This window comes from Ambystoma mexicanum, chromosome 9 (assembly GCF_040938575.1).
Source record: "Ambystoma mexicanum isolate Mex_15411 chromosome 9, UKY_AmexF1_1, whole genome shotgun sequence".
Classification (NCBI taxonomy): domain Eukaryota; kingdom Metazoa; phylum Chordata; class Amphibia; order Caudata; family Ambystomatidae; genus Ambystoma; species Ambystoma mexicanum.
Genome location: NC_090931.1, coordinates 585274034 through 585418212, shown reverse-complemented (window position 1 = coordinate 585418212; position 144179 = coordinate 585274034). Strand labels below are relative to the sequence as shown.

The 144179-nt window shown below is 50.2% G+C and overlaps 1 protein-coding gene across 1 annotated transcript; it reads left to right on the top strand.

Annotated features, from left to right (window-relative positions):
* Positions 1-54690: 54690 nt before the first annotated feature.
* TRPV3 (transient receptor potential cation channel subfamily V member 3) lies at positions 54691-131382 on the top strand. Its single transcript, XM_069613934.1, has 17 exons — positions 54691-54791; positions 72602-72706; positions 85623-85706; positions 90942-91096; positions 91748-91924; positions 92929-93069; positions 97276-97556; positions 99144-99320; positions 101677-101835; positions 111508-111606; positions 111906-111979; positions 117694-117859; positions 120744-120810; positions 122573-122844; positions 124095-124207; positions 126953-127032; positions 129228-131382. The coding sequence occupies exons 1-17, from the start codon at positions 54691-54693 to the stop codon at positions 129344-129346; spliced, it is 2370 nt and encodes a 789-aa protein (XP_069470035.1). The 3' UTR covers positions 129347-131382.
* Positions 131383-144179: the final 12797 nt, after the last annotated feature.

Below are 144179 nucleotides of genomic sequence, written 5' to 3'. Positions count from 1 at the left end.
CACCATGGCCATGCCCCCCAGCCAACCCACATGTCACCTTGCACTACTGCCCACCAACGCATGTCTCCCAGCACCCCCACCCCCCAGCATCCAGAGGCACCCTCCACCAGGCCCCCACTCATGTCCCCCTGCACCCCCACCCCCCAGCATCCAGGAGCACCCTCCACCAGGCCCCCACTCATGTCCCCCTGCACCCCCACCCCCCAGCATCCAGGGGCACCCTCCACCAGGCCCCACTCATGTCCAACTCATGTCCCCCTGCACCTCACCCCCCTGCATCCAGGGGCACCCTCCACCAGGCCCTCACTCCTGTCTCCCTGCACCCCCACCCACCAGCACTGTAGGGCACCCTCCACCAGGCCCCCACTCCTGTCTCCCTGCATCCCCACCACCAGCACTGTGGGATACCCTCCACCAAGCCCCCACTCATGTCCCCCTGCACCCCCACCCCCCAGCACTGTGGTGCACCCTCCACCAGGCCCAAACTCATGTTCAACTCATGTCCCCCTGCACCCCCACCCCCCTGCATCCAGGGGCACCCTCCACCAGGCCCCCACTCCTGTCTCCCTGCACCCCCACCCCCCAGCACTGTGGGGCACCCTCCACCAGGCCCCCACTCATGTCCCCCTGCACCCCCACCCCCCAGCACTGTGGGATACCCTCCACCAAGCCCCCACTCATGTCCCCCTGCACCCCCACCCCCCAGCACTGTGGTGCACCCTCCACCAGGCCCAAACTCATGTTCAACTCATGTCCCCCTGCACCCCCACCCCCCTGCATCCAGGGGCACCCTCCACCAGGCCCCCACTCCTGTCTCCCTGCACCCCCACCCCCCAGCACTGTGGGGCACCCTCCACCAGGCCCCCACTCATGTCTAACACATGTCCCCTGCACCCCCACCCCCCTGCATCCAGGGGCACCCTCCGCCAGGCCCCCACTCCTGTCTCCCTGCACCCCCACCCCCCAGCACTGTAGGGCACCCTCCACTAGGCCCCCACTCCTGTCTCCCTGCACGCCCACCCCCAGCACTGTGGGGCACCCTCCACCAGGCCCCCACTCATGTCCCCCTGCACCCCCACCCCCCAGCACTGTGGGGCACCCTCCACCAGGCCCCCACTCATGTCCAACTCATGTCCCTCTGCACCCCCACCCCCCAGCATCCAGGGGCACCCTCCACCAGACCCCCACTCATGTCTCCCACCCCCCAGCAGTGCGATTTGCCTGGGTACGTGTATTTCCGGGGTGCGCGGGTAGTCTTACACGTAATTTCATCAGGGTACGTGTATTATGGGTCCGCGTGAACTTCCACACACAATATCAGCAGGGTACGTGTATTACGGGGTTCGCGGGAAGTTCCACACGCAATTGCCCTGGGTACGTGTATTTCGGGGTGCGCGGGAAGTTTCACACGTGAATTTTCAGGGTACGTGTATTTCGGTGTGCGCGTGAAGTTCCACACGCGATTTCAGCATGGTACGTGTACTCTGGGTGCGTGGGGAATTCCACACGCGAATCCAGCAGCCTACGTGTATTTCGGGTGTGCCGGGGAGTCCTACACGTGAATTGGCCGTGTGGGTCCTCCCAGCTGTTCCCTCTACACCCTCCACGGCCCCTGCAGGCGGCCCACACCACAGGGGACTACCCTGCACCCCTGCACATGTCCCGCAGGCAGCCCATCCACCATGGCCATGCCCCCCACCCAACCCACAAGTCACCTTGCACTACTGCCCACCAACGCATGTCTCCCAGCACCCCCACCCCCAGCATCCAGGGGCACCCTCCACCAGGCCCCCACTCATGTCCCCCTGCACCCGCACCCCCCAGCATCCAGGGGCACCCTCCACCAGGCCCCCACTCATGTCCCCCTGCACCCCCACCCCCCAGCATCCAGGGGCACCCTCCACCAGGCCCCGCTCATGTCCAACTCATGTCCCCCTGCACCTCACCCCCCTGCATCCAGGGGCACCCTCCACCAGGCCCACACTCCTGTCTCCCTGCACCCCCACCCCCCAGCACTGGAGGGCACCCTCTACCAGGCCCCCACTCCTGTCTCCCTGCACCCCCAGCACTGTGGGGCACCCTCCACCAGGCCCCCACTCATGTCCCCCTGCACCCCCACCCCCCAGCACTGTGGGGCACCCTCCACCAGGCCCCCACTCATGTCCCCCTGCACCCCCACCCCCCAGCACTGTGGGGCACCCTCCACCAGGCCCCCACTCATGTCCAACTCATGTCCCCCTGCACCCCCACCCCCCTGCATCCAGGGGCACCCTCCACCTGGCCCCCACTCCTGTCTCCCTGCACCCCCACCCCCAGCACTGTGGGGCACCCTCCACCAGGCTCCCACTCATGTCCAACACATGTCCCCCTGGACCCCCACCCCCCTGCATCCAGGGGTACCCTCCACCAGGCCCCCAATCCTGTCTCCCTGCACCCCCACCCCCCAGCACTGTGGGGCACCCTCCACCAGGCCCCACTCATGTCTAACACATGTCCCCTGCACCCCCACCCCCCTGCATCCAGGGGCACCCTCCGCCAGGCCCCCACTCCTGTCTCCCTGCACCCCCACCCCCCAGCACTGTAGGGCACCCTCCACTAGGCCCCCACTCCTGTCTCCCTGCACGCCCACCCCCAGCACTGTGGGGCACCCTCCACCAGGCCCCCACTCATGTCCCCCTGCACCCCCACACCCCAGCACTGTGGGGCACTCTCCACCAGGCCCCCACTCATGTCCAACTCATGTCTCCCACCCCCCCACCCCCCAGCAGAGCGATTTGCCTGGGTACGTGTATTTCCGGGGTGCGCGGGTAGTCTTACACGTAATTTGATCAGGGTACGTGTATTATGGGTCCGCGTGAACTTCCACACACAATATCAGCAGGGTACGTGTATTACGGGGTTCGCGGGAAGTTCCACACGCAATTGCCCTGGGTACGTGTATTTCGGGGTGCGCGGGAAGTTTCACACGTGAATTTTCAGGGTACGTGTATTTCGGTGTGCGCGTGAAGTTCCACACGCGATTTCAGCATGGTACGTGTACTCTGGGTGCGTGGGGAATTCCACACGCGAATCCAGCAGCCTACGTGTATTTCGGGTGTGCCGGGGAGTCCTACACGTGAATTGGCCGTGTGGGTCCTCCCAGCTGTTCCCTCTACACCCTCCACGGCCCCTGCAGGCGGCCCACACCACAGGGGACTACCCTGCACCCCTGCACATGTCCCGCAGGCAGCCCATCCACCATGGCCATGCCCCCCGCCCAACCCACAAGTCACCTTGCACTACTGCCCACCAACGCATGTCTCCCAGCACCCCCACCCCCAGCATCCAGGGGCACCCTCCACCAGGCCCCCACTCATGTCCCCCTGCACCCCCACCCCCACCCCCCAGCATCCAGGGGCACCCTCCACCAGGCCCCCACTCATGTCCCCCTGCACCCCCACCCCCCAGCATCCAGGGGCACCCTCCACCAGGCCCCGCTCATGTCCAACTCATGTCCCCCTGCACCTCACCCCCCTGCATCCAGGGGCACCCTCCACCAGGCCCACACTCCTGTCTCCCTGCACCCCCACCCCCCAGCACTGGAGGGCACCCTCTACCAGGCCCCCACTCCTGTCTCCCTGCACCCCCACCCCCAGCACTGTGGGGCACCCTCCACCAGGCCCCCACTCATGTCCCCCTGCACCCCCACCCCCCAGCACTGTGGGGCACCCTCCACCAGGCCCCCACTCATGTCCCCCTGCACCCCCACCCCCCAGCACTGTGGGGCACCCTCCACCAGGCCCCCACTCATGTCCAACTCATGTCCCCCTGCACCCCCACCCCCCTGCATCCAGGGGCACCCTCCACCTGGCCCCCACTCCTGTCTCCCTGCACCCCCACCCCCAGCACTGTGGGGCACCCTCCACCAGGCTCCCACTCATGTCCAACACATGTCCCCCTGGACCCCCACCCCCCTGCATCCAGGGGTACCCTCCACCAGGCCCCCAATCCTGTCTCCCTGCACCCCCACCCCCCAGCACTGTAGGGCACCCTCCACCAGGCCCCCACTCCTGTCTCCCTGCACGCCCACCCCCAGCACTGTGGGGCACCCTCCACCAGGCCCCCACTCATGTCCCCCTGCACCCGCACCCCCCAGCACTGTGGGGCACCCTCCACCAGGCCCCCACTCATGTCCAACTCATGTCACTCTGCACCCCCACCCCCCCAGCATCCAGGGGCACCCTCCACCAGGCCCCCACTCATGTCTCCCACCCCCCCACCCCCCAGCAGTGCGATTTGCCTGGGTACGTGTATTTCCGGGGTGCGCGGGTAGTCTTACACGCAATTTCATCAGGGTACGTGTATTATGGGTCCGCGTGAACTTCCACACACAATATCAGCAGGGTACGTGTATTACGGGGTTCGCGGGAAGTTCCACACGCAATTGCCCTGGGTACGTGTATTTCGGGGTGCGCAGGAAGTTTCACACGTGAATTTTCAGGGTACGTGTATTTCGGTGTGCGCGTGAAGTTCCACACGCGATTTCAGCAGGGTACGTGTACTCCGGGTGCGCGGGGAATTCCACAGGCGAATCCAGCAGCCTACGTGTATTTCGGGTGTGCCGGGGAGTCCTACACGTGAATTGGCCGTGTGGGTCCTCCCAGCTGTTCCCTCTACACCCTCCACGGCCCCTGCAGGCGGCCCACACCACAGGGGACTACCCTGCACCCCTGCACATGTCCCGCAGGCAGCCCATCCACCATGGCCATGCCCCCCAGCCAACCCACATGTCACCTTGCACTACTGCCCACCAACGCATGTCTCCCAGCACCCCCACCCCCCAGCATCCAGGGGCACCCTCCACCAGGCCCCCACTCATGTCCCCCTGCACCCCCACCCCCCAGCATCCAGGGGCACCCTCCACCAGGCCCTCACTCATGTCCCCCTGCACCCCCACCCCCCAGCATCCAGGGGCACCCTCCACTAGGCCCCACTCATGTCCAACTCATGTCCCCCTGCACCTCACCCCCCTGCATCCAGGGGCACCCTCCACCAGGCCGACAATCCTGTCTCCCGGCACCCCCACCCCCCAGCACTGGAGGGCACCCTCTACCAGGCCCCCACTCCTGTCTCCCTGCACCCCAACCCCCAGCACTGTGGGGCACCCTCCACCAGGCCCCCACTCATGTCCCCCTGCACCCCCACCCCCAGCACTGTGGGGCACCCTCCACCAGGCCCCCACTCATTTCCCCCTGCACCCCCACCCCCCAGCACTGTGGGGCACCCTCCACCAGGCCCCCACTCATGTCCAACTCATGTCCCCCTGCACCCCCACCCCCCTGCATCCAGGGGCACCCTCCACCAGGCCCCCATTCCTGTCTCCCTGCACCCCCACCCCCAGCACTGTGGGGCACCCTCCACCAGGCTCCCACTCATGTCCAACACATGTCCCCCTGGACCCCCACCCCCCTGCATCCAGGGGTACCCTCCACCAGGCCCCCACTCCTGTCTCCCTGCACCCCCACCCCCCAGCACTGTAGGGCACCCTCCACCAGGGCCCCACTCCTGTCTCCCTGCACCCCCACCCCCAGCACTGTGGGGCACCCTCCACCATGCCCCCACTCATGTCCCCCTGCACCCCCACCCCCTGCATCCAGGGGCACCCTCCACCAGGCCCCCACTCATGTCCCCCTGCACCCCCACCCCCCAGCATCCAGGGGCACCCTCCACCAGGCCCCACTCATGTCCAACTCATGTCCCCCTGCACCTCACCCCCCTGCATCCAGGGGCACCCTCCACCAGGCCCACACTCCTGTCTCCCTGCACCCCCACCCCCCAGCACTGGAGGGCACCCGCTACCAGGCCCCCACTCCTGTCTCCCTGCACCCCCACCCCCAGCACTGTGGGGCACCCTCCACCAGGCCCCCACTCATGTCCCCCTGCACCCCCACCCCCCAGCACTGTGGGGCACCCTCCACCAGGCCCCCACTCATGTCCCCCTGCACCCCCACCGCTCAGCACTGTGGGGCACCCTCCACCAGGCCTCCACTCATGTCCAACTCATGTCCCCCTGCACCCCCACCCCCCTGCATCCAGGGGCACCCTCCACCAGGCCCCCACTCCTGTCTCCCTGCACCCCCACCCCCCAGCACTGTGGGGCACCCTCCACCAGGCCCCCACTCATGTCCCCCTGCACCCCCACCCCCCAGCACTGTGGGGCACCCTCCCCCAGGCCCCCACTCATGTCCAACTCATGTCATGCACCCCCACCCCCCTGCATCCAGGGGTACCCTCCACCAGGCCCCCAATCCTGTCTCCCTGCACCCCCACCCCCCAGCACTGTAGGGCACCCTCCACCAGGCCCCCACTCCTGTCTCCCTGCACGCCCACCCCCAGCACTGTGGGGCACCCTCCACCAGGCACCCACTCATGTCCCCCTGCACCCCCACCCCCCAGCACTGTGGGGCACCCTCCACCAGGCCCCCACTCATGTCCCCCTGCACCCCCACCGCTCAGCACTGTGGGGCACCCTCCACCAGGCCTCCACTCATGTCCAACTCATGTCCCCCTGCACCCCCACCCCCCTGCATCCAGGGGCACCCTCCACCAGGCCCCCACTCCTGTCTCCCTGCACCCCCACCCCCCAGCACTGTGGGGCACCCTCCACCTGGCCCCCACTCCTGTCTCCCTGCACCCCCACCCCCAGCACTGTGGGGCACCCTCCACCAGGCTCCCACTCATGTCCAACACATGTCCCCCTGGACCCCCACCCCCCTGCATCCAGGGGTACCCTCCACCAGGCCCCCAATCCTGTCTCCCTGCACCCCCACCCCCCAGCACTGTAGGGCACCCTCCACCAGGCCCCCACTCCTGTCTCCCTGCACGCCCACCCCCAGCACTGTGGGGCACCCTCCACCAGGCCCCCACTCATGTCCCCCTGCACCCGCACCCCCCAGCACTGTGGGGCACCCTCCACCAGGCCCCCACTCATGTCCAACTCATGTCACTCTGCACCCCCACCCCCCCAGCATCCAGGGGCACCCTCCACCAGGCCCCCACTCATGTCTCCCAGTGCGATTTGCCTGGGTACGTGTATTTCCGGGGTGCGCGGGTAGTCTTACACGCAATTTCATCAGGGTACGTGTATTATGGGTCCGCGTGAACTTCCACACACAATATCAGCAGGGTACGTGTATTACGGGGTTCGCGGGAAGTTCCACACGCAATTGCCCTGGGTACGTGTATTTCGGGGTGCGCAGGAAGTTTCACACGTGAATTTTCAGGGTACGTGTATTTCGGTGTGCGCGTGAAGTTCCACACGCGATTTCAGCAGGGTACGTGTACTCCGGGTGCGCGGGGAATTCCACAGGCGAATCCAGCAGCCTACGTGTATTTCGGGTGTGCCGGGGAGTCCTACACGTGAATTGGCCGTGTGGGTCCTCCCAGCTGTTCCCTCTACACCCTCCACGGCCCCTGCAGGCGGCCCACACCACAGGGGACTACCCTGCACCCCTGCACATGTCCCGCAGGCAGCCCATCCACCATGGCCATGCCCCCCAGCCAACCCACATGTCACCTTGCACTACTGCCCACCAACGCATGTCTCCCAGCACCCCCACCCCCCAGCATCCAGGGGCACCCTCCACCAGGCCCCCACTCATGTCCCCCTGCACCCCCACCCCCCAGCATCCAGGGGCACCCTCCACCAGGCCCTCACTCATGTCCCCCTGCACCCCCACCCCCCAGCATCCAGGGGCACCCTCCACCAGGCCCCACTCATGTCCAACTCATGTCCCCCTGCACCTCACCCCCCTGCATCCAGGGGCACCCTCCACCAGGCCGACAATCCTGTCTCCCGGCACCCCCACCCCCCAGCACTGGAGGGCACCCTCTACCAGGCCCCCACTCCTGTCTCCCTGCACCCCAACCCCCAGCACTGTGGGGCACCCTCCACCAGGCCCCCACTCATGTCCCCCTGCACCCCCACCCCCAGCACTGTGGGGCACCCTCCACCAGGCCCCCACTCATTTCCCCCTGCACCCCCACCCCCCAGCACTGTGGGGCACCCTCCACCAGGCCCCCACTCATGTCCAACTCATGTCCCCCTGCACCCCCACCCCCCTGCATCCAGGGGCACCCTCCACCAGGCCCCCATTCCTGTCTCCCTGCACCCCCACCCCCAGCACTGTGGGGCACCCTCCACCAGGCTCCCACTCATGTCCAACACATGTCCCCCTGCACCCCCACCCCCCTGCATCCAGGGGCACCCTCCACCAGGCCCCCACTCCTGTCTCCCTGCACCCCCACCCCCCAGCACTGTAGGGCACCCTCCACCAGGGCCCCACTCCTGTCTCCCTGCACCCCCACCCCCAGCACTGTGGGGCACCCTCCACCATGCCCCCACTCATGTCCCCCTGCACCCCCACCCCCTGCATCCAGGGGCACCCTCCACCAGGCCCCCACTCATGTCCCCCTGCACCCCCACCCCCCAGCATCCAGGGGCACCCTCCACCAGGCCCCACTCATGTCCAACTCATGTCCCCCTGCACCTCACCCCCCTGCATCCAGGGGCACCCTCCACCAGGCCCACACTCCTGTCTCCCTGCACCCCCACCCCCCAGCACTGGAGGGCACCCGCTACCAGGCCCCCACTCCTGTCTCCCTGCACCCCCACCCCCAGCACTGTGGGGCACCCTCCACCAGGCCCCCACTCATGTCCCCCTGCACCCCCACCCCCCAGCACTGTGGGGCACCCTCCACCAGGCCCCCACTCATGTCCCCCTGCACCCCCACCGCTCAGCACTGTGGGGCACCCTCCACCAGGCCTCCACTCATGTCCAACTCATGTCCCCCTGCACCCCCACCCCCCTGCATCCAGGGGCACCCTCCACCAGGCCCCCACTCCTGTCTCCCTGCACCCCCACCCCCCAGCACTGTGGGGCACCCTCCACCAGGCCCCCACTCATGTCCCCCTGCACCCCCACCCCCCAGCACTGTGGGGCACCCTCCACCAGGCCCCCACTCATGTCCAACTCATGTCATGCACCCCCACCCCCCTGCATCCAGGGGTACCCTCCACCAGGCCCCCAATCCTGTCTCCCTGCACCCCCACCCCCCAGCACTGTAGGGCACCCTCCACCAGGCCCCCACTCCTGTCTCCCTGCACGCCCACCCCCAGCACTGTGGGGCACCCTCCACCAGGCACCCACTCATGTCCCCCTGCACCCCCACCCCCCAGCACTGTGGGGCACCCTCCACCAGGCCCCCACTCATGTCCCCCTGCACCCCCACCGCTCAGCACTGTGGGGCACCCTCCACCAGGCCTCCACTCATGTCCAACTCATGTCCCCCTGCACCCCCACCCCCCTGCATCCAGGGGCACCCTCCACCAGGCCCCCACTCCTGTCTCCCTGCACCCCCACCCCCCAGCACTGTGGGGCACCCTCCACCTGGCCCCCACTACTGTCTCCCTGCACCCCCACCCCCAGCACTGTGGGGCACCCTCCACCAGGCCCCCACTCATGTCCAACTCATGTCCCCCTGGACCCCCACCCCCCTGCATCCAGGGGTACCCTCCACCAGGCCCCCAATCCTGTCTCCCTGCACCCCCACCCCCCAGCACTGTAGGGCACCCTCCACCAGGCCCCCACTCCTGTCTCCCTGCACGCCCACTCCCAGCACTGTGGGGCACCCTCCACCAGGCCCCCACTCATGTCCCCCTGCACCCGCACCCCCCAGCACTGTGGGGCACCCTCCACCAGGCCCCCACTCATGTCCAACTCATGTCCCTCTGCACCCCCACCCCCCCAGCATCCAGGGGCACCCTCCACCAGGCCCCCACTCATGTCTCCCACCCCCCCACCCCCCAGCAGTGCGATTTGCCTGGGTACGTGTATTTCCGGGGTGCGCGGGTAGTCTTACACGCAATTTCATCAGGGTACGTGTATTATGGGTCCGCGTGAACTTCCACACACAATATCAGCAGGGTACGTGTATTACGGGGTTCGCGGGAAGTTCCACACGCAATTGCCCTGGGTACGTGTATTTCTGGGTGCGCAGGAAGTTTCACACGTGAATTTTCAGGGTACGTGTATTTCGGTGTGCGCGTGAAGTTCCACACGCGATTTCAGCAGGGTACGTGTACTCCGGGTGCGCGGGGAATTCCACAGGCGAATCCAGCAGCCTACGTGTATTTCGGGTGTGCCGGGGAGTCCTACACGTGAATTGGCCGTGTGGGTCCTCCCAGCTGTTCCCTCTACACCCTCCACGGCCCCTGCAGGCGGCCCACACCACAGGGGACTACCCTGCACCCCTGCACATGTCCCGCAGGCAGCCCATCCACCATGGCCATGCCCCCCAGCCAACCCACATGTCACCTTGCACTACTGCCCACCAACGCATGTCTCCCAGCACCCCCACCCCCCAGCATCCAGGGGCACCCTCCACCAGGCCCCCACTCATGTCCCCCTGCACCCCCACCCCCCAGCATCCAGGGGCACCCTCCACCAGGCCCCCACTCATGTCCCCCTGCACCCCCACCCCCCAGCATCCAGGGGCACCCTCCACCAGGCCCCACTCATGTCCAACTCATGTCCCCCTGCACCTCACCCCCCTGCATCCAGGGGCACCCTCCACCAGGCCCACAATCCTGTCACCCGGCACCCCCACCCCCCAGCACTGGAGGGCACCCTCTACCAGGCCCCCACTCCTGTCTCCCTGCACCCCCACCCCCAGCACTGTGGGGCACCCTCCACCAGGCCCCCACTCATGTCCCCCTGCACCCCCACCCCCAGCACTGTGGGGCACCCTCCACCAGGCCCCCACTCATGTCCCCCTGCACCCCCACCCCCCAGCACTGTGGGGCACCCTCCACCAGGCCCCCACTCATGTCCAACTCATGTCCCCCTGCACCCCCACCCCCCTGCATCCAGGGGCACCCTCCACCAGGCCCCCATTCCTGTCTCCCTGCACCCCCACCCCCAGCACTGTGGGGCACCCTCCACCAGGCTCCCACTCATGTCCAACACATGTCCCCCTGGACCCCCACCCCCCTGCATCCAGGGGTACCCTCCACCAGGCCCCCACTCCTGTCTCCCTGCACCCCCACCCCCCAGCACTGTAGGGCACCCTCCACCAGGGCCCCACTCCTGTCTCCCTGCACCCCCACCCCCAGCACTGTGGGGCACCCTCCACCATGCCCCCACTCATGTCCCCCTGCACCCCCACCCCCCTGCATCCAGGGGCACCCTCCACCAGGCCCCCACTCATGTCCCCCTGCACCCCCACCCCCCAGCATCCAGGGGCACCCTCCACCAGGCCCCACTCATGTCCAACTCATGTCCCCCTGCACCTCACCCCCCTGCATCCAGGGGCACCCTCCACCAGGCCCACACTCCTGTCTCCCTGCACCCCCACCCCCCAGCACTGGAGGGCACCCTCTACCAGGCCCCCACTCCTGTCTCCCTGCACCCCCACCCCCAGCACTGTGGGGCACCCTCCACCAGGCCCCCACTCATGTCCCCCTGCACCCCCACCCCCCAGCACTGTGGGGCACCCTCCACCAGGCCCCCACTCATGTCCCCCTGCACCCCCACCGCTCAGCACTGTGGGGCACCCTCCACCAGGCCTCCACTCATGTCCAACTCATGTCCCCCTGTACCCCCACCCCCCTGCATCCAGGGGCACCCTCCACCAGGCCCCCACTCCTGTCTCCCTGCACCCCCACCCCCAGCACTGTGGGGCACCCTCCACCAGGCTCCCACTCATGTCTAACACATGTCCCCCTGGACCCCCACCCCCCTGCATCCAGGGGTACCCTCCACCAGGCCCCCACTCCTGTCTCCCTGCACCCCCACCCCCCAGCACTGTAGGGCACACTCCACCAGGGCCCCACTCCTGTCTCCCTGCACCCCCACCCCCAGCACTGTGGGGCACCCTCCACCAGGCTCCCACTCATGTCCAACTCATGTCCCTCTGCACCCCCACCCCCCAGCATCCAGGGGCACCCTCCACCAGGCCCCCACTCCTGTCTCCCTGCACCCCCACCCCCCAGCACTGTAGGGCACCCTCCACCAGGCCCCCACTCCTGTCTCCCTGCACCCCCCCAGCACTGTGGGGCACCCTCCACCAGGCCCCCACTCATGTCCCCCTGCACCCCCACCCCCCAGCACTGTGGGGCACCCTCCACCAGGCCCCCACTCATGTCCAACTCATGTCCCTCTGCACCCCCACCCCCCAGCATCCAGGTGCACCCTCCACCAGGCCCCCACTCCTGTCTCCCTGCACCCCCACCCCCAGCACTGTAGGGCACCCTCCACCAGGCCCCCACTCCTGTCTCCCTGCACACCCACCCCCAGCACTGTGGGGCACTCTCCACCAGGCCCCCACTCATGTCCCCCTGCACCCCCACCCCCCAGCACTGTGGGGCACCCTCCACCAGGCCCCCACTCATGTCCAACTCATGTCCCTCTGCACCCCCACCCCCCAGCATCCAGGGGACCCTCCACCAGGCCCCCACTCCTGTCTCCCTGCACCCCCACCCCCCAGCACTGTGGGGCACCCTCCACCAGGCCTCCACTCATGTCCAACTCATGTCCCCCTGCACCCCCACCCCCCTGCATCCAGGGGCACCCTCCACCAGGCCCCCACTCCTGTCTCCCTGCACCCCCACCCCCAGCACTGTGGGGCACCCTCTACCAGGCTCCCACTCATGTCTCCCTGCACCCCCACCCCCCAGCACTGTGGGGCACCCTCCACCAGGCCTCCACTCATGTCCAACTCATGTCCCCCTGCACCCCCACCCCCCTGCATCCAGGGGCACCCTCCACCAGGCCCCCACTCCTGTCTCCCTGCACACCCACCCCCAGCACTGTGGGGCACTCTCCACCAGGCCCCCACTCATGTCCCCCTGCACCCCCACCCCCCAGCACTGTGGGGCACCCTCCACCAGGCCCCCACTCATGTCCAACTCATGTCCCTCTGCACCCCCACCCCCCAGCATCCAGGGGACCCTCCACCAGGCCCCCACTCCTGTCTCCCTGCACCCCCACCCCCCAGCACTGTGGGGCACCCTCCACCAGGCCTCCACTCATGTCCAACTCATGTCCCCCTGCACCCCCACCCCCCTGCATCCAGGGGTACCCTCCACCAGGCCCCCACTCCTGTCTCCCTGCACCCCCACCCCCCAGCACTGTAGGGCACACTCCACCAGGGCCCCACTCCTGTCTCCCTGTACCCCCACCCCCAGCACTGTGGGGCACCCTCCACCAGGCTCCCACTCATGTCCAACTCATGTCCCTCTGCACCCCCACCCCAAAGCATCCAGGGGCACCCTCCACCAGGCCACCACTCATGTCTCCCACCCCCCCAACCCCCCAGCAGTGCGATTTGCCTGGGTACGTGTATTTCCGGGGTGCGCGGGTAGTCTTACACGCGATTTCATCAGGGTACGTGTATTATGGGTTCGCGTGAACTTCCACACGCGATATCAGCAGGGTACGTGTATTACGGGGTTCATGGGAAGTTCCACACGCGATTGCCCTGGGTACGTGTATTTCGGGGTACGCGGGAAGTTTCACACGTGAATTCAGCAGGGTACGTGTACTCCGGGTGCGCGGGAAATTCCACACGCGAATCCAGCAGCCTATGTGTATTTCAGGTGTTCCGGGGAGTCCTACACATGAATTGGCCGTGTGGGTCCTCCCAGCTGTTCCCTCTACACCCTCCACGGCCCCTGCAGGTGGCCCACACCACAGGGGACTACCCAGCACCCCTGCACATGTCCCACAGGCAGCCCATCCACCATGGCCATGCACCCCAGCCAACCCACATGTCACCTTGCACTACTACCCACCAACGCATGTCTCCCAGCACCCCCACCCCCCAGCATCCAGGGGCACCCTCCACCAGGCCCCCACTCATGTCCCCCTGCACCCCCACCCCCCAGCATCCAGGGGCACCCTCCACCAGGCCCCACTCATGACCAACTCATGTCCCCCTGCATCCCCACCCCCCTGCATCCAGGGGCACCCTCCACCAGGCCCCCACTCCTGTCTCCCTGCACCCCCACCCACCAGCACTGTAGGGCACCCTCCACCAGGCCCCCACTCCTGTCTCCCTGCACCCCCACCCCCAGCATTGTGGGGCACCCTCCACCAGGCCCCCACTCATGTCCCCCTGCACCCCCACACCCCAGCACTGTGGGGCACCCTCCACCAGGCCCCCACTCATGTCCCCCTGCACCCCCACCCCCCAGCACTGTGGGGCACCCTCCACCAGGCCCCCACTCATGTCCAACTCATGTCCCCCTGCACCCCCACCCCCCTGCATCCAGGGGCACCCTCCACCAGGCCTCCACTCCTGTCTCCCTGCACCTCCACCCCCCAGAACTGTGGGGCACCCTCCACCAGGCCCCCACTCATGTCCAACACATGTCCCCCTGCACCCCCACCCCCTTGCATCCAGGGGCACCCTCCACCAGGCCCCCACTCCTGTCTCCCTGCACCCCCACCCCCCAGCACTGTAGGGCACCCTCCACCAGGCCCCCACTCCTGTCTCCCTGCACCCCCCCAGCACTGTGGGGCACCCTCCACCAGGCCCCCACTCATGTCCCCCTGCACCCCCACCCCCCAGCACTGTGGGGCACCCTCCACCAGGCCCCCACTCATGTCCAACTCATGTCCCTCTGCACCCCCACCCCCCAGCATCCAGGGGCACCCTCCACCAGGCCCCCACTCCTGTCTCCCTGCACCCCCACCCCCAGCACTGTAGGGCACCCTCCACCAGGCCCCCACTCCTGTCTCCCTGCACACCCACCCCCAGCACTGTGGGGCACTCTCCACCAGGCCCCCACTCATGTCCCCCTGCACCCTCACCCCCCAGCACTGTGGGGCACCCTCCACCAGGCCCCCACTCATGTCCAACTCATGTCCCTCTGCACCCCCACCCCCAGCATCCAGGGGCACCCTCCACCAGGCCCCCACTCCTGTCTCCCTGCACCCCCACCCCCCAGCACTGTAGGGCACCCTCCACCAGGCCCCCACTCCTGTCTCCCTGCACCCCCACCCCCAGCACTGTGGGGCACCCACCACCAGGCCCCCACTCATGTCACCCTGCACCCCCACCCCCCAGCACTGTGGGGCACCCTCCACCAGGCCCCCACTCATGTCCAACTCATGTCCCTCTGCACCCCCACCCCCAACATCCAGGAGCACCCTCCACCAGGCCCCCACTCATGTCTCCCACCCCCCAGCAGTGCGATTTGCCTGGGTACGTGTATTTCCGGGGTGCGCGGGTAGTCTTACACGCAATTTCATCAGGGTACGTGTATTATGGGTCCGCGTGAACTTCCACACGCGATATCAGCAGGGTACGTGTATTACGGGGTTCGCAGGAAGTTCCACACGCGATTGCCCTGGGTACGTGTATTTCGGGGTGCGCGGGAAGTTTCACATGCAAATTTTCACACGCGAATTTTCAGGGTACGTGTATTTGGGTGTGCGTGTGAAGTTCCACACGCGACTGGGCCTGTGAGAGTGGGGTATGTGTATTCCAGGGGTGGGCGGGAATATTTACTCGCGACTGGGCCTGGGAGAGCGTGTTACGTGTATTCCTGGGGTGGGCGGGAAGATTTATACGGTCGCCTACAACGCGCCAAAAAAAAAGGTCCAATCCGGAAACACGTACGCCAGCATGAAGCGGGCGCACGTCCCGCACAGCATAAAAGAGTGCGCAAACAACAAACAAGCTCAGACGCCAGGATGAATATACCGTTCCTAGCAGCAGTGGCCGTGGGATACCGCCGGAGGAGGAGAAGGATAGTCAGGGCCAGAATCTTCACACCCAGAACCAGCCTATTTGGTATGCCTGATGACCAGGTGTATGGGAGGTACAAGTTTCCACCACACATAATACTCGACCTGGGCAGTGAGTGGGAGGATGACCTCACATCACCCACCCTGTGCTCCCAAGCACTCAGCCCCCTGGAGAAGGTCCTCAATGTACTGCACTTCTTGGCTACCGGATCATTTCAGCAGACAAGTGCCATAGTGGGGGGGGGGTGTCACAGGCCACGCAGTCACGGTGCCTACACCAGGTGTTGGCCATCATCACTGCACGCCCATAAGTCCGCAGGCACATATACCTGCCCAGAACACCTGCAGAAAGGCAGGCTGTCAGCCAGGATTTCTACAGGGTGGCACAATTCCCCAAAGTGCTAGGTGCCACTGATTGCACCCACGTGGCTCTACGTCCCCCCAGGGCATCTGAGCACATCTATAGAAACCGCAAGCACTGGCATTCCATCAACGTCCAGGTAGTATGTGATGCCAAGGGAATCATCACCTCAGTATATGCCAACTATCCAGGGTCCACCCACGACAGCTTCATTTACAGAATGTCAACCCTAAACCGGGACATGGAAGCTGGGCGGCATGGCGATGCATGGCTGCTTGGTGAGTATAAATGCCACAGCACACGCATGCATGACCGATACAGAGTAATGTCACTACCCCACTAATGATCCCCGTCACCACCTCCCCAGGGGACAGTGCCTACCCTCTGAGCACCCACATGATGACGCCAATTCGGAACCCCATCACGCCTCCCGAGGTAAGATACAACACAGCCCATATTGCAACCCGGGGCATAGTGGAGCGCACATTCTGAGTGCTCAAGTCATGCTTTTGCTCCCTTGACCGTTCTGGCGGGCAGCTGTTATACGCTCCCCCAGTAGTGTGCAGGATCATAGTGGCAGCATGTGTCCTGCACAATGTTGCAACACGCCGGGGCCTGGCTGTGGACATGGTGGTGCCCCCACATCCCCAACCACATGCACGCCTGCTGCGCATGGGAGGGGAAAGGGCACGAGGTGAGGCAGCCCGTACGCAGCTGGTGGCTAATTACTTCACATAGAAATCACACCCCTGTGGAGTGCACACAGCCCTGGCACATACCATCTGACAATCAATGATGACTCGATCTGACAATTATGATGAATTAAGGGACAGTCAACTGTCAGAACCATAGCAGCCTGAGATTGTTCCTCTGGAAGTGTCACAATGTGTGCATCCCTACCTACACAAACACCACCAATGCAGTGTCATCAAAAGACACACTTCTATGCAGCAAAAATGAATACCCACTTGCAAAATACAACATGAGAACAGTGCCATGTCACCCAGCCCCTCCCCGGCACCGCCACACAACACACCATGCCATGTCATGCTGTGTGAGAGCAAACAAATTAATCCCCACAACATGACCCAAGTGTCACAAACTACAGTGTCCCTAATGGAAACTGGCCACACACGAAATGCTCACAGTGATGCAGGACCAACAACACACATTACCAAATATTTAACAATAATACTAATCACCTACACAACCTCCAACCTGCCATAAACATGACAGTACAGACTTAAAAAATTGGTAGCCTCACCACCTGATAATGCCTGCACTTCGAACACTTCCAACTGTACAGTGTTAGCGCCACGCAAAAGTGTAGGTGCACTGCTTACAATATGGACTCCATTTTCAAAGTAGACCGCCTTGTGAAGACATGAGAAATGGACCTGCAAATTAGGAGGATGAGATGGATGCAGAGGCACATATCAATACACCATGCAGTGTACAATACAACAACAATATGCACTAGGAATGTATACACAGTATCGACTACAGACTGCCCACACATCAAATGGGAGTCCAACGTCACCGTGTAAGTCAATGTCACTTGGGCACACCCTTTGCAAGCCCATGGAAACGGGAAGCAGGAGGGGTGTGTGTCACACAAACCCAAGCATCTGACCCAAATTCAGGACAAGCCTGCATGTGCCCAGCCACAATACAGCGTATGCCCACGGGAGCCACACAAGGCAACACACTGTCCAAAAAATCAAAAATCAAAAATGGCCATGAATGGGCCAGGGGGGGTGGGGGAGGCCACCCAGGAGGTCCGAGGACAGGGTGCACACCAAAACCCACCTGTGTGGATCTTGCGAAAAAAAAACACCTCCATGGGCTCATGGCCTGCACGGCTACCCTATTGTGAGAGATTCGCTGCTGTCGCTCTCCTCACCCTTTGCAACTGCATCAGGAGGTGGTGGCACTATGGGAGGCAGCCCACGCAAAGCCCTAGTCTGGCCCTCCATGGCAGCAAGTATGCGGGTGTGGAAGGTCTGGTTCTGGAGGATAATCGTGCGGAGGTCCCCATGCAACAACTCACGGGATGCCCGGACCTCCTCCCTAGTTGCCTGCATCTTAGCTGAGAGCGTACGTGTGAGCCGCTCCAGCTGCTGTTCTGTCCTTGTGTTAGTTGAAGCCTCAAGCTCAACAAGAGTTACCCTGAGCTGACGGAGTTCCACCCTCAGGGCTTCTCTGTGGCCCTGAGACTCAATAGAAATGGCTTCCCGCAGAGTCTCCAGTGCTGCCCGCCTGTCCCTGTTGGACACCAACATGTCCTCCCTGTGTGACTGGCAAATGGTGTCTGTTGCCTGCTGTAGTTGTTCAATCAGCCTTTCTTGGGGGACAATGGAAGTGGCCACCCTATCCATGGCCTGAGCCATCATCTCAGATGATGCTGCCTGTTGGTTTGCCATACCGTATATGGATTGCTCCCATGCGCTATTGCCAGGTGGCGTACAGCCACCGCATCGGCGGGTACCACACCTGTCTGGGGCAAGGCGAACTGCGCCTTGCTGTGCCGGCACTGCCTGAGGCTGCAGGACTGCATTCCCCGTCTAATCTGCTGGCCCAGGAACAGGATCAGATGTTGCGGAGTGTGACCCTGCATCCGCAACCACCAAAGGCAGACCTACCAACACTGACATCCCCATTGAGGGTTCTACCCCTGGTGCAGGTGGGTTGGACAGTACAGAATCCCTCCCAGAAACACTTACCTGCGACGGCACATAGGTCTCATCATCCGAATCGACACCTTAATAGAACTCGGGGGAGGTGCACCCAGAGACACCCCTTGAGATGATGGTCTGCAGCAAGTGTGGGTTCTCACCCACCACCACACCACGTCCCTCACTGGTGCCCGGTCGGGCCTGAGACCCCTCCTGGGTCTGCACCATCTCCACAACCCCAGCAGTATCAAGTGCATCATCCCCTGCAAAGACATGAAAGAAAAGAAATTGGAACAGGCATTAGCACCATGGCACACAATTAAGGCTGAGAAGCAACAGAAACAGTACTTCATTGACACATGTCCCACATGACTATAACCCTCCCATGCATGCACCGTCACTGCGTATGAAGGGGAGGCAAATGGCACACATTGATGACACCAAGATGGAAGACCAACACATTTCCTGCATGCTGGCTAGCAGTGCCATCACACATTGGCCTGTGATTGGCATGTCCAATACACATACATGACACATGCCATCACACAGATGGCATGTACCATAGCCATGTCACACATGTGACAATAGGACTGAGAAATGCCTAGTGAAAGTGGTGGAATGCAGACAATCAGCCTGATTGAACACAGAACAATATGCAACTATGTTGTGGCAAGATGACACTTCAAAGGCAACTGACGTGAGGTTGGGCTGAATGTCTACTGTTGCCAGAAGGGATACTGCAATACCCAAATCCTGGTGCGCAGAATGTATTGGATGAAGCACATGGGTGACCCAAACCACTCAGGCACACACACCCTCACCTGGCACTCAATCAGAAGCCCTCACACACACACACACTGCACATGGATGACACACACATGCATGTGCACTCACCGGACAATGCCTCGTAATCTGGCAAGTCTCCCACGCCTTGGATCTGTTCCTCCGTGACGTAGGTCCCAGCAACCAACTCATGTGGAGTGAGTTCTATTTCCTCTGCTGTAGACCAACCTCCAGTCACTAGAATTGTGGCATGACTTGAGGCCAGCTTTTTCTTTGCCCTGCGCTTCAGGTCATTCCAGCGCTTGTAGCAATCATTAGCTGTGTGCCTCACGAATCCAAGGGCACTTATGAGGTCCGCGATGGTCTGCCAGTGTGCCTGACGTTGTGCAGGTGTGGTCTTGCATCCTGCAGTAATCACCATTTCGCTGTCATGTGCAGACACATACTCAACAAGTGCATCAAGTTCGGCCTGATTGAAGCTGGGCTTCCTTGGTGGGCCGGACTGTGTAGCCGTGTCTGGGGCATCAGCCTGTACTGGACAAGCACTCTTCCTCTTCCGCTTGGAAGGTGGTGGGGATCCTGAGTGTCCTACGCCGCTCTGGACACTAGGGGCAGGAGCCCCGGTGGACTGTGAACTAGGAGTGTGGGAATGAACACTCACCATGGGACTTGGTGCAGGCATTAGCTGAAGTGTGATGTAGTCAGGGGGAACGTCAGCAGGATGAACTGGGACCGACACTGTCCTGGCTGGGAGACTCAGAGCTGGGGTGGATGGAGCCGCAGCTGCCCCTGCAGCCTCCCCACCCTGCCTACTCGGGGCAGCAGATGACATAGCTGCCCCTGATCCACGTGGCCTGGTGACACCAACGTGCACCGCCACACGTGGCCTAGACCTGCGGACCTGGAAGTCAGCCATGGAGTCACCCTATGCCAGGTCTGGTGCCACAATGGGCTGGTCCAACAAGGGCTGAGCAGGGATGGTGTCAGCCACGTTACCCTCAACCAGGGTGGGGGGGGCATGGGTGTCCCTGACTCGTCACCCACACATGGGGGGCTAGGGGCACCCTGCAAGTCCCGGCCATGTCCCCTACCCTATCCACCACGGCCACCTCTTGTGGCTCAGCCACCTTTGCCACCCTTACCGCGTGCTCACCTCCCAACCATGGCACTGATGTTGTTGTGCGTATGAGAGTTGCAGTAAACTATTGTCCTGGGCAATTGGGGGCCAAAGGGGTAGGGTACTAGATGGAATTCGTACCCTAGTGCTCTAGCAAGGCTGTATGTGACCCCTGGGGGAAGATGACGGGTCACACAATGCGCAGGCACCCCAAAAAAGGGAGATAATGTGCACGCAACCCCTCCTAGACCACGTGCGTGGAAAAATAAACCTGCGCTACGCTGTGGCACCCAGAAACACAAAAATGAACGTATGCGTGTCACACGCAGCCTAGACTGACCTCTGAAGGGGTAGGCAACACACGGGGCAAGCACAGATGTTAAATATGTGCGCGACTCACCGTCTGCCAGGAAAAATCGCGTGAAAAATATCGGCGTGTGCGCGTTGGCAACACCCCCGCCAAAAGAAGAATTGTACGCTGTCTGAGGAGACAGGACAACAGGAGAAGTGAACGCTGTTTGAGGAAACAGGCCCAGGAAAAAGACAAAAAGAGAAAAAGCTGTCAGAGGTAACAGGGAGTACGAACTAGGAACGGCGTGAAGTAAATCGCGTGTGAACCGACAAGAAGTACAGATTTCACCCACTCGCTCTCCACGAAAAGCACGTACAAGGAAATGGTGTTCTACACGTACCTTCTAAACATGCCCACACGTCCAGCGTCACTTCCGCGTGTACGCGCTAAGGCCCCATCCTCCAATTACACGAGCTGACACTCTGACGTGCAGTCATTGGATGTGTAACATGCACCCGTGTACAGGGAAACGCCCGCGCACACGTCACAGACGCGCATACGTGCTGGTGGCCTTTGGGCCAATGAATTTGCGTACGTGTGCTGACGCGCTTACACGCTAAGGCCCTTTCCTCGAATTACACGCAGACGTGCTTGATTTTCACGTGCCAAATCACTCCGTATCAAGCTGGCCACGCATAAGCACACGGAAGACCACGCTCCTGCCCAGAAGGCCGAATTACTGCCCCCAGAGCCCCGAGCACGCTCCCACCTGCCATCTGCTGCTGCCTGATTGCCTACTGCCCACGTGCCCGGCCTTTTGCTGCCTGCACATCAGCTAGGGGTGCTGTTGCTGTGACCACCCCTGCTGGAACCGAAGACTCCCCACTGGGATTCCATCGCCGCACAGACCAGCCCCAGGACCCAGTTGCCCACCCACTCCTGCCTCTGGGGTTGTCATGTCGGGCACTGCAACATCTGGCACCACTGGCAACCCCCGGCCAGAGAGGCAGAGGGGCACCAGCTTCACTGCCACCGAAGTTGGTGTCCTGGTGGAGCAAGTCCTGGGGCAGTATGATGCCCTCTTCGGAAGTTTGCGCGCCGACAAGGAAGGACGGACTCGGATCTGGACAGACATTGTGACTGCCATCAATGCGGAGGGAGTGGCAGTCCGACTATTCCATCATGTCAAGAAGCGCTGGGAGGACTTCAGGTCCAGGACCCTCAACAATTCCCGGCGCCTCTTGAAGGCAGCGGATGCTAAGGGGCGCCGGGGCCACTTGTCGGACGATCAAATGAGGGTCCTGGAACGCATATCCCCAGCGCTCCACGTCCAGGTCCTTGAGAGGCAGACCCGTCTGGAGTCGAGCGGTAAGTGTACATGCATCATCATTGTAAGCTGTGCGTGTGGTGATGTGCCAGTAGTGTGCAGGTTGCACATGTGTTTTTATGGGGCCAAGTATGGGGTGGGGTGTACAGGGCCGTGAGGCTAACACATGCGAGGGCTCTCATGTGTGAGACATGGATGTGTGTGTGTAGGCTTGCATGCCAAATGCAGTTGTGTGGGCACACATGTTTGGATGAATATGTATGTAAGTAGGCATGTTCGTGATGTCACACATGGATGTTGGTTTCAGCTGTATGTATCAGCAGTGTGTACATGTGCATGTGTGTGTATTTGACAAGGGTGCAACAGTGATGCAGCATAGATGCATGTGACAGCTGGATGTGGAAGCCTGATTGGCAGATATGACATGGATGCCATTCTGAACACTGCGACAGTTGGCAAAGGTGTACACATGCATGCAAGTGTGGTAGTGTGTGTGCATGTGTAGTGCACTCCCTGTGTTGCATGTGATGTCTGGGTCACCTTTGCCTGCTCATGCAGTTGTATGTGTATGGATGGCGCTGGCTGTTGCGATATGGCTGTGGTATGGCTCATGTGTGCGAGTTGAAATGACATGTGTGTTGGCTATTGTGATGCCATGTCTGAGGATTGCCAATGCCACTCATGTACAACTGTCATGTGTGTATGTGTCCATTGTACAGTGCCCTGATGGCTATGTTTTATTTCTCCCTGTCTGCAGCGTCAACTAATGAAGAGGGCGGAGAAGGTGCTGTGGAGCACAGCGGCGGGGATCGCACCGCCAGCCGGAGACGCAAGGCCCGGCTCCCCTCCCAGGTTGTCATCTCGTCGGGGAGTGAGGAGTCCGGTGCCGCGTCCCAGGCTGCAGCTGCCGGGGGGAGGTCCAAGAGGCGGAGGTCGGAGTTGGACTCCTCGGCAGCAGAAGGGGCAGCTGAGACCCCACAGGGCCCAACGGGGGACATGGGCACGGAGTCATCCAGGTTGGTGGGGGGTTTGGTGGAGGAGGAGGCCGTGCAAGCGACAGAGATGGGGTCTGGAGGTGGGGATTCCACTGGTGCTAGTGGTGCAGTGCAGGACCAGGGACAGGAGGCAGAACAGGCCGCCGCGGAGGTGCCTGTGTGCAATCCTGTCCCTGATCCTGTCACTGCATCATCTTGCACCAGCAGGGATGCCTACGTCCAGACCCGTTTTCAGGCAGGGGATGAGCTCACAACAACTGGCCTTCCCCTGCCTGCGGACGTGGCTATCCAGGTACGGGTTGAGCCTGTCCTGACTGGTGTGGCGTTGCGTCAACGGGCCATGCAAGGTGACCTGCAGTCTTTTCATGAGGAGACTGCACGTCATCTCGAATGGCTCGTTGACCGCATCGGCCTACTGGGACAGGTCACCCAGGCCGGATTCCTCCGTTTGCTGGAGCTTGTTCCGACCCCCTCCTCAACTGAACACCCTATGCGCCAGTCGTCCTCCGTGCCATCTTTCCACCCATTTGTCACCTGGGTGCCCTGCGGAGCTGCCTCTGACGGTGCGGCCAGGCTGGTGGAGGACACATCCCTGCCACAGTCGGTAGTCGGACGTCCAGCAGGGGTGGCCACATCAACCACTGCACCCTGGCCGGTGGAGGGTGTGCAGGCAGCAGGAGCCAGGGCACGGGCACAGGCACAGCAGCAGCAGCAACGAGGTGGGAGCCATGATGGCTCGGGGCCTTTGACATCGGAGGGGCAGGCATCGGCCGGAGGGCAGGAGGACCCAGGACGGGAAGTGTCTTCCGTGTGGCAGCGGTTGGGCCATGCCATAAATGCGGAGCGGCAGCGGGCGGAAGAGGCACGGCTCACGATGGTCAGGGCGGAGAACTCCATGCGGAGGGCCCTGAGGCGGGTCGAGTGCCTCGAGGCAATCCGCAAGGAGTTGGAGGAGAACATGTCGTCGGCCCTGCGGACCCTCGGGCCATAGAGGAGGACCACCTCTGGGACATTGAGCAGGAGTTCGATGATGTCCTGGCCGGGAACATCCCGAAGTGAGCCGTCGGACTAGCCCGCTGCCCTTGTAAATAGTTATGTAGTTAGTGTTAGGTTTCCTTTGGTTTTTCTGTTTTTTTTGGACCTTTTGGACAATGGACCACATTTTTGGATATATTTTTTACATTAGGTAGTATTAGTAGATAGGTTTTATTTCTTCTGTTGGGATCATGGACCCTGGGTTGGTTAAGCTGTATATAGTTGACTGTTGGATTTTATTTTTTTATTTGGGGAATTTACCCATGGAGCAATGGTTTTCGGTTTTGATTTTCCTTTGGATTTTCTTTTCTGAACTGTGACTTTGGACAGCTTTCCTTTGGATTATGATTTGTAGTTTTACATTATTTTACGGACATGCTGCTTTTTGTTTTTAATTCCCATTGTCGTTTGTTTATTTTTGATTCCATTTATGTTGCTTTTAATACATTTTCTTCATCAAACTTCAATGGCCCTCATTACGACCCTGGCGGAGGTCCATGGTGCAATTTGCACCATGGACCATGGCGCAGAGCTGCCAACTCCGCCATGGGGGTTGGCGGACTTACCACCCCATTCCGACCTTGGCGGGGCGGTAAGTCCCCAATCCCCATTTACCCTTCCCCATTCCCATTTTTGCCCCATAGGGTATAATGGGAGTGGGGAAGGCGTTAATTACGCCACCGTAAATTACGGTGGCGTAATTAACAACAGGTCCCGTAGCGCCATGGATTTTTCCGCCCGGAAAAACCAGGCGTGAAAACCGCCATGGCGCTACGGGAACTCGTAGCAAGGCGGAAGGGTACGCCATGCATTACGCTGGCGTAATACCCCTTCCGCCAGGGTCGTAATGAGGGCCAATGTGTAGTAGCATCTGATTGGTTTCATGCATGTCATGATATGTGTTTTGATATTCACTGACACCCATTGTGTGTATGTGAGGTACATGTGTTCATTTACATACTTGCCATTGGGGTTGTATCATGTAATTGGCATTTCTAAGTGGGTGGATGCAATATTTGGGTGGGTGTTTGGCATGTGGAGGCAGCCCATAAGGGCCAGGGATCTAGATTCTGATGATGTGGTGGCTGGGGGACATGAGTGGGGGCCTGCTGGCAGGTGCCCCACAGTGCTGGGGGGTGGGGGTGCTGGGAGACATGAGTGGGGGCCTGGTGGAGGGTGCCCCTGGATGCTGGGGCGTGGGGGTGCAGAGGGACATGAGTTGGACATGAGTGGGGGCCTGCTGGCAGGTGCCCCACAGTGCTCGGGGGTGGGGGTGCTGGGAGACATGAGTGGGGGCATGGTGGAGGGTGCCATGTACTGCGGGGGGTGGGGGTGCTGGGAGACATGAGTGGGGGCATGGTGGAGGGTGCCGTGCACTGCAGGGGGTGGGGGTGCATGGAGATATGAGTGGGGGCCTGGTGGAGGGTGCCCCTGGATGCTGGGGGGTGGGGGTGCAGAGGGACATGAGTGGGGGCCTGCTGGCAGGTGCCCCACAGTGCTGGGGGTGGGGGTGCTGGGAGACATGAGTGAGGGCCTGGTGGAGGGTGGCCCTGCACTGCTGGGGGGTGGGGGTGCTGGGAGACATGAGTGGGGGCCTGGTGGAGGGTGCCCCTGGATGCTGGGGGGTGGGGGTGCAGAGGGACATGAGTGGGGGCATGGTGGAGGGTACCCCTGAATGCTGGGGGTGGGGGTGCAGAGGGACATGAGTTGGACATGAGTGGGGGCCTGCTGGCAGGTGCCCCACAGTGCTGGGGGTGGGGGTGCTGGGAGATATGAGTAGGGGCCTGGTGGAGGGTGGCCCTGCACTGCTGGGGGGTGGGGGTGCTGAGAGACATGAGTGGGGGCCTGGTGGAGGGTGCCCCTGGATGCTGGGGGGTGGGGGTGCAGAGGGACATGAGTGGGGGCATGGTGGAGGGTGCCCTTGGATGCTGGGGGTGGGGTGCACAGGGACATGAGTTGGACATGAGTGGGGGCCTGCTGGCAGGTGCCCCACAGTGCTGGGGGGTGGGGGTGCTGGGAGACATGAGTGGGGGCATGGTGGAGGGTGCCGTGCACTGCGGGGGGTGGGGGTGCTGGGAGACATGAGTGGGGGCCTGGTGGAGGGTGGCCCTGCACTGCTGGGGGGTGGGGGTGCTGGGAGACATGAGTGGCGGCCTGGTGGAGGGTGCCCCTGGATGCTGGGGGTTGGGGGTGCAGAGGGATATTAGTTGGACATGAGTGGGGGCCTGCTGGCAGGTGCCCCACCGTGCTGAGGGGTGGGGGTGCTGGGAGACATGAATGGGGGCCTGGTGGAGGGTGCCCCTGGATGCTGGGGGGTGGGGGTGCAGAGGTACATGAGTTGGACATGAGTGGGGGCCTGCTGGCAGGTGCCCCACAGTGCTGGGGGGTGGGGGTGCTGGGAGACATGAGTGGGGGCATGGTGGAGGGTGCCGTGCACTGCTGGGGGGTGGAGGTGCCGAGAGACATGAGTGGGGGCCTGGTGGAGGGTGCCCCTGGATGCTGGGGGGTGGGGGTGCAGAGGGACATGAGTGGGGGCATGGTGGAGGGTGCCCCTGGATGCTGGGGGGTGGGGTGCAGAGGGACATGAGTTGGACATGAGTGGGGGGCTGCTGGCAGGTGCCCCACAGTGCTGGGGTGTGGGGGTGCTGGGAGACATGAGTGGGGGCCTGGTGGAGGGTGCCCCTGGATGCTGGGGGGTGGGGGTGCAGAGGGACAGGAGTGGGGGCATGGTGGAGGGTGCCTCTGGATACTGGGGGGTGCGGGTGCAGAGGGAGATGAGTTGGACATGAGTGGGGGCCTGCTGGCAGGTGCCCCACAGTGCTGGGGGGTGGGGGTGCTGGGAGACATGAGTGGGGGCCTGGTGGAGGGTGGCCCTGGATGCTGGGGGATGGGGGTGCAGTGGGACATGAGTTGGACATGAGTGGGGGCCTGCTGGCAGGTGCCCCACAGTGCTGGGGGGTGGGGGTGCTGGGAGACATGAGTGGGGGCATGGTGGAGGGTGCCGTGCACTGCGGGGGGTGGGGGTGCTGGGAGACATGAGTGGGGGCCTGGTGGAGGGTGGCCCTGCACTGCTGGGGGGTGGGGGTGCAGAGGGATATTAGTTGGACATGAGTGGGGGCCTGCTGGCAGGTGCCCCACAGTGCTGGGGGGTGGGGGTGCTGGGAGACGTGAATGGGGGCCTGGTGGAGGGTGCCCCTGGATGCTGGGGGGTGGGGGTGCAGAGGGACATGAGTTGGACATGAGTGGGGGCCTGCTGGCAGGTACCCCACAGTGCTGGGGGATGGGGGTGCTGGGAGACATGAGTGGGGGCATGGTGAATGGTGCTGTGCACTGCGGGGGTGGGGGTGCTGGGAGACATGAGTGGGTGCCTGGTGGAGGGTGCCCCTGGATGCTGGGGGGTGGGGGTGCATTGGGACATGAGTTGGACATGAGTGGGGGCCTGCTGGCAGGTGCCCCACAGTGCTGAGGGTGGGGGTGCTGGGAGACATGAGTGGGGGCCTGGTGGAGGGTGGCCCTGCACTGCTGGGGGTGGGGGTGCTGGAAGACATGAGTGGGGGCCTGGTGGAGGGTGCCCCTGGATGCTGGGGGGTGGGGGTGCAGAGGGACATGAGTGGGGGCATGGTGGAGGGTGCCCCTGGATGCTGGGGGGTGGGGGTGCAGAGGGACATGAGTTGGACATGAGTGGGGGCCTGCTGGCAGGTGCCCCACAGTGCTGGGGGGTGGGGGTGCTGGGAGACATGAGTGGGGGCCTGGTGGAGGTTGGCCCTGCACTGCTGGGGGTGGGGGTGCAGAGGGACATGAGTTGGACATGAGTGAGGGCCTGCTGGCAGGTGCCCCACAGTGCTGGGGGGTGGGGGTGCTGGGAGACATGAGTGGGGGCCTGGTGGAGGGTGGCCCTGCACTGCTGGGGGGTGGGGGTGCAGAGGGACATGAGTGGGGGCATGGTGGAGGGTGCCCCTGGATGCTGGGGGTTGGGGGTGCAGAGGGACATGAGTTGGACATGAGTGGGGGCCGGCTGGCAGGTGCCCCACAGTGTTGGGGGGTGAGGGTGCTGGGAGACATGCGTTGTTGATCAGTATTGCAAGGTGACATGTGGCTGGGATGGGGGGCATGCCCATGGTGGATGGGCTGCCTGTGGGACATGAGCAGGGGTGCAGGGTAGTCCCCTGTGGTGTGGGCTGCCTGCAGGGGCCGTGGAGGGTGTAGAGGGAACACCTGGGAGGACCCACACGGCCAATTCACGTGTAGTACTCCTGCGCACCCCTGAAATACACGTACCCTGCTGGATTTGCGTGTGATACTTCCCGCGGCCCCTGGAATACACGTACCCAGGACGATCGCGTGTGGAACTTCCCGCGCACCCCTGAAAGACACGTACCCTGCTGAATTTGCATGTGAAACTTCATGCGCACCCCTGAAATACACGTGCCCTGATGGAATCGCGTGTGACACTTCCTGCGCACCCCTGAAATACACGTACCCTGCTGAATTTGCATGTGATACTTCCCGCGCACCCCTGGAATAAACGTACCCAGGACAAACGCGTGTGGAAATTCCCGCGCACCCCTGAAATACACGTACCCTGCTGGATTCGCGTGTTAAACTTCCCGCGCATCCCTGGAACACACGTACCCAGGACAATCGCGTGTGGAACTTTCCGCGAACCCCTGAAATACACGTGCCCTGATGGAATCGCGTGTGTTACTTCACGCGCACCCCTGATATACACGTACCCAGGACAATCGCATGTGAAACTTCCCGCAAACCCCTGAAATACACGTTCCCCGCTTGGCGTTTGCTGTTTGGCAGCCCTGTGAACTGGTCCAGGGTTAGCGCAGACATTTGCGATGAATTGGGGATTTTGATGGCTTTTCCTTGCGCGAGGGCGTTCTTGGGGGCGTAACTGGCGCTGCTGCAGGGTCGCGGCGCCACTCTGTGCCACGGATGGTTTTGGAGGCTAAAATCCATGAATACGCTGTGCGATGAAATGGATTTTATCGCACGCGGCTGGCGCAGTGCATCGCACGGGGACACTGTGTGCCAGCCACGTGCACCACTTTTGTGCGAAATTCTATGAATTACCCTGGTAATGTGTTGCAAACCATAGAAAATATTGGAGCAAGGACTAAGATCCCACGTGACCAGAGACTATGACGAGTAGATGAGAAGGAAATAGAAACTTCATGGCATGTATTAACCTCATGTGTGAAGTTAAATAACAATTACTTCAGCGGGTACAGTAGGTGTGTGAGTAACATTAAGAGTATTATTAGTGGTCAGTTCTGGTCACTGATTTTGTCTGGCTCACCTTGTATGGCTGCTGCCTTGCATGTATGGGAAAAGTGTGGAATAGTTTGTTCAAATGGAAAAGGATTCATATCATACTTTTTATTATATAATTCTACGGGAACACGTATATGAAGTATAGTGTTTTGTAGGGTTTTAGGTAGTGAATTTTAACATTAACCTTCGTATAATAAGTATGAATTTTGTAGTGGTATTGTATCATTTTTGTGAGATGTGTGAGAATATGCATGTGAAATATAGAGTTGCGTAGGGTTTTATGTAATGAATTTTAATAGTAACCTTTTTACTTTGGACTTTGTATAATAAAGCATGAATTTTGTAATGGTATTTTATAGTTTTTGTAAGATATGAAATATTTAGTGTGAAGGTTTTATTGTTTAACCATAGGCACAAATAAAAAAAAGCATTAAAAAAATGTGGTCAAGGCACCCCCACAGGGGCCTCAGACTGATTTTCCCAGCTGTAGGCAAGGGGTTCCCAAAACAGCATTTTGAAATGGGCCCCCCACAAGCCCTGAACACATCTTCAGCTTTGACTGGCTTTCTGCACTAAGGCAGTTTTTACCCTGGTGCTAAAATACATGTACTTGCACCGGTGCAACATGTCCGCAATGAGGCCTAGTTTTCTCCTCTTGCACCTCATAGGCAGCGGTGTGAGGCCCCCACTCCTGTCTCCCTGCACACCCACCCCCAGCACTGTGGGGCACTCTCCACCAGGCCCCCACTCATGTCCCCCTGCACCCTCACCCCCCAGCACTGTGGGGCACCCTCCACCAGGCCCCCACTCATGTCCAACTCATGTCCCTCTGCACCCCCACCCCCAGCATCCAGGGGCACCCTCCACCAGGCCCCCACTCCTGTCTCCCTGCACCCCCACCCCCCAGCACTGTAGGGCACCCTCCACCAGGCCCCCACTCCTGTCTCCCTGCACCCCCACCCCCAGCACTGTGGGGCACCCACCACCAGGCCCCCACTCATGTCACCCTGCACCCCCACCCCCCAGCACTGTGGGGCACCCTCCACCAGGCCCCCACTCATGTCCAACTCATGTCCCTCTGCACCCCCACCCCCAACATCCAGGAGCACCCTCCACCAGGCCCCCACTCATGTCTCCCACCCCCCAGCAGTGCGATTTGCCTGGGTACGTGTATTTCCGGGGTGCGCGGGTAGTCTTACACGCAATTTCATCAGGGTACGTGTATTATGGGTCCGCGTGAACTTCCACACGCGATATCAGCAGGGTACGTGTATTACGGGGTTCGCAGGAAGTTCCACACGCGATTGCCCTGGGTACGTGTATTTCGGGGTGCGCGGGAAGTTTCACATGCAAATTTTCACACGCGAATTTTCAGGGTACGTGTATTTGGGTGTGCGTGTGAAGTTCCACACGCGACTGGGCCTGTGAGAGTGGGGTATGTGTATTCCAGGGGTGGGCGGGAATATTTACTCGCGACTGGGCCTGGGAGAGCGTGTTACGTGTATTCCTGGGGTGGGCGGGAAGATTTATACGGTCGCCTACAACGCGCCAAAAAAAAAGGTCCAATCCGGAAACACGTACGCCAGCATGAAGCGGGCGCACGTCCCGCACAGCATAAAAGAGTGCGCAAACAACAAACAAGCTCAGACGCCAGGATGAATATACCGTTCCTAGCAGCAGTGGCCGTGGGATACCGCCGGAGGAGGAGAAGGATAGTCAGGGCCAGAATCTTCACACCCAGAACCAGCCTATTTGGTATGCCTGATGACCAGGTGTATGGGAGGTACAAGTTTCCACCACACATAATACTCGACCTGGGCAGTGAGTGGGAGGATGACCTCACATCACCCACCCTGTGCTCCCAAGCACTCAGCCCCCTGGAGAAGGTCCTCAATGTACTGCACTTCTTGGCTACCGGATCATTTCAGCAGACAAGTGCCATAGTGGGGGGGGGGTGTCACAGGCCACGCAGTCACGGTGCCTACACCAGGTGTTGGCCATCATCACTGCACGCCCATAAGTCCGCAGGCACATATACCTGCCCAGAACACCTGCAGAAAGGCAGGCTGTCAGCCAGGATTTCTACAGGGTGGCACAATTCCCCAAAGTGCTAGGTGCCACTGATTGCACCCACGTGGCTCTACGTCCCCCCAGGGCATCTGAGCACATCTATAGAAACCGCAAGCACTGGCATTCCATCAACGTCCAGGTAGTATGTGATGCCAAGGGAATCATCACCTCAGTATATGCCAACTATCCAGGGTCCACCCACGACAGCTTCATTTACAGAATGTCAACCCTAAACCGGGACATGGAAGCTGGGCGGCATGGCGATGCATGGCTGCTTGGTGAGTATAAATGCCACAGCACACGCATGCATGACCGATACAGAGTAATGTCACTACCCCACTAATGATCCCCGTCACCACCTCCCCAGGGGACAGTGCCTACCCTCTGAGCACCCACATGATGACGCCAATTCGGAACCCCATCACGCCTCCCGAGGTAAGATACAACACAGCCCATATTGCAACCCGGGGCATAGTGGAGCGCACATTCTGAGTGCTCAAGTCATGCTTTTGCTCCCTTGACCGTTCTGGCGGGCAGCTGTTATACGCTCCCCCAGTAGTGTGCAGGATCATAGTGGCAGCATGTGTCCTGCACAATGTTGCAACACGCCGGGGCCTGGCTGTGGACATGGTGGTGCCCCCACATCCCCAACCACATGCACGCCTGCTGCGCATGGGAGGGGAAAGGGCACGAGGTGAGGCAGCCCGTACGCAGCTGGTGGCTAATTACTTCACATAGAAATCACACCCCTGTGGAGTGCACACAGCCCTGGCACATACCATCTGACAATCAATGATGACTCGATCTGACAATTATGATGAATTAAGGGACAGTCAACTGTCAGAACCATAGCAGCCTGAGATTGTTCCTCTGGAAGTGTCACAATGTGTGCATCCCTACCTACACAAACACCACCAATGCAGTGTCATCAAAAGACACACTTCTATGCAGCAAAAATGAATACCCACTTGCAAAATACAACATGAGAACAGTGCCATGTCACCCAGCCCCTCCCCGGCACCGCCACACAACACACCATGCCATGTCATGCTGTGTGAGAGCAAACAAATTAATCCCCACAACATGACCCAAGTGTCACAAACTACAGTGTCCCTAATGGAAACTGGCCACACACGAAATGCTCACAGTGATGCAGGACCAACAACACACATTACCAAATATTTAACAATAATACTAATCACCTACACAACCTCCAACCTGCCATAAACATGACAGTACAGACTTAAAAAATTGGTAGCCTCACCACCTGATAATGCCTGCACTTCGAACACTTCCAACTGTACAGTGTTAGCGCCACGCAAAAGTGTAGGTGCACTGCTTACAATATGGACTCCATTTTCAAAGTAGACCGCCTTGTGAAGACATGAGAAATGGACCTGCAAATTAGGAGGATGAGATGGATGCAGAGGCACATATCAATACACCATGCAGTGTACAATACAACAACAATATGCACTAGGAATGTATACACAGTATCGACTACAGACTGCCCACACATCAAATGGGAGTCCAACGTCACCGTGTAAGTCAATGTCACTTGGGCACACCCTTTGCAAGCCCATGGAAACGGGAAGCAGGAGGGGTGTGTGTCACACAAACCCAAGCATCTGACCCAAATTCAGGACAAGCCTGCATGTGCCCAGCCACAATACAGCGTATGCCCACGGGAGCCACACAAGGCAACACACTGTCCAAAAAATCAAAAATCAAAAATGGCCATGAATGGGCCAGGGGGGGTGGGGGAGGCCACCCAGGAGGTCCGAGGACAGGGTGCACACCAAAACCCACCTGTGTGGATCTTGCGAAAAAAAAACACCTCCATGGGCTCATGGCCTGCACGGCTACCCTATTGTGAGAGATTCGCTGCTGTCGCTCTCCTCACCCTTTGCAACTGCATCAGGAGGTGGTGGCACTATGGGAGGCAGCCCACGCAAAGCCCTAGTCTGGCCCTCCATGGCAGCAAGTATGCGGGTGTGGAAGGTCTGGTTCTGGAGGATAATCGTGCGGAGGTCCCCATGCAACAACTCACGGGATGCCCGGACCTCCTCCCTAGTTGCCTGCATCTTAGCTGAGAGCGTACGTGTGAGCCGCTCCAGCTGCTGTTCTGTCCTTGTGTTAGTTGAAGCCTCAAGCTCAACAAGAGTTACCCTGAGCTGACGGAGTTCCACCCTCAGGGCTTCTCTGTGGCCCTGAGACTCAATAGAAATGGCTTCCCGCAGAGTCTCCAGTGCTGCCCGCCTGTCCCTGTTGGACACCAACATGTCCTCCCTGTGTGACTGGCAAATGGTGTCTGTTGCCTGCTGTAGTTGTTCAATCAGCCTTTCTTGGGGGACAATGGAAGTGGCCACCCTATCCATGGCCTGAGCCATCATCTCAGATGATGCTGCCTGTTGGTTTGCCATACCGTATATGGATTGCTCCCATGCGCTATTGCCAGGTGGCGTACAGCCACCGCATCGGCGGGTACCACACCTGTCTGGGGCAAGGCGAACTGCGCCTTGCTGTGCCGGCACTGCCTGAGGCTGCAGGACTGCATTCCCCGTCTAATCTGCTGGCCCAGGAACAGGATCAGATGTTGCGGAGTGTGACCCTGCATCCGCAACCACCAAAGGCAGACCTACCAACACTGACATCCCCATTGAGGGTTCTACCCCTGGTGCAGGTGGGTTGGACAGTACAGAATCCCTCCCAGAAACACTTACCTGCGACGGCACATAGGTCTCATCATCCGAATCGACACCTTAATAGAACTCGGGGGAGGTGCACCCAGAGACACCCCTTGAGATGATGGTCTGCAGCAAGTGTGGGTTCTCACCCACCACCACACCACGTCCCTCACTGGTGCCCGGTCGGGCCTGAGACCCCTCCTGGGTCTGCACCATCTCCACAACCCCAGCAGTATCAAGTGCATCATCCCCTGCAAAGACATGAAAGAAAAGAAATTGGAACAGGCATTAGCACCATGGCACACAATTAAGGCTGAGAAGCAACAGAAACAGTACTTCATTGACACATGTCCCACATGACTATAACCCTCCCATGCATGCACCGTCACTGCGTATGAAGGGGAGGCAAATGGCACACATTGATGACACCAAGATGGAAGACCAACACATTTCCTGCATGCTGGCTAGCAGTGCCATCACACATTGGCCTGTGATTGGCATGTCCAATACACATACATGACACATGCCATCACACAGATGGCATGTACCATAGCCATGTCACACATGTGACAATAGGACTGAGAAATGCCTAGTGAAAGTGGTGGAATGCAGACAATCAGCCTGATTGAACACAGAACAATATGCAACTATGTTGTGGCAAGATGACACTTCAAAGGCAACTGACGTGAGGTTGGGCTGAATGTCTACTGTTGCCAGAAGGGATACTGCAATACCCAAATCCTGGTGCGCAGAATGTATTGGATGAAGCACATGGGTGACCCAAACCACTCAGGCACACACACCCTCACCTGGCACTCAATCAGAAGCCCTCACACACACACACACTGCACATGGATGACACACACATGCATGTGCACTCACCGGACAATGCCTCGTAATCTGGCAAGTCTCCCACGCCTTGGATCTGTTCCTCCGTGACGTAGGTCCCAGCAACCAACTCATGTGGAGTGAGTTCTATTTCCTCTGCTGTAGACCAACCTCCAGTCACTAGAATTGTGGCATGACTTGAGGCCAGCTTTTTCTTTGCCCTGCGCTTCAGGTCATTCCAGCGCTTGTAGCAATCATTAGCTGTGTGCCTCACGAATCCAAGGGCACTTATGAGGTCCGCGATGGTCTGCCAGTGTGCCTGACGTTGTGCAGGTGTGGTCTTGCATCCTGCAGTAATCACCATTTCGCTGTCATGTGCAGACACATACTCAACAAGTGCATCAAGTTCGGCCTGATTGAAGCTGGGCTTCCTTGGTGGGCCGGACTGTGTAGCCGTGTCTGGGGCATCAGCCTGTACTGGACAAGCACTCTTCCTCTTCCGCTTGGAAGGTGGTGGGGATCCTGAGTGTCCTACGCCGCTCTGGACACTAGGGGCAGGAGCCCCGGTGGACTGTGAACTAGGAGTGTGGGAATGAACACTCACCATGGGACTTGGTGCAGGCATTAGCTGAAGTGTGATGTAGTCAGGGGGAACGTCAGCAGGATGAACTGGGACCGACACTGTCCTGGCTGGGAGACTCAGAGCTGGGGTGGATGGAGCCGCAGCTGCCCCTGCAGCCTCCCCACCCTGCCTACTCGGGGCAGCAGATGACATAGCTGCCCCTGATCCACGTGGCCTGGTGACACCAACGTGCACCGCCACACGTGGCCTAGACCTGCGGACCTGGAAGTCAGCCATGGAGTCACCCTATGCCAGGTCTGGTGCCACAATGGGCTGGTCCAACAAGGGCTGAGCAGGGATGGTGTCAGCCACGTTACCCTCAACCAGGGTGGGGGGGGCATGGGTGTCCCTGACTCGTCACCCACACATGGGGGGCTAGGGGCACCCTGCAAGTCCCGGCCATGTCCCCTACCCTATCCACCACGGCCACCTCTTGTGGCTCAGCCACCTTTGCCACCCTTACCGCGTGCTCACCTCCCAACCATGGCACTGATGTTGTTGTGCGTATGAGAGTTGCAGTAAACTATTGTCCTGGGCAATTGGGGGCCAAAGGGGTAGGGTACTAGATGGAATTCGTACCCTAGTGCTCTAGCAAGGCTGTATGTGACCCCTGGGGGAAGATGACGGGTCACACAATGCGCAGGCACCCCAAAAAAGGGAGATAATGTGCACGCAACCCCTCCTAGACCACGTGCGTGGAAAAATAAACCTGCGCTACGCTGTGGCACCCAGAAACACAAAAATGAACGTATGCGTGTCACACGCAGCCTAGACTGACCTCTGAAGGGGTAGGCAACACACGGGGCAAGCACAGATGTTAAATATGTGCGCGACTCACCGTCTGCCAGGAAAAATCGCGTGAAAAATATCGGCGTGTGCGCGTTGGCAACACCCCCGCCAAAAGAAGAATTGTACGCTGTCTGAGGAGACAGGACAACAGGAGAAGTGAACGCTGTTTGAGGAAACAGGCCCAGGAAAAAGACAAAAAGAGAAAAAGCTGTCAGAGGTAACAGGGAGTACGAACTAGGAACGGCGTGAAGTAAATCGCGTGTGAACCGACAAGAAGTACAGATTTCACCCACTCGCTCTCCACGAAAAGCACGTACAAGGAAATGGTGTTCTACACGTACCTTCTAAACATGCCCACACGTCCAGCGTCACTTCCGCGTGTACGCGCTAAGGCCCCATCCTCCAATTACACGAGCTGACACTCTGACGTGCAGTCATTGGATGTGTAACATGCACCCGTGTACAGGGAAACGCCCGCGCACACGTCACAGACGCGCATACGTGCTGGTGGCCTTTGGGCCAATGAATTTGCGTACGTGTGCTGACGCGCTTACACGCTAAGGCCCTTTCCTCGAATTACACGCAGACGTGCTTGATTTTCACGTGCCAAATCACTCCGTATCAAGCTGGCCACGCATAAGCACACGGAAGACCACGCTCCTGCCCAGAAGGCCGAATTACTGCCCCCAGAGCCCCGAGCACGCTCCCACCTGCCATCTGCTGCTGCCTGATTGCCTACTGCCCACGTGCCCGGCCTTTTGCTGCCTGCACATCAGCTAGGGGTGCTGTTGCTGTGACCACCCCTGCTGGAACCGAAGACTCCCCACTGGGATTCCATCGCCGCACAGACCAGCCCCAGGACCCAGTTGCCCACCCACTCCTGCCTCTGGGGTTGTCATGTCGGGCACTGCAACATCTGGCACCACTGGCAACCCCCGGCCAGAGAGGCAGAGGGGCACCAGCTTCACTGCCACCGAAGTTGGTGTCCTGGTGGAGCAAGTCCTGGGGCAGTATGATGCCCTCTTCGGAAGTTTGCGCGCCGACAAGGAAGGACGGACTCGGATCTGGACAGACATTGTGACTGCCATCAATGCGGAGGGAGTGGCAGTCCGACTATTCCATCATGTCAAGAAGCGCTGGGAGGACTTCAGGTCCAGGACCCTCAACAATTCCCGGCGCCTCTTGAAGGCAGCGGATGCTAAGGGGCGCCGGGGCCACTTGTCGGACGATCAAATGAGGGTCCTGGAACGCATATCCCCAGCGCTCCACGTCCAGGTCCTTGAGAGGCAGACCCGTCTGGAGTCGAGCGGTAAGTGTACATGCATCATCATTGTAAGCTGTGCGTGTGGTGATGTGCCAGTAGTGTGCAGGTTGCACATGTGTTTTTATGGGGCCAAGTATGGGGTGGGGTGTACAGGGCCGTGAGGCTAACACATGCGAGGGCTCTCATGTGTGAGACATGGATGTGTGTGTGTAGGCTTGCATGCCAAATGCAGTTGTGTGGGCACACATGTTTGGATGAATATGTATGTAAGTAGGCATGTTCGTGATGTCACACATGGATGTTGGTTTCAGCTGTATGTATCAGCAGTGTGTACATGTGCATGTGTGTGTATTTGACAAGGGTGCAACAGTGATGCAGCATAGATGCATGTGACAGCTGGATGTGGAAGCCTGATTGGCAGATATGACATGGATGCCATTCTGAACACTGCGACAGTTGGCAAAGGTGTACACATGCATGCAAGTGTGGTAGTGTGTGTGCATGTGTAGTGCACTCCCTGTGTTGCATGTGATGTCTGGGTCACCTTTGCCTGCTCATGCAGTTGTATGTGTATGGATGGCGCTGGCTGTTGCGATATGGCTGTGGTATGGCTCATGTGTGCGAGTTGAAATGACATGTGTGTTGGCTATTGTGATGCCATGTCTGAGGATTGCCAATGCCACTCATGTACAACTGTCATGTGTGTATGTGTCCATTGTACAGTGCCCTGATGGCTATGTTTTATTTCTCCCTGTCTGCAGCGTCAACTAATGAAGAGGGCGGAGAAGGTGCTGTGGAGCACAGCGGCGGGGATCGCACCGCCAGCCGGAGACGCAAGGCCCGGCTCCCCTCCCAGGTTGTCATCTCGTCGGGGAGTGAGGAGTCCGGTGCCGCGTCCCAGGCTGCAGCTGCCGGGGGGAGGTCCAAGAGGCGGAGGTCGGAGTTGGACTCCTCGGCAGCAGAAGGGGCAGCTGAGACCCCACAGGGCCCAACGGGGGACATGGGCACGGAGTCATCCAGGTTGGTGGGGGGTTTGGTGGAGGAGGAGGCCGTGCAAGCGACAGAGATGGGGTCTGGAGGTGGGGATTCCACTGGTGCTAGTGGTGCAGTGCAGGACCAGGGACAGGAGGCAGAACAGGCCGCCGCGGAGGTGCCTGTGTGCAATCCTGTCCCTGATCCTGTCACTGCATCATCTTGCACCAGCAGGGATGCCTACGTCCAGACCCGTTTTCAGGCAGGGGATGAGCTCACAACAACTGGCCTTCCCCTGCCTGCGGACGTGGCTATCCAGGTACGGGTTGAGCCTGTCCTGACTGGTGTGGCGTTGCGTCAACGGGCCATGCAAGGTGACCTGCAGTCTTTTCATGAGGAGACTGCACGTCATCTCGAATGGCTCGTTGACCGCATCGGCCTACTGGGACAGGTCACCCAGGCCGGATTCCTCCGTTTGCTGGAGCTTGTTCCGACCCCCTCCTCAACTGAACACCCTATGCGCCAGTCGTCCTCCGTGCCATCTTTCCACCCATTTGTCACCTGGGTGCCCTGCGGAGCTGCCTCTGACGGTGCGGCCAGGCTGGTGGAGGACACATCCCTGCCACAGTCGGTAGTCGGACGTCCAGCAGGGGTGGCCACATCAACCACTGCACCCTGGCCGGTGGAGGGTGTGCAGGCAGCAGGAGCCAGGGCACGGGCACAGGCACAGCAGCAGCAGCAACGAGGTGGGAGCCATGATGGCTCGGGGCCTTTGACATCGGAGGGGCAGGCATCGGCCGGAGGGCAGGAGGACCCAGGACGGGAAGTGTCTTCCGTGTGGCAGCGGTTGGGCCATGCCATAAATGCGGAGCGGCAGCGGGCGGAAGAGGCACGGCTCACGATGGTCAGGGCGGAGAACTCCATGCGGAGGGCCCTGAGGCGGGTCGAGTGCCTCGAGGCAATCCGCAAGGAGTTGGAGGAGAACATGTCGTCGGCCCTGCGGACCCTCGGGCCATAGAGGAGGACCACCTCTGGGACATTGAGCAGGAGTTCGATGATGTCCTGGCCGGGAACATCCCGAAGTGAGCCGTCGGACTAGCCCGCTGCCCTTGTAAATAGTTATGTAGTTAGTGTTAGGTTTCCTTTGGTTTTTCTGTTTTTTTTGGACCTTTTGGACAATGGACCACATTTTTGGATATATTTTTTACATTAGGTAGTATTAGTAGATAGGTTTTATTTCTTCTGTTGGGATCATGGACCCTGGGTTGGTTAAGCTGTATATAGTTGACTGTTGGATTTTATTTTTTTATTTGGGGAATTTACCCATGGAGCAATGGTTTTCGGTTTTGATTTTCCTTTGGATTTTCTTTTCTGAACTGTGACTTTGGACAGCTTTCCTTTGGATTATGATTTGTAGTTTTACATTATTTTACGGACATGCTGCTTTTTGTTTTTAATTCCCATTGTCGTTTGTTTATTTTTGATTCCATTTATGTTGCTTTTAATACATTTTCTTCATCAAACTTCAATGGCCCTCATTACGACCCTGGCGGAGGTCCATGGTGCAATTTGCACCATGGACCATGGCGCAGAGCTGCCAACTCCGCCATGGGGGTTGGCGGACTTACCACCCCATTCCGACCTTGGCGGGGCGGTAAGTCCCCAATCCCCATTTACCCTTCCCCATTCCCATTTTTGCCCCATAGGGTATAATGGGAGTGGGGAAGGCGTTAATTACGCCACCGTAAATTACGGTGGCGTAATTAACAACAGGTCCCGTAGCGCCATGGATTTTTCCGCCCGGAAAAACCAGGCGTGAAAACCGCCATGGCGCTACGGGAACTCGTAGCAAGGCGGAAGGGTACGCCATGCATTACGCTGGCGTAATACCCCTTCCGCCAGGGTCGTAATGAGGGCCAATGTGTAGTAGCATCTGATTGGTTTCATGCATGTCATGATATGTGTTTTGATATTCACTGACACCCATTGTGTGTATGTGAGGTACATGTGTTCATTTACATACTTGCCATTGGGGTTGTATCATGTAATTGGCATTTCTAAGTGGGTGGATGCAATATTTGGGTGGGTGTTTGGCATGTGGAGGCAGCCCATAAGGGCCAGGGATCTAGATTCTGATGATGTGGTGGCTGGGGGACATGAGTGGGGGCCTGCTGGCAGGTGCCCCACAGTGCTGGGGGGTGGGGGTGCTGGGAGACATGAGTGGGGGCCTGGTGGAGGGTGCCCCTGGATGCTGGGGCGTGGGGGTGCAGAGGGACATGAGTTGGACATGAGTGGGGGCCTGCTGGCAGGTGCCCCACAGTGCTCGGGGGTGGGGGTGCTGGGAGACATGAGTGGGGGCATGGTGGAGGGTGCCATGTACTGCGGGGGGTGGGGGTGCTGGGAGACATGAGTGGGGGCATGGTGGAGGGTGCCGTGCACTGCAGGGGGTGGGGGTGCATGGAGATATGAGTGGGGGCCTGGTGGAGGGTGCCCCTGGATGCTGGGGGGTGGGGGTGCAGAGGGACATGAGTGGGGGCCTGCTGGCAGGTGCCCCACAGTGCTGGGGGTGGGGGTGCTGGGAGACATGAGTGAGGGCCTGGTGGAGGGTGGCCCTGCACTGCTGGGGGGTGGGGGTGCTGGGAGACATGAGTGGGGGCCTGGTGGAGGGTGCCCCTGGATGCTGGGGGGTGGGGGTGCAGAGGGACATGAGTGGGGGCATGGTGGAGGGTACCCCTGAATGCTGGGGGTGGGGGTGCAGAGGGACATGAGTTGGACATGAGTGGGGGCCTGCTGGCAGGTGCCCCACAGTGCTGGGGGTGGGGGTGCTGGGAGATATGAGTAGGGGCCTGGTGGAGGGTGGCCCTGCACTGCTGGGGGGTGGGGGTGCTGAGAGACATGAGTGGGGGCCTGGTGGAGGGTGCCCCTGGATGCTGGGGGGTGGGGGTGCAGAGGGACATGAGTGGGGGCATGGTGGAGGGTGCCCTTGGATGCTGGGGGTGGGGTGCACAGGGACATGAGTTGGACATGAGTGGGGGCCTGCTGGCAGGTGCCCCACAGTGCTGGGGGGTGGGGGTGCTGGGAGACATGAGTGGGGGCATGGTGGAGGGTGCCGTGCACTGCGGGGGGTGGGGGTGCTGGGAGACATGAGTGGGGGCCTGGTGGAGGGTGGCCCTGCACTGCTGGGGGGTGGGGGTGCTGGGAGACATGAGTGGCGGCCTGGTGGAGGGTGCCCCTGGATGCTGGGGGTTGGGGGTGCAGAGGGATATTAGTTGGACATGAGTGGGGGCCTGCTGGCAGGTGCCCCACCGTGCTGAGGGGTGGGGGTGCTGGGAGACATGAATGGGGGCCTGGTGGAGGGTGCCCCTGGATGCTGGGGGGTGGGGGTGCAGAGGTACATGAGTTGGACATGAGTGGGGGCCTGCTGGCAGGTGCCCCACAGTGCTGGGGGGTGGGGGTGCTGGGAGACATGAGTGGGGGCATGGTGGAGGGTGCCGTGCACTGCTGGGGGGTGGAGGTGCCGAGAGACATGAGTGGGGGCCTGGTGGAGGGTGCCCCTGGATGCTGGGGGGTGGGGGTGCAGAGGGACATGAGTGGGGGCATGGTGGAGGGTGCCCCTGGATGCTGGGGGGTGGGGTGCAGAGGGACATGAGTTGGACATGAGTGGGGGGCTGCTGGCAGGTGCCCCACAGTGCTGGGGTGTGGGGGTGCTGGGAGACATGAGTGGGGGCCTGGTGGAGGGTGCCCCTGGATGCTGGGGGGTGGGGGTGCAGAGGGACAGGAGTGGGGGCATGGTGGAGGGTGCCTCTGGATACTGGGGGGTGCGGGTGCAGAGGGAGATGAGTTGGACATGAGTGGGGGCCTGCTGGCAGGTGCCCCACAGTGCTGGGGGGTGGGGGTGCTGGGAGACATGAGTGGGGGCCTGGTGGAGGGTGGCCCTGGATGCTGGGGGATGGGGGTGCAGTGGGACATGAGTTGGACATGAGTGGGGGCCTGCTGGCAGGTGCCCCACAGTGCTGGGGGGTGGGGGTGCTGGGAGACATGAGTGGGGGCATGGTGGAGGGTGCCGTGCACTGCGGGGGGTGGGGGTGCTGGGAGACATGAGTGGGGGCCTGGTGGAGGGTGGCCCTGCACTGCTGGGGGGTGGGGGTGCAGAGGGATATTAGTTGGACATGAGTGGGGGCCTGCTGGCAGGTGCCCCACAGTGCTGGGGGGTGGGGGTGCTGGGAGACGTGAATGGGGGCCTGGTGGAGGGTGCCCCTGGATGCTGGGGGGTGGGGGTGCAGAGGGACATGAGTTGGACATGAGTGGGGGCCTGCTGGCAGGTACCCCACAGTGCTGGGGGATGGGGGTGCTGGGAGACATGAGTGGGGGCATGGTGAATGGTGCTGTGCACTGCGGGGGTGGGGGTGCTGGGAGACATGAGTGGGTGCCTGGTGGAGGGTGCCCCTGGATGCTGGGGGGTGGGGGTGCATTGGGACATGAGTTGGACATGAGTGGGGGCCTGCTGGCAGGTGCCCCACAGTGCTGAGGGTGGGGGTGCTGGGAGACATGAGTGGGGGCCTGGTGGAGGGTGGCCCTGCACTGCTGGGGGTGGGGGTGCTGGAAGACATGAGTGGGGGCCTGGTGGAGGGTGCCCCTGGATGCTGGGGGGTGGGGGTGCAGAGGGACATGAGTGGGGGCATGGTGGAGGGTGCCCCTGGATGCTGGGGGGTGGGGGTGCAGAGGGACATGAGTTGGACATGAGTGGGGGCCTGCTGGCAGGTGCCCCACAGTGCTGGGGGGTGGGGGTGCTGGGAGACATGAGTGGGGGCCTGGTGGAGGTTGGCCCTGCACTGCTGGGGGTGGGGGTGCAGAGGGACATGAGTTGGACATGAGTGAGGGCCTGCTGGCAGGTGCCCCACAGTGCTGGGGGGTGGGGGTGCTGGGAGACATGAGTGGGGGCCTGGTGGAGGGTGGCCCTGCACTGCTGGGGGGTGGGGGTGCAGAGGGACATGAGTGGGGGCATGGTGGAGGGTGCCCCTGGATGCTGGGGGTTGGGGGTGCAGAGGGACATGAGTTGGACATGAGTGGGGGCCGGCTGGCAGGTGCCCCACAGTGTTGGGGGGTGAGGGTGCTGGGAGACATGCGTTGTTGATCAGTATTGCAAGGTGACATGTGGCTGGGATGGGGGGCATGCCCATGGTGGATGGGCTGCCTGTGGGACATGAGCAGGGGTGCAGGGTAGTCCCCTGTGGTGTGGGCTGCCTGCAGGGGCCGTGGAGGGTGTAGAGGGAACACCTGGGAGGACCCACACGGCCAATTCACGTGTAGTACTCCTGCGCACCCCTGAAATACACGTACCCTGCTGGATTTGCGTGTGATACTTCCCGCGGCCCCTGGAATACACGTACCCAGGACGATCGCGTGTGGAACTTCCCGCGCACCCCTGAAAGACACGTACCCTGCTGAATTTGCATGTGAAACTTCATGCGCACCCCTGAAATACACGTGCCCTGATGGAATCGCGTGTGACACTTCCTGCGCACCCCTGAAATACACGTACCCTGCTGAATTTGCATGTGATACTTCCCGCGCACCCCTGGAATAAACGTACCCAGGACAAACGCGTGTGGAAATTCCCGCGCACCCCTGAAATACACGTACCCTGCTGGATTCGCGTGTTAAACTTCCCGCGCATCCCTGGAACACACGTACCCAGGACAATCGCGTGTGGAACTTTCCGCGAACCCCTGAAATACACGTGCCCTGATGGAATCGCGTGTGTTACTTCACGCGCACCCCTGATATACACGTACCCAGGACAATCGCATGTGAAACTTCCCGCAAACCCCTGAAATACACGTTCCCCGCTTGGCGTTTGCTGTTTGGCAGCCCTGTGAACTGGTCCAGGGTTAGCGCAGACATTTGCGATGAATTGGGGATTTTGATGGCTTTTCCTTGCGCGAGGGCGTTCTTGGGGGCGTAACTGGCGCTGCTGCAGGGTCGCGGCGCCACTCTGTGCCACGGATGGTTTTGGAGGCTAAAATCCATGAATACGCTGTGCGATGAAATGGATTTTATCGCACGCGGCTGGCGCAGTGCATCGCACGGGGACACTGTGTGCCAGCCACGTGCACCACTTTTGTGCGAAATTCTATGAATTACCCTGGTAATGTGTTGCAAACCATAGAAAATATTGGAGCAAGGACTAAGATCCCACGTGACCAGAGACTATGACGAGTAGATGAGAAGGAAATAGAAACTTCATGGCATGTATTAACCTCATGTGTGAAGTTAAATAACAATTACTTCAGCGGGTACAGTAGGTGTGTGAGTAACATTAAGAGTATTATTAGTGGTCAGTTCTGGTCACTGATTTTGTCTGGCTCACCTTGTATGGCTGCTGCCTTGCATGTATGGGAAAAGTGTGGAATAGTTTGTTCAAATGGAAAAGGATTCATATCATACTTTTTATTATATAATTCTACGGGAACACGTATATGAAGTATAGTGTTTTGTAGGGTTTTAGGTAGTGAATTTTAACATTAACCTTCGTATAATAAGTATGAATTTTGTAGTGGTATTGTATCATTTTTGTGAGATGTGTGAGAATATGCATGTGAAATATAGAGTTGCGTAGGGTTTTATGTAATGAATTTTAATAGTAACCTTTTTACTTTGGACTTTGTATAATAAAGCATGAATTTTGTAATGGTATTTTATAGTTTTTGTAAGATATGAAATATTTAGTGTGAAGGTTTTATTGTTTAACCATAGGCACAAATAAAAAAAAGCATTAAAAAAATGTGGTCAAGGCACCCCCACAGGGGCCTCAGACTGATTTTCCCAGCTGTAGGCAAGGGGTTCCCAAAACAGCATTTTGAAATGGGCCCCCCACAAGCCCTGAACACATCTTCAGCTTTGACTGGCTTTCTGCACTAAGGCAGTTTTTACCCTGGTGCTAAAATACATGTACTTGCACCGGTGCAACATGTCCGCAATGAGGCCTAGTTTTCTCCTCTTGCACCTCATAGGCAGCGGTGTGAGGACAGAGCACTGCAGACTCATCTATGCATTCATGCTTTAGGGGAAGCCGCTCCCCCTCCACTTGCACTATTTCACGTCAGCCTTGATGTTTTCAGGAATCGAAAAAGAATAAGGGATTATTTGCATGGAAAATCTGGGATTTGCGTGCCGTAGTGCGTGCAAATCCCTGTTCGTCGATTCATGGATTCGACTGCGCAGGACTTTTCTGGGACTTGCGTGGAGTTCGCGCAGGATTGACACGTCTCTGAGAGCAGTCGAGTGCTTTACACGAGGCACCACGCAAAGCGTGGGCAAGGCCTGTGCAGAGGGCGGAATAGGGGGCGGCACTCGGAAAATGGGGAAGGACAAGGGAAAAAGTGAGCATTACATGGGATGGGCCGAAGGCAGTCCATAGCACGCCCACAAATGCACATGACAAAGCATATTCATGGATGTGATTGCGCAACCTCCCGCCTGCGAAGTGCCCACGCAAATCCCTCCATCTCTCTGCCACCCGAAGGCAGGCGTCAGTACACTTGCGCATAGGAAACGCAGCACGGAGGTGGGTTTGCATGTCGGATTTATGGGTACGTGTACAGAAACTGGGCATCCGATCAGACTTAGAGGTGCATGTACACAGTGTAGTGTGGAGCAGGAACGGTTTACGGGGGTTCCCAAGCAGATTTTCAGAGTTTTACCTGAGTTACGATACATGGTATGCATGTTGTCCGGGGACTAGTAACAGTTACGGGGGACCCCATGCAGGGTCTCCGAGATGCAGGCCCACTTGTGGGAGACCATGCGCACTGTTTGAAGGGTGCAGCCATTTACGGCCAGAGGTGCACGCAAAGGTGGCTGATCTCCCTGTTTTTGCTTTGCGTGGTGGCGTGTCGGGGGCATTCCAGGCGCAACTTGCGTACACAGTTACTTTGCGCAGAGAATTCAATGAATACGCAGGGCACCTATTTTTTATTCTGCGCACGTGCTCGTGCAGTGTGTCCCTACACGGGCAGAATGCACACTTTTCCATGAATCGGGCCCTATATGGGAGGAAAATATCAAAGAAAAGGACATCATCTTTGATTCTTTGAAGCAGGTTACTGGGTTGCACGCTGCCTACACTGCCATGCATGCATGCCATGATCATGAAATGTCCATGTGGATGCCAAACATTTACATAACACGGGTGCATGAGGCATCCAGGAATGCGCCTGACAGGCCCAAATGGGCATGCTAGTTGTGCCGGAAGTCGCGAGGCACGTTCCTGGCTGTGTGGCCGGCCAGCACCTGCTACATTAGCAGCAACTATCCGGGTGCTGTTGCTCATCAGCAGGCGGGCCAATCAACGGCGGGCGTTTACGACGTGATACTCTTTCGCCATATCTGTCGCGCGCACAGCAGGTTTGGCGAGTCAATGACTTTCACCTCCTCCGAGTGGAACTAAAGGGTGCTGAGGAACCAACCAGCGGCATTTACTCAGGAGCAGCCCGGCTACCAACAAACTAGACCCAGAGCACCTGTCGAGCGCACAGCTCACTCAGGACGCCCACGGCACCCCTCCTTTGGGATTTGGGATTAGTGTCTGTTGGAGCCATTTCACCTCACCTTCTACCGCCTGTTAGGGCAATTCGCGTGAGAGCTGGATTGGGGGCGTCCCTTTACAGGTGAGTGCCCTTGAACGCTCTAGTGCGTCTCTCTCTTTTGCTGCTAGGCGAACTCGTTCTGGGATAACACACGCCATACTCATTTCAGGTGGTTTGATGTCTCAAGAACTTTCGAGAATTTCTGTTCATCTGTCTAAAAGACGGTTGAAGTTCACCCGGGGGTCATGAGATAGGGCCGGGCAAGGGAGTGCAGCTGCCATCCTACGCCTGGCCCTATTACATGCCCTGTTGTTTTGCGATTTCGAGTACCCTTTCCCTGGTAAAAAAGACATGGCGGGCCTGACGCACAAAGCGTTTTCAATGGTGGTTTCCCAATGAAAAACGCGTTGTTAATCAGTCCCACAGTGTTTCCCCTTCTTGGGGTGCTGTATGGTGTGAGAGGGAAGCCATGGGCAGACATGGGGACGGGGAAGATATTGGGGTGCTTTGGGGGAAAGCTGGTTTCACCCCCAGTAGTAACACACAAACCTTTGCCGATCAGCAAACTTTTGGATTGGTGACCCACACATATTTGGGGGGTACTTATTATGGGGTTAACTGGGCACATTAGGTATACAATGAAAGTCCACGTTAATTAATAGGCTTTTGCTGTTCCCTGGTGTGATGGAGAACAGTGGGGGGTTGGAAGGGGCTCGGGGCTCGGGGCTGGTACACAGCGGCAGAGACTGAAGTCATACAATACCAAGTGATTTTCTCTTCTTGAGGAGCAATGCCTTTGAGAAACTATTCCCTATCGCTGTGATGTTCCTTGGTCTGGGCTAGACCAAAGAAAATCGGAATATTCCTGACATACAAACACACGTCTGGTGGTTGTGAGGCGGACCTCTAAGGAAGGTGTCAGGCGTGCCGCACTCTTTCCGCTCGCGTTGCCGAATACAGAAATGACTTTTGGGCTTTTAGGTTATTTCGAGTTGGGATGCGCCACTGAAACAAGATGCTTCTAGGCGCTAGCGATGGAAAGGGCCGGGAACAAGACATAGAGGGCTCGGGGTACTAAGTGGACTCTGTGCAGTGGTAAAGCCACATCCCATGTCCTTTATGCAGAAAAGGTACGCCAAAAAAAGATGAACCAATAGACAGCTTACTGTTTAAAAACATTTTATTACTGTTAGCGCATGTAGAAATCTGAGGGTCTTACTGCGGCAAGAAAGAATGCCGATTTTCTGCAAAGACATTTAGCTATATCACAAAAGCCTTCATTTAATACTAGTGTACAGGCTCGTGTACACAGGCCAAAGTGCAGGTTTTCATTGACACCGTAGAACAACTATAGATCCTAAGCCTACAGCTCTCTCTAGCGGTGACAACAGGCCGAAGCTATGCACATTGGGCCACTGTAAATCCTAAGGCGACAGCTTCTTCTAGCGGATGAACACTGTGCGTTCAGGCAGCCTCTACTGCGCATGACGGCATCGGCCAAACATACATCTGGCCTTTTATAAGACAGATGTCAGCTACTGGTTTAGTACACTTGCTAAATCAGACACATGCTTTTTGGATTCGGGGTGCCCCCATAGAACGATTCTGGAGAGTTACAGAATTATAATAATGTTGGTTATAGACATTTTGAAGCAGCAGGTTAAAGTTGCACAAGTTTGTCACCTCAGCACCGGCCCGAATAGCCAATGTACTGCACCCCTATAAAAGTTAGGGAAGTAGCTCAGTAACTGTGGCCTCCTCACTCAGAAATGTCCCACCTCATTTACTTGTCTTTTATTTGTACTGTGAGCATTTCATGCATAAATGTTGCTGTATGCTTCAAGCGTATACAGCTCCGTTCCGCCACTTGCGAGGCCTCGTGTCGCCTCGTTCCGGTAGGCAGGCGGGCACGTTAGTGGGAGGAGAGGGAGAGCGAGTTCCAAGACCTTAGGTATTGATGGGTGCAGTCCAGAAAAAACAGGGTCCTGTTTGCCGATATGTTTCCAGGTAGATTGTGGTGATGACTCTTGGATGTCTGTCTATCTAGATGGACGAGTCCAAAATGGATTCGCTGCCAGCGTTGCAATGCATGGAGAGACACTGGTCTGGGAGGAGATGTGGGGATTGAGTTATTGTGGGCCCTGTGGAGATGCGTTCCCCTTCGCTCCGCAGTGGTTAATGTGGTGGTGAGCTGCTTGCGGGCATTATGCTGTCTGTCATTTGGTACGGGTAGTATAGCCCAGTGGCAACGCGCTCGTCTTGGCAACAAGTTGATGTAGATCAATACAGGTTTGAATCCCGGATCTGCGCTTAGAAACCTCTTCGGTATTAAGCGCATTTTAAATAACCAATCAGAATGCAGTGTGAGGTGGGACGAGAGTCAATCAGCAGCACAGTGACGGCTCAGAAGTCATCCTATGGGCTTAACATGGATGAATTGTAGTTTAGCATGAATTAAAACCGTGCTATATCTAAATACACGAGAGAGAGAGAGAGAGAGAACTTCACTCTGATTCTTCCTGCTTCGAAGCACTGTAAGAATAGCTGTTATGGTACTCAATGTAGCAACCTGAGAAGGGTGAAGGCCAAACAACAAACATGTTTCGGACATCAGGGCTCATATTTAAGTGGCTAGTTTCTGTAGCACACAAACCTCAGACCTCTCGCATAAAATCCCCAACACAATGTCATTGAAAAAACGTAATAGTTAAAAACTCAGTTGTCCCCATAAGGACACTGGGCCTCATTCCGAGTATGGCGGTAAGGGATAGCGGCCACCGCTAACGAGAGCGGTGGCGGTAATCCCTTACCGCCATACTCCGAGTTCCCTTAGCGCCATGGTGCTTTTAACACCTGCTTTTAGCAGGCGTTAAATACCATGGCGCTAAGGGACCTTGATGTTAATTACGCCACCGTAATTTACGGTGGCGTAATTGACGCCTTCCCCACTCCCATTATGCCCTATGGGGCAAGAATGGGAATGGGGAAGGGTAAATGGGGATTGGGGAATTACCGCCCCGCCAACCTTGGAATGGGGCGGTAATTCCGCCAACCACCAAGGCGCTGCCGGTCCGGGTACGGCGTCAACCAAGGCGTTAATAGCGCCATTGGTTAGCGCCGTACTCGGAATGAGGCCCACTGTCCTGCCAGCATCTGGTCTATTTACTGAATAGCTTTCACTGCAGTATTATTTTTACCACAATTCTTTTACGGAATGTTTGCTGCAAAAATGCAATGGGGGTGTTTGGGTTGGAGCAATATCGTATCGGTAGAGGGTGAGTGAGGGGCTGAAGGGGTCTCATGGGGATCTCCACCCGCATTTTGAGGCAAGAAAATCGGAAAATATTTTGCAGATAAAAATACGATATTGAAAAGTCATCAGCAGAGGCATAGACAGGCCTGAGCAGCGCTGTGTGGACATTTTCAGATGTTAATATCACTGTGGTGGGCCCAACCACAGAGGCACAGACAAAGCAGGGCCTGAGCAGCGGTGTGTGGGCATTTACAGATGTTAATGGTCCTGCGGTGGGCTCAACCACAGAGGCATAGACTGGGCAGGTTCGGAGCAGCGCTGTGTGGGCATATGCAGATGTTAATGTCACTGGGGTGGGCCCAACCACATTAGCTCCAGGCCCCACTTGTTAGATAGTCCTGGCCGAGCCTCTGATAAACAGCACAAATACATAAAACCGCGGTGCCACCTAATTGGGCGTGGCATTGGAGCCAAGGTTCAAACCCCCCAGGGAGCCATGCCGCAGTCGAATGTGGAATAGGAGGAGGGAAGCATTGCCAAGTCACACGGCCACGCTTTCTGCACCAGGCAACCCACCGCCCAAGGCTCCTCAATATGTTTTCCATAAGTGAAGCACATTTGGAGCCTGTTTCTCCTGCATGGCAAGTGCCATTCAAGATCTGAAAGCAACTTAAAATAAATATAGGAGATGCTTTCTACATCTCATCGAGCATATGTAATCATATATATATATAGCAGTGTTCTTACATGCAAACATTAATGGATGAGCACCTGTGTGCCCCTGGAGCAGGCGCAGGCAAGAAATAACATTTATACTGGGGTGTAGGCCATGGCAAGACGGCTGAAGTATGTGTAGGGTGTTATAAAAAATATGAATTTCAACCTACTCTTAAAAGATTATTGAACTATTTTAAAGAACACGAGGTTTTTTTTATGCAGCAAGCATTTTATACGGAAGCACCATTCGTTAAACGATTTAATTCTGGCATTTGGGTATGATCCTCTTGCTAAAGAGAAAAGGTTCTTGGGACTCTCCTCAGAGTAACGCGTCCAGTGTGAAAAGTTGCACTAACCTGAAAGTCATGGGTTCGAATCCCAATGGATCCGCTCAGCCTTTCATCCTACTGGGGATGGGAGGGGAACAAATTACTAAAATGTGTACCATTGGAGATGGGCAATAGACTAGCTTTTGTCCAGGCCTATGTAAGAGGCAAACCGTGACGTGGGCTTTCCTTAAGTGTAGTGATTCTTTCCATAAAGCTAAGCCAGACCTGGAGTCACTGTTTGCCATGTCCCAGGTCACACAAAACTCGGGTAAGCTTTGCTGTTAGCAAGGCCCAAACATGCCCCCGTCCCGCCCCCCCCAAAGAAATCACTTATATTTACACCAGATCGCAGGGTATAGATTGAGGGGAAGTTGGGGAGTTGCGGGGGTCTCCACTGCCTTTTAGACCAAATAAAAGGTCAAATAAATGAGATCAAAGGTGATTAGGTCAAATAGACCCAAACCAATCGCAGCGGCCATTTTAATCTTTTATCAATGGAAGTATCACTTTATGGTCAAGACGTAGAGGATTTCAGAGCAGCCTCAATGAAAGATGACCAGCTGGCAAGGTGTCCATGTGATCTTGCGATCATTTCTGATGCATTGGAAAGCCATCATGTGCTTTAAATGGCTATGTTTATTCAATGTTACTGCATGGCACTACCAGCCGTTGGGGTACCCAACGCATGACATGCCCAGTCAGAGCCATACCTACCAACATGCCCCATTCAGGAGATGGCAAGGCAGCCCTGTTTCCTTCTTTGCATTCTGGGACCTGTAGGCCTGGATTCCCGCATTATAAATCTAGAAGTACAAATCCCACAATGCAAAGCAAAAAGGCGGCCAACCGGAGCGGGGCTCGTCAGCATGCCCGCAAAGTGCGTGGCAACTGGAACGCTATTTGGTTCTAAACGTATTCAACGTACACTGCATGGATTCGCCGCTTCCACACGGGCCATGTCACGTGTAGCACTTCCGGCCATTTTAGATGTTGCATCCACAGCAGTTGGCACGCTGAGATCTGAAGGTTGTGCTTTGCCGCTTGCGAGCGTGGCTTTCTGAGCTCTGCTGCCCAAAAGGCAAGCACAGGCTGAGGTGTCCCACATGGCACAGGGGTGGGGCACTAACAGGTCAGGTTTTCAGGATTTCCAACATACATATTCATGTGGAAAATGTGCCTCCAATGCATCAAATGGGAAATCATTACATAGTCACTGATTAGTCCAAGATCTTGATAGGTGTGTTGGCTTGAGGGCAGACAGAGCTATGCACCAGAGGCCTAAGGTCAGTGGCGTCGCCAGGAATCAAATTTAGGAGGGGCACAGAGGGGGCCAAAGACAAATGTAGGGGGGCACAGACAAAAGTAGGGGGAGAACATGGTCCCTGCTCGTCTTAGGTAGGGGGGTATAAGGGGGGGCACAGGGTTTCACAGGGGGGCCCCGGCCCCCCCAGCCACCCCTAGCGACGCCACTGCCTAAGGTCACTAAGCAGCTACGGTAGTAGGGGTGAGGTCCCACGAATGGGATGCCAAGGGTCTGGAGTCAATTTTTCTGACATGGTCATATGCCACCTGGGGTAGTGTGTTGAGTCCATGGTTGCATGGTGGATCTTTGTAACAGAGCTGAAGCATGCATGCCCCTTGTGACGTGGCATTGCTTAGTTTTGCTTTGGTGGCAGCGCCTTCTCGTGCCATGCTCTGCAGGACTGTAGAGTAGGGTGCCCAGATTTACAAAGTAAAAAACGGGGACAGGGCAACTAACAGAGAAGTAGGACTAGTGCAGTTTCCAATGGAAACATAATCCTGAGAAAGGGGGACAGAGCACCAAATCCCGGGACAGTCCCAGCAAAACCAGGATGTCTGGTCACCCTACTCTAGAGGTGGCACAGGCTAGAGCGATAAACAGTTGATGCACTAGACCTGGCATAGGCCCCAGCCTCCCTCAGCTTCACGCGCACCGAGAGCCTAATTCCGACAGGGCATTTACGAGAGGCATGAGACTAGCTGGCAACGGGCGGACTGGAAAATGCTACTCCAGGGCCCAAAGCTCTCTCTCCACCACCTCAGAGTCATGACAATACAGCAAAAGGGTAAGAAAGGAAAGAAGTCCTCCACCAATGCAATGGCCACGAAAACCCCCCACACTTGAATAAAAGCTTCCGTCTCAACAACTGGCCACACTGGCACACATTTGGGATACACAATTTAGACTTTGAGGTTTCCAATTTTTATAAATAAAAGACAGACTGTAATCCATGTTTTCACTTCCTTTCATATTTAGTGCGTGTAAAACAAAAATCACCAAGTTCAAAATTGCATAGTGACTGCTTGCGCGATATGATCCTTCACAAATAATTGTAACTGTTGTTCGCAGCGTGCACCATTTCTTTGTTTATTAGAACATTGCATTGAGTGCAATATTTATTTCATCACAAGATTCGTCGGAAGAGTAATTTAGTGAGTAAATAGTTTAAAGGGTGTGTTCCATAGTTTTACAGATTGGTTGGAAGTGGATTTTGTTTCAGTGGTTAGGTTTTTTTTTCTATGCAACCCGGACACCGAGCCTGATTCACAAAGTGTTTTTCAATAGAATGCAGCCATTGAAAATCACGTTGTGAACCAGGCCCCTGGGCTCTAGTCTTGGCTTTCCCACCTTCAAAAATGTCATGAGTGCTTAGAACAAGGCCTACTTAAGTGCATGATTATTAAGTGCTTTATACAAAATGGAGAATTGAATTACCATTGCTTGCATTGGTCGAAGGACCTTATCACAATCCTGCCGATTATACGCAGGTGGTGACAGTGCGCGGTATAAGAACCTTTCACATAACATAGCATAGCAATGACCATGTGTACACAGCATACAAGTCACTTGCAGTGCTTGATTCACCTGCTTTCTCTCCTCCGGCAGAAACATGAATAAACCTCACAATGAAGGCTCCCCGCTCATTGTCAAGGAGAGGATCATGCCGGGCACGCCTCCCAGGATGAACAAGTTCACGGAAGGCAAGAAAAGGTAAGACTGCGCGTGGTGTCGCCGGCCAAGGCCAGAGGTGCGCGCTGTGCGCTCTACTTTAGGTATCAGCAGATGCTCTGCCTTCACCTCCCATGACCACGCACTATGATGGGTAGGGCTGTTGGGGGCTGTGGTGTAAAACATCTGGAGTGCCCAAGGCGGCAGACCTCAGCAGGGGAGCGGGGTGCTACCTGCTCCTGTTGCCCTGTCATAGGTTGTAGGGGTGAGTTACTCCCACCCCCGTGTGCCAAGACAGTGGAACGAATTTGGGCCCGATTCATGGAATATTTGCATGGGTCAAAGTGACTTTGCACTGCCGACACAAACCCTGATTCTTGGAACTGTGCAAAGTGTATTTTTGGAGTGCCAAGCCGGTGTAAAGTCATTTTGTACTGCAAAAATGAACACTTGCACTGACTTTGCACTGCAAAAATACACTTTGCAGAGTTCCATGAATCAGGGTTTGTGTCGGCAGTGCAAAGTCACTTTGCACTGTGCAAATATTCCATGAAGCGGGCCCTTAGTGTACAGTAAGCATCAGCTGTGTAGATGCTTTGTGGGAGAATTGCCTGTGCTGTGTCCTTGTGTCTAGGGCCATTTTGACATGCAGGGCACAAGTCCTAAAAAAAAGAGGAGTGGACTCTGGTGAGCATTGGGAAGTGACGTCATTGGACATCGAGGTGAAATATACACATTTAATTCAGACATGTCTTTCACAATTGAAATTAAAAACACATGACAAAAAAGCATTTGCCGCGAGGACACATTTTCACATGACCTTGCTGCTTTTGTATCGAATGCGCGCACCTTTTGAACCTAGAAACCTGTAGCAAAACATGCCGTGTGGAAGGATGTCAATATGAGGCATTTTGCAGCTGTACTTCCAACGCTTGCCATGCTCTTCCAGGTAAATGTCTTGTTTCAGAGGCGAGAGGCGGGGGTTCGAAACCCGGCCCCAGCCCCCAGCATGTTGTTATTCATGACTTATTTTTTAAATTTCTTAAACACAGTGGGGGGACGGCTTGCACCCTCTCAAAAAGGTGGGCAGGCGCCGTCCACCAGTGTTGTCCCTTGAATTGAGCACTTGCCACCAGCTGGCCGCACTTTACTTATCGCTTTTACTTATTCTATTTATTTTACTGGCAATCTCATGTACTGCACTGCCACCTTCCCCTCCCCCCGGCACTTTTCCCCTCCACCTTCTCTGCACTTGCACGATCTCAATGTCACTTGGCCTAGTAAGATCGTTGTCTCTGTCTTCCCTCTGTCCCCCACCCTTGCCTCGTCGCGCCTTGAAACACCTGTGTATAGGCGCGTTATAAATGCCATATCATATCATATGTGAATTAATATCTTTCCTCGTGTATGGCCCAGTGAACCCAAAAGTGATTGGAGAGCCCCCCTAAGTGGGCACCACCCCATAAAATGGGGTATTGGGCCTTGACTGTTCTCAGATTTTTGGCAAAAGGTTTACAGAAACCTCTGGGCTAAATCCTCACGAAGAAAGCAATGTCCCTCCGGCTATCCTGGGCACTACACGCATGTAGCACGGGGGCATGGAATCTACCCATGTGTCCTTTCGTTCCAGTGTTACAGCATGACCTCAAGGGCAGAAGTGCTTTGAAGCCCTGCGCAACAAAAGCAATGTGATACTATGTACAAGAGTAGAAGACAGTGGGCCTCATTACGACCCTGGCGGAATGGGTTAACGGGTGCCGCTAATGGAGGCGGACCCGTTAAACCCATTCCGCCTCGTTATGAGGTTCACTCGCGGGACCCGGTAAGGACGCCTGGTAAAACCCGGCGTCCTTACCGGGTCCCCCGAGGGGACCAAGGAGCTAACAACAGGCCGGTCGTAATTGGCCCGTTGTTAGCCCCCTGCACCCATTCCCATTGAGCCCTATGGGGCTCAAATGTGAATGGGGAAGGTCCGGGCCTGGGTTCCCTGAAGGAGGAATTACCGGGCCCTCCAAACTTGGAATAGCCTGGTAATTCCCCATTCAGGGACCCCGGACCCGGTTTTGGTGGCGGCATGGCTACCGCCAAAGTCATAATGAGGCCCAGTAGCTTTAGGGAGTACAGTTGTTGCAAGGCCTGCACAAAGGATCACACACCAGGGATCGAAATTAAGATTGGATAAGCAGGAGCTAAAAGTAGCTCCTGGGTATCCAGCATTAGCCAGTGACCAGGTGCTACCACTGGGGAACGAGGAGCTAGTACATAGTGCTACGCAATCCCAACTTCCACATAAGAGGCAAACAATGGTCTGAGGGGAAATTGAAAAGCGCAAAGAGAAGAGAGTGCGTGAAGCAGAAGTAGGATTGAAAAAAAAAATCAACTTGGAACTGAAGGAAGGGGTTGAAAATGAGGCTTATTTATGTTATGCTAGAAATACCTTCAACAGATCCAAATCACCACCTTAGTGGTCTCAAAGCACAGAGGCATGCTTGAGAGGTGGTTTATTCTGCCCCCACCTGGGGTATCCAGAGCATAGTCTGGGGTGGAAAGGTAATGGAAAGGGTGGAGTGCTGGGGTATAGATAAAGGAAAAATAGAGATTTAAACAGGGGGGAGAGGGCAGGTTCAAGGAAGGATAGTGTTTGTGAAAGGTTGGGTGCATGCCGATCCAGCCAAAGTGGATCATAGATCAGGACTGCAGAACCGAGGAGGGTACATTCTGAGGGCGGTTTCAGAGAGATGAATGAGTGTTGCAAGATGGACTCGGGGCGTGCCCAGCGGACCCCCGAGATAAGCTCAATTGGATAACAGAATTCCAGCTTCTTGCCAGCACTTGGCGATACACCCTGTTATGTTGAAACTGAAATGTGAGACTTAAGTTGATAGTGAGCGGCTAACCGGGATTCTATTGTCCTGAAACTGGCCAGGGCTCGATAACAGGGAAAACGATAGGTAGAATCCTATGTTGTATGCTCATGTGGACACTTTGTGAAGCACATCTGCATGCAAACATCTCCAAGATGTTTCAGGCCTCTCTAGATTTGCCTCCCCTCCCCCCACCACTCCCCGCGCCAGGCTTTGAGCATCAGGAGTAAGGTAACAGATGCAATTACAATATACGATTCTCACAGGCATCTCCTCTTTTACTGCAGTGAACATCTTAGACAATCAGACTCTTTGTGTGCTAGTTGAGAACTATTCTCTTTGACATAAGTAACTAAAGGGCCACGTTCAAACATATCAAATGGTCAGGAAACGCAAGACAAGAGAAATGACCAAGTAGGCAGACATTGGCAGGCTCGAGGCGGCAGAAGAATCCATTAGAAGCGGCTTGGTGAATTACAAAGCACTATTGCCAAAATAAACTAACCAGTGGAGGCAGCAGGTGGGTTTGTTTCATCTTCTCCCACTGGTCCAGGAATGCCTTCATAGTGTGTTCACTATAAGGGGGTTTCTGTAGGCACTGACAAGTTCTGCCGTGTAAGGAACGCTAGGCCATGCTACAGAGGGATTCGGTGAAGACCACTATGGAGGGACCGGGGGTTTAAGTGCCCCCCCTCCCAATGTATGAGGCTTGCCACTGGCATGGTGATGAAGCTGAAGGATCTCCAGTAGGTTAATTGGCTGTCAGAATATATTTAATGACCAGTGTTTGGGATTCTGCTAGACTTCACACCAAGTCCACTCCTCAAAATCCCAATCCATGCCATGTTGTCTGGATAGCCACACAAAGTTCCATGTGAATATGTGATGCTGTTTTTGGGAGCATGAGTGTCGCCATTAAAAATGCTACCGGCGACTCCCTACCCCGCCCCCCACCCCTTTGTTTACAATGCGATTTCCCCTGTAGCTCCCTTAATCTTTCCTGCTCTACCACAACGGCCGCCACCCCATACCCCACCCCTGTACGGGGGGCTTAAATGGGAATATCACTGCCAACCGGTTTTACCTGCGGCATTGAGATGCCGGCATAGTGACCTAATAGGGAAACTACATGTGTAAACAGTGAATCTAAATGGGAGCACGTGGTCATTGGTTATCCTGAAAACCTGGTGGGATCGGGGCACTGGAGTACTGGACTTGAGTCCCCTGTTGTTAAAGCAATTTTAAAAATTGTTAACAAAAAGAAAGACTCGTTATTAAAGCTCCTCTCAGGTTCCTGGCGTATAACAGTTTTCCAAAGCGCAATCATTTTATGTCATGCTCCTTATTGCGCTAAGGTAGCTGAGTAAGCTGAGCACTTGCTGCTGAGATGAACCCCCACCTGCAAGTCACAGGCTGCAATGATGGCTAGCCACTCAGTCTTGAAATTAAGCTTGTTGGCTTGGGAATAAAACATAGTTCAATGTACAGCACTTTAAAGCCACAAGCAGGTGTTAGTAGTGCTACTTATTTATTTATTTAGGAGTAGTGCTCCATACATCCTAAGGTACTGAGCAAATACTAGAATTTTATTGAACTAATGACAACTTCAATAGCCTTTATACGTTCTTTCTTGCAATTGTTGTATGGAAAATCAGCCTTGACCACGGAACATGAGACTTTGGGCATGTCATATCCAGGGTCGCAACAGTGATGGGCCAACAGAGCAAGGTCCCAAGGGCGTGCCTTAGAGGTCAGGGTGGGACAGTTTCTCATGCCAAGGGGCAAAACTTTAATGATTTTAGTGAGCTATGCACCTGGGGCCAGATTACAGAAATGTTGCCCCGGTGCAGGTGCAAAGTTTGCACGGTATTAGCACTAGAGCAAAGTTTGCCCTAGTTCTAAAAACACTTAAAGATATTTAAAAAACAGTGCACCTTGCCTTGACAAGTGAGTTTGGCATGGTATTAGCACCAAGGGAAATATTACCCTAGAAAAAGATACATTAATTCCGTATTAGCACTAGGCCAAACTTTGCTCTGGAGCAAAAATACTGTGGAAATGTATCTTTTTTGCACTAGGGCAATTTTTGCCCTAATGCTTATAACATGCCAAAATGCACTTGCCATGGTGCAATGGTTTTCTACTGCTTCCAAGTGTTTCTAAAATAGGGCAAACTTTGCTCTATGGCTAATACCGTGCAATCTTGGCACTTGCACCAGTGCAAGGTTTCTGGTATCTGTACCCTGGTACTTAAGCCCAATGTTACTGGCCCAATGAGCTTTCAATGAACATTTTTTCACAAATGTTTTTGCTAATAAAATCACCAGAACGAGAACAGCATGGACATCTTCAGAATGGCTATTCCTCCATATCAGGTATCTGAAACCTTGTGTTCGAGGGATGTTGTGGACTACAACTACCACCAGCCCCTATCAGCACAGCCACTGTTACAGGATCATGGGAGTCAGAGTCCAAAACCTCTGGAGAGATACCCTGCCCGGCGCGCGTGATCACAACCAGTGCCCATGTTGCAGTTCATACACTCTGAAGTGCACGGAGTGATGTTGTCTGCACAGATCTGCGCACACACTTACACACGCGCTTGAACAGGTGCCATGCCTGTCCTCTGTATCTGCCTAGATGTGTGTGCAGAGAGAACGCCTCTGGGGCGGGTGTGATCGCTCTTTCGATCCCATGATGCAGGGATTTTTGCATAACCCACACGTGGCCTTGTCACTGCCCTGGAATGAAAATGAATGCCATCCTCCTCTTCCTACACAAGGGAGTTGCCAGGTTTCTATAAATAGCCAGAGCATCTGAAGGCACTCCCTGATTCTGCTGGGTGTAAGGATGGATTGGGAAATACACAGCAATATTAACCTCAGGTCCATATATAGTGGTGCATGCCAGATCCCTCATGCTTCTAAGCGCTGGACTAAATCCCCATGGGAAGACTGAGATCATGCCACTCCTCAGGTTAAGCACTCGATATGCAGCTCCCTTACACTTCCAACCTTTGGGATCTTAGTGTCAGGTGGGGAAAGGACTAGATATTGTGTAAACAGATTCCCATTCTCTTGTGATCACTCAAATTCTGCTGCACTTTGATGGAGACCCATTAAATGTCTCTGCTCATCTTAGACGAATATCTTTCAGCCATATTTGCTGGTGTTTGCATCAATAGGCGCTTAAATGGCTCTAAGACTCCGGTCTTGGCTCCTTTCTTCAATCCTGATCTGCCATCCTCCACCTGTTAAAACAAAGAGGTGATGGCTGGAAGGTTTGGAATGAATCTTTACCTCCACCTGTTGGCCATCTGCTCTAGATACCAGTCATTTTCTTACCCCATTTGTCCATCGGTCGCAGGCTCCGGGGGTCATGCTTTCTCAGTAAAATCTGCGTGCCCTGCCTTCGAGGTCCGATGTATATCTGATCTTCTCTCCTTTTGGAGACCCCTGAAATCCATGCTTTTTCTTACAAATGATTTTTAATCTTTGGGGTCTTTTAAAATGTTAAATCTTCCCAAGACTATAAGCACCATTACTGTTGTAAGTAGCACTTGACAAGATGAATAAACAGAAAAATAAGTAAAGGATCAGGGTGACACACATCTACATCCCTCTTGCACGCGCACGCGCCATCTCATATGTACCCCATGTGTAAAAGCTGAAGCGGGACTGTTCTAGAGACCCATTCCCCGGGGCTGAGTCAATGAGTGGTTGCTTGGCAAGCAGATACCGGGATGGTGCACTCCTCACTGGCACACTATGGTACTGGGCACTATTCTGAGCATCTCTCAACAATAGACTATACCCAGCTTTTGAATCCCAAGATCACATGTTCTTGAGGAGCTGAAACTCTGTCTTGCATTGAGCTTCTTGGCATCAAAGTTAACCTTCTGCTGCCTTTGAAGTCAGTGCAGCAGGTGTTGGAGATGAGTTGGTGACACGTCTCTAAATAAAAGAGACACGCGACCAAGCTCACGGTCAGATTACCGCAGTGGCGGAGGAGGATTTCTCTATTTGGACTCCATCACGGCTTAAATCTTTCCATGCAATGCACTTCCTCGTGTTAGCCATGTTCCATATCTACTGATGTGCAGATCGCAGCCACAAAACCGCACTTCCCCTGCAACCTTTGTGGACCCAACCTCCCAGCTAAATATCCGTCTGGATAGACTCAGTATCCTAGGAGACGCTCATAACCTCCCAGCTAAACATCCACCTGGATAGACTCAGTATCCTAGGAGACGCTCCTAACCTCCCACCTAAACATCCATCTGGATAGGCTCAGTATCCTAGGAGACGCTCATAACCTCCCAGCTAAACATCCACCTGGATAGACTCAGTATCCTTGGAGACGCTCATAACCTCCCACCTAAACATTTATCTGGATAGGCTCAGTATCCTAGGAGACACTCATAACCTCCCTGTTAAACATCCACCTGGATAGACTCAGTAACCTAGGAGATGCTCATAACCTCCCCGCTAAACATCCACCTGGATAGACTCAGTATCCTAGGAGACGCTCATAACCTCCCACCTAAACATCCATCTGGATAGACTCAGTATCCTAGGAGACGCTCATAACCTCCCTGCTAAACATCCACCTGGATAGACTCAGTATCCTAGGAGACGCTCATAACCTAACCTCCCACCTAAACATCCATCTGGATAGGCTCAGTATCCTAGGAGACGCTCATAACCTCCCACCTAAACATCCATCTGGATAGGCTCAGTATCCTAGGAGACGCTCATAACCTCCCTGCTAAACATCCACCTGAATAGACTCAGTATCCTAGGAGACGCTCATAAACTCCCCGCTAAACATCCATCTAGATAGACTCAGTATCGTAGGAGACGCTCATAACCTCCCCGCTAAACATCCATCTGGATAGACTCAGTATCCTAGGAGACGCTCATAACCTCCCACCTAAACATCCACCTGGATAGACTCAGTATCGTAAGAGACGCTCATAACCTCCCACCTAAACATCCAACTGGATAGACTCAGTATCCTAAGAGACGCTCCTAACCTCCAACCTAACCATTTATCTGGATAGACTCAGTATCCTAGGAGACGCTCATAACCTCCCCGCTAAACATCCATCTGGATAGACTCAGTATCCTAGGAGACGCTCATAACCTCCCCGCTAAACATCCATCTGGATAGACTTAGTATCCTAGGAGACGCTCATAACCTCCCCGCTAAACATCCATCTGGATAGACTCAGTATCCTAGGAGACGCTCATAACCTCCCACCTAAACACCCACCTGAATAGACTCACTATTCTAGGAGACGCTCGTTATTGAATGAAAACGCCATAGACAAATGATACAAGACTTCTACTTGTATTATCTTGTATGGGGGAGGGTTGCATTTTATCCCAGAAAAGTCAGACCGCAATCAAAGGAATGATTCAACACCATACGCTGTTTTTACAGCAAGTACATTTCTGATCATCCGCCACCTTCTCCCACTTACCAGGTCTGATCATTCTACCATGAAATTGTGTCAACCACTGCCAATACCCCGAAGGATGTCTAAAACCCCGAGTCAACACTTCTTTGCCTATGAAAGAGCTTAACGACTCACTTACCCAAACACCACTTACCATAGAAGATCTTGGCAATTCGGAAGAAGGATTGACCAGGCGTAAAGCATGGATACTCTATAGCTTATATTCTCTTTTCCATTGGTCAAAAATAAAGATGTCTCAAATGAGATTCCTAACTATTTTTGGTTCAAAGCAGGGCCCATCAACAGGGTCGATTCTGTTAACTGTCCTTTATTGATTTTGCATCTTAAATGTATTGGCATGGAAGGTGCATCCCTAACCTGGATTGGGTCATTCACAAGACCATGTCCAATCCTAACCAGTCGACAGAACAAAATTAATTGAGGGCTGGGCTGTAAAGGGGGGATATACAAGGGGCGTAGGCGCGGCCAAAGACAGAGACGTGTTTGAGTGGTCTGGTAGACATTATTGCAAGAGCGCAAAGTGTGTGGTCCCCCGAAACACAAGGGCCTCAAAACGTTGGGAATATATGTGAGCAGAGTTTGAGACACACTCAAGTTCTGGGTGAGGCCTGCTGGAGCACACAGAGCGCAGCATGTGAGACAGGCACATTGCACATATGCATTACCTTTACATACGTGCATGTTTTTGTGGCTCACATGCTGCTTCAGGTATCCAGTCAATATATCTAAAACATTACAGAGTGGTACATTTCAGAGTGGACCTTAACATCGAAAAACACAGCAAACAATAATTAAATAAATAAAGGGTATTGCGGTAAAGGGGTTAAAATGGCTCAGGATGGGGTTGGGATGGCGTTATAAAGGTCCACAAATGGGGGGGCAGGGCGGGTCGGGGGAGGGACTCCCCCCAAATAAAAATAAAATAATGTGGTGTTTTTCAGTATTTTGTCCACGATTAAATTTACCACTCTGTAATTGTGGTCGGTAAGATGACATATAACCATTGCTACATTCTTAAAAGGGTTTTAAGTCTGTATAAATGCACCATTGATGTCATTTTTGGGCCATCAGTAAAATGATTTGGAAATCATGAATGTCTCTGCAGAATTGATCACACCTAATATTGTATACATTGCAAGAATCTAGCATAAACATGTTTAGGAGAGGTTAGTAAGTAATCTGGTTTCTAAACTCAACTTTAATCCTCTGCCAGGGCTCCAGTCGCACCAATGATGATATCCTTACAAACATAATGATAATTAATACAATTGTTTCTTTTGATTGTCGGGTCTGGAATGGAAAATATAGTGACAATACATGGTAGCCTACAATGTCCATAAAAAAGGCTGAGGATAATGTCCTTTTGCAGTATAATAGTGACACCACTACTTACATGTAGTAAGAAAATTACATCACTACTGCAACTGTAATAGCCTGCTACTCAGGAGGATAGCTCTGGGGCAACGCGCTCGTCTTGGAAGCAATACGACGCCCAGCAACATAAGTTCGATCCCCGGGTCCGCGCTTAGAAACCTCTGGGTATTAAGCGCGTTAGAAAAATTACAATTACAATTACTCTTGCAGAAGTGCCATCATAATGCCCGCTGCTTGAGCTAGCACAGATCAGACTTCAAGACCCGGTGTTAAAGGGAATGCCGCGTGGACATGCATTATAAAGAATACACTACCCCATCTCATCCGTAAAAAAAAAGGATATTGCAAATCAACTTGGAGTTCTGTGACCTTATGGAGGTACTTGTTCCTCTATCTGATAACGAACCTCCTCAGTGGCTTGCAATACCCTCACACCGTACAGTAGGGGGCACTTTATCCCACCTGCCCTGTTGTTTGCCCCCCACTCCCTTGTTTCTGTGCTCCCCTCAGCATGTTCCTCCCCCTATGATTGTAAAGTGCTCCGTTGCTTCATAAAGCCAGGTCTGCACTCAATGAATACCACAATAATAACCCCACATATCTCGGCCTGGCAAAGTGCACAACGGAAATGACAAAGGGATCACGCCCCGTCTGGGAAGCAGGAATTGATACGTTGGTCTTTAGAGCTAACGTGGCCTTGCGGCTTCGAGGTGAATGGCCAGCTCCACGCAGCCCCGCTCTGGCCAGTGCACGGACATTAGCTCCCCGCGGTCGAGTTAGTGCAGAGAAAGACCAGCAGATGGACGTCATGTGTATCAGTATACATATAGGTGCCCAGGGTTTGCCCAGATGCGGGTCCCATGCTTGCAGGACCTAGGGACCCAAGCTACTCCACACTGACGAGGCCCAGCAAGGCCGAAACACGTCTGGGGGGGATGCTTGTGGTCTCGTGCAGAAGGGATGCGACTAAGCAGTTTGGGCAGGACTCCCCCTTTTGGGGTGGGACCAAGCCAGGTGTGCATATGGTCTTTCCCCTCCTGCAGTGGCTTGGCAGGCGAAGAATGATGGTCTTGAGAGTTGCCCTGAGCAATGCTAGAGGTTAGGATTCATTCCAAACCTTCCAGCCATCACCTCTTTTGTTTTCCGCACATATAGGCGCCCAAAATTCCGTTCTATTATCATTCTTTCTGCTTTGAACTTTTCTATTTAGACATCGGATTTCGGACTCTAAAATTCTCTAGTTTGAACAGTCAATTATAAAGTACGTGTTTGCATAAGTATAGCCACATTTCTATGAAAAATGCCTTGAGTATTGATTCAAGAATGGTTTATGCAATTTGAATACACCCTGATGAGGCCTGTTTAGGCACTGGAGCGGTATCCATGAGCAAAACCTTTACACACTTGTCAAAAACCGGCATTAAATAATGGCTCTACTGAAAGCACCTCAAGCACAATGGTATTCTGATTACGTATTTCCACCAGTGGTATAGCGTTATGGCTAGTGGTATGAACTCTCAGCGGTAAAAGCACCCGGAGGCACACATATTTTCCTTTATTTACAGCACATAATTAAATACCACTGGTGCTGAAAGTACACAGCCAGCGGCGGAGAAGGGCAGTGCCAGGGTACCTCCAGCAAAACACTGGTTCCCAGTTATTTGCTGAGTGTTCAGTAGCAACACAACACAGAGACATGTCGTTATATGGGCGAGAGGGCATCAGTGTGTCTTTTTTTGTTGGCACATGAGTAATGCTTTAAAAGTGCACATTTTCAATTTTATTTATTGTAAAACAATGTACAAAGAAACAAAGGTGAAATATGAAAAGATAGGGGGTAAACAGAGCCCCCCCACCCGCCTTAAAGCAAAAAAGCACTTAAAAATAGCTTTTGCATCATTAAACAAAGGGCCTCATTACGACCCTGGCGCTAATGAGTTAACGGCGTCTTAAAAGGCTGCGGCGCTGTTAACCCATTAGCGCCTGATTACGAGGTCCCTTTGCGGGACCCAACCTTAACTGCTGGTCTACACAAGCCGTTAAAGTAGGAACCCGTAAAGGGACCTTGGTGCTAAGTACGGTACCGCAATTTGCGGTACCGTACTTAGCGCCTTCCCCATTCCCATTGAACCCTATGGGGCAAAAATGGGAATGTGGAAGGGCCATTGAGGAAGGGGGAATTACTGCCCCGCCAACCTTGTAATGGGTTGGTAATTCCCCCTTTCTCCATGGCGGAGTCGGTAAGTTACCGGCATGGACCATGGTGCTAATAGCACCTTGGTTTTCCGCCTGGGTCGTAATGAGGCCCAAAGACTCTGGGTATTTCCAGAGCTACCATAATGACATGGAAGGAAAATAAAATGGCGGTGCAGCTGCTGGCTTTGGGCTTTACACTTTGACGCACAACTCTGAGGTGGTCCCATGTTGGCCTTTAATGTCAACCATTTAATAGTAGGATTTGCTCCATATTCAGTAACGGACTATAAAGTGGGGCGGTATTTTCCTTTTCTGCAATGACCGGTCTTGCACCGCCAGCAAAGTCCAACCCCCTTTTCCAACATCAACTCAGAATGCCTTATGAAATTCAAGAGGAAATCAAAACTTGAGAATTGTATGAGGGACTAGTATGAGAAATTAGGGCTGGAACTAAAATGAGGAATTAGCATAAGGGAAAAGGGACTGGGGTGAGGGACTAGGATGAGGGATTCGGCTAAGGCACTAGGTTGAAGGACTAATACAAGTGGTTAGGAAAAGACTAGGATGAGACGTTTGGAGGAGAGAGTAGGACTAAGGTGAGCGACTCGCAGTAGGACTAGGATGAGCGAGAGGGATGAGCAATTAGGGTGAGAAACTATGACTCCCTAAATTACAGGGCACCATATTCTTCTCTTGTTTACTTGTACCTAAAAAAATAAATTACATCGGTATCTGTACTGCGCTTCATGCAGACTCCAGCCGTGATGAAGTCAATGCATACCAGTTGCCATGGAAATCAAATATTCTTCTTCTTGACACCATTTCGCTTCTCCAACCCAACGCTACAGTCCCACCATATCGGCCAAAACTAATTTAATTAATGCAATATTATTCAAGCAGCCCAAGAGGCGCTGCGGGGTCTGGGGGGGGGGGAAAGAGAGAGAGAGAGAGAGAGAGAGAGAGAGAGAGAGAGAGAGAGAGAGAGAGAGAGAGAGAGAGAGAGAGAGAGAGAGAGAGAGAGAGAGAGAGAGAGAGAGAGAGAGAGAGAGAGAGAGAGAGAGAGAGAGAGAGAGAGAGAGAGAGAGAGAGAGAGAGAGAGAGAGAGAGAGAGAGAGAGAGAGAGAGAGAGAGAGAGAGAGAGAGAGAGAGAGAGAGAGAGAGAGAGACTAAATGTCCACAGACTAATAAAATCGTTTTGAACCGCTCTAAATATGGTAATAGATTTCTCATGCTTTAAGTTCCAAGCACGCGTATGCGGGTCCTTTTTGCATAGACTCGCATAATAGCCAGTGTTCAGTCGCAGTCCCGAAATAAGGACGCCGACTACCCATTGACAACACTGGCATAAGGAAACGTTGGGCAGGGTTCCATAGGGTTGCAGAAAAGGTAGCTACAAACGAGGGAAACATGGGGAACACGAAAAAGCAGCAAAGGAACTTAGGGGAACGCGAAGTAAGAGTGAAGGCATCGTGCGAGAGTAGGGGGCGTGAACCCCACTCCCCTTTTTTTTACAAATACATTGCGACATCAAGGGAGACTTTTTGACGCTTCATCACTGATGCCATTCGCCCTTCTGAAATAGGCCCCAATACATGGAAGAGGAGGGTCTTGCAGTGTGTAAGTGTTTTCAGAGTATACCTTTTCAATGTTTGCAAACATCTCCAGGTAGTGGCAATGCACTAATCGGTCTGCTCTAAAGTAAACAAACTAATGATCTGAGAGCAGCCTTAGAATGTGGTGGCGACACCTGCGCGCCACCTCTGTCTCTGGGATTCGCCCGCTGTCTTCATTTGGGGGTTCCCCCAGGGCTTGCCGCGTGGAAAGGTTCCACCGGTTTCTTATAAGAATGTAAGATGTCATCACCTCTCTTGCCAGACCGGATTTCTTTCCACAAACGCATAGTCCTAATTGAAGAGGATATTTTTATCCATGCAAAATTATGCGGATTACTCACACGTCCATGCAAATAAACGTCGTCAACGCACTGAACAAAATACCTTTGGAAGGCGGTTTCAAGGAAGGAAGCAATGCTGACAGAATTCAACGTACATTTTAAATCATGCATAGAAGCAAATCATTATTAAACCGGGAATGGTGCGCCATGGGTCCTCCTTGAACTCTCAAAAAATCGCCACAGGCCGCGCAATTTCAAATGCGAGAATGGAAATATAAAAATGCCCCCACCCTACCTCCACTCTCTACCCCCACCCACCCTATCTCCACTCTCTCTATCCCCAGCCACCCTACCACCAGTCCCTTTACCCCCACCCACCCTACCTCCACTCTCTCTACCCCACCCACCCTACCTCCACTCTCTCTATCCCCACCCACCCTACCACCAGTCCCTTTACCCCCACCCACCCTACCTTCACACTCTCTCTACCTCCACTCTCTCTATCCCCACCCTCCCTACCTCCACTCTCTCTACCCCCACCCACCCTACCTCCACTCTCTCTCTACCTCCACTCTCTCTATCCCCACCCACCCTACCACCAGTCCCTTTACCCCCACCCACCCTACCTTCACACTCTCTCTACCTCCACTCTCTCTATCCCCACCCACCCTACCACCAGTCTCTTTACCCTCACCCACCCTACCTCCACTCTCTACCCCCACCCACCCTACCTCCACTCTCTCTCTACCTCCACTCTCTCTATCCCCACACACCCTACCACCAGTCCCTTTACCCCCACTGACCCTACCTCCACTCTCTCTACCCCCACCCACCCTACCTCCACTCTCTCTACCTCCACTCTCTCGATCCCCACCCACCCTACCACCACTCCCTTTGCCCCACCCACGCTACTCCCACTCTCGCTACTCCCAACCACATACCAACCCCACTCTCTCTACCCCCACCCCACCCACACTCTCTCTACCCCAAACCACCCAACTCTTTCCACAACACACCCACCCACTCCCACTCTGAACCCCCTCTCATCCTTCCTCTCAAACTGTCGCCGTATTTCTTACTCTTTCACTCTCAACCTCTCTCGCTCATATTTCCTTGTGCTGATTATCAATGGCACCCTATCTCAATCGTTTCCTCCCTTACTCTATTCACCTTCATTCTCATTCTCTTGCACACCCGCGCCCCCTATCATATCCTCCTTTGAAATGTTGCGCTCTCCTCCTTGCACCTTGGTGCTAAATGCAAAGAACTGCAGTAAACGCCCAAACTATTGGCTTTGCCAATGCTTGTTCCTGTATGCTCTGGCAGTGGGGAACACCAAATCACCATGCACCTGCACAGCTCTATAACTCTTGCAGTTCAGGAAAGAACTGGAGACCTTAACGGTCATGAAATTCCTCCAATAGCATTGCGATCATTAGAGACCGCAGCACATATACGCGCTCCGACCTTCCATGCGGGCATCTCCTCCAGTGATCATCCCTCTTTACGGTCTATGTATGTCACACAGCTCTCAATTGCTTCCCAGCAAGGTGTATGCTTAATAAATACTATACGTACATACATACAAATGTACATGTATGCATACATATGCACACATACATAAACATGCAACCAGGTGGAAGACACAATTAGAACACATCTGGGTATACTATGTGTGACAATGTTTACCAGTGCACAGTTATCATTCCTGCATTTGCACATCATTACCAATATTTCACACATTTTTAAGATGTCCATCGAAGACAGATCCCTACCTGATCATCTATGTCAGCTTTGGAAGAAGATGCTTGTGAAGCTTGTTCCTTGGGACTTTATCCATTGTAGATGGTTTTGATCTCCATCTATTTATTCTAGATTGCAAATACGTTGCAGAGCTCTGGTGCCTAATGTTTAATATGATTGGTCAATATCCGGGAGACAAGACTTTAGTCTGGTTTCCTGAGAACGCAATTTGCAAATAGACAGATTTTCAATGGTTTATTGATTGAAATCCAGTCTTGGTTGTTTGTGGGGGAGAGAATGAAATAGTGTTCCAGAGTTGAGGGTCGAAAATTCTGAAAAAAATGCAAGCCAGTAACAATGGAAAAGGGGAATACCAGTACATTGAAAACATTTTGAGATCAATTAATAGTTTAATGAATATGCTTAAAAATGAACTGATTGTGTTCTATTTCTATCAGTCAGAGGTGAGTTTCTAGCACTCGAATAAGGATCTATGTGATGACTGCAACCCCATAATTGCATTCTCCTCCATCAAGCCCTTGATTGTAAACAAGGCAGCAGAACATTGAGGAACTAGGACCTTGGCATATCTCAAAGCACCTCAAAGGAGGAGCTCTTGTCGCAAAGAAAATCAGGGTCCAATCGAATTAATTCCCCACACTGTGGCTGGTGTGTTCTTTCTTTGGCAAGATGCTGTAACAAGGGTAATCGAAAAGGGACTCCTTAAATCGGGTCACCTTCTTGTTATCTGGAGCTTCGGTCAACGCTTTCCTGGAACATCTATTCCAACGTAGACCAATATTGATAATCCTGGGCAAACCAGGCTTGCCAAAATGCAGATTTCCTTTGAAGGACTATTTAAAATGAGCTGACAAAATAAATAGAATATGGGTAGAAAAGACTCAAGTGTGACTTCAAACTCCAGCTGTTTATTTACTTTATAGCTCCTGAAATCCATCTGACTTCCATATTTGGGCCTTGCCGACACAATCCCACAGCCTAATTCCTCGTCCCACCCCTTTCTGCACCTACAGTGTATTCCGAGCCACCCCATTGGGAGACTTGATCCTCTTATAAGTGCTATTCAAACATAACTTGAAAGTGCATGTCATAAACATAATGGTCACAAATGTATCCAAACAGCTGCCTCTGGGCCAGTCAGGGTCAGTCGCCTGGGAATACGCACTCCAGAAGAACGTATTGTGCAGGCCCACGATTCCCGCTACCGATAGCAATTATTCCAGCTGTCCTAGGAAAAGTGGAGCTAATTATCCCAGAGTAAAGATTATTCTGGGAAGATGAAGGTGAAGAAAAATGCAAGGCTGGACCCACCTGCCTTCCCAAGTGACCGAAAGCTGTATACTCACCGTACTACACTGGGCAACAATGGGATAATATTGGGATCGATGCATGTAATGAAAGGTCTTTTTTTAGTCCATTTTTGACCTTCGATCATTTTCATGATGGATATCCTTCAAGGCACTCATAAAAATCAACCTTAAAAAGCCATGCAAAAATAAAGGAAAAAGCGGTCTCTTTTGGCCAGGAGGATCTGGTTTGAAATGCCCACACTTGTGCCTGTGTCACTCATCAAAAAGCCTATGTTTATTTCCATGACATGTATTGTACACTCCTGTTCCTGCACCCTGCAGTGATCCAACGGTAGCATCTGTCTCCCAAGCTATCAGATGTTCATGAGGCATCTAAACATTCTGGGATCAACGTGTTATGTTCCCAAAATCACACTAGCAGCGCATTTCAAGTGGGCATTCATAGTTTTAAATTGATACATTCTGTCTGCTTTTGTGGGAGGTCCTCGATGCCCACATTGGACTGGCCCTTTCTCCTCTTTCCCCCACTTCTAGCCATACCTAACCCGGACCCCACCTTGTTTTTTTTAATTTTTAATTTTGTTACCGACAATTATTTTTCCGTTTTAAGGGAGTTTTGCTCCTTTTCGGGTGCGTGTTTTTGGTTTATGGACATACAGCCACCCCTCTGCTGTTCACGTGACACTTTCAGATCAGCTGCATTGGTATAGGAACTGTGCATTGTTATTAAAGGGTCCAGCAGTATAGTTTAGATTCCTTTGCATTGATTCATTTATGGACGACTGGTTTTGCATTGCTTGACATTTACTTTGTGGCACTTGCATTAGTCCACTTGCTTTTGCATGGATGTGACTTCCTAAGGCCTGTCTTCATATATTGTTATTGGGGCAAAATGATCACCTGAGAACTTTCTGTGAAGCATTTTGTAAAATGTATGCCGCTAACTCTTTCCCTTTGTCTCCTTGCAGCAGTTCGTTGTTTGTTCTGGAACTGGAGCCCATAGAACCTCTGATGCCAAGCAAGATGACTGCTCCTATATTCTCCAAGCCCATGGACACCCATATCCGGCACAGGTACTGGCACTATGTACTTATCTATAATCAAGGATAACAGGAATTTAATATGAGCAGGCTTTGCTTCTGGGTGATTGAAGAAATTAGTGTTCTGCTGTAATTGGTTATTTATAACATGCTTAATACCCAGAGGTTTCTAAGCGCAGACCCGGGGACCGAACATGTGTTGCTCCGAGTCGTCTTGTTTCCAAGGCGAGCACGTTTCCCCTGAGCGATTCTCCCTCCTATCAGTTTTAAATATTCATTTAATGATAATTGCACGTGCAACTGTAAGTAAAGCAATCTTGACCAAAGTCTAATAACCATCAAATATGATATTGCGATCTTGAGGCATCTGTCAAAAAAGAGACGCAAGATCTATCCAGGCAAGAACGCCTGCCTTCATAATCGAGGTCACGCAGGATCGTGTGAATTGATCTCTTGCTGACCCAATTGCTGATGGCACATAGGCCACAGTTCTGGTGCCAAGGAAGAGCTTGCCCCCTCGTCCGGGGCTAGCATGTTTGTGTTTTTTTGATGGGCAAGTGTGGACAGTAGGCAGATATCTTTGGGAAACATTTGACCTGGCGATGGAAAATACCTAATAGCTGGAGGAAAATTGCCACTATTGGGTAATAAGAACAGGCGGAGCCGCTTGGATGTTCAAGAGCATTTTCAATTCCAGTGTCATTGGTCACAGATCTGTTTGCCATTAGTAAGTGCTTCACAAAATGTGGAGTGGGAATATGTTTTTGCTCATTTGATGTTGATAGGATTTGTTAATAATGAAGTGTAATTTAGGCCTTTGGTTGTAGAAAGATAGAGGAGCGCTTTACGGCATCCGTTTGAGAAATAGGTGTCAGAATGATCCAGTGAACAAGCAACCAGTGACGGCAAACGGGCACTGTTTCATTACGATGAAAGGGGCTCATAGCTCACGCAATGGCCACTGTCACCGTTTTTGAGGAGATCGTCAGCCTACCGCATACGTCATGGCACGTGGACTGTCATTTGTTGCCATGGCTTCAAACATATCCTTACCAGGGACCAGCCTTAGAGATGATTGGCCATCCAAGCATTTATATTGTCTAGGAGCAGGAAAATACTCCCCACCAAAAATAGGGAGTAATAATACTTCCAACAAAGAAAAAGGAAACAGATTCATATGGTCCTGCCCTCTCCTTGAACCCAAGCAGCTCCACACATATGTTTGAATACCAGGACCAAACCTATGACTACCAAAAGATAAGTCTTACAGTTGAAATATGTGTTACCTTCCTAAAATGTATTCTCACTATGCATGGCAAAAATATGACTCCCAACTTAATAAATAGGTGAAATATTCAAACTTCAAAATCTTATCGGGCAATTCCTCAGGGAACCAGCTCTTCTGGCAGCTGTGAGCTGACTATAGTCCTTTTTCCATGTTCCTTTCTGCTGGCAGGGTGTGTTCAGTGAAGGGTGGAAAACTCCTGTTGTCTTCCATGCGTACAGAAGGAAAACACTGACCTTCTTCATTGCGGCGCCATCTTTGTCAACTACGGAGAACGTCACACTCGCTGAGGTATAGAAAGATTAAGCACTTTCATAAAGGAAAGGGCAGGAATACGACAGGACTAAATGATCCAGGACTGTACACAATACTATGCCTTCCTGAACTAAAGTGGTATCAGGTACTGTGGCACCTGGTCATTTGCCATGTGTATATACTGCAGGAAATGCTGTGACACCATTCATTAGCAGAGTTTTACCCCAAAATTAGTCTTTGCCACAATGGCCATATGGTAGCGGGGAAAAATGGCCTTATCCAATGAAACAGCCTCAAATAGTGAAAACATGTTTAAACAACTAAGTTGGCTTGTGCTTAATCAACTCCAAGAGTCTTGACATATTCAATTGTTGGACACGTCAGTTACTAGATGGCCCCTGAGGCGCGCTCTAGTAGATTGCATTGTGTATGCAGAGGAATGTGGTAGAACCCCTGTTTTCACAGTATGCAAACTTGGTTAATGCAATCTCAACCAACTTTATAACACGCTGTGAATAGAGAAAAGATGTGATCAATCCACTGCGAAATCCCCAGTGAGTTCAAGAAAAACCTTTGTATCGTCAGTATATGCGTGGACATGACCATAGAACTTTGGCTCTAGTCTGCATATAGATGTTCAATGCCGACAGCGAATGACAAGAACCCTCTGGAACCCAGAGCAGAGGGCAATCGCACAGGCATGGAAGCAGGGCTGAGAGATCGACCTGCTTTGTGGAAGCCATGAAGCTCCTTTCTAGAAAGTTCCAGGAAGTTCCTAGCTGCTACTCAGTTTCCCCTATTAGCCGGCCCCTCATAGACTCAACCGGACTCCAACTGCTATTTCTGGGAAAATATAAACTGATGACCACAGTCTTAACACCCAACCCAAGGCTTCCAAGCCTTAGATTCTGCTTCTGCCAAGAGGGGAGCATAGACTGATAAGTGCGTTCAGACTCTCGAAAGAACTCATCTCTCCAGATACACCAGAGCTAGAGTTCGCAGGTCAACCCAACTTAGTACCAGCAAGTAGTGCCTGTCAATCGAGCAACTGAGTTCCTCCTAACGTACACCCTGACATGATCCAATTGGGCGTTCAAATTCCTTATTGTGATGTTAGAAGATCTGCCATCCCTTGACCAAAAACTGAAAACACATTCTGCAATCTTCAAAGGATTGACGAGTGCTGCCCCAACTATGTGTAGCTCTGAGGAAATGACATGTAGTTACAGGTTAGGAAAACACTCCCCCAATTTGCATGCTTGCGAACCCCCTGATACAATGAGCTCCCCTTCTTTCGCGTGAAGGGATGCTCCCTTGGGAATCAATATGCTTATGAAGGCGGATCCAAAGCCTGATTGCTCCTTAAGAGCATTCCCTGCTCCCCATCATGCTTAGTGTGGGCTCCCACAGTTATTGATACGTTAAAATATATGAGTCCGATACATCTTTTTATTTCAGTTATATAAAAAGCTGAACCCGAAAGTGAAAACACTGCTTTCTCAGTCTCTCACAAATATGGGTCTTTTTTTTATTTTTTATTGGTTCAGCTGAAATTAATCAACTTTTCAACATTTTTACAAATTCTAACATATAAAAACTAAATATTACACTAAGAAAGAATAGAAAAGAATAGAATAGAAAAGATAAAAGAAATAAAAAAGGGAAAAAAGAATTAAGATAATATAATATAAAAATTCGACACCAATAGAGATAATCAACTACTTCAAAACTACATCTGATGGAATAAAATGGTACAGGCATAACTTAATAGACTCAATTAACAATTCATGCCTAATAAAAACCTATGAGACCATTCATATTTATACAAACAATTGTAAAAGGATAAGACTATCACCATCATGACAGTCCAGTGAATTAGAGCTACTCAGAGATTAGTCTAACACTCTATATGGGTCTGATCAGAGAGACTGCCAGTCCAAGCAATATGTGGAAATGGTTGGGTTCAAAAATAAGTGATTTGGGGTGCCAAAACATCAAAGGTATGAAAAGGACACTAGGGCTGCTTCCCTTCTTGGAATCACTCGTGGAGTCATCGCGCACAGGTTGTAGAGCAGGCGGCTAATTGGGTCCAAACTGTGCTCCAAGTATGGACCGAGTATGTGCAGCCAAGCTGGGCAAATAGCAGGTGGTAGCAAAGGTGAAGCTACCCACGATGAGGCCCACAGTGGTAGCATATGTTCCAGCGTGGTGGTGGTGCCAGCCCAAACATTAAAAGCAAGCAGCAGGCCAACTATGTAGCAGAAGGGCAATGGAATGCCAACACCAGAAGCAGGATTTTGAGTGAAAGACACCAGCCTGTGGCCGCAGAGTTCCTGGCCCAGCTCCATGCATGTGGCACTGTGTCACAGCAAGTGAACTATTGCAAGGTTATATTGCTCTAGAGTGCAAAGCCCTGTACGAGTCCCCATGGGGTAGGGTGGCCAGATTTAAAAAGTAAAAAACCGGGACAGGGCAACTAACATAAACGTAGGACTAACTCTTGAAAGCAGTGCCTTGACAGCCACTTTCAAGAGTTGTCCTACTTTTATGTTAGTAGTGAATGGAGGAGAAGGGAGTTTAAGTGTTACTGTTCAAATAAACACATATTATAATTAATGTATCACCAAATTATCCCAAGCTAACACTATCTTAAGTTGTAAAACGCAGCATTTCTTCTGTCCAAGCTGTGCCGGCCAGCTATGAAAACCTACTACCAAAAACCGGGACCACTGCAGTTTCCAATGGAAAAATACTCTTGACAAAGGGGGACAGAGCTCCAATTTCTGGGACAGTCCCCGCAAAACCGGGACGTCTGGTCACCCTACCATGGGGCTAATTTTCAAAGATTTGAACTGGTGCAAATCACGTGATGCCCTTGAACATCTCAAAGGTGCCCCTGCTACCTTACACCAAATTCTCCAAGTCTAAAGCTGGAGCAGCAAATCCACAGATGCCACTTCCTGAGTCGCATGTGCACGTGCGCACTGGTTTGTTCCAGTTGGAGGTTTGTGAATCAGGTATACATGTATAAAGCAATAGGAGCGATGCTCGCAGGCATTCATCCTCTGCCCCTCTGCAAACTTTGATGAATCAGGGCCACGTGTTTAGCTTTTGCATACAATCATAGGTGGATGCAGTCTTGCAATCATCTTCATGTTTAGATCGCATCGAATCCTTGGGTCAGATGACCAGAGTGCACCTAATGCAGACTTCCAAGTTGATGAACGACTGCTTCTAGTAATGTTAAGAGTATGTTATTCCATTGTGTCACGTCTAATCCCGTAATCACATGGCTGTACGGGAAATATACATTGACCAACACGGCTGACCCGGAGGGAGTAGCAGTAAAATCGGGTCACTTCCGGTTGCAGGAGAGCAGGCGGCTCCGCCCAAACCACCCGGAGCAGCTGCGAAACGCGGCCACGCGCCTCCTGCCAACAACAGCAATCGTTGCTAGGCAGACAAATCAGTTGCAATACGTGACGAGCTTGAATGACATGTGTAACGGAATGGCCGACTTTTTACATGAACACGCTTGGTGTGATGTCTCACGGAGGCCAGTCCTGTGGGCAATTCACACCAGGAGTGCATGGCACCTACAGTACATGTGGGGCCAAGTGTGAGACTGCATACGGTATTCACAAAAACAACGTGTCCCTCAGCCGCCTCACTTATTCATGGGGTGAATTGTGTGGTGTCACGTGTCCCGAGATACAGAGGCCTTCGCTCTGCCTCTGCCTCGCACATCCGCCTGTGCCCGGCGGATGAAACATCACACTGGCGACGAGGCAGTAAGTGGGTCGCGAGCCCCGACGAAAAAGGGAGCTGTCGCATCCACGGACCCGCGTCTGCGATATCACGGAGCCGGCAGGCATTGACGCCGGCCCCGCCCACCATCAACAGAATCCGCCCGCGGTGGCTGGTAGTGTCCCCAGTACTTCAAGGCCCCAACAAACCCTCGGACAGCATCCTCAATAGCCCGGGCAGCTGCATCAAGCAGCAAGCATCGCCCACACTACGTGTGCTGTGCGAATCACACGAACAACACGCGGCCGACCCAGCCATCACACGCGGCCTGCCCTGCTGACGACACCGCACGTGGGACCACGCGCTGTACACTCACCAGGCCCAACTGCCACAACACGGTAAGCTGCAACACAGCGCCGCAACACCGCGAGGCACAACATGTCCGACCCGACATCCAGCCCAACGGAAGCCAGCACCAGGTCCTCGTCAAGGAGGAGCCTCACCGATGAACGCACTGACCCCTCGCTAACAACGTTCATGCCACCATTCGACCCGTTCACCAATGGAGCAGCCATCAGATGGGAAATATGGCTACAGCAGTTTCAGATGCACCTTGATGCGAGGGACATCACTATGCCCAAAAAGATGCGCACTTTTCTCCTCCTCAATATAGGATCAGCCGCCCTGCGCCTATTCAACGCCACGCCAAACAGAGGAAGCGATGCCAACTACGCCGCAGCAAAAGCCGCGCTTTCCAACATGTTTAAACCAGACCTCAACCCGGACTACGAGCGTTTCCACTTCTGCATGGCAAGACAGCGAGAAAAAGAAACAGTGGACAAGTTTCACGCTCGCCTTCGCGAAATGGCGGTAGGCTGTGAGTTTCCAGACGAGGAGTTTGCCATCCGCCTCCAAATCATCAATGGAATCTCCTCCGAGAAGCTGAGGAGGGCGATACTCTCGGAGAAGAATGTACGGTTATCGCGCATCCTCGAGATGGCGCGACTCCGCGAACAAACAGAGGACCAAGTGGCAGTAATGGAAGCGGCCATTCAGAGACTACCGCTGGACAACCCTGGACCGACAGAAGACGTAGCAGCCATCTCCCGACAACAAAGCACTCGCCCTAAACAGAACCCGAGAACGCAACCACCACAAAGACGAGACCAAACCTGCAAATGGTGTGGAGGCCCATGGCACAAAGGTGAATCCTGTCCGGCGTGGGGGTCCACGTGCAGGAAATGCAACCGTCTGAATCACTATGCCGCAGTCTGCCTAAATCCGCCGAACAAGAACGACAGGGACGCAGACCCGCGGCCAGCACAAGAACCGCGAAGGAGATTCGCGCCCAAGGGATCCCGCCAACCAACGCGGAGAGGGAAAGCCAGGGCGGTCGACGAATCACAAAGATCCCCAGCCACGAGTGACAGCGATGAGAGCGACAGCGACTCATCCCCCGAAAGGCAAGGCAAAGAAAGGAAGAAAAAAGGGAAGAGGCGAGTACACCGAGTGCACCTAATATCAGCAGTGGACCCACGAAAATCACGGCGGAAGAGGAGACCATCATGCACAATCCTCTCCAATGGGGACCCACTGAAAGTAATCATTGACACGGGTGCCACAGTAAACGTCATGCCCGTGACAGCATTCAACAGACTCAACCCAAGACCAGAGCTCCTCAAGAGGAAAGTCAGGCTGTATGCCTATGGATCAAAGAAACCCCTGCCAGTGCGAGGATCGTTCAAATCAGACTTTGCTCACAATAACGCTAACTGCCGTGCCCGGATATACGTGGTAGACGCTGGGTGCGAAACCCTCCTAAGCTGCAAAACAGCCGAAAAGCTGGAGTTGATACACTTCGCATTCAGTGCGCAACATGATGAACTACACGACCTTTTAGGACGACACAAGAAGCTGTTCCAGGGCATCGGGCGCCTAAAAGGGAGAACGGTTAAGCTACACATAGACCCCACTATCGAACCCAAGGCAGTACGGCACAGGCGAATCCCCTTCCATCTGAGAGAGGCCGTAGAAAAGGAACTACTCAAGCTCGAAAACGCAGGAATCATCGAGAAGACATCAGGACCAACCCCGTGGGTTTCACCGATGGTAGTAGCCCAGAAACCGAAACAGCCAGGCGCGGTAAGGATATGTATCGACATGCGACTCCCCAACATAGCTATCGGCCGTGAACGCCACGTCACTCCCACCATCGACGAGCTCATCGTAGACCTCACGGGAGCGACGATCTTCAGCAAGCTCGACCTCCGGTCCGGCTATCACCAGCTGAAACTATCTAAAGAATCCAGATACATCACAACATTTTCGTCCCATCTTGGCCTGATGAGATACAAGAGACTCAATTTCGGGATATCGTCTGCGGCGGAAGTGTTCCAGCATGAGATCCGCAAAGTCATCACAGGACTCGAGGGGACCACCAACATCAGTGACGATATCCTCGTATATGCATCGAACAAAGACGACCACCACCAACGCCTAGCGGCAGTTCTAAAGAGACTCGAAGACGCAGGCTTACCCTCAACGCGGAAAAATGCGAATTCAACAAAAAGGAACTATGCTTTTTCGGATACATATTCAGTGCAGCAGGAGTATCCCCAGACCCGTCCAAGGTACAGGACATAAAGGAATTTGAACCACCACAATACGCCTCGGAAGTGAGAAGTTTCATGGGAATGGCCACCTACTGTGCACGTTTCATTCCCGATCTCGCAAGCATTGCAAACCCACTCAGGGAACTAACCAAGAAGGACCAGAAATGGGAGTGGACGGAGGTTCACCAACAGGCTTTTCAACAAATAAAAGACTCCCTGTCCGCCTCCACCACCATGGCATTCTTTAACATAGACCGACAGACCGAGCTTCTCGTCGACGCCAGCCCGGTTGGCCTAGGAGCCGTGCTGACCCAAACGGACAAGGACGGCAAGATATTCCCAATCGCATTTGCCAGCAGGGCCCTCACCAAGCCCGAACTGAACTACGCACATATCGAAAAGGAAGCTTTGGCCATTCTGTGGGGATGTCGCCATTTCAAAGTATACCTGCTAGGAAAGCAGGCAAAAGTCTTCTCCGACCATAAGCCCCTAGTCCCGATATTCCGGGGCTCCGCCCCGCATCCTCCAGCCCGTATTGAGAAGTGGATGTTGCAGCTGCAACATTATAACATCGAAGTAGAATACCGCCCAGGATCGGACAACCCGGCAGACTACCTGTCCCGCCATCCGCGGCCAGCCACAGACAAAGAACAGCACCATGCAACAGAAACAGACGAACACGTCTGTCACGTAATAGCGTGTGCCCGACCACGAGCCTTAACACTGCAGGAAGTGATACAAGAAACAGAAGACAACACTGTCCTGAAACACACGACCGCGGCCATACAATCAGGAAACTGGAAAACCTACCTCATGTCAATGACTCACCGAACAGCCACAGCCCAAGCCAAACTCAGGGCCCTGTTCGGTATCAGACATGAGCTCTCAATAGCTCCTGAAGGAGTAATATTGAAAGGACACCGGATCATATTGCCAGAATCCCTAGAAGACAGAGCGCTCAAGCTGGCCCACAGTGGACACCAAGGGATCGTTAAGTCAACCGCCTACCTAAAATCCCGAATGTGGATGCCAAACATGCACCAGAGGATAACTGAGCTCGTAGAATCCTGCGCAGCATGCCAAGCGTCACGGAGACCAGCAAACCCAGAACCAATCAGCTGCGCCCCACGAAGCCAAAAAGGATGGGACGCCGTCAGCATGGACCACTGCACCATCGCAGGAGAAGGATACCTGCTAGTGGTAATCGATGAATTTAGCAGATACCCTGAAGTAGAACATGTCGCCTCGACGAACGCAGAAACCACCATCCTCACACTGGAGAAAATGTTCGCCACACATGGCATCCCGAGGAAAGTAAAAAGCGACAATGGGCCATCGTTCACCAGTCAAGAGCTACGTGAATTTTTCAAAGAGGTCAACGTCAAACATCAACGCATCACCCCAAGATGGCCTCAAGCAAATGGTGACGCAGAGCGTTTCATGGGATCACTTAATAAAATCATCAGGATTGCCAAAGAACAAAGACACCCCTGGTTGAAGTCGGTATATAGGTTTCTGAGAACGCACCGACAAACCCCACACTCGGCCACGGGAGTCAGTCCAGCTGCCCTCATGTTTGGAGTACCCATCCAGGCAGAACTACCTATACACCCCAACTGGACAGCGCCAGATCCGGACATCCTCGAGATGGAAGCAAGACGGGAAAGACACAACGAGCGAGAAAGCATCGCTCAACGAGCATACCACAGAGAAATAAACCCTGGTGACACAGTCCTCGTCAGGAATCGGGCACCGCCGAAGAAAATGTCCCTCAACTTCGAAGCTCGCCCATGGACCGTCACGACCACCAACCATAGCATGATTACAGCAACCCGAGGGAAAGAAACTGTAACCAGGAACGTCTCCCATTTCAGAAAAGTGCCCCAAGAAATGTGGGAAGAACAACAGTCACCCCAGAGGGGAGAAGTAGCACACTCACCCCAAAGTCCCACACCACAGCAGATCGTAGAGGCGCCACAAGAAGAAGAAATCGAAGCGGAGGCCGCCAGTGAAGACGCGCCACGGGAAAGAAGCACCCGATACAGTCTGAGAGAAAAGCCTAAACCATCATCCCGCCTCCAGGGATATGTAGTGGACGGAATATATTGAGGAAGACTGAATCAGAGACAGAGACATTTACCCGTTCAGAAGTAAGACTTAATATAAGTACTGTTTTAAGCCATGGGAATTTTGCCTCCAAGTTGGGGAGGAATGTGGTGTCACGTGTCCCGAGATACAGGGTCACGTGACACAGGATGAAAAGAGTGGAAATAAAGGTATCACCGGAACTGGCGTTTCAACGCCAGTCCGGGTTTATGCATCCGAGAGAGTGTTCGTGTCTCTGTGTACTGCGCCGCCCCCGCGCACTGCGTATCAGCGCGAGCCCTGACCAAGGCCTTCGCTCTGCCTCGCACATCCGCCTGTGCCCGGCGGATGAAACATCACAAATTGTAGCTGTATGTGTCAGCATTCACAAAGAACACAAACTTAAAATGTCTCTGGGCTGAAAAGAATGTCCGCACAGCGTGCACCACTTCCTATATATGCACTGCCCATCCAACAGCAGTTAGTGCTGTTAGTTAGATTGCACCAATTACACCAACACGAGTAAGGGCTAACTACAGTTGTGCAGAGAATGGTGGAAACTGCCTTTGAAAGTTACATGGGTGAATATGCACCTTGAAACTTGATTGGCGCTTGCCATCAATAACATTAACCCTTTCATGTAACAACCACTTTTGCAGAGTTGTATGTCACACATTTCTATGTTGTTCACAGTCGAGTATGCTACACAAAAAAGGGCTGCTTGCTCTACCCGCCTCTTGCTTTTTCCATGTTTTGAAATTTGCTTTGCAAACCCCTTATTACAACATTTTCCAGGTGTAACACATCACATTACATGGACTCTGGCTTTTCAAGGTACATCTTTCTGAAAAATGTGTAAAATAATTGTTCATATATATCTTTACATTACATCAATAGCTCATGGCCTGGAAAAGAAAAAAACTCATCTTCACATGTTTAAACTGTGACATATGTCAGCTGCTGCCCTCGCGCAAGGCTGATGATTCTGCCAGCAGTGCCAGGCTTAAACATATGCTTTCGTCTGGTGCCATGTAGAGCAGCACGGTATTATTCCCATTCACGCAATTCAATGCATGCCTGCGCAATCACATTGCAAACACAGTGCAATTGGCTTGTGCAGGTGCAAATATGGTTTGTACGTTATTATCTAGTGTAAATGGTCTTGTATATAGCAAGTTCTGTCATTTTGTCATCCTTTGCTGCTATGTGCCGGCAATCTTTTAGTAACAATACTCTATCATGACTTTGTACAAAGATACATGACTATCGCAGATAAGGAATATGTTACTTACCTGTAACTCTGGTTCTCCAGCAGTGGATCTTTCACAGATTCACATGCTGTGAATATTCCCCGTCATCAGTCTGGGTATCCTCGGTAACATACAGCATTTAAACTTAAAGTGAAACCATTCAGTCACTTTTGTGCTCGTTTACAGTAATTTTGGTGCTTATTCCCCACAGCCAATAGGAACACATTCCATAACTCCTCCCCTGTCGGCCATCTTTAGATTTGGCAAGCGCACGTGAGTGTGCCAAAAGACAAGCCATGCAGGGTAGGTGGGAGAGTCGCATGTGAATCTATGAAAGATACCAATGGCGGAGAACTGGAGTTACAGGTAAGTAACTTTTTCTTTCTCCAGCATTGGATCTTTCATAGATTCACATGGTGTGAATAGATTTCAAAGCGTTATTACAACAATACGTATGGGCGCAGGGAAGCTCCCAGCATAACTTACCCCTGGAGACTTACTAACCTCACGCAAAAAGGTTCAGCAGAACCGACTGGCCGACTCTAGACTCTTCTGCAGAATCTCTGTTGACACCAGTATCCAGGTGGCTGCACAGCAGATGTCAGGCAGCGGGATTCCGGAGAGGAAAGCAGTGGTTACAGCCACTGCCCTGGTGGAGCACGCACAGGGCCTGCCGGAAAGTGGCCTGCCAATCTGTTGGTGGCAGAATGAGATGCAGGCTGCAATCCATTGTGAAATGGAGAACGTTGAGAGAGCCACAAGGTCCAAATGAAACAAACAGTTGATCTGCTGTACAGAATGACTTGGTACGAGCCACATAGTACGTGAGGGCACGCACTATATCCAATGTGTGATGGGTCTACGCCACATATGACCATCACAGGCTGTAGAAGGAGACCTGGAGGCCATGTTTTCTCTAGAAATCTATTGTGATGTAGCCGGGTGTAGAAGTCAGTAATGCCAGGAAAGGTTCATGATAGGGGCTGGCGGGAGGGTTGGCATGACCCTTTCTATGAAGAGGGGTGGTATGAGCGTCATTCAAGAATTGGGACCATATTGATTTGTCTAGAAGACCTGGACGGAATTGTAGTATGTTTGTGCAAGGACCAAGGCTGTTTCCAAATGTACAAATCATATTTGCGCCTGCGCAAACCAACTAGTATCAGTGCAAACACATTTGGACTGTATTTACACTTTGATTGCGCAGGTGCGCACTGGAGCTTTGCACTTGCAAGGGCATAGTGCTTCCACTCATTAATGCTGCCTTTTAACTCCAAGGCCTCAGTGACCTAGTCATTTCCAGCAGCCCTAAAAAAAATCCAAATCCCTAGAAAACATGGCACTCACAGACCAGGGAGAGGGGAGGGAAGGCATTGGTAGCACACCAGGCAGGATGACACAGACCTCATGAAAATCAGCCAATGAAGCCAGTGTGTGTAATGCTCTTTAACATAATATCATATAAAAGGTTTCTTCATAGAACACACTTTCAGCCCCTGAGCAATATCTAGGCATTGATAGCTGACTCAGTGGTACTCATTTTTCGACCTTGTTGGGGTGAAGGGAGTTGAGTGGACTTGCCGGGTCTCAGAGTGTGAGCATGAGGTCCAGCCCAGATCCCTGTAGTGGATCCATTAGTGGATTGGGCAGAAGACATGGCCAGCATCATGCAATGCAACGTACTAATTTGATATGTTCTCTTGTCTTTTGTGCAGTGTTTCGGGCCAAGGCGAAGACATGGATTCCCCACATAGTCCTCAAACCATCACGCCCCCTTCTCTGCAGTCTGGAAACAGCCTGTGAGTATTTCATCATGACCTGAAGCAGATGTTTGTTAATGAGGATGTGGAAGGGGAAACTCCTATTCTGATCACTGTCAGGCTAGACAATGTAAAGATACCTTGTGGCTCCAGGAATCTTGCTTGCGGTGCCACGGCTGCCTCCACGCGCCCTGCTAAGTCTTAAGTGCTCTGCTTTGCACACATGCATGAATGGATCAAACAATCAATGACTGAAGGGATGAATGAAAGATCTGTGTTACACTTATGAGGAGCTCTACACCAAAACCAGATGTTGTAAAACTATAAAAAAAAAAAATAGAAAAGGGCCTTCTCGCGCCTGCCTTATACCTAAATGGTATTCAGGTGGTTTAAAGTCAATTTTAAAATAAGTCTGCATGTATTAATTCATGTGATGCTGTAGATTGGGTCTTCAGGTCGGCCCTCAAGAGCTCCAACCACACCAGTCTTTCAAGACAACCATTGGCTTTGTAAAAGAACCACTGTTGGAGTGACTACATTCAATTGCATTTTGTGTGGGTATGCAGAAAACATGGAGTGGATTTTGTGTCTTGAGGACGCTACTTTGAGGACCCAGTTGTGTAGGGTACGTCTCTTTTATTTTTTGATGCATTCAGACATCTGAGGAAGGAGTGTAATCTCCGAAACAAGGCCCGATTGGGCCAAAAGAAAATTCCTCTGTGAAAATCCAAATCTTTCTTGAAGATTTGTGTGTGGAGGAGTTTCTTTATTTGATGGCAGAGCTCAGATTTTCATGCACGCCCATGACCTGAGATGGGACTGTATTGATTTTGCCTGCATCAAGAAAGTGTTCCATGCAGCACTTCTTGAATACCAAAACGTTTTCCTTGGTGGGGAAAAAGAGTCCTGTGGAAACTAAGGGCCTCCATGCCGCGAGGGCCAAATCAACTCCATGTTTTCAGAATATCCACATAAAATGCATGTGAATCTAGTGACATTAGATGGAATGTTGTACACAGTCAACGAGTGCCGTGAAAGCCTTGTGTGGTTGGCGCTCTCGAGGAGCAGACCGGGAAACCCTGGTCTAAGCTATGGATGCATGCTCAGGCTTTTCTGAAAACTAAGTGATGCAATAAACAAAGAGGCATTTCAGGTCCTTGTTGGTGTGGTGCACCACAACCCAAACGCATTCACAATACATTGCACAATTGGGAAGAGTGGCATGCTCCAGGAAGCTGACAGTGGGCCCAAGTACTCCTCTATCAGCAGGCTGGGGGCATCTTATTAAATGGTATTAGCATCATTGACCTAAAACATTTCATCGAATTTGATCGATTTTTTAAAACCTTTTTTTCAGTCAAATTTAATTAAATATATACATGGGTGTGGGTAAGGTTATAGATTAGGTTGAGGGGAAGTGGGAGGAGGGTTGCGGTGGGTCTCTCCCTGCATTTTAGACCGAACAAAAGGTCCAATAAATTCAATCAAACGTGATTAGGTCAAATGTTTTAGGTCAAATAGACCCAAACCTATTAGATGCTGCAAACTGTTAGGTTTGATTTCCTGGTGGTAAGGCAATGGATGAGGCACAGAGTTCACCACTGTGGAAGCTGCAGTCCTCTTCTTTCAGTACTTCCTGTGTGTGTTGGTCCCCACATGCGCAGCACACACAGAACAAATGCGCATGCCTTTCTCCGCCACCATTCTCTTAGCCATTCCGCAGTTTCTCCCTTTATGCCATCACCACTTCTTCGAGTTTCTTATTATGGCCTATAGCCCGGGTTGTCGAGACCCGCAACCACACTCGTTGCCTATGGGCAGTTTTACCAGTTGGATCCACTAAACTCAAATGAATTCTGTGTGGAAATCCTTAAGCCAGTGGGTTTTGAGATCCAAAAATGGCATGTATAGATTTGGAACTATTCCAACTCTGCCGCCTTTTCTCACTTGTCTCATTTCTGCTTCTTTCATTTAACTGGCCTTTCAAGCGCAAGCTTTACTTATCGCTAGCATAACCGTGGTGCATGCTAATAGCACGCTTCTCAACATGGACTGATGCACATTAAACCTCTCCTGCCAGCGCCCTGGCCATTTGCCAAGGTTGTCCTTTGTAAAACTAGCCTGGCTTGTTCTGAACTGATAATCATAATCAGTGCTGCGTCATCAGAGAAGACTGACACGCTGCCTTCAGTTCCAAATAGTTCAAGTCGCAAAAGAAGCAATGAAGGCGACTTTGCGGACGCCACTACATAGCTAACACTACTCAGTAAATTGGATCACCCTTTTGAAACCTGCCTTTTAACAAATGCTCACATCATTTAGCCATCTGTGGAAATATTACAGTACATTTACGGCCCACCCCCACTTGACTCAGAAAATGCTGGTAGAATCTCCTGCCTGGCGATAGCGCTTGGTCGGGATAGGGATCGCCAAGGATAGGTAACATAACGCCCAGTCCAGAAATCACCATTTGTAACTTACCATTCCACCTTCTGTGCACCGCCCTGCACAATTCCTCTGCAATGTCCAAGTAAATGAAGTACATGTTATTTTCTAGATCAAATTTTAAGAGGAAGTTTGGCAGAATCGATTATGCTCATATCAGTGCAGACTCATATGGACGCCATCTTGTCTCCCAGACTGCCTACAATCTGAGCCTTAACTATGGGCTTCGAAATATTTCCCAGTGCAAATGATATGTGAGATACAGTCTAAATATGCCCCTTCTGATAAAGGCGAGCACATCTGCCTTATAGCAATCATAGCAATCATCAAAAATATTCTAGCCATGCCCCCTTCCGATAAAGGTGGTCGCATCTGCCTTATAGCAATCCTCAAATATATTCTAGCAATGCCCCCTAAGGGTAAAGGTGGTCACATCTGCCTTATAGCAATCCTCAGATATATTCTAGCAATGCCCCCTTAGGGTAAAGGTGGTCACATCTGCATTATAGCAATCCTCAAATATATCCTAGCAATGCTCCTTTTGGATAAAGGTGGTCGCATCTGCCTTATAGCAATCCTCAAATATATTCTAGCAATGCCCCCTTCTTATGAACCTGATCACATCTGCCTCGGATATTATAACTCTGCCCTAGTCTGATGAAGGTGGTCACATCTGCCTGAGATATTGTAATTCTGCCCCAGTCTGATGAAGGTGGGTCCATCTGCCTTATAGCAATCATCAAAGATATTGTGACTATGCCCCCTTCTGATAAAGGTGGTCACACCTGCCTAGCAAGCGTCAAGTTTAAACCAGGCTTGACGATCCTTCAGAAATGAAGCATATGGGACTGTCACAAATTCACCCAGCTTCTTAAAACCCCGTAGGTGGATGCCAGCAGCTGCTGCCTTGGGTTATGTTACCTGCCCCTAGCGTTTACCACACTTTGGCTGCAGGAAGCAGGATTCTATTTGCAATTGCTGTCAGAGTGACCTCTCTAAATGCACTACTATGCAATGCCAAGGAGCACATTCTCCTCTGCATAATGATAATGAAGAACACTCACACATGATGTGAGGGGACACGCATGACCCCGACTGCGCTCCATAAGCAGTCAGATGTCTGCACCATGATGGTCAAGGGGACAATGCTCGCCTGTGCCCCCTTCATGAAAGGCCTGCTAGTAAACCTTGCTAGAACTACTGAAGCCTCCATAAAGATGAAGAAAAGCGATAAAGTGCGTGCTAAATAGCTATCTGACTCGTGTGCATAAGGCTTGCATTAGGAAAACAGGTGCACCTGTACCGCAAAGGGAATAGAACTGCCAAAAACATTGACCAACCCCAGGCTCACTACGATCACCTTCCTTCTTCACCAACCACCAACACCTCTCACTTGATCCACCGCGTGCCAGATACCATACCTCCGATTTGAGCCAAGCATTATTACCTCATCTTCCTGTTCTACCTCCACCGCCCCCACGCGTCTCGTTCCACGCTTCCCCATTTTCCTTCTCCCTGCCATAGGACCGAGCCTTTGGCAAGCCTTGGTGACTGAGGGCCAGTACGGTGGTCGCTGGCACAGTACCAATTATTATATTCCTCTTACACGCTCAGAGCAACCTACGCAAGAGCAGGATGTGGGGGATATCGGATATATTCAATACTATGCTCATTACGAGTTTGGTGGTGCAGGAAAAAAGTGGAGGTAAAACTGATCACCCCCATTTTTCCCACAGCCAAACTACACGTTTGCCGGTATTACTGCTGCCAGCATTATCAGATGGTAATACCCGAGATTTATGAAGGTCAAGTGGAGGAGGTACCTCCAGCTTCAAGCTCCAAAAATCTCTACCACCAAAAATCTTGGGGATTACCATCCAGTAATACCTGTGGCGGTAATAACGGCAAAAATGGGGATTTACAACGGCAAACCGTCACTTGTAATCAGGTGATATTACCGCTGGGCCAGCGGTAATACCGCCTGACCAAGTGGTGGTATCAGTATTTCCGTTTGCCTGTATTCTGACAAATTTACCACTGGAATACCGGCAAACTCGTAATGAGTCCCAATATGTTTTAAATGCCCCCTGAAAAAAGTGCCTAAAGTTCAGTCATTATGTTACTTCAAGGTGTGTAGTGTGTTGTTTTGTAAGGAATTCAGTGTTTAAGTTTGAGAAATTCACTCTATTCAGTCCCAAACGGACACACCAGTATTTGGGACGTTTAGGGGCTCCTACGCTTTTATTTTCTTTCCTCTATGGCTTTCAGTGCTCTGGTATAGCTCCTGATTAAAGCCTGGCCTTTGTAATCGCTCCTTTGTCATGACACTGTATATGTTAACTTAGAACATCACCTCAACAAGCCCACCTTCAGAACTAAATTGAAACACACTTAGTTAATGGTGTGCCCTAGCTTTGTGCTTCCTTTGAGTACCATCGACTCACAGGCCATGTTATATATTGTTCATTCGATAATGCAGTATCATTATTTATATTGATATTGAAATGTTATTTGTATCGCGCTCATACACAAGTGTTTCAGAGCGCGACGAGGCAAGGGAGAACAAAACAACGATCTTACTAGGCCCAGAGGGAAAGGGGGAAGTGCATGGAGGGGGAGGGAGGAGTGGAAAGTGCTGAGAAAAGGAATAAATAAATTATTAATTATTATAAAATATAATTATTTAATGATTGAAACTTTGTTTCTGGCCTCAGAGCTAGGGAAACAATAACAGCCTTCCTGATATCCCACTACCTTACTTCGTTATCGTAAAATGCTTAAAAAAACTCAAAGGTATTTTGTAACATTTGTGTTTTTTTGATCGCACAGCTGGCGGACTGTCCAGGTCCTGCCACGGATATTACGGAAAAAGATGAAGAAGCTAATGTTCCGAGCGGCGGCGGAGGGGAACGTAGAAGAGCTGAACCGCCTGCTCGAGGAGGCGAAGGCGTCGTCGGAAGACTTCCCCGAGCAGTCAGTGCGAGGTAGACCATGCTCTCATCCAGGATAGCAATCATGTAGCAATGATACGTTTCATCATACGGAGATGATCCGAAACTCTTCAGGGAAGAGCATAGACCCACATTACGTGGTGGCCTTGAATCAGCCATTTGCTTGGATAAATGCCGCCATTATTGTTACAAAGACTTCTCTTAAAAGGCCTTCTATACCGAGCTTGAAACCAATTTGTACTAGTATGATATCGTTTGTTCGTCCACTCTTTCCTTCTCTCATTTACTCATTTGCTATGATATGATATTTTATTTGTATTGCGCTCGTACACAAGTTTTTCAGAGCGCGACGAGGCAAGGGAGGGGAACAAAGGAGGACAAAACAACGATCTTACTAAGCCCAGTGACATTGAAAATGCGCAAGTGCAGGTTGAGAACGGACAAGTGCAAGTGTTCATCTGGTAATTTGCTTGTTCATTCTTGCAATTTATAACACACCTAATACAATTTAGCTTTGAGGTGTGAACTACTAGACATTACTATAACAGATTTTGAAACGTAGGACAATGAAACTCCAGAATGTTAACTAAAGAAAAACGAACATATTGATAAGTCAGGAAATGGTCTTAATAGGGCCAAAAGCACCTCATGTTGTAAGTCAGACTTTCTCCTTTATGTCTTCAGATTTTCTCATGAGCACATTGACCTCCACCGACACTGGCAAAACCTGCCTGATGAAGGCTTTACTAAACATCAACGACAACACCGAAGAAGTAGTGAAAAGCCTGCTGACCTTCGCCGAAGAAAACGGATTCCTAAAAAGGCTTGTGAACGCGGAATACACAGAGGTTGCTTACAAAGGTAACGGCATGCAAACTCGCCCAGGTCACAGGCCAAGCTCTTTCTTTCACCTTCTTGCGAATGCACCTATTTAATGAACGAGCAGATAGGGGCGAAGGGATCACCTCTTTTTCTGCAGTGTTCATAAACATTGCAAGGTCTCTGGCTGTCCCGTCATTGTCCCCATCATCTCTGGCTGTACTGCTTCTGCTGGCAGTGTTATTTGGGTTTATTTATTTATTTTTTGCGTCCACTCTCTTTAAGAAATGGGTAAACTGTACAGGCCTGATTCTCAAGGATTTGCTCTGGGGCAGATGAGATGCGGGTGAGCATCTAGGATTTGTTCCCACTACGTCACACCTGATAGACAAAGACTAATATGGAAGCAAATTCTGCGGATGCCTGGAGTATCTTCCGTGTAAAGGCAACACAGAAGGATTTTCTCAAGGGCATCGCAGAGATGATTGGGCTTTGGGAATCGGGTATGTGGCAGTGGGTATATATCTGGGATGCCAATGGGCATCTCCTCATTTGATCCAGTGAACTTTTCTGTGGCTAAGCCCAATTCATAGAGATATATAGTTAAGGTTACATCAATCATGTACTTGGGGTGTCTCTGGAAAATGGCAACTCACCTAGTATTTGCCTGCACCATCCCTCTTACATGCTTGGTGTATTCATAAAGGGGAGGTTTAGGGGACACTGTCTGCATCAGGAGTCGGCAACCTGCGGCTCGCCAGATGTCTTTGTTTTGCCTGCAAGTCCCATTAGCCGTAAGCTGATAGCCAATGTTGAGGGACCAGGGGAGCCACAGTCCAACATATGTAAAGAGCCTCAGGGCACCTACCCCTGGCTTAAGTGGGAGATGCTTGCGACCTGTGGATATACTCTACGACAGATCTTAAAGAAATGGGCCAGGTGCCTCCCAGTGCCGCACTTCAGCTCGCGCCCGTTGCTCGAAATTCAGAATAGGCGTTTTCCAGACATTCCTACTTGATGGACGGGATATTTGCATTTTCTTCCAGGTCAGACTGCTCTCAACATTTCCATAGAAAGAAGACAGCACAACCTTGTCAAGTACCTGATAGAAAGAGGGGCCGAAATCAACGTTCGAGCCAAGGGCCTGTTCTTCAACCCAAAATACAAGCACGAAGGCTTCTACTTTGGTATGTAACCCTTATTTCCATCTACTGTCGGTCTTCAGTCCACAGGATCTTATGAATCTGAATGGAGAATCTGTGCTTGTAGTTCAGATCACCTTGAATATGGAATTGAAAATGTGCAACAACACACTCTTGCAAATGTTACCCAAAAAGTATGCATGGCCTCCACTATAAAAAAAAATTCTACGGAGGGCGTGTGACCAGTGCATGATACCGCTACAGGTGTGAGGCTCTGTGCTATTTCTTTTATTTTTATAAATTTTAATTCCTTTTAGCGATAATTTGAGTGGAAGCCTCACTTCGATAAGCAACCAAGCACTGCACGTCACTGGAGGTTCCACGCATGCATTGCATGGTTACACTGGGGGACAATCCTTAGGGCATGCTGCGCTAAGGAAATTAAGAGGATTCCTTTTTAAAACCCTACAGGACCATCAATGCACCCAATCAGGAGCAGCTCCTCCCAGTGCCTGTAATAATTCACCTTTTTATTCTTTCTCATTCCCCCTGGAGCTTTGAGCGTTAGAATAAAGGAAAAGGTATCCAGGGTCTTTTGGAGGGGGAGGGTGCAGGATATACTGCCCTCCAAATTAGGATTTTATAGAAATGATCACTCTAGATAACAATGTCAAAGTACAAACACTCCCTCTATACTACTATAACTTCAACCATGAAACTCGAAGTATAAACACTCACTCCATACCATTGCAAATCCATCCTTAACACTCACATAAACTATGGAATGAATGTAACCTGCCACGCCCTAGTGACCCTCCTCATATCCCAGAAAAAGAAAACATTGCTTTTCTCATGTGGTCATTCAGGGTTTCAGCTCCCCTGCAGACTGTCTTACTTTGGTCTACTCTGCAGGGGACAATAAACATGCTGCACAACACTGTCGCCCAGCATTGCTATATTCAGGATCTTGCCACAGACTGAAGACATAAGCTGATGCTGGGCATGCACATATTCACTAAAGAATACGCATTATGTGTATGCTAGTTTTGAGGACATGTAATGCAGTAAGGGAAAAGTTAAAATGTTGTGATGTCAGGGAAATAATGTATGGTCCCAGCCAATCTCACAGCTGTATCCACTCTGTGTTCTGTGCACACTGTGCAATGTATAACGATACTACTGCAGTTATTCTGAAGCATAAGAGAAACCTCTGTGCATGGAAGAAAGAATAAGTGACCTCAACTAATGTGCATAAGGAGTACCATAAGGAAACAAGCATTGGCAATGCCAACAGTTCCGGCTTTTGTGTAGGCATGGAAAAGGCACTTGCCAGGCACTGCCGTAGTGGTATTAACTGGCTATTGATGGTAGCAAGTGAAAAATGGTGTGAGCACCTGGGGATTTAATTGCCGTGTCTGGCAAATGCCTAATACGTATACACAAACCAAAACTGTTGGCTTTGCCAATGCTTGTTTTTAACAGGTCGTCAGCAAAGGACATGCATAGTGCTTATAAATCGAGTGGCTGAAGCTAGACCTGGTTAAGAGATATTTATTGTACGGGTAGCGTGTTTACACTCCAATGAAGTCATTAACTCTCAGAAGACTGCTTTGAAATAACACTGCCAGGCACTTAGAATGCAAAGTTCGATGCTGAGGCTTGGTTAAAGCGAGCTCAAAGAGTTTCCATGAGGAGGTGTTTCTGGCGGGGAGGGGCAGGTACTGGGTGGGAATGCCATGGGGATTAGCATGGCTATGGATAGTCAATGGGTGGATAAATAACCAAACGACACCCACAAACAAGCTGTGTGTCCTTCCTCATATGTTTGTTTATTTATTTGATAATGCGCGCCAAACCCTTAGGTAACTGGGCGCAACAGATGCAAGTAAACTTTAAGCTTGGTTACAACATATGAAATAAGCGGTACAAAGGACAGATATTAATACAGTAGGGAATATGATATACGTTATCCGGTACAATAGGTAAGGAATATCATACAAGATCAGGCGCAGGATTGGTGAGGCTCATTAAGTAATAGCTCATTAAGTATCATTCAATCGTGTATGATTTAGCATGTGCCGCCTGAAACTGGGGTATGACTGTTCAGATCTCATGCCATTTCTCACCATCTGTACTCTAATGCAATAGTTTCAGCATATAGGTGGCGCTAAAAACAATAATGCCAAATTAAGGCATTAAAGGCACCCACAGGTAGACGGGTGGCAATGGGAATAGAGGATCAACACAACATGGAAAAGCAAGGAACTGCTATGCGGGAGGTTATCTGAGAGAGTGCCTTGTGCATTTATTTTAGTGTGTTGGCACTAGCCACTGTGTCCTGTTCACCTAATAGCCAACAGCCCATTGGCAATTGGCATGACTAGGCATGCCGGCTTACAAAGCTTTTTTGCTATTTATAGTCACAACAATAACTCAGCTCAAATTCAAGCAGACTTTACAACACATGATATTCAATTATGTCTCCAAAATGGCGGAGGAAGGAAATATGTAGGAAGCCAACCTAAAAGGACATGTTATGTCATTATGTCTCTCACGATAGAGCAGGAAGGTCAGGTAGAAAAGCAAACCCCAAAAGACATGCCAGCCAACTGTGTCTCTCCCAATGGTGAAGGAACATTGGGTGTAGGGAAGCAACCGAAAAAGACATGCTATGCAATTATGTCTCTCACATGGTGCAGGAAGGGCAGGTATAGGAAGTCGACCCAAAAAGACATGCTATGCAATTATGTTTCTCACAATGGTGCAGGAGGGCAGGTATAGGAAGTCGACCTAAAAAGACATGCTATGCATTTGTGCCTCTCACAATGGTGGAAGGTCAGGTGTAGGAGGTCAACCTAAAAAGACATGTTATGCATTTGTGTCTCTCACAGTGGTGGAAGGTCAGGTGTAGGAGGTCAACCTAAAAAGACATGTTATGCAATTATGTCTCTCAAAATAATGCAGGAAGGTCTGGTACAAGAAGCCCAACTAAAAATATATTCTATGCAATTATGTCTCCCACAATAGTGCAGAAAGGTCAGGTAGAAAAGCAAACCTCAAAAGACATGCTAGCCAACGGTGTCTCTCCCAATGGTGAAGGAATATTGGGTGTAGGGAAGCAACCGAAAAGGACATGCTATGCAATTATGTCTCTCACAATGGTGCAGGAAGGTCAGGTATAGGAAGCCAACCAAAAAAGACGTGCTATGCAATTGTGTCTCTCATTATGGTGGAAGAAGGTCCGGTGAAGGAGTTGAACCAAAAAGACATGTTATGCAATTATGTCCCTCACAATAGTGCAGAAAGCTCTGCTACAAGAAGCCCACCTAAACATATATGCTATGCAATTGTGTCTCTCGCGGTTGTGCTGAAACGTCAGGTGTGGGAGGCCGACCCAAAAAGACATGCTATGCAATTGTGTCTCTCACATTGGTGGAAGAAGGTCAGGTGTAGAAAGACAAACTAAAAAGACATGCTATGCAATTTCGCTCACAAGGGTGCAGGAATGTCAGGTGTAGGAAGCTAACCTTAAAACAAGGCATGGTATGCATTTATGTCTCTGACAATAATGCAGGAAGGTCTCTTGTAGGAAGCTAACATAAAAACACATGCTGTGGAATTATAGTGCAGGAAGGTCAGGTGCAGGAAGTCGACCTGAAACGGTATGCTATGCAATTATGTCTCGCAAAATTGTGCAGGGAAGTCGGGTGCAGGAGAAAAGCTTTTGTAAGGCTTTGCCCCTTCATTAATTTCATTATTTAAAGTACTGTTCTCTTAGGTGATACCATGTGTGACTTGAGGACAATTATTCATCATATCCCACATAAACAGAAAACACGTGGGCAATGCTAAAATGGGGCTCTTCAGCTACATATTATAATTTTGTCTTTTATTAAGACACCAAACTATGTAATAATTACATAAAATGTACCTGATATATTCTAACCCTAAAAATGTCAGAAAGCCCCTCATGTTGGGATGAGCTGACTTTTCTGGCAGAGAGTCTTGCTTCTGAAACCAACAATGGGATTTGGAATTAAGATTTTAAAAAGCATCAGAGTTCCACATAAGTATACTTTTTAGCCCAATATGGGCACTGAGTTGTCAAACTTTGGAAGAACTTCATTTGCACCAGGGCGACTCATTCGGATCTCATTCACCTTTATATCCAAAATGTGTTAACTAATATTGTTTCTGAAATACTATGCACGGCAGATTCATAACTGGGGTGTGCCTGGATTGGCCTTTTAGGGGAAACTCCATTGGCGTTGGCGGCGTGTACCAACCAACCAGAGATTGTGCAACTGCTCATGGACAACCCGCAGACTGACATCGCCATCCAGGATTCCCGGGGGAACACAGTGCTCCATGCCTTGGTCACGGTGGCCGAAAACTCCGAGGCGCAGAACGACTTCATAATCCGCATGTACGACATGATTCTCACCGAAAGCAACAACAAGACTCTGGAATCTATCAACAACAAAGAGGGCCTCACATCCATGCAGCTGGCGGCAAAAACTGGCAAGACCGAGGTAAGACTTACTTACCATTGCCACCCTAGGGGTAAGCTAGACGACAAATCAGGGGTGGTTTCTGCAGGGGTATAGTGGATTCCATAATGCTCTACCAGATCTACCACAGTGGAGCCGAGGACTGCAACCTCTGGCTCTCCGCATGTTTTGAACTACAGCTCCTGACACCACTTGTCAGCATATTCAATGGTGAGGGATCATGGGAGTTGTAGTCCAAGATAACTGGAGAGCCTCCCAGATCTGGGCTCGAGGGTGCCACAGGGGTCTGTTGGATTTATTTATTTAATTGTTTTTTAATAACGTGCCTAATACCGTACCTGAGTTCAGTTTCTAAGCGCAAATCCAAGATTCGAACCTCTGTTGCTCGGCGTGGTCTTGCTTCCAAGACCAGCGCGTTGCCCCTGTGCTATCCTCCGTTCACAAGGGTTAAAATGATTAAAGTGACTCATTCGAAAGTTTGCCACTTACATTATGTTATTGCAACGAAGTTAAGTTCAGGAACCTACATCATGTCGTAAACACTTCTTATATCACCCCTCTTAATATCGGGCAGTATTTCTCCTATTCAAGCACACACTGCTCCCTGCGCCCCAGTCTAGCCAGGGTAAAACCTTTCTCACACCCACATAGAACATGTGTGCGGGTCTCCCTCATAATGTGAAACGCTTTCAAAAGAACGGTTGTCCTCATTCTTGGTTGAGGTGGTGACTGGGTGGATTATTTCAGATGCTTGGATAGAAGTTACAAAATGGCCTATTAAGACATCTGAGCCATCCTTCAATGAACAACTAAGCCCATATTCCTCCAGTCAACCCAGAACCAGCAGCTGGAATACTCCGACACTGCTCCCTCTGCATTTTGACCATTAATCTAATAGCAAGAGGGCGACAGCCTGGAGTCACTTGTGATGCGTAGCTGTGCGTGCATTCTTTCTTTTCATCTGGACCCGCGAGGTACTCATATTAACGTCTTTATGGGTCCAATAGCCCTTCCAAGTTTTGAGTAACTATGGGCCTCATTATTGGTCGGGCGGTTACCGTGCCGGTGCTACCTGTAGGTTGCCGCCGGATCCGTAATTATTTACCAGCGCCTGACTTCCCGCTAATACGGGGGATTTCAACCCTGGCGGTTCGGGAAGTCAGGTGCCGGCAAATTGTAAATCCCCCTTCCCACAAGGGAATGGGAACTACGGAAACACTGACACCGTTGTTAACGGTGCCGTTGCTTCGCTGACGGCTTACCTACCAGGGCCGCTGTGCCCGGCAGAGTCAGACCTGGCGGGCACAGCAGCTCCGGCACACTTATAATGAGGCCCTATGATTTACTCCTGGCTTACTACAAGTAAATGAGGTGAAACTAAGAGGAATTCATAGTAACTTCTTTGTCAATAGAACAGCCATCTCATTGTTTAAGTCAAGTGTACTGAGTTGAGAAACAGCTGCTATATTTCAGCAGCATTTTCATGAGCAACACAGAAACAGTTGCTCAGAAGGTGCCATGCAGTGAATGTTCGTAACTGGTTAAATTGTGGTTTACAAACATGTCCAGCGTTTGTTCACAGTCTCTCTGCTGCCACCTTACTTTCAGATTCTGCATTACATTCTCAGCAGAGAAATCAAAGACAAGGAAAACCGGATCCTCTCTCGGAAATTCACTGATTGGGCCTACGGCCCTGTTTCATCGTCCCTTTATGACCTGAAAGATGTCGACACCTCATCCACAAACTCGCTGCTTGAGATCATCGTCTACAACACAGATACCACGGTGAGTCATTTGCAGATTGCATTGTTTGCACAATGCTGAAGCCTGTTATCCGGCTTGCAACACACGGACATAAGCAACCCTTCCACTCAATGGGGCCTTTAGGTTCACAGGGAAATGTCGGGTTCTAGTCTATGCTGGTAGGCGCCTCTCTGGGTTTCAGGATGTGACCTAGCACCATTCCTGCCTAACCTCTGGGTTTAGCCCAGAGACTCTGGGTTTTTACACTCTTCTCCGGGTCTTTCGGGGAAGAGCGGGGAGTCTCCCGTTTCCCCCGCTTGTAGTAGCATGAGGCTGCGTCCCTCTTCCTGTGACCATAAAGGCCATGGCGTATCAGCTTCAAACCTCCAGCTGAGCCTGCCGCTTGAGCGAGCGCGGCATTTCCTTGCATGCCACAGCACTGCAGGCTCGCTTTCCCATAACTGCTGAACCCACATGCATGCATCATTATACTTTGCCGAAACCATACCCTAACCCAGAAATAATTTGGCTCACACATTGTCAAGTGTTGGCAATAAAAGGCCGTAGGTTTTTATTCTGCAGATATGGTTATGCCAATAACAATAATCACATATAAGATAATAAACAATACTTTTGGGCTCCGGGTCTTGGGGTTGCCCCCTCTGGCCTGTGCCCACCTTCTTATGTCCCACGACTTGTTGTGGGCACCGTACAGTGCCCTGTACTTCTTTTCCTTTGTTCTTCTCCCGTATTTGTAGGGTGGGAGGGTTTTGTGGTAAAAGAAGCAAAGGTTTGGAAGGCACTGAGTAAACAGTGCACATCCTGTGTGTTTGGGTCCCCGTTCAGGGTCCACAAACTGATTGTGTTTTCTCAGAGCATGCCGCTCTGTATTTATAAGACCCAGGGGAGCCCTGGGTCTTTGATGTGTAGAGTAGTGGGGGCTGTTAAGTGTCAGCCCCCGGCCGGATAGCCAACTATCTGGTCCCCCGGTGGGGGCAGGTCTTTGAACCTGATCCCTGTCTGCCTGTTGGTGTCCTTCGGTGCTTAGCACCTAGTTGCATGATGGAAGGATGAGGTGATTGCTCACACCTCACCCTTCCTCAGCTTTGTGCAGGACAGACTGCTTGGCTCTATGACTAGGAGGGGGAGGAGAGGAGCAGAGAGGGGGAGAGGACGTTCTGCCCCTCTCCAGGCCTGCTGATGGTAACAGCAGTTACCCTGCCTCGCTTTGTGAGGCACTGCAGCATTGCCCATCACAGGCAGGAGTTTATTCTCAACCCTCGAATGCCTCAATGTTCATTGAGCAACGGCTGCGTGCAGGATCCGCGTGCACGGATTTCGCCTCATGTACAGTGGTAGAGGTTTCTGATGAAATTGCAAAAGCAAAACAGCTCGGCCCCATTGACAAAAACAACACAACAGCACAAATACAAACACAGCTTTGGTTGGTGTTTCAATCATTCTAATCATTTAAACATCACAGTTATCCGCAATTAATATCAATGAGACAAATGTTCATGTAAATAATTGTAAAAAGATTTGCATTTTTGATTGGTCATTCTAAAATGTAAACAAAAAACACAGGCAAGGGTTTTACCATTCAGAGGGATAACAAAACTAGCTGTAAAATGAAATGACAAAAAACATATAACGAAATACTAAAGCACTTAAAATATCGGCATGTGGGCGGAGCATTCTGTGGGCGGGCCTACATCTCAGGGTTTTTGATTTTCAAATGTAGCGTGTAGCGTGGTATGCCTAGCACAGGTAATTGAGTAAGGCGGGAAAACAAGGAGTTAAGAACTGCCTGGCGTATCTTTCGCAATTACATTTTACATACATTTCCAGTGTTCGGGTCGCTGTTTCCACGATATCACAGAAAAATGCACTAGCATTATAAAAGTGCAATCAAAAAAGGGAATTAATGCAACATGCTTACCTCTTCAAATGGGTGTTTAAAATGCCCTGTAGCAATGTTCTTAAAATCTAAATTACAGGCAGTTTGGAGAATATTTAATAGGTTATAGGCATTGGGGGGTGGGGGGTGTCAGTAGTTCAAAGTTGTTCCTGATCCAGCTAATTCCAAAGCAAAATCAAACAGGCATAAACATACTTTAAATTCAAGGGGGTAGGCAATATCTTATGCCAACCAATACATACTACCATCCAGTTCATCTGTCACACATGTTGCGGTGAGCACTGGGGTTTCGCTGTGACATGGCTGCCAGCCCTCTGGCATCACGCTCGGAGGTTTAGGGGCGCAAGGCACAATTCTAAACGAAGAGATGCGAGTCCTTTGCACCCTTGTTTTGTTACTGCTGTTACTTGCCATGCTTTGACATGCTCCAGTTTTCCAGCAAGCCTCACCTGCCTCATTGTCTCCATCTTAATGTTGCAGAACCGCCATGAACTCCTGGCTTTGGAGCCCCTGCACACCCTGCTCCAGATGAAATGGAAGAAGTTTGCCCGATACATGTTCCTCATGTCGTTTCTGTTCTCCTTACTGTACAACATTGCGCTAACAATGGTGTCCTACTTCCGCCCTCGCGGGGATGAGGTACGTAAACTGCAAATACAATGACACAGTGCACCACACTTGGATGAAACTGGCCTTGGCTTATAGGTAGGGTGACCAGAAGTCCCGGTTTTGCCGGCACCGTCCCAGTATTTTACCCTTGGTTTCCGACGTCCCGAGACTTTTTTAACTGTTAAAACCATGCCCTGAGATTTGAGGGATGGCGGGCTAATGTCCCGGTTTTTGCCGGTAATCCTTAGATAAATACCACAATCGGGCTGGGCACGGCTCTTCATGATTGCGTTTGATTGTTTTTCACACACACCCACTTCCTCCGTGGCTTCTCCCCTCCAATGAGCTTTTATTAAGCACATACTTTGCATGGAAAAGGCAGCTGACATAGACCTAGCACTACAGTTTCATTGGAGTCCAATGTGCATTTTAATCCTTTTGTCTTTATGTCCGCTGAAACTGTAGTCCTACTTCTATGTTGGTGGCCCATCCCGGTTTTTTATTTTAAAAATCCGGCCACCCTAATTATAAGGCAGTTCCTGAGCGTTGGTCCTGCTGGTCAGTGTGGTCCAGTTTTCTGTATCACTCTGATAACTTGGTGAGCTATATAATTGCTAGTTTTACCTAACATTAAGTGGCCAATTCTGCTTTAATATGCGAAGGTTCACTCACAACTTTGCAATTTTGTCTTTTTGAATGTGTTGAAGTTTGAGATTTTAAAACCAAAAAAATACACAAATGAGCCAACACATGTTTCTTGAGAATGTGCACTTCCTCAAGGTTCTTAACAGAGATTATATTGGGTATTTTCTATGAGTCGAATGTTGAGATTTGAGCAAAATTGCAAATCTCTGGCTTGTGAGAGTGATAGTTTATCTTGTGCTCCTGAGTGAAAAACACCAATACTTAGAGAAACCCTTACTGTTAGAAACATAGGGTACAATATACTTTTTTTCACAATAGTGTCACCAACATTTTTGATTCATTTACCAATTTAATCTATTCCAGTTTCACTAAATGAAAATGAATTTCTCAGGACTATCCCCTTTTTGACCAATTTTTAACATTATTGGTATATTATTTTAACTAGAAAAGATTGTTTTAGGATTTTCTGTTGCCCCATATGGCATTTAGTGCAAACAATATTTTCACTTTTAAATACATTCGATGAATAAAGCATCTTTCATTTCTTAACTAATTCTTCAACTATAGTGTTACAAACATCCTTTCATACAAAACGTTTGTCTTTTAAATAAACAAAGCAAACAATGTTCTCTGTGCCACCACGTGTTGTGATCCCCACTTAACACCCACTTGTGCATTTATTGACATTTGTCTTTGGTGAGGGTCCTGAGTGAAAAGCATTCTGCTGGGACCTGGCTATGTTGTGGCCTGTGTCTCCCCCACGGAAGCATATTTAGAAAAAATAGCAAGGCGCCCACTTTGCAACATAATTGCACAAATGCATGGCACGAGCGTAGTGTAGCCATGTGACAGGCCCTGATATTGGCCAGAAGAACAAAGGAGAGCAAAGGCCTCACTGGCCTCTGGGAGAACCTGTACCACAACTCCGCTCAGTGGTGTCTCAGCCAGAAAGGTAAAACAGGCGGAAAGTGAACTGTATAGTTCCTTCTCGACTACTTTGATATTCTTGGCCAAGGGCAGCAATGGAAACAGCCAAACAACAACAGTGTGGTATGTAACAAATACAAGAAATGTCAAGTGAGTTCTATAAACATATGTACTTTAATTAAGCACAATAAAACCTCGCCCAGATAAGTGGAGTAATCAGATAATGCAGTCAAGCAATATATTTATAGAAGGTACACTTTGGGTATTACAATGCAACCTGGAAACAGCATGCAGGCAACTTGAAAAAAAGTAAAAACACAACATTAAATTGGTTACTTTTAAATGTACTTTGGGTATGGTAGGGAAGTGGGACCTAAGCAGTGTCTATGGCCCAAGGTAAAAGGTCAAAGGGTCAAGGCACTTAGAATGCTATGGGGCCTCCTGTACACAGGTTCACTAGCAAAGTCTCCCAAGCAAGGCCAACAGCATTAAGCAGGCTTCTTGGCGCTTATCCGTGAAGTAGAAGTGCAATGTTCAGCCCGGGTGTCTGGATATGCAGGCAGCTCAGGTTCAGAAGGCCGTGAGGTGCAAGAAGAATCCGGTGGTTCAGCCAGGGATCCCAATGCAGTGGGCACTCTCTAGAGGGGTGCAAGAAGAATCCAGTGGTTCAGCCAGGGATCCCAATGCAGTGGACACTCTCTAGAAAGGTGCAAGAAGAATCTGGTGGTTCAGCCAGGGATCCCAATGCAGCGGGCACGCTCTAGAGAGGTGCAAGAAGAATCTGTGCTAGAGAGGTGCAAGAAGAATCCGAGCTAGAGAGGTGCAAGAAGAATCTGTGCTAGAGAGGTGCAAGAAGAATCCAGTGGTTCAGCCAGGGATCCCAATGCAGTGGGCACGCTCTAGAGAGGTGCAAGAAGAATCCGTGCTAGAGAGGTGCAAGAAGAATCTGTGCTAGAGAGGTGCAAGAAGAATCTGTGCTAGAGTGGTGCAAGAAGAATCCGTGCTAGAGGGGTGCAAGAAGAATCCGGTGGTTCAGCCAGGGATCCCAGTGCAGCGGGCACTCTCTAGAAAGGTGCAAGAAGAATCTGGTGGTTCAGCCAGGGATCCCAATGCAGCGGGCACTCTCTAGAGAGGTGCAAGAATAATCAGGTGGTTCAGCCAGGGATCCCAGTGCAGCGGGCACTCTCAAGAGAGGTGCAAGAATAATCAGGTGGTTCAGCCAGGGATCCCAGTGCAGCGGGCACTCTCAAGAGAGGTGCAAGAATAATCAGGTGGTTCAGCCAGGGATCCCAGTGCAGCGGGCACTCTCAAGAGAGGTGCAAGAATAATCAGGTGGTTCAGCCAGGGATCCCAGTGCAGCGGGTACTCTCAAGAGAGGTGCACGAAGAATCTGGTGGTTCAGCCAGGGATCCCAATGCAGCGGGCACTCTCTAGAGAGGTGCAAGAATAATCAGGTGGTTCAGCCAGGGATCCCAGTGCAGCGGGCACTCTCAAGAGAGGTGCAAGAATAATCAGGTGGTTCAGCCAGGGATCCCAGTGCAGCGGGCACTCTCAAGAGAGGTGCAAGAATAATCAGGTGGTTCAGCCAGGGATCCCAGTGCAGCGGGCACTCTCAAGAGAGGTGCAAGAATAATCAGGTGGTTCAGCCAGGGATCCCAGTGCAGCGGGCACTCTCAAGAGAGGTGCAAGAATAATCAGGTGGTTCAGCCAGGGATCCCAGTGCAGCGGGTACTCTCAAGAGAGGTGCACGAAGAATCTGGTGGTTCAGCCAGGGATCCCAGTGCAGCGGGCACTCTCAAGAGAGGTGCAAGAAGAATCTGGTGGTTCAGCCAGGGATCCCAGTGCAGCGGGCACTCTCAAGAGAGGTGCAAGAATAATCAGGTGGTTCAGCCAGGGATCCCAATGCAGCGGGCACTCTCAAGAGAGGTGCAAGAAGAATCTGGTGGTTCAGCCAGGGATCCCAGTGCAGCAGGCACTCTCAAGAGAGGTGCAAGAATAATCAGGTGGTTCAGCCAGGGATCCCAATGCAGCGGGCACTCTCTAGAAAGGTGCAAGAAAAATCTGGTGGTTCAGCCAGGGATCCCAATGCAGCGGGCACTCTCTAGAGAGGTGCAAGAATAATCAGATGGTTCAGCCATGGATCCCAATGCAGCGGGCACTCTCCAGAAAGGTGCAAGAAGAATCTGGTGGTTCAGTCAGGGATCCCAATGCAGCGAGCACTCTCTAGAGGGGTGCAAGAAGAATCTGGTGGTTCAGCCAGGGATCCCAGTGCAGCGGGCACTCTCAAGAGAGGTGCAAGAATAATCAGGTGGTTCAGCCAGGGATCCCAGTGCAGCGGACACTCTCTAGAAAGGTGCAAGACGAATCTGGTGGTTCAGCCAGGGATCCCAGTGCAGCGGGCACTCTCAAGAGAGGTGCAAGAATAATCAGGTGGTTCAGCCAGGGATCCCAGTGCAGCGGACACTCTCTAGAAAGGTGCAAGAATAATCAGGTGGTTCAGCCAGGGATCCCAGTGCAGCGGGCACTCTCAAGAGAGGTGCAAGAATAATCTGGTGGTTCAGCCAGGGATCCCAGTGCAGCGGGCACTCTCAAGAGAGGTGCAAGAATAATCAGGTGGTTCAGCCAGGGATCCCAGTGCAGCGGGCACTCTCAAGAGAGGTGCAAGAATAATCAGGTGGTTCAGCCAGGGATCCCAGTGCAGCGGACACTCTCTAGAAAGGTGCAAGACGAATCTGGTGGTTCAGCCAGGGATCCCAGTGCAGCGGGCACTCTCAAGAGAGGTGCAAGAATAATCAGGTGGTTCAACCAGGGATCCCAATGCAGCGGGCACTCTCTAGAGAGGTGCAAGAAAAATCTGGTGGTTCAGCCAGGGATCCCAATGCAGCGGGCACTTTCTAGAGAGGTGCAAGAATAATCAGGTTGTTCATCCAGGGATCCCAATGCAGCGGGTACTCTCAAGAGGGGTGCAAGAAGAATCCGGTGGCTCAGCCAGGGATCCCAGTGCAGCGGGCAGTCTCTAGAAAGGTGCAAGAAGAATCTGGTGGTTCAGCCAGAGATCTCAATGCAGCAGGCACTCTCTAGAGAGGTGCAAGAAGAATTGGTTGGTTCATCCAGGGATCCCAATGCAGCGGGCACTCTCTAGACAGGTTCACATTCGTCTTGGATGAAAACCTAAGCTGAGCAACAGCAGGTGCCAGGCGTAATGCTCTTGCACCCAGACAAGGCTATGGGTGCCAGGCTGAAGAGTCAGGGCCCTCTTAGCTTCCTGCCGAGCCGGGCAAGGCTTTCAGATGTACTCGAAGAATGCATGGCACCACAGAGGTGCTGCTTTCCTGGGCAGGGGTTGGTTCTACCTGCAGGTGGACCTCTCTGTCCCTCAGACACGGCCGAGGGAAGAGTCTTCAACCCTTCTGGAAGTCTTCTCTTTAAGACTGCTGATGAGACTTTGAAGTGACCCACTTCTCCAAAAAGTATTCTTAGTAGTGACAGCTGCTCACTCCTTAAATCGCAAAATCCTGCAAGTGATTTGAAGGGAAATAGATTTATTCGGAAAACATAATCCATGAACATACAATAAAAACAGAGACGCAAACATAGTAAAACCGGCAGAACATGCAGATAATGAAATACATTCTCCCAATTTAAGACACGCGTAACTAAAAATCCAGCGATTGGGGGGTTCTCAAGCCTTTCTGCCAGGACCATAGTCATTGTAACAGACATTCTTTCTCACCGTCACTCCATCTCTGTCACAAGTTCTGAGGGAAGGCATGTGGGGTCTAAGGGTGTGATCCAGGATGGTGGAATCCTCCTTCTCTGAGTCCCTGCCCTTCTCACCCCTCTTCACCTCCCACTCAGCCATGTCACCTACAGATCAAGGCGCCTCCCTGATATTTGCCTTATCTAGAAGGTGCCGTTGGGTTAGATAATGATTTGTTATTTATATAGCGTCTTGCTCCAAAGCGCTGTACAGAGAACATAGTTACATACATTAATCATTTATCAACCTCAGAAAGATGAAAGGCTGAGTTGGCCATGCCGGGATTCAAACCTGCTACCTTCAGATCCCACTTAGATTACAGCAGTGAGCGCTCAACCCTCTGAGCTATCTTACTGGCTATAATTGGTCATATGACAAGATTCTCCCTAGAAGCATACAGAATTCCCTAAGGCCACCCAGGCCAGCTGTTTAAAGTTCATCCCAGAGGGAAGAATCTCTTATCATATGCTCTTTCATCTACTCAGCCAATGAGTGGAAAGCTAAAATAGGCAGGTAGTATGTTTACCCAAAAAATCATATTAGTCCAAACTTCAATTCCTTTTGCACCACTCTATCCACGTTTGGATATGATACAACTTATCTTCAAGTCAACTTAGCCTCAAAGACACAAGAGCCTTCAGTTCTGCTACCAGATACAAAGGTTAATTGAAGTTACTGAAATTGGTCATAACGTTTCTTTCTATGCATACTACATAGAAATCCTTTACAGACACCCTCCCTTGGTTCATCAGGAACGTATCCTCCAATTAGCAAGCTGATGGGCCATGTCTGGGTTGTAATTTCACATAAGTATTCAATTGATCAAAATACACTTGATGTATTAGTTGTAGGCCATTTAACCAGCCAGACATCCCTGTAATCCTGACACACATTCGATTTGTTAAGCACACATATTGTGTGGCCCAGGCAATACACTGGGGTAGACTAATCTAGAGGATTGGCTCTAGCCTATCTATTTTGCAGTAACATTCTGTGGCACCAGCTATATGCTTTCCAATGAAGAGACCATAGATGCGGAATTAGATATGGGTATTTCATTCAATGAGATCGAAAGCTGGCTTTACCTGTAGATCAATGCGTCAAGAACACCTAACCATCTTATTGATTGTAGGAAGCATAGGTGTTTCAGTCAACAAATTCCATTGTTAGCATTGTCTGTGCACATTCCAGTTATCATGATCAACCAGTGGGACTGGCAATGGAGACTTCAGACAGCCTAGCACATCAGTGAACCGACTCGACTAGTCCACTCGCTCCTGGACCATTTGGGTTCACTGCCATATCAGTGAGCCTCATTACAAGTGTCCCGGTAACAAGTGTCCCGGTAAGCTCACTGGCACCCTTGTTTCTGGACAGCCACACTACGAGTCTGCCTGCCAGGGACGCTGCGCCCGACATATCTGACCCTGGCGAGCTCAGCGGCCTCTTTATGCAGATACATCATGGAAGCACCAGAACCGTTGCTAACGGTACCAGTGCTTCCGTCTCCCCACTCCCATGGACTCCATGGGAATGGGGACTTACAAAATACGGCGCCTGACTTCCTGCACTGTCAGGACTTGTAATATATATATATATATTTATATATATATATATATAGAGAGAGAGAGAGAGAGAGAGAGAGAACTGGAGTGTGCCCTTCATTTTGTAAATATATATATATATATATATATATATATATATATATATATATGTATATATATATATATATATATATATATATGTAGAATAGCCTTGTACCACAGTATAAGGCTGTCGGAGTGCACTCCAGAAAACGAACCCACGTGGTGATTCCACACTGGACCCAGAGTAGCAAAGAGACCAGCAGTCATCCAAAAGTCCAAAATGTTATTTAATGAAATGCCGTGGACAAGAGAAAAATGCGGACAACGCCTCGTTTTGCGGCAAAGCTAGCCGCTTGATCACGATGAGGGTGCAGAAACAAAAGAAGTCCATTTAAACCCGTGTATTCTCTATGGTATACATGGATAGATTGTCCAGAACAATGGTAGCCATTTTTTTCCCACAAAATCCGCCATGTTTGAAAGTGTTTAAACCCACAGTGGGTTACCTTAAAAAACATTGAATTACATGCAATACATTTGTTTGGCAGATCCAATTGGCTGGCGATATATCGCTTTTCTCAACATGTAAACCACACATTTTAAACTTCAGTAAGTGTCCTCCTATTGCACATGTTACGTTTATAGATGTATTATTTTTTTTAAGCGAATGTGTGATTTTTAGTGTGTGTTAAGTTAGGTCTATATGTATGTGTAGTGCTGCGTGTATCGGGTTTATTTATTAGTGTAAAACACGTTTGTCTAATGTCAAAAAACACGCAGAAAAAATACCAATGTATTACATAATGTTCCCTAGTCGCAATCCTGAATAATTAGCAATATATTATTCCTGCAATTCATAAATGAATTGCGAAAAGCTATGTGTCAATGTAGCTAGTGACATATATTCAAAATCATCATACATCATATTGTTGATAGGCTGTGTGATGAAAGTGCAAGTGCCATAATGCATCACGAGCTGCTTTTTGCATAAAACGCATATAGGGATGCATAAAGTGCAAGTGCATGTGCAAAATCGCAATAGCTAACCCCAACGGGTAATGTGCAAGTAGCAATATAGCAGCATAGGAATCCTATACAAGGATATATAAAGTGCTTAGTGCATTCATAGCCTTGATGTAGGAACAACAAATTATATACACACAGCTATACAAATGATAATACAATTGAAATACAAGACTGCGACAGAGGATAAAACCCTAATTAGAAAATCAATCATACCTGAGCAGTAATCGTAACTAGTCTAATGAGCATTTTAAAAGGAGGAACACTTTAAAAATCACTAAAATAGAATATAACTGCAGGTCTAAAATGAAGTTCCTAAATAACATAGCAATAAAATTGCTCACCCTACAAATAAAACTAAGAAAGAAAACATTCAAATTAGATAGCTGAAAGTTAGAGGAGATCTAAAATTCATTCAATTACTGTGTTTGGAATATTGAATTGATAGACTCTAAAACCTACAAGCTAATGTGAGAAATAACAGTGGTGTCAACAAACCATGTTGCATAAAGATCTGTGTGCAAATATAATAAATAACACAATGATCCCATATATGTCAGTCCAGCTATATATATATAGATATATATATATATTCAATGAAAAAACTTTGTTAAAGGGACGTTATGGTTAAGTTGCACTAATAAAAACCTATGAAATTCAGTAAAAAAAAGTTGTTAAAAGGACATTATGGTTACAAGTAAAATCGAAAAACCCCTGAAATTCGCCAGTTATGGTAAGCTAAGCAACCATAACTTGCGCCACCACCGTGCACTGCTAAGACTAACACCTAGAATATCAAAGATGACATCACAAATATCATTGATGACATCACTGATGACATCACATGTGCATTTACTTTACATTTACATTTACTCTTAGCAAAGAAATTCAGAGTGGGCCATATACTTTTTTTGCAAAGTTTGGTGAGGATTCGTCCAGGGAGAGCGAAGTTATAAACCGGCCATAAAGTGCTCTTCCTATGGAAACAGCAACTTAACCATAACTACACTACCGTGGCTGTGTAATATATATAGTGATATAGTGTGTGGGTGCATATACATATGCACTATAGATATAGATATATAGATATATGTGCAGATGACATCTCTGTGATTGCTCTAGTCATACTCATGTGCCATGACATGTTTTCTATGTGTCAGTTGGATTTGTGCTACCACGAGTGCACATCAAGTGAGAAACTGGGGTCTGTTTGAGGCAGGCATTAACCTTGTCAGGGCAGGGCTTTGGAGAAGGCAGAGACCTCAGTCCAGAGACTGGTATCAGAGTAGACATGGGCTTCAGGGCTCATGTGGACTTCGAGGAGGGATGGGCCTCAGGACAAAGATGGACCTTGGACACAGGAAGAGAGGTGGAGTTAGAGTATGGACGAGCCTGTGAGCGTGAGTGAGCTTGAGGATGACTGGGCCTCAGAGCAGGGATGTGGCAGGAACAGGGATGGGCCTCAGGACACTGGTGGGCCTGGCACAGGGATGGCCTTTGAGACATTGCCAATGCTGATAATGCAGGCAAACATTACACTTTCCATACACTGTGTTGATTAAACATTTCTTCCAAATAAAAGCATCCATGAGCACAAAATGTCACGTTGTTCTTGATTAATCTAAAAAATGTCCCTAAATGAAATATTGTCTGAAGTTTATGTACATAATGTATGTCTATATAGGTATGAGGAGAATGACGAGGCTGTTGTGAAGCTCGATCTCTTAATTCCATTCCATTCCCTTTTTCCTCTTTTTTCAGGCTCTTTACCCTTTAGACATGTCCAGTGAAATTGGGTGGATCCAGCTGGTGGGGCAGATCTTTATCATAGTGTGTGCAACATACTTCATGGTCAAAGAGGTGAGTCTATGGTGAACCTCTGACTTGTGACTTTAAGAAGCAATTTTTGACAAAAATCTTGAAACAAGAGTAATTTTAGCCAAAGTGCTAAAATCTGGGAGTGGTGAATGGGTGGGGGCACAATCTAGCATAAACTGCATAGACTCCCAGTATTGATTGTAGAGCAAATGATCTTATCAATACTCATTTTACTGTCTGACCCTTTTATGATGTATTATAGACAGAAGGATATATTGTCTCTTTCTGAAGGTGTCTAATATGTGCTTCATTGTGTAACTACATATTTTGTATCCATACAGAGTGTGGTCATCTTCTTGGTTCGACCGTCAGACCTCCGATCCGTTCTATCAGATGCCTGGTTCCACGTTCAGTTGTAAGTCCTGTGAACCGCACCACTGTTACATGTTTGTAAATATTATATAATATTTTGACACTGTAGCATATTAAAGAGTAAGACAATTCACTGATATGTACATTCTAACCATTAACAGATGTTTCTGAAAAAGAATGTTGGACATGCTAAGCGCAGCATTGCAACACCTCAACAATGCCATCAATGTCCCAATTAACAGATCTGGTCGAAGAAGCACTTCTGCCAGGTCTTCAATGGACCCGCTAGCAGAGAGACTAACCAGTTAAGAGAAGGCAGGAATTTACCTCATATAAATGGTATTAGCATAATTGACCTAAAAACATTTGACCTAAAACATTTGATCGAATTCTTTTGACCTTTTATTCGGTCAAATTTAATTAAATATATATGGGTGTGTGTAAGGGTATAGATTAGGTTGAGCCAAAGTGTGGGGGAGTTTTGGGGGATCTCCCCATGCATTTTAGACCAAAAAAGGTCAAATAAATTTGATTAAATGTGATTAGGTCAAATGTTTTAGGACGAATAGACCCAAACCACAAACACATCTAATTGGTGGACTCCCTGCACTGCCAGAATAGCGATTTACTAACTGGTGGCTGAAAAAGAAAGCCTGTCTCCAATGCAACATGGAGCTAAAAGGGGTGCCCTGGGCCTGCCTTTAATGGGTGTTCCCCAGGAAGAGATAGGCTGATGGTTACCTCCCAACTACAACCTGAAATAGAGTTAGAAAAGCTCCCACTACCGTCCTGTTCTCTCCACCAAAAATTAAACTGAGCTGTGGTTTCCAGTGCGTGGGTTAATATGTCAGTGGGCGAGGGGTAGCTCCACCTGTAAATCTGCCGGGGCCCTGGCACAAGGGGGAGGTAACCTCCTTTGACCAATCTTTAAGTGTCTTTTGACCAATGCTAAACTGAAGGCCAAAACATTTCAACATTGGCTCAATAAACCTTACAAACTAAATGGTCTTTTTGTGGTTAGTAAAGACAGCTGAAGAGTACAATATATAAACCTAAAACATAGGGAACTAGGTTAAACAGACACCTTTTACAATCATATTTATAGTTCTAATGTAGTGTATACAAAAGACACGAGGAGCCAAAAGACACAAGGAGATCCCCATCAGATATTGGGCTGGAAAGGTATTGAAGTTGGCTTAGCGGGGCAACGCTGGCCAAGGCGCCATCACAAAGAACCTTCCACCTCAGGTAAGAATTCTAAAATGGCCGCCGCCAGCTGGAGAGCAGAGGAGGCTTCTTTGTCAGAGACATCAACACCCTAGATAACAGGATTCCTGACAGGGGACACAGTGGGCTTTGTGTGATCTATGAAGAGCCCTGCTGACTGACAGACACCGCAAATATCATTCCATTTCAGTGCAAGGTGTAGGCAAGGAGGGCAGAAATAGTATCTCTGGATGAGCATGGAAATCTGTTGGAACTTTAGTCAAACATGCTCTGCTACTTAAAGGATATCCGCAATTCATGTGAATAACCCCAGTTAGCCAAAACGTAGATCGTCGCCTTCCTGGTGGGCAAGGCAAGTGATTGGGGGTAAAGGTGGAGGGCAGAAAAGCTTTCCTCCGGGCTGAAAGAAATGTAAGGAACATAAATCAGGTCCAATAGGCCGAAACAACAAAATGGGTTTTGCCTGAAAGGAATCTCTAGATGTTAGTGGAACACAGGTGTTCTCCGTCGCCTTGTGACTGTCTTTGTGAGAACAAGAAGCCGGCGAAGGCATTAAGGAACCAATCATCCCAGTCTAGAAGAAAGATGCCCCCCTCCCTCGATTGAGTGAGGATCCCTGCCCATGCAAGAAGCAAACTGATTGCTGTTGAAGGGCAGGCTGGGGGCAAAAAGTGCTACACTTGTGGCAGAGGACCATCTGAGCCACGCTCAGTGCCAAGGAGCTAGGGGGATGTAAATGAGTATCATCTGCCCGGTAGAAAATCCTCTTTCCTCCAGGGAAGGGCAGCCTTTAGCACACGAGCATTGCCGTCGCCTGTCTAGTGACTCCTAAAGCATGGGGCTCTGAGTGACCATTTTAAGAGACTCACAGCAGAGTGGGAACGGACATAGATCCTCTACTTCTGTTCCAGAACGGAACTTACCAGAAATAGAAGACAAGATTCCTCTGATCCTGGCGAAAGGCTTCTATTCCACCAAGAGCTATTCAGCATCCATGGGAAGCGCCGGGACGGTCGTTTGAGATTATTGAGGAGAAAAGTGAGGGTAAGGCGAGAAAGAAGCCTGTACCCCTGGGCCACATGAGAGGCAATTCAGGGATCTTCTAGGGTGGACCTTCATCTCAGCAAGTGGTTGGAAACTGGCCTCGACATCACAGACGCACAGCAGGAAGGCACGTAGTTTACCTGCTAGAGGGAGTCAGTCCTGGTTCTTTTGTTTGGCAGATGCCCCTGGGAAGAAGGACCCCTTAGAGGGTTTTTTCTTAGCTGTTCGTAGCCCGGCACCGCCCGTTTCTGCAGCAAAAGGAGCCCTGAATCCCATGAAGTGTTCTCAGCCTGTTGTTCAAGCTTGAGACCGAAAGACCCTGCAATGGCTTGGACTATCCCTAGTCAAAATGGTTGGGAGGTTTTGCTGTCTGAGCCTATAACTTAGGCTACTTAACACCATAAACTCTACTTTTCCATCAAAAAAGTTGTTTAGACCAGGGTTGTCCAACTCCAGGCCTTGAGGACCAGATCCATGTTGGGTTTTCCAGATATCCCACATTAATATTCATGAGATGAATGTGCATACAATGATTCTAAATGTATGCACATTTTTCTTCATGAATATTCATGAGGGATATCCTGAAAACCTGTCGGGATCCCGGCTCTCGAGGACCGGAATTGTACAACCCGTGTTTAGACCAAGTGGGTACTGAGAACACATTTAAGTGTAGTTAGGCTTCCGCAAGTCTGCTTGGGAGGCAAGGGGTCATGGTATAAGTGCAGTGCGCAGCTAAAGTTTGTTCCTAGTTTAAGCAGAGATTCTGTTACCGACTGGACCGGGGCTCTGACAGCGTTTATGCAACTGTGGTGAGGAATCATCAAGAAGAAACAAATCCACCGGTCCTGGGCTTCGCTAAAGCTAAGGTTACTCCACCTGAGGTTTCAAAGGCTTTGCCTGCTCCTGAATCTCTAAGCTTTAAAGATAGCGCAAAGCAGCAAACCCAAAACCGGAGCACCACCGGATGAGTCTATTTTAGAGGGACAAAAAAGGAAAGGATTCTCAGAACTTGTGGGGCGCTGCGGCCAAAGGCACTGAAGACAGAGACGTGCAAGTCAGCTTTGGAAAACTGCTTAAAGCACATGTCAATAAACTCATAGGCGCGGCCTGAGGCTGAGCCTAGAAGCATGGTCAATGCCAGAGGCTAAGGAACATAGGACATGAAACAGGGAAACAATGAGCTATGCACAGCACATCCACCGAAGATGGATTGGGGGCAAAAGGATTGGGGTGTGGAAGACAGCGGACACGTATGTGCGGAGCATGTGCTTGGGCATATATTACATACCAATCTCCCCTTTTAAAAAGGCCAAAACTGTCTTTTAGATGTGCCAATAATGTTATCATAGACTGCCCTGCAGCCTGGCATTCCATGAGTGTGGGGGAGTGGTGTGCATTTACACATGCCCCCCCTATCTTAATTCTCTTACATGTGCTTTTTTATAAACCAATTAGAGACAGATTTGAACTTGCTTCCATCCAGCTCATTACATAGGCTAGGCGTGGGCATTTTAGAATAAACCAATTTACCATTTCACCATTAACTTCAATACTATTAGGCTATGCTTACTGTGAGCCTCATCACGAGTTGGGCGGTATTTGCATTACTGCCCACCCATCCAGAGGTATTACCGCCGGATCACGAGTTGGGCGGTAAATGTAATTCCCCATTCCTGTAATTTTCGGCGCAATTAGCACACGCTAATCTCGCCGCGTTAATTGCGCCTGAAAATGGGCATTAAATAGGTGCATTTACACCCACCTTGGAGCTGGGGGTAAATGCTGCCAGACTAGTGATTGGGCGGACCCTTAAATGTGGCGGTAATAGCGTTGCCGCTGCATTACCGCCCAACTCGTGGTGAGGCCCTGTATATCGGTACAAAGCAACACAAGGCCACAGTACACTGTGAAGACACTACCAGTCAGTGAGGAACTCTAGGACCATCCCGAAACATGGGGCTGCCAGTCCAGTACCTTCAAATGGTCAGGGACCTGTGAGGGCAGCTGACATGCTCTGAGTAAATATTAGCAAAGAACATTCCAGAAGGCCTGGACAATACACTTCTCGCGCTTATGCACAGCAGACTAAACCGATTTTTGACAAAGACAAGGGGTATTTACCAAAATAACCAATGACTAATGACCTTTCTTACTAGGATGTTTCAGCAATAAAGCCGAAAAGAAATGCCTTTAGACACAAAGAAATCCACAGATCAATAGCGCATAAGTGGCCAGTCAAAGGTTTAAACCGATAGCTTTGCAATGACGTGTAATGGAATGGCCGATGTGACTCATCTATGGGATGCAAGTCGCCAGCGAGCATGCGCACTTCTCTTCATGTCAATAATATAGTAGAGGTAAATGCATGGCAATACTATTGCTGGGTGGGGGTCAGTGCCACATGTGTCGGGGCTCATCAAGGGGGCATGGCCTACATGGGGGTTCGCATGCGGGCGTGTTAGGCCACGCTCCCTTGACATGTCCCCCCCAACCCCTGCCCTGCGGGGAGGGTGCCGATCTCTGCATCTATTTTCTATAGGCTTGCCTGGCAGGGGACAGCACCTCGTCTTTTCAGCCTTAATGGTGGCGCTGCCCCTCGCCAGCTTGGGAAAGGCAGCGTCACCATTAAGGATAAGAAGGTGAGGCCACTGGAAGCAGAGGCCTTTTTTTCAAAATCCTTAAGCTCCTGCTCATTCACGGGAGCTTTAGTATTTTGAAAAAAGGCTTCCAGTGGCCTCACGTTTCTCTCCATAATAGTGGCGCCGGCCAATGGGCATCTCTTGCCTGAAGGGTTGCCTTGCAGGTGCCAGCGCCACCATTATGGATGAAAGGCACATGAGCGAGAGCTTCAGGCTTTAGAAATAAAGCCTTGTTCTCTAGCGGCAGGGGCTGCCAGGGGAGATTAGTGAGCGCTGGCAGGGACCCACCACAGAACGAAATTTTTGAGCCTGCCGGGGCTCGGAACCGGCGGTCCCGGCCCACTTGCAGCCCTGTTGGGGGTGATTATCAATAAGGGACTAGTTTACATCTGGAAGCTTTGGTTATTGCCAGCTCGTGCAAGCATCCAGCATCAGCTTCCCCCACTCGCTGCCCCCAGTGTCCAGCATCAGCTTACCCCACCGGCTGCTTCTAGTAGCCAGTATCTGCTTCCCCCACCGGCTGCCTCTAGTAGCCAGCATCTGCTTCCCCCACTGGCTGCCTCTACAGCGTGCACGGGGGCATCCCAATACACTCTTGGAATGTTGCTCTTGGGACAGGTATATATAGAATACATTTGGTGGGACAGATCTTCGTAACCCCAAGTACCAGGGACATGCAGCCAAAATGAGTATTATTATTGTTATTTTCTGAGGCACTCTGGGCCACCAGAGGGGGGGGGCGTAGGGGGTGGTTAGTCAAAGGGTTACTTTTCTTCATTTCTCTGCTAAACCATTGGCTTTCTCCTCCACAGTTGCATAATTATTTTATTTGCCTTTGCACTTACAGTTTGCTACAAGCGGTGCTGGTGGTCCTCTCTGTGCTTTTCTACTTGTTTGGGGTGAAGGAGTACCTGGCGCTGCTTGTCCTGGCTATGGCATTGGGCTGGGCAAATATGCTGTATTACACCAGAGGATTTCAGTCGCTGGGGATCTACAGTGTTATGATTCAAAAGGTAAGTGCTTTATTGTCCTCATGTTAACACTAGCTTCCACATGTTAGGTAAAGACATCCTAAATTAGCCCTGCACAGATATGGGTACACACTCGACATGGGCATTGCCTGTAGGTTGGTTTATCACAGTAAGCACCTTTCTGTTCATACAAGGATAGTGTGTGGTCTGTGGTGGGGTTCGGGGGGACGGGTGGGGCAGTGGTACATAAGAGGATGGCCGGATGTTTCATTCAAACATGGGTTTTTCCTTTACCAATCATTAAAATCAGGTGTTTTGATCAAATGTGTTCAACTGAAATTAAACAAAACTACAACTCCCCGAATGCATTAGTGAAATGAAAGGCCAGGTCTAGAAAAGCTGTATGCAGGTAACGCAGACTTCTCTGGTCATTTTACTGGGGGCTTCATGGTGTTGGCTGTATTTGGGAAAAATCACATGAATACGTCATTATGAGGCCCCCTGTTGTTCTTAAAGCTGCCATAAGTGACTAATGAATGCGTTTAGAGCATGACACAGCTGAAACAGATTCTAAAAGATCTGGGCGACAGAAAGACATTAGCACGTTCAACATCAAGTATTGGCTGTTGCCTGTAGTGTGAGGCTGCGGGCCTTCTGCACATGGACAATGCTACCTTCCACTCTGTGTAGTGGCGCCCCTTCTGCATCCTTTGACAGGAAAGTGAGTGGGTGGAGTGTCAGGAAGTGGCGGGAAGAGTCAGGGGGAAAGTGCTTACGCCATGGAGTGCAGCAAATCACGGCTCAAGGAATGGTGGAGCATGGATGTGTGGACTGGTGTGGGCATATTCCTATACTGCAGGCAGAGCACGTTTCAGACCTTATGATATTTGATCTGTAATAATACACTCTACAAGGTATGTAAGACAGAAACATATCTAGCTCCGTAGGTGGATCGGGGCATCTTGATCAAGGTCTAATTACAAGATATAAGCGATAAATAGGTAAACTTGTAACATAGGGCCTCATTACCCGGTAGGCGGTGAGCCATGGCGCTATTAGCGCCATGGCCCATGCCGGTAAAATACCGGCACCGCCTTGGTGGAAAGGGGATTTACCGCCCCATTCCAAGGTTGGAGGGGCGGTAAATCCCCTTTCCGCCATTGCCCTTCCCCATTCCCATTCTGCCCCATAGGGCTCTATGGGAATGGGGAAGGCGCTAATTACGGCACCACAATTTTGCGGTGCCGTAATTAGCTCCGAGGTCCCTTAGCGGGTTGGATTTTAACGCCTGCAAAAAGCAGGCGTTGAATCCCCCAACCCGCAAAGGGACCTCGTAGTAAGGCGGTTGGGATGTACCGGAATTTTACCGGTACCGGTAAATCCCTACCGCCATCCGTGTAATGAGGCCCATAGTGTCTTTAACCCACATTGTTCATATTATTGAACATATTTGGCAGAAAAGAAGTGGCAGGAAGGAAGACCTTATCACCACGTAAAACACATGCAACTGTAATCCCCTGATGAATGTCCTACATCTATCTGTGTTTTAGGGACAGAAACGTGTGCACGTTGGGTTTAGAGAACAATAATACCATCCTTAAAAGAAAGGAGAACAACTCCAGTGTGAAGTATCACACGGTGTTGATCCAGTTATTAGAAAAATCAACCCACATTGTTTGTATATTTCTTTGTGTTTTGTGAGATATATGTTTTATATACGCTTTTATGGAGGTTTATGTTCTGTGATCATTTTATGATATCAGTACTTATAGGTTTAATAAAGAAACGTTTTAATGTTCATGTGTGAATCTTTGGGTATCAGGTATACCCTCTGCCATCGTACTTTTTTGGGTTTAGACACCTGTTAATACATCTTCTTTTTGTATAACTTATACCTGCACACTCTGACCAGGAAATGTGTGTCCCTCCAATCCTGTGCAATTCTGTCTGGATAGCAATGCATTCGGCCAGCAGCTAAATAAAGCTGAATAGTGCAGGCACCAAAACGCGCCCTTGTGTAAGTCCAACATTTATCTGCATATGTTTTGATAATTAACTCTCCTTGTCCAGCCGAATTCCTACAGAGGCTCCCAAATGTGGTGTAATGAGGATATTTATTAGACCGTCCGGAACACCCCATATGTATAATTTCGACCAAAGTCGATTAAGGTCTACTGTTACGAAGACTAAACAAAACACAATAAAGACAATATAGATCATAGTTCCGTAAGTGTGTGGGACTTGTCTTATCAATAGTTGTATGGCTATTATGTGCAGTGCTTGGAAGTAACTAGCGTGTGGCTGCAAGCACTATATGAAAGGAACAGTTGTCCTGCTATACCGATTATTAACACCATCATTATTGCTGGTTAATACTGCAGCTTTGATGAGTAGTTTAGTTAGTTTCGTTTTAATATTTGTAACGTGCCGGAGGCCCACGGGCCAAAGAGGCGCGCACATAAACAAGACAACCCAGAGCAAAATACCAAATCGCAAGACAAAGGGGAGTCTGACTAGCCAATTACACAGGTCGTACAGCTAAATTCCAGCAGCCAGCAATGAGGACAGATTAGGTTAAAAACCCTTGTTAAAGTTAGCTTCTATTTACACAGGCTGTCAGGCAGCAGTAAAAGTAAGACAGTGCCAGGTGGATAGCTAAGGGGCATTGCACTTGTCTCAGAAGCAAGACAACACTGAGCAGCCTGGGTTTGAAAGCTGGTCCTGCGCATACAGGCCGGGCTGCGGCACGAAGCGCGATAGAAGAACCCCATTTTAAGACACGATCAGAGCTACTCATTGCAAGAACTTAGGAGTATTCACTGCAGTGAGGCATCTTGGCTGGAGTGGAGGACCAGCACTGCGGGGTTACAGGATGCTCTGCGACCTTCTCCGATCCTCACTTCATCCTCACGCTTCTGTTTTCCAGGTCATCGTGAACGATGTGCTGAAGTTTCTGTTTGTCTACATCCTGTTCTTGTTTGGCTTCGGTGTGGGTAAGTACCGCTTCCCTTTGTCATGCAAAAATAGCTCATTTGGAATTTATTGAGCAATAGTTGGAAAATTGAAAATCAATGTTTGCGATTCACAGACTTTTTAAAATGAGGCAGATAGACACTCAGCCCATACGCGAATGGCAAGGTGGAAAGGTTGTTGGACCCATGATTGTGAAAATAGCAAATCAGATTGCTCAGAATGAGGTATCGGGGTACAAAGACACATTCCAAGCAACCTGGTGGCTTTGACCTTCTGAATCGCCCCTCTACTACTGGACTCCCCCAGCTGCTTCCTTTAAAAAACAAAATAATAATTAAAACGCGAAACGTACCTTTCAGTATCCCCCAAGTCCCGGACCTTTGCTCTGAGCCGGATCGAGGAGTGTTGCTAGGTCTGGAAAAGATCCAGGGCTATGCTAATTTTGGGACTGTCGGGACTGGGGGCTAGCTAGCCTTTTTGGTTGTTACCCCTCAGCTTCTATCCGGGGCTACAACCGAAAACACTATAGCCCCCGGCCCTCACCCACTCCTAGCAACGCCTCTGGCCGGAGCCACAGCCATCATGACAATGGGACTCTTTCGAGAGCTCCACCTCCAGAGCTTCACTTTGAACTTCCTGTCTCTATTTAAGCAGGTCTCATTCCTAGGGCCACAGGCGGTCATGGCCCTCAGCCTAAGCTAACTTTAACGAGGGTCACGGAATGTTCCTGCCTAGTAATGTACTAAAAGGGCCTTCAAAAAAGGTTAAGGGATGTTTGCGCAATGGTAATGACAGAAGTAGAGGGACATTATTTCCATTAGAATATTCCATGCAATGAGGGTGTACTGTTCTATTTAAGATCATGGGATTTTCCTATTGAAAACTGCTTTGTGAATCAGGCCCTGCGGGCCACTTTCGTAGGAATGTCGGCTTCACCTGCTTTCCACTTCCCTAACCCCTGTAGTGAGAAGAGACTGTTTCAAGATTGAACACATATAGATCTTGGCATTTAGGTGGACGCTGGGCTTGTTGGAGCTTGGGCGCTCTTTCCAGTACATTAACTAGGCAGGTGAGGCACCGGCGCAGGTACTTGCAGTGGGATAGTAAACACATCTTTGAGGGATAAAGTTCGCATAACTGCACTAACTAAGCTAATTGAGTTTTGCCCTTTCTGTGAGCAGACTTTACAGCCAATTTTCAAAGGGCTTTGTCCATTGTCAAATGATGGGGGATTGGGATAACTGCTGAGCTTTAATCAAGTCTATGCAAAAAGGACGAGTGCACTCGTGCTTAGCACTTAAGGGGTTAACACCATTGCTAAATACAGAATTGCATTTTCATTGAATAACGGATTTACGGTCATGTTAGTTAGACATTCATCAAAAATTGGCTGACAATGAAACTGTTTCAGAAAGAAATTTTGTGTGGCCTGAATTGGGGGTTGGTGGAAGGAGGGGGACCAGAGGCGGAAGGGCTCCCGCTCTAAAGCAAACAGCGCCAATGCTTTGCCGGCACATTGGGAATATTTCTAGGTGGTTGGCGGTGGTGACACTTGGGCGTCTGCCTATGTAGAGAGAGGAGGGGTCTGTGGTAGGGGGTAGAGGGTGGCCATGCATAGATACATGGTTTGCTTTATGCGCCTGTAATATATTACCAGCAATCCACTCTCTAGTCAAATGGATGAACTCAAGTTTTCAATGTTTTACTAAGCAGCCCCCCTGAGGGATGAGACACATGTCTTACTGAATATTCCTTGTTACCCTTTCCCCGCCCCCTCCCCAGCTCTTGCATCGCTGATTGAGACATGCTCCGATGACAGCGACTGCAGCGAATACAACAATTTCAGCACCGCGATCGTGGAGCTCTTCAAGCTCACCATTGGCCTGGGAGACCTGGAGATCCAGCAGGACTCGAAGTACCCGGTCCTGTTCCTGCTCCTGCTCATCTCGTACGTCATCCTGACGTTCGTCCTCCTCCTCAACATGCTGATTGCGCTGATGGGAGAAACAGTGGAAAAGGTCTCCAAGGAGAGCGAGCATATCTGGAGACTTCAGGTGGGTGCTACTCGCAAGTTGCATGAGGCGGGCCTACTTACTGAAAGAGATCATTGACTCTCTTTAAAAGCCGGTAAGATAGCTCAGTGGGTTAAGTGCTTGCTGCTGCGATCTGAGTGTGATCTGCAGGTTCGAATGCCGACAAGGCCAACTCAGCCTTTCATCCTTCCGAGGTCGATAAATGAGTACCAATTTCAGTAGGGTGCTATTGTATGTGCTCTGTAAAGCGCTTTGGATAAAGGCGCTATATAAATAACACATCATTATCATTAAAATTGCTCAATTTCAGCATGCTACTCATGGTTGGCTGATTTACTCTCCAAACCACGTGCATTTAGTCTAATTCAAGAGGTTGTTCAAATATATGATATCCGATTTAAACACAAGATATAAATACTAGATAATACATGGCAGCCAGCAATATCTAGATAAGAGGTTGTACATAATATCCTTATTGCACAAGAGTAGTGACATCACTGCTCATTTGTAATAAGAAAATGAGATCGCAACTGCCACTGTAATAATGTATTACAGTTGGTTTGTGATGTCACAATGCCTGCTGCTAGTATCAGCATGGAGCAGAATTGCAGTTGCCCCTGGAGCACTTAATTACAGCTGTGACTTGTCCTTTCTTCTGAAATAGCTTTCTGTGACACATTGCCGCCATTAGTTGATAAAGAACTGTTTATAGTAGGATATTTACTGTGCACTGCTGTAGCTTAACTTTAACACAGGAGAGCATGCCTTTGTCTCCATGTAATCACTTATTTTAAACCACAACATGTGTTTTAAATGCATTTGATTGAACTGCCTGAAATATTTATTTTGCAACACATTACATGGTGCATATTAGTGTTTTCTCCTCTCAAAGGACTCTACGTTAATTATATGTAACATCAACTGAAAAAGCTCTTACACAAGGGTGAGCCAGAGAATGGGTATTAAAGGGAAGGACTGTCTGTCATTTTCCTGTCTGCTCCTGAAGTCAGAAGGTTGGGAATGCAGTCAATATCAGTAGTTGTTGACTTCTTTCTGAGCATTCCCATAGGCCGAGACGAGGTCAATAATGATTTCCGTGCTCAAATATCCATTAATGGGACATTTTCCACAAAACTGAGCAGTTCCCTTCTTTGCGAGAAGAGCACTACAACTTTATTAACATTAAAGCAACAAACAACACAAAAGTGAAGTTGCAACTTAGTAATACTGTTAAAGAAATATGTAATAACACTATTTTTTGGTTTCATCAGAGAGCCAGGACTATTTTGGAATTTGAAAAAACGCTACCTCAGTGGCTGAAGACTAAATTCCAACTGGGCGAGGTGTGCAGGGTCTCCACAGATGACTACAGGACTTGTTTAAGGTAAGAAGGTGAAGTCCTTACAGTGGTCAGGCAATGCTCTGTAGGTATTTCCATGAAAAACCCATACGACTGTTATTGACCGTGAGTACCCTCTCGCACATGTGCTCCTTAGGACTAACCTCCCTGGAGTGTGAAGGGAGGCCTGCATTAGATGTCCTGCATACCAGAAATGTTGGTTTTGTTCAACCAGAATCCAGTTTCTTTGACTACTGCCCCTAAGCAATGCTATGTCCTCTTCCAGGCGATGGGTCAGAGGAAGGTCGGTTTTCCCAATGGGCACTATTTTACTTTACTTTACTTTAATTCATTTATAATGCACAGCCATGGACCCGTGGGCTTAAGGGCGCACACAAAACACAGAGACTAACAAACAGATCAGAAACATAAGGCCTGGGGGCTAATCAAGAACAGATTCCGGGAGAGAGAGCAAGTCAAGCAAATAACAGAGTTTTTAGTTTTTTCCTGAAGAGCTCAGTAGACGTCAGTCCTGGCAAGTTCTTAAGAATGCCAGTCTCCAGTAGGGGGCGCCACACCCATCTCCACTCACTTCTAAATAGTATCGCAAGCTGGTCTGCCAGTGTCGGGGGAGCGTTCCCAAGGTGGTGGGTCTAACAGTGCCTGAAATGCAAAGCCTACCTTCATTAGAAGAAGAAGCATCCAAGGCAATGTGTGAGCCTGACGTCATTATCATCTTCTCAAAGAAGACAGATTTCTCAAAAAGCAGAATGAACATTCCCAAATCACAAAATCTCAAATTTGAAATGCATAATTAAACAGTTACATTTTAAAATTAATAACAGGATGAGCTATACAGAAACCATTAACAGGTGATAGTAAGGAGTTACAGAGGGGTAACTACCGGTTAAGAATATGTTGGTTTAAAAATGTTCAGAATGGGTAGAGGTAATGAGGGTGGAGTTGGTAAACCTTTATATGTTCAAACAATCAACTACATGACTGTTGATTGTCGATTTCATAAACCATTCAATTTTATATTTGAATGGACTTATAATGTAAAAGCTTCTAATGTTTTCATTCAAGATTTAGACACACTGGGCCTCATTCTAAGTTTACTGGTCCGGTAACAACGGTACCGGTAAGCTTGCCGGTACAGTTGTCACCGGAGCGGCAAACTATGAGTTCTGCTCGCGGGTGCCTTCCCGTCCGTCAGGTCTGACCTGGCGGGCGTACCGGCAACCGCAAGCAGAGCATGTCGCATGCACCGGCATCATTCTGAATGATGCATCTGACTTCTACATTCCCATTAAGCCCTACGGGGCTCAAATGTGAATGGGGAGCATTTCATTCCGGTGCCCGCGCATGGGCAATTAGCAGGTCTGGCAGGGCCCTAATCACCCGGTAATTGCCCATGCACGGGCACCAGAAAAAAAATTATACTGGTGGCAGCTGTGCCGGTTTGACCGGCACGGCTACCGCCAGTCTCACAATGAGGCCCACTATTTTTACTTTATACGATTTTAACATAACACCACAGTCATCCATTTCATAAATAGGACCCATTGTCTCTATTTATAGTGTACATCCTATTACCTCACCACATAAACCTCTGCCCAATATAACCTCGACTCTATAACTTCCCCAAACTTGATCTCGACCTCACCTTCACTTCAGGATGGCTCTGAGCCTCAGATTAGCCAGCACTGGAGTTATAATTATACATCTGCGGTTTTGGATAGCAGTGCTATCATTGCAAATCCAGTCTAGGAGCACTTTATAACCATGGCTACTTGTTACCACAAATAATACCCACAATGTGGCACTCAATTTACTGACCTTTACAGGTTGGGGTAGGATGGCTGTGCAGAAAGAAGCTACACTGAGAAATGCTGGCTTACCCTCGAGTTACCCCTGGGGAGGGCAATGGTACCCACAAACTGAGGTTACTATGAGTAACTCTGAAACTCTGATTTGCACCTGCACTACTAGGAGCAAGCCAGCTGTAAGGCAAGAGTAAGACAGAGTTGCTCAGCGTAACTTCTTTGCGACTAGCCACACAGCGATGAAGTAATGGCGGAGAACCAAAGAAATGGTGCATTGCGAAGTAAATTAATATATCAATTTCGGTAGGGATCTTACTGACCTCGAAAATGAGCCACTTGGGGCACACATCCTAAGGTTACAATCCTAGATGGGTGCACATGTGGCACTGAATAATCATTGACCTAAGACAGTGGTCTTCAAAGCGGGGATGGCCGAGAGAATTTCCGGGTGGGCGCAGTGCTCTTTAAATGGGAATGGGAGGGTGGTAACTCTGTTTAAGGGGAGATAAAAGCAGTTCTGGCCATGTACCTTGGTTTTATTGCAATAAATGACTACATGGTAAGTTAGTTTGTGGTGGGTTTCTTAGTGGGGTTAACATAGATAGGCATATGTAGAGTGAGGGCGGGCAGTGATGGGAGTATGGAGGACCCCCAATTAAAAGAAGAAAAAGGCACGGAGATACCAATGACAAAATAAATGACCACATAGTCATTTATTTCAGTGAAACTTCTTAGAACCGTTCTGGCATTTAGAATTTGTACTCAAGGGACGAACGCTGAGCTTAACAGATTTTGGAAACCACTGACCTAAGGGGACAGCAAATAGGTCATAGTTCAAAGGAAAATGAATCCTCCCGTATTCCATTAAAAGCGGACTCTTTCCAGGTCTTAGTTGCACCAGTAGGATTACAATGAACATATATATAAAGAAAAAAAAACTGATTGTGTTTTCTTGCTTGAACAGGATCAACGAGGTCAAATGGACCGAATGGCACAGCCATGTCACTTGCATCAACGAGGAGCCGGGGCACGCAGAGCCCACAGGTACTGTAACATTATTTATACTCAAACATTGTGAGAATTAATATTCAGTTCCACTAGCAAACCTGGTTTTGTGATCCATCAATCACGAGGGTGGAAAGTTAACTATGGATTAGAATAAAGCCAATCTTTAACCACAAGGATTGGTGATTAATGGAAATTTGACTTAAAAAACCCTTGGGAAGAGCAAGGTTTCAGATGTTTCCTAGCTCCCGATTATTGCTTTCTGCAGGCCTTTGTCACCCAACAGCGACCTGAAGAACACTGAAGTTGGTTATTTCCTCCCTCTTTCACAAATGCAGTAAACATAGCATCAATGGGGAATAACCATCTAGCAAGAACCGCACAGTTTAGCTCACCAACCTGTATTCACACTGCTCTAGTGTAGCCATTTTGGGGAAAAAAGCTTGACGTTGAAAGTTGAAGTTGCAATCTGGCGACCAATCCCTTCCAGAAATGTGCAATGAACAGATCGATATCATCTCAACCAAGCTCGTGAAAATATGTTTTAAAGTATTTTTTAACATGCTCGAACACACTCTTGCGAGATACCACCTTGGCCTGTGATTATTATTATTATTATGATGGTTCTATGGGAAGGTTCTACTTTTGTTTTGCTGGTGGCAAAAAGGCTTGCTGTAGCGATGGCATTTTTGCTTTTAACAGTGGAGCCCAGCAACCGCCTGACCCCTTCTTTCCGAATCAAACATATAACTTTCTGTTATCCCTCCTCTACTGGGTGAAGTGGGGCACAGGAATTCCGTGGCCAGCGCTTACCTGAAATCTAGCCTCAGGCTAAAACACATCACAAACAAAATGCACTGTAAATATTATACATATGTGAATAAAAAAATAAAATAAATAATAAATGCTCAGTATACAAGTTGGAGACACCCAACAGTGCAAAAAAGACATCTCCAGAGACTTTCCGAGTTCTCCAGGTTTGGTGGAGGAAGCAATGTTCTATAGGTGGATCTCCAGGGTTGAGTGCTTATATGACAGGTTTAAACAAAGGTTTTGTCCAATAGCTCCACTGCAAGGGTTCTTTTCCTGCTCCATCACTCCACCAGACTTTCACTAGTCAAACCTTTTTTAATGAGTTTAATGGGAGCCTTCAATAGAGATGGCAAGCATCTGACCCAATATTGCTGGTAAATAAGATGAAATGAGAGTCTGTGTCTCAATTTGGAAAAGGAGAGGGTGAGTACCACTGTGCCATCTTCACTCTCAAAGAATCCAGTGTTTATCACCAACTTATTTTCAATTTCTCATAAAATATATTGATGATGCCTGGTATGCACAATCAGAGTTGTATGGACCGTTTCCTTTCATAGTTCTCTGAGCAGTTGTCAGGCATGATCCTGCTTGAAGAAAAGATAAATAAATTCATGTATGGTTTATGCATACATATAATATCCAAATACAGTTCTAGATAATCACATTCACTCCACTTAAATGCAAACAAAAACAATACTTGTTTCACAAAGTTATGTGCTTTGCTTCCTCAGGACTTAGTCATATCAAAATCATGTATATCTGCCAGGACCTCAATTTGCTACACATATAGCTCCCCACCAAAAGTCTCTTTCTTTTTACTACTACAATCTCTTAATTACGCGCTACTCTGCGGAGCGCGTTGCCATCTTGGTGGCCCACTTCATTTTCATGTTACTGCCAGTTTGTCTTCAGTCCACATTTGTAGCCGCTACATAAGAACACATTGAGCTCTCACTTTCATTGACTTGCTTTTTGTGTGCTAGTGCAAAATTCTCCTGCCGTTTCATTGTCGCGGGCCCATGTTCTCTCCTCACTCCCACATTTTCTAATTTTGTTGGCACATTGTGCCTTGTGGCATGGGAAAAGATTTTGGGCAGCAGCACATGCAAACATTAGTGTATGTACGTTGAAATCAGTATTGGTTTGCAAAGAGTTCATTCATACAGTGGTAGTTCTTACTTGCAAAGCGGGATCTGCTTACGCTGATGAAAGCAGATTGGTCACTTCTCCTGGCTGGCATGTACAAGGCCCCAATAGCTTTGGGGAATGGGGATCTTGGAGGTTAAGATTAAACTGAATCATGGTCTCTACTCATTCCCACTTTATTTTAGAGAAATATAAAAAAGTTAAAAGAAGGAATTGCACACTAAATATAGAGTGTTTTCAACTTGGAATAACATTTTGTTTTTTTTATCCTGCAGAATTTCACAAGTTGACCATGGTCCCGGAAGAAGAATTGGATAGCTTTGCTGAAAAAGACAGGGGATTTGTAATAAATATTCATGAGCCAAGTAGCCGACCGTTTGAAACCGAGGTGTAATTGCCTTCTTGTTCAACAATGTGTGCAGCGTTCTGTTCACAACAATGAGCCATTTCCTGCTGTGTTTTATTGAACGCCTGTTAAGCCTTTTTTGAAAAAGGTTTTTGTCTCCCATGGATGATGTGAATTCTTGACTATGAAGCACAAAAAGTAGCAGTGTATTGTTTCTCTATGAAACACACTATCAAATGAGCCAATAAGCATTATTTATAAGCAGTTATAACAAAACGTGTGACTCGATACTGTATGCAAATAATACACCACTCCAGGCGCCCGGTACTAGAGGTACCAAAGACTAATGGGGTGGCTTTGGTAATGCACGGTGCTATCCTTTTTTTTTGCATATACCATGTATTTATATTTTATATTTTAAACACTTGTGGATGCATTAGTTCCAATGAAAAGAAATGGAATACACACAAACATACCAAACGCAGTGGGCCTTAATGAAGTAGAGGGTGTTGAATCATTTATACATTATTTAACAATGTAATAGTTTAATTTTCACATAAGAACATCTTACTAGTATTTGCAGAATGAATTCTGTTGTGGAAATAAATGTGTTGCTTTTGTAAACCTATATTATAAATATAGCCAATCAACTATTATTAAACAGCATAAAAAACAGACATGTCATTAAATAACTAGTCTAGAGGACCATATTAACACCCACTACATTATTTTAATATTAGCGCATCATTACTATAATCATTTCTCTCAATGTAAAATGCTCAAAATTGATGTATTATCATGAATCATTGTCTTGGTTAAATCTAAATTCAAACTCTGTTTGCATGTTACATAGGTACAAATACCTTCTTGCTTCGATTTCCGTATCAAAGTCACTTGATCAAAATAACTGTGCCGCATCAGTGATTGCACATACATTTTTCAGTCAATTTTGTAGTTGCGCAGTACAGACTGCCCGCTGCGCATGTTATCACTGCTAAAGGGAGCTGTTGCCTTACGCATACAATAAGACTTCAAATTCATCTCCCGGGCAAACACAGTCTGTATTTCAACAATTATAGCATACAATTAGCTGCAGAAAAGGCCCAAGACAGGGACACCACTTTGATAGCATACTTCTAGTTGCATACACTAAGAAAATATATACATTTTAAACAAAACATATAAACAGAAATTCATTTGATTAAGCCACTATGAGAAATTTACAAAAACAATGATGGGAAACTTCCACCCAACACAACTGTGGCCCGTGCACACAGGCTTTTGTACTAGTATATTATAAAACATAAGTAAGACACAGATCTCAACTCCTGACATAGATATTGTATTGAAATCAGAACTCTAAAGCATCTTGTTTGTGTGTGGCATAATACAAAACACAAAATAAATGCATGTTTGCACTTATTTTCAGAATCTCATGAACAGCAATTCCCAAATAAATAATAAACACCTCCTGTGTATGGAAATCCATTTGAAATATGCAATGTATACTCAATATATGTTACTGTAATATCTTTGTAAATCACAAAACGCCGTCCTCCACCCATCCCTTCTCCTCTGCTACCCCGGCACCCTGCTTGTAACCACATGGGTGTGTCGCCTTTGTAGAGAGTGTCATTGCTTTCCAGATAGATTTGCACTTTATAAATCCTGCACTTCATAAATCCAATACATACATACCATACTCTAATTGTTTTCTAATGCACATCTCGATTTCTTTCAATGTGTCTGCTACCAAGTGACCAACACTGCTATAGTATGCTCCCTATTTAAAGAACAGAGCCATTTTGCAGTAGAATGCAGAAATGATTGCACCCAGATCTGAATGCACTTTCTATTAATGAGAAATACTGTATTTTGCACCTTACACCTTATGAAGATATGTTATAAATTTGTTATTTATTTTTATGTAAAAGAAAGACTACATAGATTCAGAAAATAATTGTGTTTACATTTTGACTCTATACTTGAATAATGTATTACTGTATACATTAAGTTATGTTCCTATTTCTTGTTTTTTTAAACTTTGTAAATATGAAATGAATGTTATCAATGTATTTTATGAATTATTTTTAAAGATGTTTATACCCGAATAAAATGTATATTTGAATTTCATTTGAACTTTGTAATGACTACATTTGTGACCACGACTTTTTAAAAGTGTGATATTTACAACATCAGAGTGTTTTAAGTGTAATCTGAAATATATTGTAAACTATCCAATTTGGATAACTTGAGAAGTAATGCCACATCTGGTGTAGTAAGTCCTAGTCACATGAAAAATACTCTATACTTTGCAAATGGATGCCAACAGAAAGACTTGCAAGACGTCTTGATCTTGTAATCATAAAGCGGCTCTTTTTAATCCTTGAAAATTGTTTGCACAATGACTAAAAACTATGCATAAAAAGTATTTGTATTTATAAAGCGATATACAACAAAGCGCTGACCAAATAAATAATTCAAGAAAACGGTACAATAGGTGGAGAATGAACATGGCAAACTGAACTAAATTAGGAGGACAGAAGGTGGTCACGCAAGTGAAAAAGGAACAAAGATTAGGAAGAAAGAGAATGAAGAGCGAGTGGTAGAGCCTTCCAGTGTAGTGGGGCCAAAAGGCAGAGCGGTTTGTAATTTTGCTGCATTCCTAACAGGGAATAGGAGAACGAATGTAAATTAACTGCTCTATCAATCCAATCTGCTCTGCGTTAGGAATCCAACCGGATCTCCATCTGGATGCAAGTTTGATGCAGGCAGAGATGCTATAGATCCTTATGGTATCCACAGATTGTTTGCACCTGCGAAAAGCTTGTGGATTCCACAGGATTTCATTTATATGCTTCAGAATAGCGTCAGGCATTACTATACGTTTTGTTAATCGAATAACTCTAACACAGATCCCAGATCTGCCCGTATTTATATAGTACATTTACTACCACTGACAAAAAAGACCAACGTCACACGGAGGGGGAATGCATGCAGGTGGTGCACATTTACACAGGTCCCTTTGTGCTATTTTCGGGAAGATCTAAAATGATCCTAAAATCACATACCAAAATAAAGTAAGGTGGATCTTGTGTCGATTCAACCACCCAAACTTAATTCTTTATTGGACATCTGAAGCCAATCATGAAGACATTTAAATCTGTTTGGAAGGAACACAAGATTGAGAATATTTGGTATAGATACTTGTGCACATAGAGGCCTACCTTTTAAATAAAAGTTGATATTCTTTCTGCAGTCCATTTTCTGGGTTGAAGTGGGTATAATACTAAGTGGTTTATCTAAGTGACACTAACAACAGGTGGTGCATGCAGATGCTATTCACATTTCCCAAAGTAGTTGTTTCTTGTCCTATTTTAGATCGCTGAATGGATGCCTTGTGGTATTTAATAATAACATGTAATAATAAATAGATTATGAATGGCAATCCATATAAATCTTGTAAAGTACACTGTGGGAGATGTCGCATTGCTTATGCTATTTAACTATGTCTTTCTTATTTATATAGGAGGCAGGCTAGAACATGTGTGTGTTTACCTGCAGAAGTATGGTATCATATTGAAATGTCTACAGTATTGAAAAAGGTTGATAAACTATGTATTTATATCTTCTGTTACCACATGCCGAAAATTCAATATATCAATATCAATATCTTGCAAAACAAATCCCAGGGCAAAGATAGTGTGTGCAGTGTTTATAGCGACCAATTGCCCAACCCATCAGCCTGAACAATCCTGCAAAGACTCTGGGGTGTTCCTCGCAAATCCAAGCTTCAAGTTATCTCCACTGCTCTATCTTGACCAAGGCAGATGATAACCAGTTGATCCTTGCAGGGCCAGGGCAACAAGGGACTGCAGTACATCTGGGTGTGCTGCAGAGAGGCTGGTGAGTGGAACACCTGGGCAGCACTCCACCTCCCAGGTCTGTGGCAGCGAGTTAGGCATGCATGTACCAGAGTGCCTGTTCATGTGGCACCACAGTGTGGAGCGGCTTGTGTGGAGAGGGTAGGCAGCCATTTTGGGGCAATGAGATGTTGCCTTCTACAGCGCTGCGGGGCATTTGCCACCATACCCATCCAAACTGCTCTGCAGATGTTGGAGGTTCCCCGCAGAAGGGCCCGGTTTCATGCATCTGCCTTCTGCTGGTTGTTTCCTTTTATGTGACAGTCTCACTGATTAGCAGTGCAAGATCTGTGTGCCAGTAATTCTCCACATTGGATCTGTGATGCAAACTGTCAAGAATTAAAATAAAATGTAGGTACAGCTTGGGGCCCTTTCAATATCCCTGTTGCTAGATAGCTATGATCTCTGTCGTAGAAGCTTAGAGGCATGGGTGGAGAAGACCAATAACAGTGGTAGGGGTGGACTAGGAACCGAAAGAGGTCCTGGAAATAATGTTCAAAGTGGCCCCATATTACACATTTCCAGGAAACCCAACCCCTTTCCTGTGAGAAAATGTGGAAATAAAATAGGTTACCGCACAAAAGAGGCCCAGGGTACAGCGGCCTACCGGTAAAAGTTCCCTACAGGCTAGTCCACCCCTGACAGTGGGGGCCAGGATGACATGTGTCTGGCCCCAACACACCTACTGTCTTAGCCTTGGCTGCTGTGTAACTCTGCACTGCTCCTCTGGTTCAGTCAGGAGGACCTTCCGTCCTCCTTTATTTTCCTTTTTAAATCTCAATTTGTTCACATTTTTTTAAAACTCTGATAAAGTAAAAAAAGGCAAAAAAAGAGTGGCTTGTGATATTTTGACAGCAACATTGACCTTAACCTCTAAAAAAACAATAAACATTGGGTAACATCCAGGCTATTCATTATGCTTCCCATCAGTTACCTCCGATAGTCCCATTCCCCACCCCCTGCGCTCCACATATTACACAAAAACATGGATCCCTCTTTCAAAATGATGGCACTATGGGATCAGTCTCCATCAGGTGTGACATCCTATTGGCTCCCCTAATAAATTCACTCACTGCTGGAAGAGATTACCACCTCACCTCCTAGACCTTGGCCCTCTCACTCCCTCCCACTAGCCCCTAGCCCGACTCTCTCAAGGCATTGGGAGTTGGTTCAGTGACACAGGTTTACACACGGATGCTGGGTTTGAAGTGTAGCTTGTAATAAATGGCCACTTGTCTGCCACAAAGGTAATGCAGTCGCTCCGCCATGTACCAATTGAATCAGTTTCTCTAACATGAGTTGCCCCAAATATTATTCAATCATTTATATTTCAGGAGGAGAGTCTTTGCCATACATTTCTGGGCAAGTGCCATTTCCCCTACCACCAGCATTGCTTTAAAGGAATGGTTCGGTCAAAAATGTGTATTGTCCCTACGGGTCGGCCATGTGTTTTTAAGCCTAAATCGCTCGATTTTAGAAAAATTTGCTATGGACCTTACCCGAGTTTTCGTCCATTAAACGCAGGCAGCAGGGCGCAGCCATTTTGTGATAATCCTATCACTTGCCGCATCGCTCTGGCTGATCTGCTTTTGCAGCACTAAATCATATCCCCCGCCCCTGAGCCTGTCATCAGCAGATGCGTGCCGCCCATTTCACAACGCCAAAGCACGTCTCGTGTCAACATTCGCTGCGCTTGAGCTAATGTTGTGTCGCCATGGAAATAGCAGGACGCCTCTTTCCTCAATAAGTATAAACAGCCCGTTTCACAACACACAGCAGCAGATTTTCGATTCCATTCCTCTCTCTGTTTTACTTTGAGTATTCTGTGACTCGTTTCTGTGCTCTGGTCAGCTACCTTCGTTGCTTGTAGCCCGTGTGAACAGATACCAGTACCACCGCTATAAATTATTTTAGTTTGTTTAACACACAATGGCTACAATAATGCCCTACATGTACGAGCCCGAGTATACCGAGGAGGAACTACTGGAAAGGGAAACACGCGGAAACGATGCGTCTTCGGACGGTAGTTGGGAGGACGATTCAACAGCTGAAGAGCCTGGACCTAGTCGCATGAACAGTGTTTCCACCTGGTGCACATGCAATCGGTGCAAGCTAATGCCAACCGAGGACGAGAACTGCTGGTGCTGTGAAAACTCGGGATGCGTGGCCTACATTTCGGAAGGTGAGCCACGACCGCAATGCATCACCGAGCTGCCAGACTTCAGAGCAGCCTGCCTCACACGGTCCGTGTTGAGGATAATGATGATGCACGAACTTCGCGCAACTGTTCATCCTCGTAATCCGAGTAACGAGTAAGTATCCTCTGCTTGTCATGCCACTCTTATTTCATGGTCTTCTACTATATCCAAAATTACATATACATATCATTGTAACGCATGAAAGTCGTTCAATAGTGTGCAGTGTCTAGATAGCATTTGTCCCAGCAGAATGCCATTAGTTACAAGAATTGTCATTGACAACAAACGTTTATTAAACTTATCTTGGTCATTTAAAAACAGTTTGTTTCATTCCTTTTCACAAGTGGTACAGGCTGGTGGCCTATCGTTCCTTTACATGGTGGCTTCACAGGAGGCTTGGACACCGCGTTCGAAGAGTAACACCCGCCTGTGCCGTTCGTGCCATAAGAGAAACTTTCCCAAGTGACAGCGGTCAGTACAGGGGATTTTCTCTCGCTGTGCTGCAACCTGACCTGTACAATGTGTAAAGACTTGTATTTTTGCGTCATCAAAATAAGATACAAAATAAAACACCACATATATTTTAACAACGGTTGTTTCGATTTTTTAAATTAATCAAGTGTGTCTCCATTCAAGGATGGACGTCAGACATCTGTGCTCCGAATGGGTGAAGGTCAGGTCGCTGTGATGCAGGGTGGTCACTATCTAAACTAACATAATATATTCTCAATAATGCATGCACTAAATAACACTTGTTCAAAGTCTTTTACTTGGTTATGTCTCTATAAAAGTCACACATATATCAATACTATCAATTAACATTGGATTATACAGGCCTTAGGTTAAGGGTCTTGACCACTATAATACACTGTTTGAAGTGTGGGTCTGTGCTCACAAGAATCTCCGGTATGTGGCATTTGTTATTGATAGGCAACAATATACTACAGTAGGGGTCTAATGTTAGTTGGGGATCTGCTAGGTGGGCATCATGGCGTGGTCAGTGGTCTGGCACATGAAGAGAATACCTTGCAGGGACACAGGGTCAGAATGGCAGTAAGTTTCCATTGGCGAGGGTGCGTGGGCAAGGACACGTTTGTGGAGATGAACGAGCTATGTGCTTAGTTCAGGCTGGTTCACATGCAGGACAGTGATCTCAGAGGAAGAGTGATGTGTTATATTTATTAGCTGTTGCAAATACCTCTGGAGTTTTCCAGTCAGAGTGGGAACGAGGGTGGGGGCCATGTGCTCTGCGCAGTGAGGCCTGGTCACCAAGATGGAGTGGAAAGGGGGTACAAAAATGGATGCCCCGTGTCCTGCTCAGTGGTCCCATCTACGCGAATGTCAACCAAAGTTAACATCACATAAGGGCAAGGGGCGAACCCACTACTGGAGGCACTTGGTCTGAGTTTCTACTGAGAAGTAAAGGATGAGAGGGGCCTGATGGCCCCTCGATCCCAAACACTTGCCTGCACGGCCACCGGCCCATCCATCCCACCCCCCTCTATCAAAGGCGGTTTGCACCCGGGGATGAGCGCTGGCATGGGGGGTTGTCACGGGCGCAAACGGCCAAGGTGCCAAACAGCATGTACACTTCAAAAGGTAACCCACGCCCGGGGGCTATCGCTCACATGGCCTCCTCAGACCCCGTGTCTCCAGGCAGGCCTCCCCTGAGGCAGGCCGGCCCCCTGCAATCCACAGAAGTGTGTCTCCATTCAGCAGTCTTCCTGTGCCTTATCTGCACGCCCCAGGCCCATCCATCCCACCCCCCTCTATCAAAGGCGGTTCGCACCCAGGGATGAGCGCTGGCATGGGGGGCTGTCACAGGCACAAACGGCCAAGGTGCCAAACAGCATGTACAATTCAAAAGGTATCCCATGCCCAGGGGCCATCGCTCACATGGCCTCCTCAGATCCCGTGTCTCCAGGCAGGCCTCCCCTGAGGCAGGCCACCCCCCGCAAACCACATAATACCACGACATACACACGTCATTTATTCACATGCTCACCCCTGTTTCTAATACTTTATAAACCACTTGATATGTCTCATGAGAACATCTTTGTGCTTTGCAAGTCAACTCCTGAACCTTCTACCTGAGAAGCACTGAGATCTATGCGAATCTACTCGTCGTCGGGCTATCTGTGACCGCTTCAAGCAAACTCGTCAGTGTGCTACCTGTGGCCATCTACCTGTTCTCCTGCAACATACTGCTCGGCCTGCTGAATCCAACTGTTTGTTGGTCAAGGTAAGGCCATGTATCCTAGTCATATTTCGGTCATGTTTACATTTCTATCTATTTGCGATTACAGTACCCAATAGTGCTTTGCTCATTGGTCTCATTGCTATTGACTTGAGTTTCAATTGTTATGCTATCAATAGATCTATTTATTTTCATCTGTGTCAATTTTCATCGAATTGCATCTTTCGGGGGTCCAGTCTATAATGTAAGCATGTTTCCTTCTCGTGCAAGACAGAACATCCAAGGGACGAATCACATGTTCAGAGTTTAGTCACATCATTTAAAAAATTTCTGTAATTTATGCAAATACTAAGCCGCACATGATGAACTGGTATAGTTCCGGCGACCAAAACAAAACTTGCATTGAACATGGTATGGTTCATTTACTTTTTTATGACATTTTTATTCATCAAGGTTTTATAATAATCTAGATATTTACTTTTCAGAATTTTCAACAATGCCTGCCTGTTCGATTAGCGGTTGCCCTTCGAAGACCCATGCTAAATCTGAAGGCACTACAATGCATGTATTCCCTAAAACTGTTGATAGAATAAGAGAATGGGTCAGACATTGCAGATATCCACCGGAAGAGCTTGAAAGTAGAGTCCAGGAAGTCTTTGAGGACAAGAAGGGTGATCGATACCGCATCTGTAGCCGGCACTTTTCCTCGAACATGTACGCCACATCTTGGGTAACAAAAAAGAATAAACGGCGAACGACACGGGAACTGCTCGCAAACGCTATTCCAACTCTATTCGTCCACATTCCACCACTGGTGAGTCAAGTGTCCAGATTTAGCTTTAGGCCTTGCAGTAGTGTGTAGGTAGCCGAATGGATTAATTGATATTTTAGGTGTTGTGTCCCTTGTAATACTTTCGATATTAATATGAGTCTATAGCTTTTTGAATAATGACATTTATCAATAAATTATTTTTCGATTTTATAACTCCCAAAGGAAATCTATTTATGAGCACAGGGAACTGTGCTATATTGCGCATTTTCAATAGCATTATTCTCAAGTATTCTGTCGGTTTACATGGGAATTTTTTGATATTTGCATTTCATTATCAAACAATAATTTACCTTTACAACTGCTTGACTATCCACTGAATCTGAAGCAAGAACATTCTACATCCGTGACGTGCCCGCAGTTATCAACCACTTCTAGCGCGTATCAGGTAATCATACTTGGCTATTCCGCTACAGACTTGTTTTATGCATGTCAAGTAATAGTTTTTATGTATCGTGTGATTATTTTACCAATTGTTTGGTTAGTGCTTTCCAATTGATATACACCTTTGTTGTCGTCCCCTAGTGTTTGTTTTCAGTTATGATTAGTGTTATCCATACTAATGCAAGTACTGTCTTTCAGGGAGATGCTGAAGCGTCCACCACATTGACAACAGCCCTAGATGTTCTTCAGCAGCCCGAGGTATGGATACTGACAGCTCTATCGACCGTGATCATCAGGACTGGAACACTTGTCGTTTGATTGTTCTACACCATGTTTCATTCATGGTTAGCCATTGATATGTACCTGTGCGGTCGACCCCAAGTGTGTGTTGTGTTTTCAATATTGTCATCCTTACTAATGCAAATACTATGTTTCAGGCAGTTGTTGAAGCGTCAACCCACGCACTTGATGCAGAGCCTGACATTCAAGTAATTCCAGGGGAAGTGGAAGCGGGACCATGCGGATACGAATCGTTGCAACAGCTTTCGGAATTGCGCACCACATTTACAACACCCATAGATATTCTTCAGCAGCATGAGGTATGGATACTGACAGCTCCATCGAGCGTGATCATATAACGTGATTCCATTTGCTATATTTTCTTCGCTATTAACGCAAGTACTGTGTTTCAGGGAGACAATGGAGCTTCCACTACAATCACAAGATCCCATTTAGATGATGCAGATGTAAAGAAATCGGAGAAATAAGTCGATTAAATCTGATCATATTTAAATATTCCTTGATTCTTTTAGACAATGCATCATTTGTGGTTATCTCTTTATATGTACCTGTGCCGTCAACCCCAAGTGTTTGTTATGTTTATTGAAAACCATACTAACGCAAGTACTGTGTTTCAGGGAGTTGCTGATGCCTCCTCTCCAATACAATCATTCATGGCAGTCCATGCAGAGCCAGAGGTATGGATACTGACAGTTCCATGGAACTAGGTCATCAGAGCTTGAATACTTGTCGTTTGATTGTTCTACACAATATTTAATTTGTGTTGAGCTATTGAGATCTACCTGTGTGTTCGTCCTCACGTGTGTTTTAAGTTATCAATATTGTGATACATAGTAATGAAAGTACTATGTTTCAGGGAGTCGATGGAGTCTCATTCTGTGCTGTCTATGCAGATACAGAAAATATAGTCGTTGCAGCGCAAGAGGAAGGGAAGAGATGCAGAAACAAATGTGCAGATGTTGAAGGTCGAGTCAAGAAAGTTGCAAAGAAAAGAAACAAATATAAGGTTAGTTACAAACAGTTCATAACTTTAGACTTTCTTTGTGCTGGGGACTATTTTATGTTTTTTCCAGTCAATTGTACTATACTTTATCTTTTGTTTAAACTGAACATCCCTTTTCCAATCTGTCCTCTAGTTACCCGTGGGTGTACGAACTGTACATACACAGACAGTGAAGCGAATGAGAGATGTTGCTTGCCAGACCATTTACACTATGGAGGAACTATTAATTCAGATGCCGCGTGTTGAGACTAGAGATGCTCATATCCAATGGCCAGAACATGAAATTAATGTGTCTGGAGAATCCAGTAAAGTTGTAATGGACCATTGCTACAGTGCGACTGCACCACCACAAGAAGATGATACTGAATGTATTGAGGATGGCTCGGAAGTAGTCGCAGATCAATTCACACAATCTACACCCGCCAAAAAATTGCCACCAAAAAAGCTGTCGACAGTGTTGTGTTCTCCCATCAATGTTGAAGTAACAGATGTTGAAATGACAGCAAATGAACCAGCAGCAGCATTCACCGACGCATCAGAACCTGATATCGGCGATATTTCTTTCAATGCTGCCGATATGTCTTCAACGATGCAGTCCGAAACAAGTGTGATGCCGGATGACAGTCTAATGAAAGAGGGCAAATACATAGTATTCGACAGTTGTTTGATGGATATTATAAGTATGCTGAAATGTGGGCATTCCGTCAGAGGGAAAGTATGTGGGAAGCCATTGATTCATGTGACTCGTCAAAAACAAGGCAGTAACGTCACAATACATGACGCCTGTAGATTAAATCATACGTTCTCATGGTCTACACTACCGATGCTGGGGAAACTGCCAGCAGGCAATCTACTGTGTGCAGCTGCATCACTTTTTAGTGGCTCCAGTTTTAGAAAGTTAGAGTCTTTCTTTCAGTTTGTGGGACTTCATTTCATTTCTAAAACGCAGTACTACAAATACCAACATGATTATCTGTGTCCGGCCATTAGTGATGCTTGGAAAATCGAACAATTGTCTCTAGCAAGTACATTCCAAGGGAAGCGATTCAGGCTAGCCGGCGATGGACAGTGCGACAGCCCTGGATTTTCTGCCAAGTACTGCACCTACCACTTTCAGGACATGGATAGTAAGAAAATTGTGAGTTCGGTGGTCGTGCAGGTAACACAATGTACATCCTCAGGGGCCATGGAGAAACTAGGATTTATAAAATCAGTGGAATATCTACAATCGAGGGGAATGCACATCGACCTCATAGCCACGGATAGACACGTTTCAATTGCCAAGACAATGAGAGAGCAGTTCCCACATATTAAACATCAATTTGACGTATGGCATCTTGCTAAATCAATCAATAAGAAGATCTCGGCTGCAGGGAAGAAAAAGGTTTGGAAAGTATTTCACAGTGGTCCCAGTCTATCAGCAACCATCTTTGGTGGAGCTCCAAAACTTGTGAATGGTCAGTGGAAATACTACTTGAAAAATGGCGGTCACTGATGCACCACTGTACCAACGTTCAACGCTGCTCAGAAAACTACATTTCCACCAATGTGAACATGGCCCTTTGTCCCCAGAGGAGGCAAGGAAGAAGAAGTGGTTGATTCCATCTTCACCGACACACAAAGCCATTGAGAAGATTGTTTTCGATAAAACTCTATCAAGAGATTTGAGGGGACTGACAGAATTCTGTCACACTGGAGATTTGGAGGTGTTCCACAATATGTGCCTAAAGTACAGGCCAAAGCGCTTGCATTTTAGCTTTCTGGGCATGAAACATAGGACTCTACTTTCCGTCTTGGCCCATAACGAGAATCTCTGCTGTGAACAATCTAGGACTACGGGTAATGTAAGGATGCCTCGCTACACTAAGGTGTTTTCTAAAAGAAGTAAGCAATGGGTGATCAAACCAATCTATGAGGAAATGGAGTTCGACTTTGTAAAAAGCCTTATTGTTGCTGTACTCGAGAAGCACAGATATGGTGTTTTGAACGTTTCTGTGCAGAGCACTGATGCATTGCCACCAAACATTGCCACTGTGCCATGTCCACCCAAAGCAGAGCTGGTTGTGAAGTACAAATCCCAGTTTAAATAATTGTAATGTGATTGTCTTTTTTGTAAATAAATGTTATTGTACAGTGTACATACAAAGTATGCTAACCCTAACCCCTCCCTTCACCATCCTGGGTGGCGAACAACCTGGGTGTCATCTTTGACTTCTCTCTCTATTCACCTCATATCGCTGACCTTGTCAATATGTGTATGTATATATTTTTGTTGCTGTAACTAAGTTTCGCAATCTCATGTAAATGCTGCGCAGTGTTAACCGGGGGGAGGCTTGTGTATTGCAAATAATAAAACAAACAAACAATAAATCTCACTTTCAACTCAACTCCTCGGGTACGTTATACTTTCCCTGACCTTCCCCCAAAAAGTCAATGTCTCCATAGTTATGGTTCTCTAGGGCTGAAAAGCTCACGGACAACGAGGACAAAATTGGGGGCCTCAGAACGCGTCAAGCGAGCCGTTGCAGATGGGAGAGAAGCCAGTTCGCATTTGCACATTGAGGCCTAGTACATAGATGGATTCAACAATTCAAGTTCTCAAAGATGGCTTTACACGGGATGTTTCAAAGTAAGAATGTATGCTCATTTAGAGTGAAGGTCAGCGGCTTTGATTTTCAGCTGGCGGCCTGAAGAGGCCCACAACTCGCACTGGCAGTATACGGTTCTATTGTTTTTTGACCTTGAGAGACAGGGACCATGCCGAAAGGACTTCATTTGAAGGAGGGGTGCAATAACGTAAAAGACGATAAGGCAGAAAATTCTGAAACTAGACCAAGTTTCATGTTAGTTCAGTATACGAAAAATCATTGTCAAGAGCACAGTGGGATTTACGGACTGCATTACGCAGAGACACAATGGAAATTGCAAATATAATGTAAGTAACTCTTTAGACGCTTTTATACCGGAATGAAGAATTAATGAATGGATGAATGAATAATGAAGAGCAAGTAAAACGTTTGTGGGATCGTCTTTGTACCGTGCAATTCGGCATGCAGGTCCACATTCCACACGCATGTAGACAAACAGTTGTTTCTCATTGTGTGTTAACCTCGATTTATTTCGTTAGTTTTCGCATTGGTTTTAGAGCCGAACGTACTCCATTGCACTATCCTTGAAAGCAAATAGTTTCAGATCGGCCGTAATAAATAAAATGAATAATATTAATAAAGATCGGCTGGCGAGACTAATTATAATTTTTATGTTTTCAAAACAGGTATATCCTAACCTACTGCTACTGCCACCAGTTTCAGACGGAGGCAGATGGTTTTTTAAACCGCCATTTGCAGCTTATCGTAAACAACTGCACCATTTTGACGATCGCCAAGGGCCCATATGCCCTTACGCGGTACTAGCGGCTAGAAGCAATATATCAACCTTTACGCTGGCCTAGTGCCTAGTTGCTGGAACAGCCTTGCAGTTCACCATGCGACCAAAGTGCTTCTTTTAACAAAAACCAACACCCTGTGTACCATAAAGGAACAGCGCGTGACTCACGAAAAAACGGAACAGGATTTGCGGATAGAGAGAAAAGAAAAAAAATGACATTCCGATTTAATATGCCAATTGCTGAATATTCTATAAACATTTAATGTTAAATAAATGTACTTTACCAAATGTACCGTGTTGCTGTTTGATTTGAAAGTACAGTTTCATATTCCGAATTGTGGCGCTCTGTGTTGTGAGTTGATCTGTGTTGGTTTCCGGGTTCTGTGTGAAGTCACGTAGAAGGCGACTGGGCGCGTTTGCCTACGCAGCAAAGTAACGTCACGGAGAGAGGTGGGGAATATGAATGTTTTGATAATGTCAGGCTCAGGGGCGGGGAATATGATTTAGTGCCGCAAAAGCAGGTCAGCCATGGCGATGCGGCAAGTGATAGGATTATCACAAAATGGCGGCGCCCTACTGCCTGTTTTCGCGTGCGTTTAATGGACGAAAACTCGGGTAAGGTCCATAGGAAATTTTTCTAAAATCGAGCGACTTAGGCTT

Coding starts and splice junctions, on each gene's coding strand:
- TRPV3 (XM_069613934.1), top strand. CDS start 54,691: ATGAATAAACCTCACAATGAAGGCTCCCCGCTCATTGTCAAGGAGAGG. Junction 111,607..111,905: donor CATACTTCATGGTCAAAGAG/GTGAGTCTATGG, acceptor GTATCCATACAG/AGTGTGGTCATCTTCTTGGT. Junction 111,980..117,693: donor GCCTGGTTCCACGTTCAGTT/GTAAGTCCTGTG, acceptor TTGCACTTACAG/TTTGCTACAAGCGGTGCTGG.